The 121896-nt window shown below is 41.9% G+C and overlaps 2 long non-coding RNA genes across 3 annotated transcripts; both read right to left on the minus strand.

The window, feature by feature from the left end:
• Positions 1-18695: 18695 nt before the first annotated feature.
• Positions 18696-21436, minus strand: LOC138064315 (uncharacterized). The gene is made up of 3 exons (XR_011137574.1): positions 20992-21436; positions 20794-20899; positions 18696-20229 (listed from the first exon to the last, which is right to left on the minus strand). It is a non-coding gene; the product is annotated as an uncharacterized lncRNA (long non-coding RNA).
• Positions 21437-26576: 5140 nt separating this feature from the next.
• On the minus strand, positions 26577-99458 carry LOC138064317 (uncharacterized). 2 transcript variants are annotated; one of them, XR_011137577.1, is made up of 3 exons: positions 98974-99458; positions 30810-30882; positions 26577-29963 (listed from the first exon to the last, which is right to left on the minus strand). It is a non-coding gene; the product is annotated as an uncharacterized lncRNA (long non-coding RNA). The 2 variants fall into 2 exon arrangements; XR_011137578.1 differs by lacking the exon at positions 98974-99458 and adding an exon at positions 32366-32567.
• Between the last annotated feature and the right edge of the window lie 22438 nt (positions 99459-121896).

Consider the following 121896-nt stretch of genomic DNA (forward strand, 5'->3'; position numbering starts at 1 on the left):
ATTTTTTTCAGGAACTTCTGAGGAGGTGGTATTATGCCCAGTCCACTAGAATCAATAGAGTTCTGACTTCAGTGGGCTTGTGAATCAGGTTTTATAAAATAATTTATCATTTCAGAATGAATTTCCTCTGAAAAACACTGACTACTTAGATGGAAAACTCTTCAGGGTAGGTGACTGACCCTTGTTACACATTCTTATAGCATTAACCGTGATGGAAATTCAGATTCTTGAATTAAATAAGTGAAAAGTAAGCATATATACAGCTTTGAAGCTTTTGACCTCCTACAAAAACTGATTTGCAGACAGTCGTGCTTCCTAGTTGATCCTCTTCACTATTTCTATTTTTCAAAGCAGTGAAATGCTTCACCCCATTCAAATAATCACCCCATTCAAATAATCACTCAAAATTTACCATTTAATTACAAACATTACATTCATATTTTAATAATGCTTGGTCCTATTAGGAGTAAAAGTATAAATTTTCTTAACTTATGTCATTACAGGATTTGAGTTGGGGGAAGAGGGGGTATACTTGCTTTGAAGAGAACAAAGAGGATTTGAGCCTATGTTTCATTTCTACAGCTAGGTTATAAACCAATGAAAATCTAAATTGGCAGTGAAGATGCTAGCAGACACATTCAAGTATAGCTCCAGCACCATCAACTGGTATTTTCATTTTCAAATATTCATGTTACATTCTAGATTATGTTTGCCCTATTTACTTCTTTGGCAGTAATGCATCAAATATCCTATAACGTAATCCTTCTCTCAGCACTTATCAATGAACTATGAAATAGTATTAAATAGTATTAAATTAGACATTTTAATGAATCATATCTGTCCTCATTTATTATACAATGTAATTTTCAAGGAGTGATTAATTATGAGCTACAGATGAGTGAATAGTTAATGTAGTTTGTTAACCTTACTAAAGAGCTACAGTACACAGTGCAAGTTAGTTTTCCTCCATTATTAGCACATAGTTATGTGCCTGCCATCGCTTTAAGTGAACGAGAAGATTTTCATGGCTTTGCCATTAAGATGCAGAATTAGCTAGCTGTTGACCTTCCCCCCCTATTTTACAGCTTCTGATAGACCAATACCTTTTTCCCCTCCTTCCTCCCCCTTCCAACCGTAATTTTCAAAGCAGCTGGAAGCCATATGCCAAAAATTCTCCTCCGACCCAAATGAATTTGTATGCATAATTCCCAGTGCACCACTTAGCCCATTCAATATTTTATCTAATAGTATCTGAAATTCTCAGCATGCCATATTACCGTAACTATAATTTCAGTATGTGCTCTTCCTCACCACCCCCATCTCAGGTATGACCTGGTTTCCTAGACCAGGCCTACTAATCGCCACTAGTCACTGATGATACAACTAACTCATACATTTTCAAAGCAAACCACAGTTCTCCTAAAGACCGAATAGCAGAATCACAGTTTTTGGTAGGGAGGGATGCATTGGTTCAGACAAAGGATTTAAGGTTATAACCAAGGAACCAAGCTCTTCCAAACCACAGATTAACATCCTCTGCTCCTTCAGATCACATTATTTTCATATTTTCCCTGTAGTTTTTCACATCCTGATTTGAAGTTCTTGTCCAACTTAGGAAATGAACGTGAACCAAGAAAAATGTATTTAAGATGGCAACTGCTATCACAGGACTTCTGACTGTAGGAGAGAGTTCAGGAAATGCAATGTTTATATGACACAATAATTCCAGATAACTCCATGCAGACGTGGATAGTTTGAGGCTATGGTACACACTGTTTCCAGGTCAGACATATTATTATTCTTTTTACCTCCTGGCATCTAAAGTCAAATTTGCAATCACATATTCCTAAGCAGCTGGAGTTAATCCTAAAAGTATGTCTATTACCCTTACAAATTATTGTTCTACAAAGTATTTATCAGTGAATTTACTGTCTTTCTGTTTGCCTACAGGATATACCGAAGCCACATCCCATAAAAAACAAGCTCTGTTTAGTTCTGTGTAATAAATTGAATTGTACTTTAAAATCAGGGTTATATAGCCACTGGAACCCAAGTTTCCCCCACATACTTCATATAACCAGTGTCGCTACTGATAGCCTTATTTACTTAGAAGTTTATGGCAAACCTCCCATATATTTTTCTCCCAACAACCACGACCAAAACGGTGGGAACCAACAGCCAAGGGATGTTTTCTGAAGAGCAAGGTCCCAGCATCTAGCTCTCTGAAGGCACTACAATGTCTAGGAGGCAAGAAATGAGATGCATCTCTGGTGGCAAAGAGGATCAAAGGCAGACAGTTAAAAATAATAATAATAATAAAAATTTTTTAAAAGGTTTTGTGTGAGCATTAGCAGCAGACATCACGTACAATACCCATGACAACCTTGCTGTGCATACAAGGCAGGTGATGCACGCATCCTATACATTGCACAGAAGGGCTTTGCCAGCTGGCAGCTGCATGGCCGGTCTCCTTCCACTCCATGCCAGTCTCCGAGCTCAGCCTGGAGCCCCGCACCCAGTTGCTTACCCCCTCATTGCCTGGCATCCCACACCATTTCTAGGGTCCTCCTTGGACTTCCTTCTGTTCTTTGCTCACAGACACCAAGTCCTGCCATCTGTTTTGGCTATGCTTCCCACCTACCTGCCACTCAGCCTTGAGCTGCCCAGAGAAAAATCCCTCCGCATTTCAGAATCCATCAAAATCAAAACTTCCCGACAAACTTCTTCAGTTCCTGGATAGGATTTCTCATCCAGATAAGAAAGATGCTCTCCAGTCCAATAGCCTGGAAAGTTACTCGGGAGATCCAGATGCATGGCCTAACTCCCAATCATATAGTTATCAACCAGGTGACAGCATCTGAGATATAACAGCTTAAAGCATCCAGAACACATGCTTCAATTTGTGGCACATTTCCAAGTAATAAAAAAAAAGATTTGTTTTCTATGTCATTTCTGAAAGACACTCTGGAGACAATAACAACTCCACTTTTTAAAACAATCTTTAAATAAGCTACAGACCTCAAAAAACAGAACCAACATGCAAAAGCACTCAAGAGGTGTCTGTGGTCTCAGGCGTTTCAGCCAGACTTGGCATAAAAGCATCCTCTTATCACACAAATTCTTTCTATCCACAACAGATGAATATCTTACCCCTCATAAATTCAAATGCCTGTCTCAGGATCCAGAGGGCTATATAGTCTTGAGCCCTTCCCCATGCTGAGATTTATAGGCACTACGGTTTCCACCATTATAAAACTGCTCAGACATGGGGGCATGAACCAACGTATGCATGAATGTTGTGGCACACTGGATCAAAACCCAAGCTGTTAGTTCCATATGTCCCAAAGTAATATCATCCAAGAGACAATTCTAGCTAGTCCTCAGTGCCCTATTTTCCTTTCTGAAAGAAAAAAGAAGGTGGAGGCAGCTGAGTTTCTCCTCATTAACATTTCACTGCATATATCAATTGTTCCTTCTTTTTCTTGCTCTGGCTGCTTTCTCCTTTCCCTCCTTGTCAAGATAGCATGCTAGCTACCATTAGCAGCCTGGAAGAAGAAAAACGTGAAACTTGAATTTCCTAGTAAATAAGCTGAACTGCTTTCACAGTGGGCCAAAGTTTGCTCTTGCCCATTCATCTCTGAATTTATAATTGTTATCAAATTTGTTAAGAATTAACTCAGCTGACATCATAATTGAAATGCTTTGCTATTTCTTCTGGATTACATTACCATCATCTCTTTCTTTGTGTTCAAATAGAATTCATGCTAATAGAGCTTTAGCGTGGTAGCCATGAACAAAGCTGATGAGGATTTAGTCAGAAAACCACAACATAAACCAATAGACTGGACCTAAACTCAAAGAAGCTACTGTGCTCTTCATGCTAGAGCCCAGCCAGCCACACCATTTTAGGTAAAACCTTTACCTTAATACAAGCAGGACACTGTATTCCAACAGCTCAGGAATAGGTCTCCAAGTAATGGGTTTAGTATCACAGGAAACATTTTAATAGGAGTAAATTCTTCACAACTCCAAATAACTGAGAATAAAATATGGATTAAGTGATGGAGGAGTCGTCATAGACTGGGATCCTTATTGGCAGTACAGGTCTCACAAAAATACAGGAAGAAAAGCTAATGTGTACATACATCCATGCTTCAAACTTACGTGTTGGGAAAAAGGTAGATTCCCATTCAAAAGTTGTCTCTATATATTGCTTGACCTCAGACAATTAAAATAAATTTCTAATAAGATCATTCTTTTCACTTGATTAGTCATACATCATAATACCTTTAAAAATAACCAAAGAATAGTTACAGAGAAAAGGGCTTCTGGGAGGAAACTGCAGCTTATACTTCCTCAGTCCCCTTTCTTCTGCTCTTGCTTACTCTGACACTCAAGAAATACAATATTTAAAGGTGTTTTTATTCATTCTCTGTCCATATTTGCCCTCTCTCCTCTTTGATTCTATGATGCGCCATGGGGGGGGGGGAATCACTTTTAAGCTGTCTTTTTATGCTCATTCAACACCTTCCCTATCTCCTCTACTAGTCTCTTTGACACTCAATTCTTGGCACTGACACAAGTGAGAAATACACAGAAATCATATTCAGTATGAGATCATCATGCACTGATTACATTCAAAATGCTATACTCGTCTTAGTTCACTCTTCTTGCTCAGTGCTTATAGCGGTTAGAAGCTGTGGCCCTGTAAGACGCACATCTTTCTACAGACATGAAGTTTTTTTGGTTTTATCAAAAAAGACTTGATAGTCAAGTCTATCAAGTAAACTTAAATCTGCCCCTCCTCCACCCAGCAAACTTTTAAAATAGAGCCAGAGAAATGAACTGCATTAGTGAAATTTTAAAGGAAATTGTTTACTATCACCTCTCACTTGTAATATTTCTATTAAGCACACCTCAAAGCACATAATTCCCCTGATATGCTCTACTCCCAGATTACAATTATCTTCAGCTCAAGGACTTATTAATCATCTATGCATTTACACAGTGGATGTCCCTCAAACAAACTCGCCCAGTCTCTGGTCAAGACCATATATGTTTTTAGCATCCACGTCCTTTGGCAAGGAGCTCCACAGGTCTGTGACCTACTGCAGGATGAACCATTTTGTTTTCTCCATCCTGAACTTAACACTTACTAGTTTTATTTGATGATCTTAGTGCTTTACTGAAAGAGAGCGAGAACTGTCAATCCATCCTCTCCATACCACTTATGATTTTGAAGATTTCTATCATATCATTTGGGTGACTGAATTCTCAGACTGGAGAGTCCCATTTTACTGAGTTATTTGTTATATAGAAGATACTCCAGACTTCTGACTATGCTCTCTGAATCGTCTTCCAGCTTTATTTATCCTGACATGAAGGAAACAGGTCTGCACACATTATTTAAGGTGTGGTTGAATCTAACATTATGAACATGATGTTTTTCTGTTTTTTCTCTATTAATTCTAATAATTTCTAAATAGTTGATTTTTTGGGGGAGCATTAAACTGGCACACATAACAATCATATTGTCTACCTATCACAACCTCAACATTCTGTTACTGGGTGATAACGTTCATCCTAAAACCTACCATCTTAGATGCAACGGTAGGATTGAGGTTTTTCTCCCCCAGATGCATCACATATCTCTTTAGAATCTCATCCACCATTTTATTGCCTGGTCTCTTAAGGCCCTTTTGCAATTCTTGCAAGTCAGCCTTTACTACCCTAAATAATTTTTTCACCTCACTACTCACCCCCTTCTTTTCCAGGTGATTTATGAACGTGTTAAAGAAAACAATTCCCTGCACAACTCTGCTGGTGACCTCCCTCTGCTGCAAGAACTGACCATAAATGCCTGGCCTCTGTTTCACTGGCAGTGAAATTATATTAGCCATTGTGGAAGCCAAGCAAAGAATAATTTGATTTGAGTAAATTGTATCATTAATATTTTTTGACATTTGTTTCAGTCACTCAGGTGATAAAAGCATATGGTACTCATTACTGTGGATTCTCATATTGCAGAATGAAGAGTGGAACTTGATGTAAGGCAGTGGGTGGAGAGAGAAGGATTTTCAATTTTCTTCACAATTAGAAATAAGGTGATATTCCCCTCTCTATGGCTTACAACAAATTCCTAATCTTAACTGCAGAACCTTTCTTCCTCTTAAAAACAAGAATAAAAGGAAAATCAACTACAATGCTAGAAAGTTAGATCCTATAATCATTGAAGCTGATGTGAGTTTTGGTATTATTGCCCAACTGTCACATCTGCATTATTACCATGATGGGTGTCATTACTTTCTTCCAAATTGCAATCCAGACTAACATCCCAGATCCCCCCCAAAAACATTTTTATTTTTCAAAGACTTTCTCTGACACCATCAGATGAATATTCATTTGATTTCCCTCCTCTCTTATCATCTTTTCTCTCTTTTTGTCTGACATTTCCAGTTTGGGCTGTGGGAAAACAATTCAACAGGACAAACCCTAACCAGCAACTACAAAGCAGTTGGTGAAGCCCGTGTGCCCCAGAAGTCATCCAGTGTCCTGCAGACTAAACCAGATGTGCCACTCGTGAGCTCCAACTCAGCACTACTGCATACACAACACACTTGGTGGCAACTAGTGTTGGGCAAGTCTTTCACAATGCTGACGTTGATGCCAAAAAGTTATGACACAAGCTACACTGATATTACTAAACTGTTTGGATGTGATTTTCAGCAGGACTTCAAGGGAGTGTGAACAGAGAGAGATTACAGTAATTCTCAACATTTCAGATGATCAGATCTCACCCATGTGGCAGAATATACTTCTGGGTCATGTAATCAAGGATGAAGACTTCAATGCCAAGTAATGCTAGGAGCCTCTTCTCTTCCCTCACTATAGGACTTATTCCAGCCCAATCTTGCCCCTGGATGAAGCACAGGCCTTTTGCCTCCTCCTTCGGCAAAGATAGCTTTAAAGTATCAGACATAGCCCTTTAATTATGGGGCTGAGCCCCATAACTCACTATCTCATCAAAAAAGGATGCTCTGGTCTTTTACACCTACTAAAATCCAGAAGTTTTTTTCCAGCAACAAAGATGTGCCTACTATCCTTCCACTTCAGCCATACACCTACAGAAATAGCTGGGAATAGTCTAAACAAAAGATTTCCCTGCATCCATTCAAAGATTATCTAAGCCAGTCACACCCAGAGCCACCCATGCTTATTTTAACACAGAGCAGCAATGTCTTGCTGACGTTAATTACCTTGGGAGCAGGTTCTAAACAGCAAATATACAGGTGTTTACACTCCATAACCACTCAAATTGCATTCAAAGCTGTCTGGTCTGATATTCAGGAGCAAAATGCCTATCTTTCATTGGCAATCAGTCTATCAGGGCTGGCCAAACATATTCCACCATTGCAGTGTTTTTCAGTGATTAATAGTCCCCCAAAAGGTGGAGAAGTATTCCTTCCACTTCATGAATAAAGAAATAAAGCTAAAAATGTTTTTTAAACACTCTTTCCATTCAAAAATCTGTAGGTTTGTTTACAGCCCCATGACACCCAAAATTATTAGGTTCTATGTGACTGGGCAAAAAGTCCATTTAGTCTTCATCGAGGACATCTTTAGGGTGGCAGAAGAGATGGAAGATGCAAGAGGACCAGAGAGATCCATCTCCCCAGCACTCCCAACCATTTACTTGGCTTGCATGCTAGATGTACAGTTTGGCTGTAAATTATGCACTCAGAGTCACACAGTGTCATGGAGAGGTTTGGTTTAGGGGAAAAGTTCAGAAAATGGGTTTTACTGAACAATGGGCATGAGGTGCCAGTCACCCTGTCCTCTCTGTGACCCCGGTTAGCCTGCAGGAATCCCCCACTGCCGCAATCGAAGATCATTGGCGGAGGGCTACGTGTGCCCTAGCAGCCCGTACCGGTCAGTCAGGCAGAACGTTCCAGAAGGAAGGCGAGTCTACACAGCCATCTGCAAACTGGTCCGCAGTATCATTAGGGATCGAAACCGGACCACTAAGAGCAGGGGTCTAGACAAATCTGACCAGTCGCTTGCCTGCGGTCCCAAAGCGGGACAGGGATAAAAGGGGCACACGCGAGCCCAGCAGCGGCTTTTGCGGTGGCAGTGGACAGAAGAGAGCTGAATTCACTGAAGAAGTGGCGGTGGCGGCAGCGGCGGCAAAAAAGCAGCTGCCGAGAGCTGAAGCCACTGAAGCGGCTGGGGAAGCAGCAGCCTCGGCGGCCTGTTTCAAGGCTCCAAGACGCCAGGCAGCCTTGTCCAAGGCTCTCTTCCCGCCGCCCCGCCCCGCCCCGCCCCGCCGAGGGAAGCTCTCCGGCCCGGCAGGCTGCGGGCAGCCAGCGCCGCCGTGCCCCCTGATCCGGGACGCCGGGTCAGGCAGCTGGGGATCCCCCCCACCGCTACTAACACCGGCGGACACGTGAGTCCGCCCCGCCCCGCCCCGCCCCGCCCCGGGGAGCAGTAACCGAAGCGGCACGCCGGCTCGGCTGCGGCCTGCTCGCCTTCAGAGCGCGCGCGGCGGCGGCGGCGGCACACTGCGCCCGGTGCAGCCTGCTGAGGAGCCCTCGGGCTTGAAGCGGCACCTCCCCCCGGGGCGTGGCCTGCTTGTCCCTCCCCTCCCCTCCCCCCCGCCTTCCGGCGTAACCACCAGGTACCTTCCCCTCACCGGTTTGAGCCCACGTCTGTACTTGTAATGACCGTAGTTGTTCCTGTCCTGTGCTGCGCGGGGAGTTCAATGTGTGGCTACTGCTGTTGTTGTTATCGCTAGCTTTTAATTGTCATTGTTACCAGTGATACACGTTAAACTTTGTTATCTGCTTCTGGCCGTTAATTGAGAACCCAGTCATAAGTGACAGGGACACCTATACCGCCACCCGAGCCTTTCTTGCAGCGTGGGGCGCTGTGGGGACCAGAGCGTGAGGGTGCTCTGTGGTCGGCTCAGCCGCCCCTCCCCGGCCTCCCGTGACACATAGGCACTTTGTCTCAGAGCCAAGGAGAGAAACCAAATCTCCTGACATACTCTCTTGTAAAAAGAGCATCCTGCCTCTTAAGATTCAGTATATTGCACAAATTGTCACTTCAAGTGTGTAAAACTGGCATTTTATATATCTAAATGCCTCTTTCAGCACTTGATTTCAAGGCATGTACGTTATCTTTAGATGTCCATATTTTAAAGTTGAGCTCTCAATCACTTTTTCATTCATTACTTGACTTTCTCTTGTTTTTTCTCACAGAGGAGAGATGGATGGATACAGGTACAGTATATATTGCCTCCAGAGGGTGATAATTACATTGCCTGATATTACAGCATCAGCAAATCAGTCTTGGTTTATTGCTGTGCTGAGACATCGCTCCCACAAGTACTACTTTTGAGGGGTTGCCAATTCCTGAAATGATATAATGCAACATTGGGGCACTTGACCATTCATAGAAAGAATAGAAATTAAAAAAACTCAGCCTACCCTGGAGTCCCCTAACTCCCCAGTGTTTGGGAGAATACTAGATACAACCTCTGTTTGAAGTGCATGAAACGCAGTCAGTTACATGCAGCTGTGAGAATCTCCAATGCTGTCCAATTTTTCCTTGTGTATATAGTTATAAATTTCTTTAGTGTGTAGGTGCCTTCCAGTATCAAAGTCACACCATCTTTATACATTCATATTTCAGTATAGCAAGGTGACCTGGAAGTGTGGGTTAGATGAGTGGACAGTGAGGTGGATTGAGACCTGGCTGGATGGCAGAGCTCAGAGGGTTGTGGTCAGTGGCGCAGAGTCTAGTTGGAGGCCTGTAGCTAGCGGTGTCCCCCAGGGGTCAGTCCTGGGTCCAGTCTTGTTCAATGTATTCATCAATGACCTGGATGAAGGGACAGAGTGCCCCCTCAGCAAGTTTGCTGATGATACTAAACTGGGAGGAGAGGCTGACACACCGGAGGGCTGTGCTGCCATTCAGAGGGACCTGGACAGGCTGGAGAGCTGGGCAGAGAGGAACCTCCTGAAGTTCAACCAAGGCAAGTGTAGGGTCCTGCACCTGGGGAGGAATAACCCCATGCACCAGTACAGGCTGGGGGCTGACCTGCTGGAAAGCAGCTCTGCGGAGAAGGACCTGGGAGTCCTGGTGGACAACAAGTTGACCATGAGCCAGCAATGTGCCCTTGGGGCCAAGAAGGCCAATGGTCTCCTGGGCTGCATTAGGCAGAGTGTTGCCAGCAGGTCGAGGGAGGTGATCCTGCCCCTCTACTCAGCCCTGGGGAGGCCCCACCTGGAGTCCTGTGTCCAGTGCTGGGCTCCCCAGTACAAGAGAGGCATGGCACTACTGGAGAGAGTCCAGCAAAGGGCTACTAAGATGATGAAGGGACTGGAACATCTCTCCTATGAAGAAAGGCTGAGAGAGCTGGGCCTGTTCAGCCTGGGGAAGAGAAGATTGAGAGGGGATCTCATCAACGTGTCCAAGTATCTGAAGGGAGGGTGTCCAGAGGATGGGGCCAGTCTCTTCTCCGTGGTGCCCAGCAACAGGACAAGAGGCAACGGACACAAATTGAACCACAGGAAGGTCCGTCAGAACATGAGGAAAAACTTCTTCACTGTGAGGGTGACAGAGCACTGGCACAGGTTGCCCAGAGAGGTAGTGGAGTCTCCTTCCCTGGAGATATTCAAAATCCACCTGGACACTATCCTGAGCAATGTGCTCTAGAGGACCCTGCTTGAGCAGGGGGGTTGGACTGGATGATCTCCAGAGGTCCCTTCCAACCTCAACTATTCTGTGCTTCTGTGACCACACGGTACAGACTTTTCCAAATAAATAAAACTTTCATTGAACATGAAGTATAGTCTGTCCATATTTATCTCAGTATTTAGCTTTTTGAGACAGTTAAGTCCTGTCATACACAACATGTTTTCTTTCTTTTTACATTGTAAATCAAAACTGGCATCGAAAATGATTCTATCCATGGCAGGCATATCTTAATCACTGTAGCACTGAGTCACCTTGAAGTGTCACCAAAATGAGCCCTATCTCAGAGAACATGAGGTAGGAGTTCATTTATTTAACGAAAGGATAGACCAAGAGAATATTAGCTTATTAAAAAAAGCAGAGCTACAATACTATGAAAGAAAATTACTACAAATAAGAGGAAACTCAAAAACTGTTCCCCAAATTAGCATTTTTAATACTTCACATATTGCCATTGTTGCTTTCACTTTTAAATGTTCTGCATTACCAGACTGCAGGTAGAAACAGAAGTGAAAGTACCAACTACTCTATTCAAATACTTTGAAAGAGACAGTGATATTTGATAGACAGATATTTTAGCATTTTTTCCTAAGTACAAGGGGAAAAACTTTGCTGTCTCATTGTTAGCCAACTGACAGACTGTTACCTTTAACTGTACCTGCTGAACACTGTCTGATGCACTTTATACTATGTTGGTGTTAAAATTATCTTTTTCTCTTGTTCGTTCGCGGGCACCAGTAATGAGCAGCAGGAGTCAGATTTCCTAGTTGCCAAGTTTTATTGCTAGCAATAAGGTGCCTCTTGGCTGGGAGCACAAGAAGGGACCCTGAGTAGCTTTTTGTTACAGTTTTAAAGCGAAAGTAAGTTGTTACATATTCAATACTTAATTTTACATAACCAATCAATCAGATCTATCCATGACTCTTAGTGCTACCAATCCCCCTGCTGTGTCACAGCATGAGGTAGTTCTGCGTTAGCTTTAAATGGTCCAGCTTATGATTATTCATTAGCTGATTTGCACCTCTTCTGGTGTCACCTTTGAATAACTTTTGTACTGCTGGCTGGATTAAGCCTGTTTCTTTGCAGTTCTTCAAAGACATACGAAAAACAGGGCTGAGGCAAGGTCAGATAAGATGTTCTGCTTGCAGGGCACGTGGCCTTGCATGTTTTGTCTGCAGAAAACTAGAGTACAGTGGAAATTTTCTTAACATTGGTTCTATAATTCCTGAAGATTATGGCCTACTTCCACAATGTTTGTAAATGATTCATTACACTGCTCTGTACTATACATACAGATGAAATGCATGGGAGAAAGTTTCACATAGGAAATTGTGGAAATTACATACTTTCTGAAAGTAAACCTCCACCTTCAAATGCTAATCTTTTCAATCACTAAGTTGAAATGTTCTGCAATAACAAATAAATACTTCATAACCATTGCTGGACTACATCACTGCAAACTGTCACACTTTGAATTACAAACATATTATTATAGTGTACTTTAAAAGCTAAAACCAAACAAATACAACTTTGACACACTGTCAGCACCAAGAAGGGCTCAATTCATTTTCCCAGTTGGTCCTCCACAAAATATAAGCGACATCATTGACTCAAGCCCTCATAGATTACTTTCCTCGAACAGCCTTGGCAAAAAATAATTCCCTGTCTGAAAATACTCAGCTCAAGGATTAAAAGTAAAGAAAACTTTATGTGCGTGACAGGGAATGATGCTCTAGACCAAAAAAAAACTGAAAATAATCCAGAAATTAGTAAATCAATAGCTTATATCAGAGAAAACTCCATAGTGTAACAAGGTTAGTATAAAAACTTCCTCACCCAAGGTTTCTTAGTTTCAGCCTTAGCACCACACTTTTTCTCCTACCTTGTTATCCAGGGTAGCAGGCAAAAATTCTAACCAACACCTCTCCAGGAAAATAAAGGCTTCCCAGGGAGCCTAACACACACCCCATGGCAGGACCCAGCCCTCCATCTCCTTTTTTCCCCTGCAGTAATGCCCTGACCTTTCACTAGCTCTCCAGTGCACTCCCCATCCCAGAATGCAAGGTCCCAGAACGGGACCAGTCCGAGCAGGACAGCTGAGGGCAGCTGGGCCCTCACTGCGGACATCACACCAGTGGGGCACAAAGTGCTCACTTGGGTTCTTCATGCCCAAAGCTGGCCCCATGCTGAGTTCAAGCACAAAATGAAGCCCAGAACCGCTCCTTCACCTATAAATGGTGGAAGGCAACAGAAATTCATGTTTCTGTTTCTCCCTCCTGATTTACAAAAATAGCTGACATCATTAGTTTATTAATATACAGGGACTGTGGTGTTCCTGGAGGGACTGAGAAATTTGCTATATGAACACACAAAAAGCCCCTGTACTTGGATTGCCCCTTAGATGACTATACCTTGGTATTAAGCTTAAACAAAACAAGTGGAAAGATAAGAATTTTAAATCCTTGCCTAAATGAGAATGTGAATTGGGTTTTATACATCTGCGTAGTCAACTTCAAATAACCATATACATGGCTCTTGGAAGATATTCAAGAGTGTAAACTTTAGAAAGGTAGACATACACCTTACTAAAATATTTCCATACACCTTGCTAGAGTACTTCAGTTGGTGTATATATGTATCCAAAATCATTTTCTTTTGCTTAGCCTGGCTAAAAGTAGAGCAATGAAGTTGTGAATCAATGCTTATATTCCTAGATTCAAACAGAAGACAGCAAAAGTTTTTTTCCTTTAACAAAATGGATTTTTTTTTAATAATAGCTTATATATTCAAAGATGTCAAGGCAGATGGGGTTAGCCAAGCATTGATATATTTTTTGCCCAGGTTGAATGATTTGAGCAGAACCTTCATTAGGTGGGAACCCTCAACAACTGATTACGTTATTTCCATTGAAGTTAAAAGATATGTTCATAAATAATTTTGTTGTTTGTGTGCAGTATGTGTGTGTTATTCTTAAAAGGCAAAGGAATTATATCATGAAATCCATCCCAGATACTTCCAACTTTGTCTTATCTTATTAATATCAAGGTAACATAGGTGGTGACAGTTCCTTTCATTGATTCATAATTCATATCCATGCTAAAGGGCTATCTGATCAAATGAGTTATACATCTTTCACTCTGTATTTACTCACAAACACACTCAGTTTAAACAGCCACCAGAATAAAACCATATTTCATTTCTTGGCATTAGAGAGTTTAGAAAACATGGCTGCTTGAAAAATGAGATTCTCAAAATACCCCTGGTGACCACGAAATGTCAATTTGAACTGAACTTTGTGGCTATATGTCCCCATTTATTGCCTGGTCATATTAATGTTCAGCATCCTCTAGCAATACACAGTATCTCTCAGGTGTTAACATGGCAGAAATCTTTGTAAACACTTCTGAACTTTAGGAGAGTCCATCTGAAAATGTATTTCAATAATTAAATAAACCCAACACAGAATAACCTTGTAGCACAAACAGGATACATTACTCAAAGAAAAACAAAACAAAACAAACTTAAGTCAGATGGAAGGATGTCATTAAAGCAAAGGAAATATCTGTGGCACAAATCTCAATCTGTGAAGAGCTCAAACCACAGGACTCCTGTTAAAGAAAGGCTGCTGCTGAGACACATCAAAAGATCATCTTTATTGAAGAACAATTGCACAACCTAGTTCCCTGGTCAGCAACAAGCTCTTGTAGTAACTTCTTTTGAGGTTAGTGAAACAGAAGGTAAAAACTGGAATATATGTCCTTTAAAGTGAACAATTTAATTACCAGAAAGACTTCAATTATCTTTCAAAAATGAAGGCTGACCTACACTGAATGTCTCAAATTGCACTCTTTTGGTCTGGTTGTCCTTCTGAGTAAATCTACCATGTGCAGTTAAAAAAAAAGACAAGAAAATACCTTTTTTTTGGCCTTCTATATGCTATCTTTTGCAGGAAATCACAAAGTTTTCAAGGCAGACTGGCTTTGTTCTGAAAAGTTTGGGACTGATCATAGCTTGTGCCTAGACAAAACAAGATTCTACCAGGAAGCTTCATAAAAATACTAAAAGAACCAACAAGCTCATCCAAACATGCCACCTGTGGATCAACAGCCATTTTTAGTGAAAGGAAAATGTCACATCACAAAGAAAAAGAAGTGCAGTATCTCTTCTCACTGTTTTATTCATTTTTCTACATAGCAGCAGTTCACTTCTCCATCACTATCACCTGATAGCTGGTCTGGCTGCTTCCAGAGCCACAGCTTGTTACTTGCTCCCTCCTTTGCAACTTTTTCCATCCTCCCAAAAGACACATGAACATTTTAATTCCACATTCCTCACAGTCACTTTTTATTGCCCGCACCTTTGGTTGCTGAATTCTCCCCTAGACTCTCTTCCTGTTGCTATTTTAAGAGGCATTAATCCAGACTCTGGTTTCATCCCACTTTTCTCCAGTGCTGCTCCAGTCATTCATCTGTTACCTTGCCTTTTGTTTTCAAAGTTCTGGCCTTTCCCACTCAGAGACCTGGCTTTGGCATTTAAAACTAACCTTTGTACTGGGAAATAACATACTATCCTCTTGGGACAGCAGGATACAGAACAGATTTCTATGCCACTTTTCAGCATGAAGTGTTCTTAGCTGACTCGAAGGATGCAAAGATAGTAAACAAAACTTCACTATACCATGCACACACACACCTGCACACACACACAAACATACATACTCTGCTCCAGAGACCCCTTTCATCCCTATCTCATGTGATTCATATTTGGATATACTATTGTTTCATGCATCACACTTCATGTACTTCATGCAGCTTCATATACTTCAGGCCTGCAATGAAGAAAACAGGCTCTGAAAACTACAAGTAGAGTCAAGACTTTATCCATTCTGGTTGATCAGCTGTTACCAGAAATTCAAGATCCAGCTCATTGTACCTAAGCTATATAAAAAGAAGATAGAAGTATGGGATTTTATCACCTGTTTATTTTTGGTGGGGTTTTTTTCTTTCTTTTTTTTTTTGTCCTCATACAGTTCCATCTATCCATTTGAAGATCCATACCAGTCCCTGGTGCCCAGCCAGTTAAATCAGCATATCCCTAGGTTAAGCTGCTTGCTTAAGTTTCAGTTCTGTCCTGTTTTGCTGCACATTCACTTTCCCCATGCAAGCCCAGCTTTCTAAGTTATATCTGACAAACTGACTGACATATATCTGACTGACAAACATATGCAACACAGTAGAGGATGTTTGGACTCTAGAAATAGGTAGCAGACCAATACAGTAACTCTGGGCCAGAGATCTGACTTGAGAGGGGTCAGTAGGTGAGGAATTTTGCAATTGTTCATCCCTCAGATAAGAAAAGCAAATGTGGAGGTGGTAGGAGAGAGAGAAAGAAGAAACACTTCTTGGCAATTATTAGAGCTTTCTTGAGAAGGAATAGCTAGAGTGAAAGTTTTTAAGTTTAGAGCATACTTTTTACAAGGTACTCAAAAGCTTTAAAGCACATTCTATATATGAGTGTACATTACCCATCTTTCCCCTACTGCTCCACAGAGGACATGACATATGAACACCCAGCCCCGCTCTTCCTCAACCCCAGAATGTGAGTTCAGGAAACTCATGTGTCTGCTTTGATTCCCTGCCTGTTAGCCAGGGCAGTCCCATTAGAGACTTGTAAATGGCATGGTGTCATGGGTGCTTGCGATGATGGTGGTGGCTCAGTACTCCTGAGCAAGAGAACTTACATTCCCCAAGGAATTAAAATATCATCCTGGCAGCCCCAGCTGGCTGGGACTGCTGGTTTCACAATCCAGATTCTCCTGAATAACACTACGTAGCGTTGTGTCTGCGTATCCGATGCTTTTGAAGTAAAACGTGGGAAGAAGTCAGCAAAAATGACAATTCAAAGCTTAAAAGCTTAACAAAAACATAAAGGGATAGGAAAGAAAGAGTTCTCAAAATTGTAAAATAAAGGCTTTTAGAAAACTGTTTAATCCATTGCTGGGGGAGGGGGGCATCAAATGCACTAGTTTTACATGTGGTACAAAGTATGTGGGGCATGCTCCCTTCTTGAGATTAATTGCACTGTTCAGGTACCTTCATGATCCCCTTTATTTTTTGCCACTGGAACCATTCAATGGCTTTTTCTGTTGTTCCAGATAAACATTTTCCTTCTTGTATAGAAGTAATAGCATACTTTACACCAGTGCTCTCAGACACTTCTGTAGGGAAAGGTATTAGATCAGATTAATTAATAGTAGAAGCAATTTGTAGAATTGGCACAACTAATACCTTGGGATTATAGGTCAGATATACATTGTTTTTTAGTTCATATGGGAGAAAACAATTGTCAGGAGAGAACCACATAACATTAAAAAGACAGAAAGGAAAGACGCTGGTGTCTGCACACCTTAACATACTTTTTAATAACATTTGGAATCTTTTTTCTTTCATGGAGACAGTTGTAATTAAGAGGCCTGTTCTACAAAGTTAGACCGACACTCAGTTTCGTAACACATTAAGAGCTGTAATGTAATGTAATGTAATGAAAGTCTAGACTAGACTGTAGGTCCGAGTATTTCATAAATCTCCCACTGACACCACTACGAGGACAGCAAAGGGAGACATCACTTTTACATGCTCAGTTTTAGTTAAGCGGAAAGGTAAACTTGTTTTTGGCCAATATGAAGAAAACATTTCCAAGGGCCATTAAACTTAACGCATATCAGAAAAATCACAGCATGTTGTTCCAAACTCTCTGTCCCCTCATGCCCACTCTATACCATCAGCTTTGCTTCAGGGGGAAGACTGAAGCAAGGGGGAAACAATCTTGGTAGATACCATAACATAGTTCATTGACTTCAGACATACTACTTCCCAAAAGAAGGATGGATTGCAGAAAAAGATGCAAGGGAACCACTTCTACCTTAATGTGATCAGAGATAGCTGATGGACACTATTGTTTCACAAAGAATTAGATTACTGGTCTATGACAGGCAGACAAGGTCCTCAGACCTCCTATCTTGTATCTACAAGGAATTTTATAAACTATGGTTAATTATGAAGTGTGTCCCCCACCACCACCACTGTTTTTACAGGCAGATGGACACATAAAACAGGTAACAAGGTCATCCTTAGGCAGACTTTTTTTTTCCTTCCTTCAAATAAGTTTGGTTTTATGTGCCAGCACAAATCCCAAGTCTCCTCAGCACTAGCTACAACTACATAGGAACATTCCTATGAAAAACATGTACCACAATGTAACTAGCACTGGTTCATTTTTTCCAAGTTATGGTATACAGTTTGAGTCCCTTTGTCATGCCCCTGCCCCAGTAAAATATTGAATACATACAAAAATTCTTCACGTTTCCTCATCAAGTGAAGAAAGCCAGTTATTGCCAACCATTGACGAATAAAAGTGAAACACCACTGTTTATCTTCATTATAAAACCACCCTTATCGACACATTACAGCTATAGATTTGCAAAATGCAGGCTCTGCAGCACTGCATGTGCGTCTCATGAACCCTAGCAGGCAGCTGCTGAAGAGGACAGAAGAGCAAGCAAAAGGCGAGTCCTGCTGGAACCATACTGCTGCAAAAATTTGCTCTCCACTCTCACATCCATCAGAACGCTGCATCCGTGCCCATTTTATAAGGTAAAGTGTTGCCTCAACAACTGGATACCAAAACAGTATGAAATTAGAGAGAGGAATCAAATCAATAGTCTGGGAGAAGAGAGACTTCTATCCTTGGAGTTGTTAGCAGGTAAGCTGGACACACACAGATTAGCTGATAAATGGCTGATTCAAAAGACTGGTAGCAAACACATGCTTTGATAGAGATGACTTTTTAAGTCACCATACATCAAACAAACAGTGTCAGACTTTGAGGATAAACCTGTGATGGCTTGTTGTGCTCTTTGAACTCTGCCTCAGAGACGCAGAGACTTAAAAATGTACCTGAATGTTCCCCTGAATCTATTGGGAGGATTGAAAGCTTCAAAGAGGAACACTATCATATCCAAGGGGAAATACATTGATTAAAGGAACCAGTGTGAAATAGTCTTTAATAATTATCAGAAGGCTGGAATCAACTGGTGTTTTGCTGAGCTACATTTGGTTTTTATTGGATTAACTGTGACACAGTAGGTTATGCCAAAGGAAATCTGCATGAATATTAAAAGAAAATGTGGTGTGAATAATAGATAACTTACATTAGATGCACCAGCATGCAGCAATTTTTCACAGAATCACAGAATCACAGAATCACAGAATCGTTTAGGTTGGAAGGGACCTCTGGAGATCATCTAGTCCAACCTCCCTGTTCAAGCAGGGTCCTCTAGAGCATGTTTCCCAGGATCACATCCAGACGGGTTTTGAATATCTCCAGCGAAGGAGACTCCACTACCCCTCTGGGCAACCTGTTCCAATGCTCTGTCACCCTCACAGTCAAGAAGTTTTTTGTCAGGTTTAGGTGGAACTTCCTGTGTGTCAGTTTCTGCCCATTGCCTCTTGTCCTGTTGCTGGGCACCATGGAGAAGAGAGTGGCCTCATTCTCTTGACACTCCCCTTCAGATACTTATACACGTTGATGAGATCGCCTCTCAGTCTTCTCTTCTCCAGGCTGAACAGGCCCAGCTCCCTCGGCCTGTCTTCATAGGAGAGATGCTCCAGTCCCCTCAGCATCTTTGTAGCCCTCCGCTGGACTCCCTCCAGTAGTGCCATGTCTCTCTTGTATTGGGGAGCCCAGAATTGGACACAGTACTCCAGGTGAGGCCTCCCCAGGGCTGAGGAGAGGGGCAGGATCACCTCCCTCGACCTGCTGGCAACACTCTGCCTAATGCACCCCAGGAGACCATTGGCCTTCTTGGCCACAAGGGCACACTGCTGGCTCATGCTTAACTTGTTGTCCACCAGCACTCCCAGGTCCTTCTCAGCAGAGCTGCTCCCTAGCAGATCAGCCCCCAGCCTGTACTGGTGCCTGGGGTTATTCCTCCTTAGGTGCAGGACCTTGCAATATAAATATAAAGCAAATCTTTGCAGCTAGTACAGGCAGAGACAAGTCATTCTCAAAGACTTTAGCCAGTTTAGGTTAATGCTACAGTCATTGTAGATTTCAGCAAATTCCAGATGGAGGGGAACTAGGATAAAACAAGGAAACCTCAGTTGCTGTAAATTTTGTATTGTTTTTAAACAAGATAATGATATTGTTTATAAATATCCTGTGTCTCTGTATAGTTACCACAGATCAACTCTTCAGGACTGGGGAAGAAATAGTGCAAAATGCTGCTGGATACACCACTTTGGAAGCTGTGCATACCCTCATTTATAGGACCCTTTCAGTCCTGAGAAGAATGAAGCCCAATTACATCCCAGGATAGAGGCAAAAGCGAGGAAGCTGTTTGAAGGGCAATCCTCTTGCTGGGGAAGCCGTTCCAGATTTCATACCCTTTCTGTCCCCTGGCAGTTCCTGTGATCTAGCCTGTGAATGGAAGATCAGAGAGAAAGATAGGGCCAGTGCTTACAGGCATGCAGGCTGTTTCTGATAGAGTATACAAGAGATTATCATATCTGTGCCTGTGGACGATATGGCTAATTCTCTCCTTGATGAATGTTAGAGCTCTTTTCATTCATTCTTTTCTTATTTTATAAAATGACAGCAGTTATTCAGTCAGATTTGTGACCTCTTACCATTAGTCTATATCCTAAAGAGAACACATCTTCACATTTGTCTTTGGGAAACAATGAGGGTACTAATCCAAGATAGGAGTTTAATTACCCTAGTGCCACAACAGTTAACCAGGAAAAATTTTTACCACAATAACATTACATCTCCTGACCATTTGCTATCTCTCAGTGGCCCATCTAAGTGTCTAGAAAGCTTTTCTGTGGACAGATGTTGTACAAATTCTTCCATTTCCTACACAACAGAGATCCAGTTATCCTCCCCTGCCTCCCTCCCACCTCAAACATCTCCCACATCTCCAGGGAAGCTCTTCACAAACATAGTGAAGTCCTAGACCTAGTAAAGGAGATGAGAGTTTACCAGTGTCTTTTAAAGAGATCATGCTTTCCCTTACGAAGTGCTTCTGCATTCCTGTGCAATTAACCACATTTTACTGGTGGGCAAACCGGGCAGCAAGAGGTAAATGCTGTAGGAAAGATATGAGGTTGCTAGTGAGTCAGGATGAAAGCTCAGAAGTTGATTCTGCTTGGGCCTGAGCCTAAACCATTTAATACTTACCTACATAATTTGAACAGAAGAGAATCTGCAGATCACCAATGCTTCACGGTATGTTTCCTTGTATGACTGCTTCACAAGAACAGATGACAGTTCTCAGGCAAATCTGCTAATTTGGAGAGAGAAAACGGTTTCATCTGTTTTGTGGTGAGACACACCTGAGAAGCCAAGAGAGCTGTTGCAGGAGGAAGCACAAAAAAAAGGTCTGGGTATTACAGCTGTGCGTTCAATGCTGGAAAACAAATCATCGTTTCACCACTGACCCCATTATAATTACATACTCCAGTGCGTAAGAGCCATTAGGATGTTACTGGCCTGTTGTTATGGAACAGTCTGGATTGCTTTTCCTTGAAGAAGTGTAAAGGGAATGGTTAGTTATGATTGGGGAATAAAGAGATGAATGAGTAAGTTATGAGGATTTCACATCAATATTCCCCTGTGTTTTTTGCAAAGAAACATCATCTCTGCTCAGTCATGAGCTGATGGCTCTGCCATTTGCTAGCTGAAGTTCATGAGAGCAAATCTCAGAACTTCCCTGACTCTGCTCCGATTAGGAAGAACAAAGAGCGAGAGGTGTAGCCAGATCTGCCTCTGGCTCCCTTGCACCGTGCCATTTTGGACTGCCAGCTCAGTACCCAGCAGCCTGCACAGCTCGCTCCAAAGGGCAAACATACCCTCTGCCCAAAACAGCTTACAGTCTGGGAGCCAACCCTTGCAGCTGACTGCTGGCAGAGGTAGGACTCCAGTCTGCAGAGTCAGTCTGAGGCTGGACCTAAACCAGGCAAAACCTGGCTTAGCCAGAGACATGACCTACTTTGTTTCACAATTTTATCTTTGACGGCTCTTCAGCGAAATGCTCCAAAAGAAAAGGGGCGGCTGAAAGGGGCAGGGGACACCCAACAAACAAATTTTTAGTCCAGGTTCCACTGGGACTAAAGGCCCCATTCAAGTTTAACAAAACTTCAAAGTACAGATTCAAGTTCCGTTCCTGTTTGGGGGTAGAAGAGAGAAAATCATAGTCCAGTCTGGTTTCTGGTTAAGTTCAACTCCCTGAAAAATTGCTTGTGCAACTCAGGAGCAGGACAGAAGTACCAAGGGAGTATGGGAGGAAGGCCGGATTGGGGGTGGACCTGAGAATGAAGATTAGCAGAGGAACTGGTTCAGCGCAATGTAATTCTGCCCCACAGGGAGCAATGAAGCTTGAACTGAACTCAAAACACAAGAGAAATAATAGCACGACAGAGGAAGGCCAACAGAAGTAAAGCAGACTAGACCGAATCTGGTAGGAAAAACAATGCAAGATCAAATTAAGGCAGGAAAAGCTATTTTCAAGGGAAGACTTCAGAGGTGTCTGCTAGTCTCTGCCTTCTGTATGGAGAGAAAATAATCAATTGCCAGACAGAAGAAACTGTAATTATCTACTCACTAAATCTTTCCCTCTGGAACTGCCTTGAGTCTGCTCCATTTTTATGACAGAGGCTTATTTTTAAAAATTTCCTTAGCATAAAGACGTATGAAGATTTTGCAGTTCATACAGACGTTATGTTTTGTGAGAGTCCATGTGTTACGTTTAAACCAAAGTACTGCACGCATTACATACCCACCATATGGTCAAGACTTCAGCACGACAACTATATTTATATACATAGGAGTAGAAACATGATCCCTATAAAAAGGGAGGGCAAAGTGTTTTTGCCTACAGTCAGGGGGGCTGCTGAGCAGTCTAAGCGCTCTTCATCACTTCGGTCAGTGCAGATGAGTTTTGACCTGCTGTTCCACAAGCCTAATCTTAACTAGACTTCCTTTGAGTAATCATCTGCCAGATGGATTCATATCATATGCTATTCTTAGCAGGCCAAACTCATTTCTAGGTGTTAATGAGAAACTGGATTTGAAACAGGTACTCAGCATAAACAGAAGTGCCCTAAGACTGCAGTTTCAGCAGACCGCATCCAGCAAAAGCATAAACTTGAGTTTCAAGTGGTTTAACAGGTCAGAGCAGAGAAACAAAGCGATATATTCATGTTTGAAAGTGTGCATACACCTGCATATACATCCACACAGCTGCAAAATCAGCAAACCACTTCCACAATTTAAAGGCGTAATTAAGCAAAGTAGGCTGATATATAAGCTTTTCCTTTAACTTACAGAACACTTCTGACATCTTACCTCGCTTTCATTCTGAAAATGAAATTGAGAGCTCCTAAGACAACCCTTTATTATCAGAATGTAAAAAATAAATTGAAAAAGCCCCCATATCATTTCTACAGCTACACTGTGTATATATGATTCTGTGCCCTAAAATGTGTTGTTATACAGATATCAAAATATGTATTGTTTTACTTGTAGAACTGTAAATCAAAATATCTTGCAGCCAGCTGCCCAAATACTAGGTGCTTGTGGGCCTTAGAGCACTGATGCCCTATAAATTTAAGAGTATTTATTAGGTGAATACATAACTGGAAGTTTTGTAGCAGAGGAAAGTAAGGATGATAATGAAGTAAACACATGTTGCAAAGAATATAACAACTAATCACATGTTCTGCAGATGAAACAGCAGCTTTAAATAATCACTTCTTGAACGTTGAAGCAAGCCCTGCATGCTGGCTGTGGGATGGTATACTGGTTAATAACAACTCTCTGGGTCGTGTACTTTCTTACAATACTGTAAACCCAGTTCAACAAGTAGGTAACCAAATAGGTTGCTGTGAATGCTTCTTTCCGCTCCAGAAAGTGCAATGTTCCACGCATGCATATAGCTTCAGTTTTCTTTAGCTAAGCAAGAGGAGATAGTCTTCAGGGTGCCATACCCTAAATTATGTCAAGGATTCCTTTCTTGAAGGTGATAAAGGTACAAGGTGCAGTAAAATCTGTGCATCGTGAGCTCCATCTGGAGGTTATTTGCTCACATTTGCGGTTTTGAAAGTAGAAAGGAAATGCTGTGGTGCCTGGGTCAAAAATCACCAGGCCCCTGAGAGATCCTGAAAAATCACCATGCACACCAGAAGAACTGGCTGATGGGCCTCTGAATCAGAAACTGTAGTTTAAGTTTCACACAGAGAATGGCAGAGGCAGAAACCTGAGCATGCAAGCAAGACTGTCCTGCTAGACCACGATTACTGATGCAGACCCAGGCTCGGGTGTGCAGCCTTGCTGCTCTTTGAGACCATCACCGCTGCAGAAAGAGCAAGGGGAGTAGTAAGAGCACTGGGGGTATTGCAGAGCAGAAAGACTGTGGTTATTATCAGATACAGAGGAGGTAGGGACAAGGAGGAGGGTGTAAAAGTGTGGTGGTCCTGAAAATTCAGGGGCCTGGCCTCACAGGCTAGCGAAACAGAAAATGCTGTTGCAATGAAGACAGCTAACTGGGAAAGCTAGACAAATTTTGCATCACTACGAGCATCTTGTTGGCCAGGGGTTATAGGGACCAAGAGGACCCTTAAATACAAACTGCTTTTTTGAACTGATGGGGCAGTGAACATGTCTCCTACGAGGGCAGAAGATGATACCAGGAAGGGGCGACCTGGCTACTGCCGCCTCCTGTGGAACAAGAGGCTGTGCCCTGACCGGTTCACCATGGAGGTGCCTCCCAAGAGGGGCACTGGCAGCACGTCCATGGCCCTGGGGGGCATATGAAAGCCCAGACTTACCCCCACCTTTGAATGCAGCAGGGAAAGCGGAGGGGGTGGCAGGTTGCCCTGCAGCTTCCCTGGAGCCTCTGCGAATGGCTGGTTCAGAGGTTTGGCGCTAGGCAGTACGTGGACGATTTGCTAATTTAGATTAGGTATCACTTCTTGAAGCGCATGAAACACTCGGTTGGTGTGTAGAACAAATTTCCAACCATTTACCTCAGAACCCGGTGATTTTAGTCAGCTCTGTCTTGAAGCTGTCAGATTGCACAACTGAAGCAACCTGAATACAGAGCAATTTTTAGACTGGCTCAGTACTCTCCTACGAAGTACGAGCGCTGTGTTTTGACCAGATTTTCGGCCTGGCTATTGTTAGTGTGAAAGCTGCTGGGGGTGGGGTACGCAGAATCCTACAGTCTAGCCCCAGTCTAAGATTACACACAAAAAGTGGCTCTGTTTTATTAATGTAAATAACAGCAACAATAATCTCTCTTTTGCTGGGAGTCTCACAGCGCTTACAGCAATGAGGGATCTGACAGACGCACAACTGTTAAGCGGAGCAAAAGAGCTACACGGCAACCGGGCAGTCCGTGACCAGGAAGGGCACGCTGCGCGAGATCGCCTTGCTCGAGGCTCTACTACATGTGTCAACATATGTGTCATCCTCCAGCCTAAGGGGAAAAAAGGTTGGGGGGAGGGGTTTAAGCCAAACAACAGTCCTCAATATCCCAAGACCTGTTTTTTCCTTTTGACACAATGACCATTATTATAATGTTTGGGATGTCAGGAAGGCACTTGGGTTGAAAACCTTTTGTGGGCTTTGTCATAGATTTGCCATATTTGATATATAATCATGTCCATATCTTGTCACGTGACTGTGCAGTTACCATGGGCGCTGATTATGATGTCGAAATGCGTCGATACCTTCCATATCGATTGGCATCAATGCCTATTGATTGACCGATGGGGCTGAAAGTGGAATGAGGGTATCAGCATCAGCGGCTGGAGGAGGGACCAGAGGTCGTAGTGCCGTATGCCTGGGCAAAGCTGCTGGGGGTGGGGAGCTGAATGCTTGCATTTTTTTAATGTGTGTACATGTAATTCGTTAGCAAACCTCAGGCTGGACTAGCCAGTGAGTAGGAAACCTGTACAGCAGGTAGGGGAGCCAGGGTCCGGGCAGGCATGTCAGCTGGACAGAGGGGCCGTGCTGGTATTTGAGGGATCCACGGATGTGCACGTGCTTACGAACCTGGAGAGTGATGGCGTGTGCTTTCACTAGTGAACGTCAGCCTTTACCAGCCAAGAGGAGGAAGGGGGCTCGGCTACCAATGCTTACGTTTCATGAGAGTTCTGGTAGCGTTAGATGAGGGTGTTGTTGAAGGCAGTGCCTTGCCTGCGGCAGTCTGTGCAGCCGGATGTGTTGTTAGTGTCCTCTGCGTGTGCGTGCGTGCGTGTGTGTGTGTGCATGTTTGTGTGTGTTTGTGTCTGGGATACATGCTTAGCAACCTGCAAATGGGAAAGCAGCAGCCATGTCCATAAACCTGGGCTGGAGAGACATCTGGGTGCCCAGGTGCACCAGGCTGGGCTGCAGTCACTGGACAGGAGGGATCCCTGGGTCCCAGGGCCAGCCAGAGGCAATGGTCCTATACGTCCCTTAAAATCTGGGTAAGGCAGACTGAGGAGCATGATGTCCCACTATCTAAAGAGCAACTTGTGCTTCCTGGAGCTGTTGATCCATTTCTTCCCTTGGCAGTAGAAAGCAACACTGTGCACCACAGCTCATGCCCTGATAAGGCCCTTTCTGAAATTGCCATGAACACCTTGAAAAGGAGCGTTCCATTAACATCCCACCAGATATGTGTGCTGAAAAATGATGGGGGGCAAATTCAATAAAAGCCTGAGTGGTACAAGTATGTCCTTCAAAAGAAAGAAGCTGCTGCAGAAGCAAGCTAGCAGGTTTACTGGGCCTCTTCTAAGTTTTGCTTTTCAACTTTCACAAGGTTTTTGGTAGAGCAGTGACAGAATATGCAGTTTTGAGCATCCTGTTAAAATGCTCCATGACAGAGGCTTTTACTTCATTGCTAGCAACAAAATGGTGAACAGTAAACAGCTTTAAGAGCTTGCTTAAAGGCTGATTTAAAAAATCTTTCCTCTGGTCAGGCTATAATTTGTAAGAACCAGGCTGCCTGCTGAAAATGGTTTAAAAAGCCATTGCTATTTCACAACTTGTTTTGTCTTTTAGACCAATGGCCTGGGCATGTTTGCATAATACGTCTATCACCGTTCAGATGTACATAACACCATCATTATGTTCGGAAAACTGTTGCATATCCACCAAGTTTGCCTGCCATTGTGCATCCAGCTCTGCTACAATCACCTTGTATCTTGTGCAGTGCTTTCTTGCCACTTGTGTAAGCATCCTTGTTTGCAAGCCAGGTTGCCACAGCTTCTGTTGAGACCAGCAATTTGCCTTTTAGCAGGTTCAAAAAGGTAATTTATAGCCCCAAAGCTTCCCACCTCCCCAGGAGCATAGTAAATGCCTTTTAACAGAAGGCCTGGGGTGGGCTGGGAAAGGGAGGGTGGGGGTGCACACAGAACTGGGCCTCAGGGCCCCTTGGTGGCTTCCTAGAACAGGTCCATGGCCCTCAGGCATGGAGGACCCTCTAACTTGTGCATATCCCCACACTGCTTTTGGCACCACATGGCCCTCTGGAACTTCTCCTCCCCATCTATCTGTCAGGGCTTCTTCAGCGGCCTTGTGAAGTGCTGGGCCCCGAACCTGCCTTTTACTTTTATTTAATTACTTCTATTCACATTAACATTTTAATTATTTATTTCATTAGCTTTCATCATACATTTGACGCCTACACTTTTATGGGCATATATCACTGAGTAACAGAACAGTTGGGGCTGGCAGAGACCTCTGGAGATCATCTAGGCCAACATCTCTGCCCCAGGCAGGGCAGCTTGAGCAGGTTGCTCAGGCCCACGTCCAGTCAGGTTTGGGTACCTACAAGGACGGAGACTCCACAGCCTCTTCGGGCAACCTGCTCCAGTTATCAACCACCCTCACGCTAAAGAGTTTTCTTATATACAAGTGGAATTTCCTGTGTTTCTGTTCGTGCCTGTTGCCTCCCATCCTGTTCCTGGGCACCACTGAGAAGAGTCTGGCACCATCTCCTTTACTCCCTCCCATCTGGTATTGATACACATTGATAAGATCCCCCTCCGCCTTTCCTTCTCCAGGCTGAACAGCCCCAGCTCCCTTAGACCCTCCTCATATAAGAGTTGCTCCAGTCCCTTAATCCTCCTTCTGGCCCCTCACTGGACTTCCTCTGGTGTGTCCACGTCTCTCCTGCTGGGGAGCCCAGACCCTCACCCAGCACTCCAGATGTGGCCTCACCAGTGTTGAGCAGAGGGGAAGGGTGAACTCCCTCGACATGCTGGCAACACTCTGCCTAACACAGCCCAGGACACCCTTGGCTTTCTTTGCCATGTATATATGTCTATAGACATAAAGATAATCAAACATATATGTATGCTATGTAGACACATATAAAAGTACATAAAGTGTATCTGCGTATGATTAAATATTTACACATATTTGTACTCTCCTTTATATATTTTTATAAATATATGTAGAAATATATAAACAGAGAAAGAGACTGCAGGAGAAACGAATCCTTTTATACATGAATGACCACCTCCTGGCTCAAGAGAAACATGCAGCAATCAGAAGGTGATCTGAGATGACATGTGTATCACAATGTTAAAAAATGGCAACCAGCCCATCAGAGAGCAGTATGAAAAAACACGGGGGTATGGCACTGTCAAAAATGGAGGGAAGGCAGTGGGAGGGGGCTTCCTCTTCTGATGAGCTTCTGGATAAACTGAAAGGGGTGAATGGTCAGGGCAGCCTGTCACTGGGCTGCCTGAGAACATGCGGGGCCTGACAGTCGGTCAATCCCAGATCACACCAAAAAAATCACCAAGGTCGAACCGGCACAAAAGAGTAGTGATTGCAATGAAGGTTCATTTAAAGGGATTTAAACAGGGAAAAAGATGACAAGAGAGGCTTAAACTTACACTTATAAAAAGTGATAATGAAAAAACATGGTCAGTGTTACATAGAGGAAAAAAAAAAAAGATTTCAAAATGATGTTTCTGTAAAACACATACCACTCCAAGTGGTTTTCTAAAGCCATTCTGCGTAGAAATTGGACAATTGGTCCATCTAATCCAGTATAGGTGCAGCAAACAGCACAAAGAACGGTGCTGAACCTGTACTGGAGAAACCGTATCCCTCTCCTCCCAAACATGGAGCAGTTTTGAAGTCATCTCAGTAGTGAGACAGAGATTTAGATTCTTTCAGTGAATTTTACAGCACTGCTTTGGGGTATTCTAGCTACCTTTTAATAAGGATGCCTCATAACTCTCTGAATGTTACTTTATTCTTGCCTCTAACACCATTCAGTGGTAAAGAATGTCATAGCCTAATTAGGTATATAAGTATACTCTTGATAAATTAAGAGATGGTATTCTAGAAATTGCTTTAAAATGCCCCATTATTCTTGTGTTGTAACAGGGAAAGAACAGACTTCAATATAAGTTTTTCCAGGATATCCTTTCATTGCATCTTCTGTTACCCTCTTATATGAGATAAGGAACAACAGCCTCTTCAGTTCTTCAGAGTGTTTTTACACCCTTTAACACAGTATAATCATCATTCCAAGTCCCCTTCATACTCGGTTTTCTAGCAACCGCATTCCAAAAACTGCATGAGGGAGGAGTGGAAAGAGTTGTTTTTTAATTAAAAGTTTTTCAGTAAAAAAAATACGAGTTTTAGGCTGTTTGCCCTGACAATACTATTTTCAAATAGCAGCAATAGAGCAAAACACTAGTGTTTCTCATTTTAATTGCATAAAACCAGCACGAATAAATTTTATCAAGCCTGTAAGTATACAGAGGGTGTCTTTCTTTAACTCCATCTTTGTATATCTTTATATACAAAAAGGAAAAAATGAGTCTACGGGTCCATACCAAATGAAAAGAACAAGGTTAAAAGTGGAAGGAAGATGCAGAAGAATGTGTAGGTAAGGGTCAGAAATCTTTAAAAAGGCTTTTGGAAAACTAGGAACAGATGCAATAAGGAAAGGTAATAGTCACAGTGGCTACTGATGTCCTTAAATTTGAAATAGCATCTCAAAAATCAACTTTGATCCCTCACTTGATATGCAGGAAGAATCCAATTTAGAGCAGTCCTTTAAACATCAGAGCAGTCTCTGGAGTCTGAACCTTAGTAGCCATATTTTTCATTTAGATGAGTCTTGCCATCACCACTTTGACCTAATGGACAAAGAAGAAAGTCATTTTTTTCCTCTGAGATGAATTTGTAGCAAAGTATGAAGCAGTCTCTAGATAGCACATGCCAGATGGGCAAAAATAGGATAATAACCTTTTGATTTATACTTCGAAGTGTGTGTGAATATATTTCCCTTCCCTCCTTTTCTTCTGGTGTTCTCATTACACCAGCTCAGACAGAAGATAAGTCTATTAGCTGGCAGAGATAGGAAATGGAGTTCCCTCTTACGGGCACAACTGGCTTGGCTCTCCCAGATCATACTTTCTCTAAGCTATTGAATTATGTATTTTGCTCCATTTGATTCATTTGCCACGGAAGTGTAGTCTTTTCCTTGAAGGAGGATTGACTAGGTTAGAGTTTTCTCTAGTGAAATTTATGCTCGGTTTTCTTATTCCCTCTGGAGCCTGTCCACGTTATAAGCCCATAACAGCCTTATTAAAAATGACTGTCATGACTTCACCAAATGAAGGCTAATCTTTGAACTTACTAAGAAAACAGGAAATTCCTGTCACACTGAACGCTAAAGAATGGATTTAGCTCTCTGAAGTGTTAGAAAACGGAAAAACAAACTTCAGGTGCATCTGTCCATTTACTTGGCAAGATCAAGCTACTACAGAAATCGTCAGCATTTCACTGCAAGACTTCCATAGCCACATAGCCATACCAGAAATAAATCTGGGGCACAACATGCCAGAAAACATGAGGTCTGCGTAATGTATTTGTGGACATTTTATTTATTTATTTAGGTATGTTACAAGGAAATTCTATAGCAGAATAGATTTCTAGGTAGACTCTTGAGCTATAGAATAAAAACCTTAAGTGGTTGATACCTGCAGGAGGAATCCATATGCAATAGTCTGGGTCATCATCTGGATACTGTGAGGAGAAAAAAGAGGGCTGGACCTGCAAAAGGAGAAAAGATTTTTAAGGTGATGCACCCCAGCAATGTGTCACAGCCACATAAGTCTCCTAGATCCAGTTCATTCCCAGTAAGAGTCACAGAAACATAGAAAAGTTGGTTGGATGGGACCTCTAGAGGTCATCTACGCCGATTTCCTGCTCAAAACAGGACCATTACCAACACTAGTATCAGGTCAGCTATGACCTTCATAGAGGAAAGCTGGGCAGACTAGTCGAGGGAGATTAATGTAACGCTCAGCTTTACTGAGTAACAGAAGCGTATTTGACATTTGCTGTTTCAATGAAAATTGTTCCCTTCCTCCCCCCAACTCCGTTTCTGGATGACATTTCTTGTCACGCTAATGTTATGGTAGTGTCATTCGACATTGAACTTCTTTACACAGGACAAAATTTTACAGTAGAAAATTCAAAATTCAAATTCAAAATTCAGAAGTTTCAAAAAAATGCTTTAGTGATTTTAAAGCACAATCCAACTGAAAACTTCGGGTTTAAAGTCATTTTCAAATTGGAGTATATAAAAATTCAGCTATTAAATAAGGGTAACTTAGTAGTTCAAAAAAAATTCTGGTCTCACTGGCATCACTGATTCACTGCAATTCAAATACTGACACAACAATGCTTTTTTGTCCCCAGATTTTTCAGTTTTGTCACATCAGCATCATTTTCTCAATAGCTTTTTTTTCCCCCCAACACCTGCAGATTGGTAATAAATAAAAAAACTCATACAACCGTAGAGTAAAACATTGCTAAGAGTTCAAAACATACCCATATTACTTAGTATAGATTTCCATTACCCTAGACAGCATGACACATTCACCTTTATTCACCTATGTAAATTAGACAAAAATCTGCTGAAGAAAGTATTGTCTTATCATAATCCAAAGTCAAAGATATCAAAAAATTATGAAACAGGGATAATTGCTGGTCTTTAGAAGATGTATGTGTTTACACAAATATGCACAACAGGGAAGAATTTTCAGAAGACTTCTAGAGAAAATAGTTTGGCAATAAACAGAAAAGTGATTTAGCCTTAAATTGATAAGAAGTAATCTTCAAGTCTACTTAGAACTGTTAGAAAAGGGAGCTAATTTAGCTCTCGCCCAGCTTAGCACTAGTGCCTAAAGTAGACGAAGCCTGCAGGCCACAGGACTGAATTGCAAATGAGCTCGAGGGACATTGCTGAGGATGCGACTGCAAACCCAGCTCGAACCAGCCCTCAAGGATACAGCACACAATGGCCAGAGGTAACCGTCAACCTCCGGATAAGATACAGCACACAATGGCCAGAGGTAACTAACGGTCAACCTTCGGATAAGAGAAGGCACTGTGAAACAGGAACATAGCAACCGTCCCGGGACGTAGACGTGAACCAATCAAAAGGAAAGAGACCACCGACTCAGTAAAGAAGATTGGAAGAGACTGTCACTGGCAGGCAGGGAAATAAGACTGTAAGGAGTATAATTACCCCAGAATGTCTTTGTTCGGGGTCCCTCCCCAGAGGCACCCAGCTCGAGCTGTTGCTTTGCTGTACCGTAATTTAAATAAATAATTAATTTCGCTGCTAGACGTACGTGAGACTCTGCTCCTCGGAAACCTAGGGTCAAACTGTTTCCGTAACAGAACTTTGGCAGCAGGCATGTGCTGGTTATTTAAAAAAAAAAAAGTCTGTTTGGGGCAAAGTGCAAGGAACAGAAATTACACAAGACAGCTGAGCTTAATACTAGGTTAACACATGAAATCCTTCTGGACATATTACTTCAGATACTCAGCATAGGGCCTTCCAACTTCTTAAATAATCATTCATATGTTCTTTAAGATAATAAGTCTGTTCTCATGGATACATACTTTTGTTTAGTTTTTTTGTTTGGTTGTTTTTGTTTGTTTGGTTGGTTTTTGTTTGCTTTGTTGGTTTTGCTTGGTTGGTTTTTGTTTGGGTTTTTTGTTTGGGTTTTGTTTGCTTTGTTTTTTGTTTTTTTTTTGTTTTGGCTTGGTTTTGGTTTGGTTTTGGTTGTTGTTTGTTTTATTGCTTTGCTTTTGTTTTTGGTTGGTTTTGGAGGTTTTTTGTTTGTTTGGGTTTTTTTGTTTTGTTGGTTGTTGGGTTGTGTTGTGGGCGGTTGCATTGTGTTGTGTTGTTGGTCGTTGTGTTGCGTTGTAGGTTGTTGTGTTCCCTTGTAGGTTGTTGTGTTGTGTTGTGGGGGTGCTGCGTTGCTGGTCGTTTTGTTGTGTTGTGCCTCGTTGGTCGTTGTGTTGTTGGTCATTGTGTTGTGTTGTGCTGTGTTGTGTGTCGTTGGTCCTTGTGTTGTGCTGTGTGGCTGGCTGTCATGGTTGGCTGTTGAGTGGTTGTGTCATGGGTCGTTGGGTGCTGTGTCGTGGGTGGTTGTGGGGCATTGGGTTGTGGGGGTTGGGTTCTGTTGCGGGTTGGGTGGTTGGTTGTGGGGTGGTGTTGGGGGTGTGGGGGCAGGGGTTGGTGGTGTGGTGGGCTGTTGGGTTGTGGTGGTGCAGGTAGTGGTGTGTGGTGGGTTGCAGGGGTGGGTTGCAGTGATGTTGGGTTGTAGTGTTGTGGGGTGTGGTGTTGGGGTGGTGTGTGTTTTTTGTTTTGTTTTTTTTTCTGTTGTTGGTTGGGTTTTCCTTTGGGTTTGTTTTTTGTTGTTGGTTGTGGTGGATTTCTGTTTGGGTTGTGTTGGTGGGTGGGTGTGGTGGGGTTGTTTTCTTGGGTGTTTTTCTGTTGTTTGGTTTTTTTGGTTTGTTGTGGGTGGTGTGGTGTTGTGGGAGGGGGATTAAGCAAGCACGCCAATTTTTGCAAAGCTGAGCACCTACAGATATGAATTTCAGCGATATCTATAGAATTATAGAATAATTTAGGCTAGAAGGTCATTCAGTCCAAGCTCCTGCTCAAAGCAGGTCTAATTAGATCAGGTTGCTTGGGGCCATGTCTAGTGGAGTCTTGAACAAGTCCAAGGATGGAGATTCCACACCAATGTAAGAGGAGTCCCATCAGCATTCACCATCTTGGTGGACTCCTCTGGACTCACTCCAGTACCTCAGTATCTTGTACTGGGGAACCCAGACATGGGCACAGCATTCTGGCTGCAGTCTCACAAATGCCAAATAGAGAGCCACTTCCCCAGACCTGCTGGCTGCACTCCTACTAATACAGTCAAGGATGCAGTTGGTCTTTGACTCACATTCAACGTCTTGTCCAATAGGACCCCCAGATCCTTTTCTGCAAGAGCTGTTTCCCAACCGATCAGCCCCCAGCCTGTTATTGTGCATGGAGTTATTCCATCCCAGATACAGGACTTTGCATTTCCCTTTGTTGAACTTCACGAGATTCCTGCTGGCCCATTTCTCCAGCCTGTTCGGGTCCCTCTGACAAGGGCCCTGCCCTCCAGTGTTATCAATTGCTGCCCTCAATTTGGTTTTGTCTGCAAAATTGCTGAGAATGCAGTCCATCCTGTTTTCAAAGTTGTTAATGAAGACATTAAACAGTTTTGGTCTCAATATTGATCCTTGAGGGATGCCACTAGTTACTGGCTGCCAGCTGGACTTTGCACCACTGGTATCAACTCCTTGAGCTCAGCAGTCCAGACAATTTTCCACCCACATTATCATCCACTTATCCAGCCCATACCTCACCAATTTAGTGATAAGATGACTTTGAGAGACTGTGACAAAAGTCTTGCTAAAAAGTCAAAGTAAACAACATCCACTGCCTTCTCCTTGTTCACAGTGTCAGTCACCTCATCACAAAAAGCAATCAGGTTTGTCAGGTGTTATTTGTTATTTATGGAAAATCCATGTTGGCAGCTTCCAATAACCTTCTTGTCCCTCATGTATTTAGAGATGGCTTCTAAGAGGATTTGCTCCATAACCTTCCCAGGTTACCTGGATCCTCCTTCTTGCCCTTCTTGAAGAAGATTGTGACATTTGCCTTCTTCCAGTCATCAGGAATCTCCTCCAGTTACCATGATCTTTTGAAGATGGCAGCTACCTTGCAATGACATCAGGCAGCTGCTTCAGCAGCTTTGGATGCATCCCACGTGGTCCCATGGGGCTGCATACGTCTAATTGGCTTAAGCAATCCCTAACTTGCTTTGCTCCCACAGACTCTGCTAGTAAACTGTGACGCACCACTAGAGGAACGTCTGGGATTCTTTTGGATTCTGGGGTTAGTTGCGCTGGACTTGAGATCATCATTTGTCAAGTAGAACCACTTAGCTCTAATAAGTTCTACACGTGACAGATGCTGGACAATGCTAAACAATTAACACCAGACAATCTGCAAGTATAACAAAGCTAAGAAGTATAGTAAAGAACTAAAAATAGAATACACCTATCAGAGCTCTATGGTTAAGCCACGGATGCATGGTGCAATGACCGCTCTCGCCCTTTCCTTGTCCTTATGGGCCACCCCTCCGATATAGCTTTCCCCGGACCGTTCTCACCATGCTCGAGCTGCACCAAGATGATTCAGGTTCTCCCTGGCAGTTGGCATCAGGGGCGTCCCCGCTGATGGGTGGGTTGTCGGGTCCGCAGGCCAGCTGACGGTGAGTCCGAGTCCGCACCAGAGGTATGTGGCTTACTTCCTTTTATCCTTCCCGGGCTTAGCTCATTATCCAATCGATCAATGCCAGACCACAGTTACACGATAGAACAGATGGCCTCAGTCGATAACAGTACGTATACCAACAGATATCAGTACGCGTGGTCGACAGATAACCCAGTGCAAAGTTCCCCAGTACCTAGATGCTTATGATGTGAGTCTGCGGTGTCACTTCCCCTTTGCTGACTAGGCTTGCTCAGCACTCATGGTGTCACTGGAGGGCTACAGCAACCCCACAGTGTGGTGGCACCGGCCATGGTGCACCTGGGGTTTGTTAACTCTTGGGGAGCCCCCCAGAGCAACCCCCTCTTCTATGGGCTGCACCATCTGGCTTCCCATCCTTGCCTGTGTGGCACCTATCATAGGCTCAGGGACTACTAACTACAACTAATTTTTTCAAATAAATAAATAAATATATAAATACACACACACACAGATGCATGCTTACATGCTGCCTGTGAAGAACAGGCCCAGGATAGAATGACCAGTTAAGGAGTCTCTCTTCAGCATAGTCTTAGCTATGTATCTAATGCTTTTGATTACTTTGTAGGAAGCCATCAAATAAGCCAAAATTTGTTTTGCTTTTTTTAAATCTACTCACCCTTTCCCTACGTATTAGCAGTTAAAGATGAAGTCTGTCTTTATTTACCTTTAAATGTGGCAGTATATGCTGAATAAGTCCCTTTCACTTTCAGGCTTTATCAATCAAATCAAGCTATTTACCAAGTGCTGAAGAGCTAACATTACATAGCTGCGGAGGCAGACTCATTTTTTACAATGGTGCATTTAAAGTCAACGAACACAGTCCACGAAGACCAAACATAGCCCTTAGCTTCTTTTCCAACACCATTCACATCACACTTGAAGCAATTCAGAGTTCAACATTTTAGCCTTTAAAGGAGCCAAGGAAGTGCAGGGTGTTCAACCATTTTTCTTACACAGATTACAGAAGGAAGAAATATTCCTTATTCTCTTCAAATTTTAGAAGCCAACACTGGGAGAAAAGGAAATCATTTTATGCCATTCTAACTCCTTCTTATGAGAACTCTATGGAGTTGACCTATATTTAAAAAGTTTTACTGTAAGATTTGCATTTGAAATTTACAGTTCTTTAAGTATAGAGAGAATATTTGAGGGGGTGGGAAAGAGGCAACAAATACCAGAACTGTCTACAATAATGCAGGTAGCACAGCTAAAGATTACCCCTTTGAACCACTTCCGATCTTCAAAACTACACAAAACAATGTATGAATTTTATACTACAGAGACAGACATTTTAGTTTGTCAATTGATACTTCAAAGTCAGTCCAAGCTCTTTCTTTATCAATGATATGAACACAAGGGGCTACTGACTTTATGATCTTCAGTTGCTGGGTTCCCAGGTCAAGGACTCTTTCAAAGGCCTGATTTTCAGGATTTATGGACCAATTATTCTCTTAGAGACTTAAGGAAAGAACATAGCTCACTTGTAATTTACATTACAAGATCTCTTCACAGTACTCTGGATATGAACTTAAAGCTGCCAAACCCATCTTTAAAAGCATATATATTACAAAACGAGGCAAACACTCACATTATTTTCCCCCATTCCAAGTGGGGAACTGTGCAAACAGTTTCCCTTTGTCCTAAAAGCTAACATTTAGTTAAATAAGTGAAAAAGTACAGATCTCAACATTGTTACAGCTGATTAGGAAGTCCTACTAAGAGTTTCAAGGGAAATGAAGCTACTCAAAGGAGAAAAGAAGGAAACTGTTGTTAAAAGTGGCATTTTAAAGCTGTATGGGAAAATGCGGAGGAAGGTCGAGGAGCTAGGTGATGGAAGCTAGCCAGACCGTCCCGTGGGAAAAGGAGCATCAGCTGGGCACGCTGACCCACAGTCACACGGCCGAGCCCGTGCCAGTGTGGCGCTGCACCTGGGCTCTGAATCGGAAGCAGCGATGAGCTCAATGTGCTTGCTGCGCATGTGTGCCGTCCATAAAAACCTCACATAGTGCCCCCCCGGCGTTCCTCGCCCTGGACCGACGCTCAGCGGTGCCAGGGACTCTCCCGCTCCATTAGTGCCTCGATCGGGGAAATCGCTGGGGAACCCCCGCCCAGACGCAGAGGTAATAAACGCTCAGTATCGACCCTGGTGTGCCTTGTGTTTGTGTATCCGTCCCTGCCTTACCCTTACAAAAGCTAAAATTGAAAAAAGGAAATAACTGGCTGTCATAGTAGAACCCTTAATAGATTGAAAGTTATGCTTTGGATCTGCTAGAAAGGTTTTATTTGTGGTTTGTGTGTCCTGTCAATCATGCTGTCCTTTGTGTGACCCTTAGTTACTTGGCCCTTGTGTCCTACCCTTACATTATTAAATCATTGGTGGGGGTGACTGTCAATCAAGGGGAACATTCTGGAAGGGGAGCGGGCCTAGGTGCTGGTTGGCAGATGGGTGGTGGTGGTGGTATCACCACTCGCGATCTTTTCCAAGGCCTGAAGAAGGCAAGGGCATATTCCCCGATTGAAGACGGCTCTGCTGGAGGCTGCAGGTGGTCTGCTTAGAGTACAGGTCCCTTGACCTGGAAGCAGCGCTCCTCACTCCGGGTGCGGCCTGCTCATCCCTTCCCCCCCCCCCCCCCCACTTTACCACTTTCATGTGTCTTTCTTTGTTGATTGTCTTCTAAACTCAAACCTGTGTATGTATAAATATATAATCATTTCTGTTTACTTTTTTCCTGAAGCTTCAGGTATACCATTGTAAATAAGTTAATACCTTGTGATTATTGTATGTTGTTATCAATATTATTATAGTTGTTATCATTACTGTTCATCAGTTCATTAAACTTTGTTACTTGTTAACCACTACAATTGTGAACTCATTCATAAGGAGTAGGGACGCCTATACTACCACCTGAACCTGTTCAGTGTATGGAGCCTGCTGAACTACTTTACCAGGGTAAAATGCCTATCAACTGGTTTGGTCGTTCTGCAGAGGCCTCCTGGCACACTGGCATATAACTTTTTAAATTTTCTTCTTCCCTTTGTAAATAAGTCCTGCATCATCTTTCAAATGCAAAGGATGTAATAGTCTTCATTACAATTGTCACATATTTGAGTTTACATCATCAGGTTGCTGAACACACTTGAGAACTTACTTGTGCTTATGAAAAGGAGGAATTTAATAGTTAAAAGAAGAACTAAAGCTGCATGGGGAGCCCCACTTTATACCTGGTCCTTAATATCTTTAGATTTCTTTTAAGGTCAACTTTAATTCTGACTATACACAGATAAATTCCCATGATAAAACTTATATTTTACAAAATATGGTCAACATTAAAAGTTAACAGCTATTCATACTTTTCATATGCATCAGAAACCTGGTCACAGACCAACACCCCATAGCACAGTCTGTATTGCAAATACAAGACATGCTCCCAAGCTCCAAAAAGCATAGTCTTACAACAATTACAACAGCTCTTCTTGCATCATTTTTTGTCTAAAAGCTCACCCTTCTTAATCAGGGGAAAAAACCTTAATGCGAATGCAGTAAGAAACCCAAAAAGAATGTTGGTGTGCAACATTTTAATGATTTGAAGATAGGAAGTAGCAGTTTTAACCTTTTCCAATTTTAATTCTGAGGGCTAAAAGCATCAATATGAAGCATTATAGAGCAATACAGGAGTAATAAGGGTACGCTGAGCAACTGAATTGAGCTTTCAGGTTATTTGCACTGACAGGCCCACCCAAAGCATAAGGAACGCAGACAGCTAGCTCCTGTCTCCGTAATCCTCCTTCTCAAGGCAAGAAACTGGCCCAGTCCCCCAGCGGTGCCCTCCAGTCAGACACAGATACAGCAGACCCCACTGCCTCTCCAAGCAGTGCCAGCTCATTTCTGGTTGCACCAGGCTCTGATTATTCGCAAAGTTAATGAACAACAACACTCAGTAGCAGCCAGAAAACCCAAATTCTTTCCATCAGTGAACTCCATGCTCAGAGGAAAGGGTCAAAACAAGACCAAGTTATTCCTGTCTTTTGGTCAGCAGAGGAGTCCCCTGTACCACAGACTAGATAACTAGAGGTATTTAACTAGTTTTGACAGTTTTGCCTCAAAAGACCAAAGCAGCTGCACCAGACATGAGATCCAGCCAATAACTCAAGAAATTTACTTTGCTTATATAGGAACAGTAGCTACTGTGTGTTATAGTAACTGATGCCCTATAATTACAGAGACTTAATCGAATTAGATATTGGTCAATAATGTATCCAAAGCACGTGTTCCAATTACACAAAAAAGCCCAGCACCCTTCCAGGTTTTGTAGAGAACCTTTATTTTTGAGGCATGCACATTATAAAATGCAAATGACACTTGTTTACATGGATTTAAGATTATAGCACAGGCCAACAATCAGTGAATTCACCAGTGAGGTGGAAGCATCTATTTCTAACTCATTGTGGAGAAAAGGTAGAAGGGTTCAAGGTGCATAAGTGGAGTCAGCCATTATTTGTAATTCACTAAATTGTGCTCCTTCTGTCACCCTTGCAACTTAAATAGCCACTCATACTCAGGAAAACATTCTAGCACAGCATATTTTCCCAGAAGCTCATTATGCTGCCATTTACTTCTCTCACTCTCTTTTAATCTTTGCTCATTATAGAGAATATTTACATGTAAAATGGTACCTGCTTTCCAATTGACCTTCTCCCTTCCTGCCTGGTCTATTCAGCGATGACAATAACCCCACAACACATGGACTGAATGACAGATTATGACACCAGAATCACATCCAGGATGAATCTAGCAGAAGCAGTTAAACTTATGTGAGTACTCGGAGCCACTTAAAACAGTTATTATATAGAAAAGCTGACCACTTGTTCAGGTGTTTAAATAGGAGCTGAGCTCTCTGGAGAACCTGGCTTTATAGGCCCAGCTCTGCAACGAATGCCCTCTTTTCTTCCCCACCACAAAAGCAGCATGGGGTAGTCTGTTTCTCAAAAGCAGCATTTGCTGTTCTGCAGCTCAAGTGCCAGCTTTCTATTTATTGGTACATGCAGGCTCAAACAGTGTTTGAGCGGGATCCTCAGCAAGAGCAAATTATTATAGCTCCAGTCACATCAATGGAGCGATGCCTATTCAGGCCAGACATGGAGCTGGTCCACTTTGTTTAATTATTATGATTTATTTATTTATTTTACAACAAATCAGAAGGCTTTGCAGGGACGTTTCCAGCTCAAAGCAGTTTTTTGTTTCTTTTTCCATCTGAGTTATAAACCCTTGAAAGTACCAGGTTTATAATGGAAATGCTGACCAACTTTAACTACAGCATTGCAAATGGCAATGCTATAATTAAGCTTCAATCTCCTTTGGAAAAAAGGAATAGGGAGGTTATTGTTCAATGAACTGCTGTCATTTGCTGCAGCGATTCTTAATTGTGTCTCATTACTACAAGATGATCATTACTCTACTTGTCTATCTGATTTAGAGACCACTAAGCATCTTGTAACAAGCAGCCATCTCCTATGCAACAGTCCTTTGGCTCTCACCCTCATTACTCAGAATCTGTCCAATTATTTGTCATTAAAGTAATAAAAAGGACTGCAGCAGAAAACGTGGGAGGTAATTGTTTGAGGCCTATCGAGGAAAAAATGAAAACTTTTCAAGGCACTGGGAAAGTGACTTCATTAATTAAGTGTTAGAGAATATGCAAATCAGTCACAATCTCAAGAAAATGTAATAAAATAGAGAAAACATTATCACTTGAGATAAAGGAAGGCAGAGTAACCCAGTCACTGCCGGCTTTAGTTGCTTTCTAACAATGACGACAATGGCAAAATGTGTGAGCTCAAAATAAAATGAGCAGATGGGTGCATTTCAGCATGAGCTGGCCTCCTAACATTTTGTAGCTCAGAGCTAGGGAAGAAGGCAATGGCAGTATGGGGTCCCAAATTAGGATTTCTCATGAACACTGTTTATCTAATCACTGGATACACACACTCTATTTCCTTTGCAAAATGGCAGCACCAATAATTGGACAAGCACTCACTGTTTGCTTGGATTTTGGAATACATTGCAATTTCCTCTCCACCTTCATGGATTCATTTATTTAAGTTAAAAGAGAGAGAAAGGGAGAGAGAAACAGCCAGGAAGGAAAATGAACAGAAGGAAAAAAGGTAGCACTGTGCAGCTAATTAAGAACATTATGGATGTCTTTTCAGCTAATTATTTATGCAAAAATTTGATGCAGCAGTTACAAATCACAAGCTCCTAAAATAAAAATAACTCTGAAAGTGACTGTAATTTGGGTGGATGGTTAGAACGCACAAAGGTATTGCCCAATCAAACCCAAAATAATGAATCTTCCTTTAAACTAACCTTTAGACAGACATGCCAAATTTGGAAAATAGTTGAAATATCTTATTTTTGGACTATATGGAATGTATGGAGTTCTAGACTATAAAAGATCATTTCCCAAAGCAGAAGTGTGCGAGCAGAGAGGAGGGATCTGCACCCAGAAAGCCCCACCACGGCATCCCGACAGGGGAGGGAAGACAGGATCACTCTGCAGAGCATCAAAGCCCCACCTGATTTGCAAGACACATCTCAGGTGAGGGCCACCAAGGGGCTATTTGGCCCAAAGCCACCTGATGTTCAGCCACTTACTGAGGTTTCACAGACCAGCTGAGAAGTACCCCAAGAGAAACCTTCCCTGCTCTTTACATGCCAGTGTTTTTTGCCTGCTGATACAAGTCCTGCTTCCCTTGCAGCCCCATCAGCCAAAGAACCACTCCTCCAGAAAGATATATATGGAAGCAAGCTGGTAGACAAACCATGGCTTAGGGCCAGCCTTGGCAAGATAAATACTGGCAAGCAAAGTGTTGGACCTTATGCATATTCTGATCTACATAGACATCTTCCTTTTTTACCCTCTCTGGTCTAGCACTAGATGATCAGGCAGAAAACACAGGATAATCCAACACTTAGCAGTGGCAGAGTCAAAGAAAACTCAAACACTGAATTAAGACCTGGCTGGTAGCAAAGTTTAGTCTCTTTTAATTAGTAAGCAACCAAGGTAAGTTACACTAAACAGATTAATTATTTTCAAATAATCAGAATCCACTTCAGAGTTTTTGATTAAAAATTACTGGAAGACATATTTAAGATTCCTTAGTGTGATATAAAGTCATGTCTTCTATTTTTGAGAAGTTACAGGTAATAACACGTGATGTCTGTGCCATTAAATTAAGCTATTGCTTACATGAGGAGAAGGGTTCTTCTAAGAAAAGAAGAAAGTTGATTGAGCAGCTGATCAGCCACTGGCCTCTAATGTCATGGCCACTTCTTTCTGAAATGAGTTTTGAGATGATTAAATGAACATAATACTCTTTCAAGGAAATAAGCCTGGTGATCTCAATGTGACTTCCTATGGGTCACAAAGATCTGTTTACCATTGATTGCCTATGCTCAGGAAAAGACTAAGATTAGCTAAGAAAAGTAAAACACCTGACTCTTTAGGGTATATACAAAATACATTATGTCTAGAGACATTTGTCTTCTATATTTGGCTTCCATCCATTTCCTTAGGAACCGGAAGGCAAATCATTAAGACTGAGTAGCAGCAGAATAGGGAAAATTAAGAAAAGCAGAAAGTAAGTTTTGGTGAATGCACAAGAGAATAGAATGGGAATCTGATAGTCATACTTGCACCTTCAGCCTCAGCATGCCCTACTTGTGTATTTAAAACATACATTATAGGTACTGCAAAAACTCATAACATTAGTGATCCAAGGGTTGGGAGTTTAAAGAAAAACAGCCTAAAGGAGATATTAATGCTCCAAGCCTTGAAGCTGTCTTCCTGGAAAGCAAAAGAAAATGCAAAAAGACTGTATGCATTACAGAATGCCATGGCCTGCAGCTCTGCAGATAATTACAATTCAAATAACTTTGTCCTAGGTCAGAAAGGAAATCTCTGTCCTAAAAATCAGAGGTGTTTGGTAGCTAGGATAACCCTAGGATTTAAAAAAAGCTAATTCCAGAAACAAACAGCAAGTTGACATCAGGAAGTCCTCCCTGATGGCTCAGGAGAACAGCTATTTTGCTGCTTGTTTTCCTGAGGTGTCTAGAACCTGTTCTGTCAGCCTCTTCACAAATTGCACAACTATCCTGAAAGTATTTGGTTAGACTGGAATATAATACAGCTAGACCAGGCTTACATGCATAGTAAGCTCATTTTTAAATGGTACACAATGAACATACATAAAACCACTGCACACAGCCAATATTTTCAGAGGCTCACATCTCAGGCAAATCAAAATCAGAGTTTTGTGAATGACAGCATTCACTGCATTTCAGTTTACCCCTTTTATATCCCACACACCCCTTTTCAAGCCTCAAATATTTTAGAGATGTTGAAATAAAGACTGCAAACATAACTTCAGCAACAGAAAAAGTATTACATCTGCCTGCTCTTTTGCTAACACATACCAAAATGTTTTTCTGTCCTACCACTCTTTTAAAGATACACCAGAAAAGTTGCACTGGAATACAGAAGAGCTGGGGAACACAACAGAATAGGAAAAGTTCCAAAAAATGAAACAAAAACCTCTTAATTTATTTTAATTACAGAATATTAAAACATAAGCATGACCCCTTCATGTATGCCTTGTTTGTTAATGACCTGTAAGGAATAAACATGCTTTTTTTGTAGCGCCAATCTTGGCTTCTTTCTAGCAGTCACATTGTGCATGTTCTCCATCTCCCCAGTTGTTTTCAAACTCAATCGTAGGTTATATTAAAAAAGAAAAAAAAAAGGAGGGGTGAGGAAGAGACACAGTAAGCTTCATTAGATTATTAGGGTATGTCAAATATCCTTTTTTTAGGATATGTTAAATTACAGGAGAAAGGTTTTTGTTTGTTTTTTCATTTTTGTTTTTTAAATTGGCCAAGTCTCACAGTGCAAGGTTATGATCTCCAGTATGAACACAGGACACCTGAATGTAAGGTTTCTCTCCCATTTCATTTTCCATTTCTCTGCCTCTCACCCCTTGCTTTTCTCCCATTTGCTTCCATTATTTCCTTCTTTATATTATTTTAGGTATGGGGTAGAACGATGCATATTAAGGATACCGCTCTCCCTCCTCCCGCCATTTCCCCAAGATGACTTTTTCCAGCACTAAGTGGACAGTATGCCAGTATTGGAGCCAATGTCATTTGCAGATTGATTTTTCTCTAGTGCTTGGAAACTCGGAGGAGGCAATTTTATCAGGCCTGTGAATTTTAACAACCTGGAAATAAGACTCTTCTCAGTCTTTGTTTTAAGTTTGTTCATTAGCTCCAAATCCCTGGCTTCCTTCTGAAAATTAAGTGAAGAAAATTGGAAATACTGATATCCCATTCTGTCTTCAAAAAGTAAAGGTGAAAAGCTTATGTATTCACTCTCAGAGTTCTATAATTTAAACTTCATTAAGCTGGGTAGAAGGTTCATTTACTCTGTCAGAATACTTTTGATAAGCTAGATAAAAATGAAAAATATGGAAGCAAGTTTTATCTAACACACTGCAAACATTTTCCACTACCTGTTGCCCTTTTCCTTTTTCAAATTAAGTATATAATTTGACTATATTCTTTCCTTGGAGATAGACAGGGAAATCTATGACTTGTGAAGGTAGAAAACAAAGAAATCAATAGGTGTCTGTCTCAGTGGGAACCTGAGGGGATTCATAAGTGTGTCAGCAGGAGTTGCCTCTTGTGCTAAGGAGTTATTACATTTTCCCTTAATTTCACTGAATTTGCCATAGCTTATCGGTTAATTATGAATGAAGAATCATTAAAAAAAATGAAATAGAACAAACTCAGCTGCACTACCAGCAAAGAGAATACACTAAAAATATACTCAACCATTTCTAGTCAATAAATGAGTTGAGATTTGTATTTCATCTACACAAATACACACACACACACATTCAAACAGGCTTATAAACACAGCTAATCTATACAGCAGGCTAGAAGTGCTAAAGTGAAGAAGGAGGTGGAGAAAGAAAATGAAGAAATCCCTAGATAGAAGAAAGGCTCTGCTTTCAGATTTGTCAGGTTTCACTCTTGGCACTCTTTTCACTCCTAATGACAAACTTTTTAAAAATACTGTGTATCTAAGAATCATTTATTATACATATAAGTCTTTAAGATGAAAACAGTACCTTCCAGTGAGTGTACATTTTTTCAGCACAACTATGCTTTCCTATAAACTAGTAGCCTAAAGCCAGTAGAGGAAATGAACAATATCATTTATTTCAACTTCTTCGATTTTCTGTACCAGAAAACTAGCACTGCTGGGTTTTACACAGAGGTTCAATTATTTGTTTCTATAGGAAAATACTAGTAATTAATGACAGGGTACCTTACTTCACAAGCCTATTTTATAAATCTTTGTCAACTTAAATTAGAAATAAGCTCAAGTCTAAGATCTGAGCAGGTCCAAGCCCACAGGATACATGGATCCAGAGCCAAACTTCACGTGGGCTTGTGTTCTGTTCCTCCCATTTGCTTTCCCCAAGCACTGGGCATGGCATTCTCTATAATAGGTCTGAGAAGTGTAGCCTAGGCTTTTGGTGTGAATTCTTGTTTAGTCACAATTTTATTAGCTAATTTTAAGATGCAAAATTAATAAGTATATGAAAGGGATTATATAATGCACTAACTAGCACTGGGAGGGCACCTACTGTCAACTGAAAGGATCTTCTGGATCATATTGAACTGTTCATTAATGTATAGCAAGCTATACAATCTTAACAGTAACATAAGACACTTCTCAATTTTTTTTAAATAAGAAGAGAATTAGAGCATGGTCCTGACAATGAACATTGTTACCTGGACCACATGTCCAGGTAACAATGGATTTTGTTCTAACCACATGTATAACTACTGCTGATAACACTGGACTGGGGAAGAAAACAAAAAATAAGGTATAACAAGGAGGAGCAGCTTTATCAATTAAAAGACTCACTGAGCCAGATAGGAAGCCAAAGAGATTAAGTGAAACAGGCACATAAGAATTTTTAAGAACTAGGAAAGACCCTGACAACTGGGATTGTGAGGCAGACATGAGATGAACGAGATGAGAGAAGGATTATCATGCTCTCATGAGGATGTACCATATCTGGCCCCATGTAATTAGTCTCTGGGGTTCCCACACTGAGCAATGCACTGTGCTGCGAGATTCAGAAATGGTCATTACTATTAATGGCTATAAGTAACTAGATACTCTAAACAAGCTGAAAGCCAGCCGTTCCCCGATCTCTCTCCTCCACTTCTTCAAAAAAGGAGATAACTTTCCATCTCTTCAGTGAAACAGCTGATGGGGAAGGAGAGGAGGAAGAAAAAGGCACAATATCTGGCTTTGGAGGTTGAGCCCTCTCCCCCACTAGTTGTCAAACTTAACGTTACAGGCATTTATACATCTAATTATTCAATGAGATGCCCGTTCTGCTTGCAGCCTCTTTTTATTATTGGGTCTCATGTAATTCAAACAGTAGCTTGCACTTTAATAATTATAGTCATGATCTACTTCCGTGGATTCTGTCAATAGCATTTGACCCAAGGAGATCTTGCTGTTGACACCTTCATTTGGCAAAGACAGAACTAATTAGAAAAATAATATAGATTACCTCTTCTGCACTGCAAAATTGAAGACATATAAAGAATTAAGTGCACTCATATTTCCTATTGTTCTAAAAATAGGAAATGAAATAGCTTAACAAGGGGTCTTCCATATATTGTGTTAGAACAACTCTGATGCCCTCATGTGTGGAAAAAATTATTTTAACATCTGCCAACTTGACTGAAAGTTTGCACCAGGAAACAAATAAAATCCTGGACAAAAATCTGAGGACATTATCCTGATATTAATAACAAAATAAATTTTATTTCTATTTCAGCTTGAGCAGGAGTATGCTCCTACTACACATAACACCATAAAAATCACCTGATGATACAAGAAGTCTTTCAGAATCTTGAAAAAATTTGAGTAACAAACATAGCAAAAAACACCATTCCTAGGAAAGGATCTGCTTTCTATAATTTCTTACTCAAGTATCAGGTAAGTTTCTTGAACTGTAATTTAGTTACCTATTTTAAAACTACTTTCAATAGTGAATCACAGAATGGTTGAGGTTGGAAGGGACCTCTGGAGATCATCTAGTCCAACCCCCCTGCACAAGCAGGGTCCTCTAGAGCATATTGCACAGGATCACGTCCAGGCGGGTTTTGAATATCTCCAGGGAAGGAGACTCCACTACCTCTCTGGGCAGCCTGTTCCAGTGCTCTGTCACCCTCACAGGAAAGAAGTTTCTCCTCAGGTTCAGATGGAACTTCCTGTGGTTCAGTTTCTGCCCATTGCCTCTTGTCCTGTTGCTGGGCACCACGAGAAGAGACTGGCCTCATTCTCTCGACATTCCCCCTTCAGATACTTGTACACGTTGATGAGATCCCCTCTCAATCTTCTCTTCTCCAGGCTGAACAGGCCCAGCTCCCTCAGCCTTTCTTCATAGGAGAGATGCTCCAGTCCCCTCAGCATCTTTGTAGCCCTCCGCTGGACTCTCTCCAGTAGTGCCATGCCTCTCTTGTACTGGGGAGCCCAGCACTGGACACAGGACTCCAGGTGAGGCCTCCCCAGGGCTGAGTAGAGGGGCAGGATCACCTCCCTCGACCTGCTGGCAACACTCTGCCTAATGCAGCCCAGGATACCCTTGGCCTTCTTGGCCACAAGGGCACATTGCTGGCTCATGGTCAACTTGTTGTCCACCAGGACTCCCAGGTCCTTCTCTGCAGGGCTGCTTTCCCGCTGATCAACCCCCAGCCTGTACTGGTGCCTGGGGTTACTCCTCTCCAGGTGCAGGACCCTGCACTTGCCTTGGTTGAACTTCAGGAGGTTCCTCTCTGCCCAGCTCTCCAGCCTGTCCAGGTCCCTCTGAATGGCAGCACAGCCCTCTGGTGTGTCAGGCCACTCCTCCCAGTTTAGTATCATCAGCAAACTTGCTGAGGGGGCACTCTGTCCCTTCATCCAGGTCACTGATGAATACATTGAACAACACTGGACCCAGGACTGACCCCTGGGGGACACCACTAGCTACAGGCCTCCAACTTGACTCTGCGCCACTGACCACAACCCTCTGAGCTCTGCCATCCAGCCAGGTCTCAATCCACCTCACTGTCCACTCATCCAGCCCACACTTCCTGAGCTTGCCTAGGAGGATGTGATGGGAGACAGTGTCAAAAGCCTTGCTGAAGTCCAGGGAGACAACATCCACTGCTCTGCCCTCATCTCCCCAGCCAGTCCTTCCATCATGGAAGGCTATCAGATTGGTCAAGCATGATTTCCCCTTGGTGAATCCATGCTGACTACTCCTGATCACCTTCTTGTCCTCCAGATGCTTAGTGAGGACCTCCAGGATGAGCTGTTCCATCACCTTCCCAGGGATGGAGGTGAGGCTGACAGGCCTGTAGTTCCCTGGCTCCTCCTCCTTGCCCTTTCTGAAGGCTGGAGTGACCTTGGCTTTCTTCCAGTCCTCAGGCACCTCTCCTGTTCTCCAGGACCTTTCCAAGATGATGGAGAGTGGCCTAGCAATGACATCCGCCAGCTGCCTCAGCACTCGTGGGTGCATCCCATCGGGGCCCATGGATTTGTGGATGTCAAGTTTGCCCAAACGATCTCTAACCCGATCCTCCTTGACCAAGGGAGAGTCTTCCTTTCTCCAGACTTCCTCTCTTGTCCCCAGGGTCTGGAATTCCTGAGGACTGGCCTTAGCAGTGAAGACTGAAGTAGAGAAGGCATTCAATAACTCTGCCTTCTCTGTATCCTTCATCACCAGGGCACCCACCCCATTCAGCAGCGGGCCCACATTTTCCCTAGTCTTCCTTTTGCTATTGATGTATTTGAAGAAGCCCTTCTTGCTGTCCTTGACATCCCTTGCCAGGTTTAATTCTGAATGGGCCTTAGCCTTCCTTGTCGCATCCCTGCAGACTCTGACAATGTCCCTATGTTCCTCCCAAGGGGCCTGTCCCCTTTTCCGCATTCTGTGTACTTCCTTCTTCTGTTTGAGTTTTGCCAGGAGTTCCTTGCTCATCCATGCAGGTCTCCTGCCCACTTTGCTGGACTTCTTACTCAGAGGGATGCACTGCTCTTGAGCCTGGAGGAAGTGATGCTTGAATATTAACCAGCTTTCTTGGACCCCTCTTCCTTCTAGGGCCCTACCCCATGAGATTCCCCTAGGGAGGTCCCTGAAGAGGCCAAAGTCTGCTCTCCTGAAGTCCAGGGTTGCAATCCTACTTATTTCCCTGCTCCCTCCTCCCAGGATCCTGAACTCCACCAGCTCATGGTCACTGCAGCCAAGACTGCCCCCAACCTGCACATCTCCAACCAGACCTTCTTTGTTTGTTAGTACAAGGTCTAGCAGCACACCTCTCCTTGTTGGCTTCTCCACCACCTGGGTCAAGAAGTTATCCTCAATCCTCTGCAGGAACCTCCTGGACTGTTTGTGCCTAGCTGTGCTGTCTTCCCAGCAGATGTCAGGGTGGTTCAAGTCCCCCATGAGAACCAGGGCCTGTGATCATGAGGCTACTTCCAGCTGTCTGTAGAAGGCCTCATTGATGACCTCTTCCTGATCAGGTGACCTGGAGTAAACCCCCACATCCGTGTCACCCATGTTAGCCTGCCCTTTAATCCTTACCCATAGGCTCTCAACTTGCTCCTCATCCACCCCTAGGCAGAGCTCCATACATTCCAGTTGCTCCCTCACATAAAGGGCAACTCCACCACCTCGCCTTCCTGGCCTGTCTTTCCGAAAAAGCACATAGCCATCCCTGACAGCATTCCAGTCATGTGAGCTATCCCACCATGTCTCTGTAACTGCAACGAGATCATGGCCCTGTGACCACACATAGATCTCTAGTTCTTCCTGCTTATTCCCCATGCTGTGTGCATTGGTATACAGGCATTTCAGAGAGCCAGTCAAGCATGTAAGCTTCCCAGGAGAGGTGCAAGAGGATCCTCCATAGCCATGTCCCATGCTGTCTCCCCTGGCTGCATGCACCCGCTGGAGGCATCCTGACTCGAGTGGTGTTTTACTGACTACCCTGTCTCTATGCCACTCCCCTTCCCCCATCTCTCCTAGTTTAAAGCCCTCCTTACCAGGCTGGCCAGCCTGTTGGCAAAGACACACATGCCCTGCTTGGTGAGGTGGATCCCATCTCTCTCCCCATCAGCTGTCGATCTTCAGATAGGGTCCCATGCTCATAGAAACCAAAGCCCTGCTGCCAACACCAGCGGCGCAGCCAGTTGTTAACTTGGAAAATCCATCTACTCCTCCTCCCGTCCTTCCCCCTCACTGGCAAGACTGAGGAGAAAATGACCTGGGCTCCCAGACCCTTGACCACCATTCCCAGAGCTCTGAAGTCCTGTTTGATGGTATCCAATTTGCCCTTGGTGTCGTTAGTGCCCACATGGAAGAGCAGCAGAGGGCAATAGTCCCATGCATGGACAAGCCTTGGCAGTCTTTCCATGACATCTCGTATTCAAGCCCCTGGCAGGCAGCAGACCTCTCTAGACAAGAGGTCAGGTCAGCAGATAGGTGCCTCTGTCCCCTGCAGCAGGGAGTCACCCACAACAATCACTCACTGCTGCTTCCAGGTGTTCCTGCATGGCACAGGGTCTTCCAGGCCAGTTGCCTCCCTTGGAGCCATGCCCAGCTCCTCCTCAGCTTGGAGGGCGCTAAACTTGTTCTTCAAAGGCAAATCTTGAGGAAGAGCAAGAGCCTTTCTCCTTCTACAAGAGGTCACCAGTTTCCAGCCCTCTTCAACAGTGTTATGATGTACCATTACACACAGCACAGAGCCCTCCAGCAACTCCACTGCAGTGGGGGGCGGGGACTCCTGGAGCTGCACAGTCTCTGAGAATACCCTGTCCATCTCCTGCTCATCTTCTCGGATGCTACGCAGCCTACTGACTTCCTCCCATAACTCCTTTACCTGATGACACAACTGGTCAACCACAGCACACCTTCCACAGGAGAGCTGTCTGTCAGCCCAGGCCTCACAGAGAGGCCCCAGGCACTCCCTGCAGCCTGACACCTGTAGAGCTGCCTCTGCTGTCAGAGGGTCTGTCTGGGTTGAAGCCTCAGACACAGCTGATGCAGCAACTCCAGCAGCCACTGGGGAACATGCTCTGCAGCATGTCATGACCATGCCTGGGGAAGGACACACCACTGTGGAAAAATGAAGGTGCCTTCTGGCACTCCACTGCACAAACTGCTGCACAAACTGCTACCTCTGTTGGCTGTGTTCTAGGCCTGGCTCTTATATAGGCCCCTGCCTAGCAGGGACTCACAAGGGTGCTTGACCCACCCAATCAGGAGCCACCTGAATCAAAAGCCCCAACTCCCTCTGACCAGGGCAGCCCAGAGAGCTTGTTAGCAGCAGCCACACCTAGCTAGAGCTTCCCAGGAGAAGTTAAGTCAAGGCCCCCTGCAGTTGTCCTTGCCTAGCTCTCCCTTCCTGCTAGCAGCAAGCACTGTCTAGTTCCTCAGGGGTCGCCAGAAAGCCTCCACAACTTCCAACAAGGTCCACAAAAGGCCTGAGCAGAGCCCAGTCACTGCTGCGCGAACTGCTGCGTCTGTTCGCTGTACTCAAGCTGACTTTTCTTTAGCATGTTTTGTCTGGATAGCTATCTGGTTTTGACTCCAGCCCTCAAATATCCTAGGAAAGTGACTGTTGCTTTCTGCCACGTCATGGAGAGACTCCTCACCAGCGTTAGGACAGACATCAACACTGTCTTCATATTACTTTGTCAAACCATAACCTATAGTTGCTCTGCCTACCACAGAGCTGCAGTGATTTTGGCTTCTTAAGGACTTGCAGAAAGAAATGAGTGTAGTGTAGCGCAGTGCATGGAGAATTAACACATTGTCCCTTTCTTATCAATCAGTTCTGGCTTGACCACTTGAACCACTGTCCAATGATGCTGCTTTGAAGAATCAGCCATCAGATAGAGGTGTATAGCACAAGTTATTAATAATAGTAATAAAGCCAAAAAAAAAAGTAAATCACACACAACACACCACACTGAAGATTAGCTCTTCCTGAGCTCTCCGATTCATTGTTCTAAGCTTCTGCATCTGAGAGGAGTTTTGGATCCCAGTTCACTTACAAAAAGGAAGGCAAAACAAGTATTATTTATGTTTCTTCCAGGCTATGTCACCTGCTTGTTCTCATGCTCCTCTCTGCAATGCAATTTTCTTGGAGTCAAATCATATAGATGTATGTAGTCTGGAGCCTCACTAAACTTCCTCAGATGCTCATTGATAATTACCACAAATCCACCCACACGCACAAAGAAGCCAAACGCTCCAGAATAACGCAAAAGTTATTTTATCCTGTGAGAGCTGAAGACCTGATGTTTTCCTTTAATGGTGCAACAACTTTGGAGGAAGGTCTTAAAACTGGTTAGAGATATAACCTGCTTACCAGGGATTCACCCTTTGTTGTCACTCTAAAATCTCCTCAAACTTGACCGAACTAGAAAATGACAACCCACGCCCAGTAGACTCAATGGAATTTAGCTCAGATGTAATTAAATCTGAAGTTCACCATCACTGAATATATTCTAATCCTTTTCAGCCTCTAACGCAAACTTATGACTACACACATGAGACCTCCCCATAGCATTTAATGTCTTCCAGGCCAGGCAGAAAGCAGGGCTTTTCTTGCTGCTCCAAGCCAGGTTTGAGCTGGACACTAGAACTAAGACCAAGGAATCTCTTCTCAACCCACTGCCTTCCAAACCTACCTTCTTGCAGCACCTCAGCACCACTGAAGAGGAAGTTGCTTGATTTGAACCCATAGGACACTAAAAATGGTTTGGCTGGAAGAAGGAATGGACTAGACAAGAATGAACAGTATGCTAAAAGTGAGAACGGAGGAGGTGAAGCAAGTGAGGGATGGCATCTGGAAGAAGTCAGGAGTCTTGAAATGGCAAGGCAGGACTAAGGATGGCTGACACAGAGAAACTCCAGTCAGGAGCCAGCCCTGTGAAAGAAACCATTTGGGACAGATGAACTGAGAGGAAAGGGTAAGCATGAATGGGCCAGCCAGATATACTGAACTTAAAACCAGTAACAGGTCAGGAAAAAAAAGCACATTAGTTCTTTGTTATACTACTGCATCTGTAAATATACACCTAGAAACCAAAGTGAGCAACTCTCATAAGCACTAGCAGTTTTGGAATAATTCCCTTAAGGGCACTTTGTACAGCTGAACATCTAACAATCAGCTACTGAGCAGCCACGGAGCCTGACACTGCCTATTTGTAACGTTAAACCAGATGAGCAATCCTATTGAAATTTATAGAACTAAACTTAACTTTCATTTTAAGTCAATTCACTTGCATTTACAAGTTCAAAGCCACATATGCCCAAAGCTCAAAACAAGAAAATAAATTAATTTGGTAAAAATATATGAATAAAATGCTGAGAAAATAAATTTAGACTTAGTATGTTATTTAAAATTAGCTGCTAAAATGGAAAGAACACCTATACTGTATTCATTTCTATGCTATGTACAAATGACTCGCACTAGGCAACCTCACTTACAGGCATTATGCCTGATGATAAAACAGGATCAATAATCTATAAGTGGCTATTCTTCAAATAATCATTCAAATACACTCAGTTTCTTTCTGAAAATTATTTAAAAATATCTAGATAGTGTGAGCAACACTTGAACAGAGCAATTTGAGAAGAAAAGGAAATCAAAATATCTAGAAGTTTATTTCAATTATCATTCACACTTCATACTTTGTATTAGTGCTAGCCACTAAGAACCTTATTTCCCTGCTATGTTTCTTTCCAGAGTATTTGAGCGTTCTGAAAGCTGGAAATGGTAGTTCAAAATGAAATATAAAAAGATAGAAGACTTTTTTGCCCAGTGTCTGTTTTATCATGATTTGCAAGTTATTCATCCTTATCTAATGAGACTGGATAACTCTTATAGTCATTCCTTTTGAAATGCTTGACTAAAATACAGTTATTGCTCAACTCAATACTCTGAGTTTGTCTTAAATAGATCACACCTGACAAACAAATTATGCTTCAGAAGAATTTCCAAGAGACAAGTTATAGGCTGCTGATTGCAAATATAGTACTTCTTTTGAAAATTGTCTACAGTTTGATTTGATACTACTGATGGTAGCATTTTCATGTTGTTATTTAATTAAAACTCCTACCAAAAAAGAGCCTACAAAACAAAAAAACAATACACCCTTTTCAATGAAACTGGTGATTTTTCCATCAGTTGGTGATTTTTCATCATCAATTGATTACAATTCTATTCTAACCCCCTCCCTCCTCCCCAAATACCCAAGCTCAAAACTGAAACTCAGATAAATGAATTTTTCCCTAATGAGTGGGAACAACTCCCAGTAATATTGATATTACTGGCTGTTGGATTTTTTTAAACAATACTTTACATTTATTATAATTACTATAATACTTTACAGTGTTATATTTTATTATTTTTCCAATATTTGTGGTATTTACACTCAATGTATTCTGCATACATGATATACACAACTCATTTTAAAGCTCTTTAGTAGTGCTGATAAATCCCTGCTTCAGGTGACCAGGAAAAAAGACTACCACTGAACCTGTTTCTGGAGTTTACAAAAATGGAAATTCCACAAACCAGATGATTAAATGAAAATTAAAAGTTAAAGGTACAAAACATGGCTCTCCACTACAAAGGATTCAAAATTATTTCCTTCACCCCAAAAATAAGAATTAAGTGAATAAAACAAAACAGCTCCATAACCATAGTGCAATTTTCATTTTGTCGTCTACATGAGTTAACAGAAGTTGTATTCTGGCTCAATAATAAACCACACTGTTCTGACACAATAAGATGCCATATGGATGCTGAAACTTCACTAGATTTCATTCTGATCCATTTTGTTTTTTTTTTCCACCACAGCTTTCACAAATGAACACAAACACCTTTTCTCATGATGAAAGATTCATTACTACAAGCTAATATCCTATATCCATTGGAAATAAGAGCCCTTTCATATTGAGTACCATTGTTGGTGACAGTGTCTACAGACAGTCTCACATTAGCAACCTCCATAGTAAAATACAGCACAGGTTAATGTTGTAATTTCATGCTACAGCCTTTGTATAGCTTTAGCAATATTTAGTATGTGCTTACATACAGGGTAGAACAAAAAGTTTATTAGACAAATACCGATATTCAGAAAACACTGCACAGTCCCCAAATTTTGTTATACTGAAGAATTAAAAGACTTTTTTTCCCTTTTTAAGGTTTGCCTTGGCAGTTTTTGGCCTTTTAATCCCCCAAAAGCCTTTTCAGGTTCCCACTATAATAAAACTAGTCTTCCTTTAAACAATGCAAGTCTTCCTCTGCTGTTTTTTAAAGCATCATATTCCTTACTAGGTATAGATGAAAGCTTACTGTGATCTGATAGCCATCTACTATGGTTTTTATATGAGAATATTCTAATATATGGTAAGGATGCTATAATACCTTATCAGTCGACCACTGAAGTTTCAGCAACAAATATGTGCGTGTTCTTCAATATCATATACAACATCAGTTAAGAAACACTGCCATATGTTTAAATGATTCACCAGTTGGAGGTATGCAGCATCGTTTTGTGTTTATATGCAAAACCTCTGTATCAGACAGAAAACAGTGATCAAGCTGCATTAAAAGAATAAAGACAAAAACCACCACTTCTGGTCAAACAGTTTAAGCGGTCACCGTAATCACAGAGCAAGACATGATGTTCATATTGTTTCCTTTTTTAACAAAAGTAAAATATTCAATACAAGTCAAGAATAGATTTTATTTTTGTAATACTGGAAGATTCATATAGTAGCCTTTTAGTCTCAAGTTTTAAAGTCCCACTTTAGCTGATTACTACTACTCAAAGCATGTCTATTTATTACCTATAACTTATTTTTTTTAAAAACACAACACCTCATTATTTTTGAACTAAACATAGTGTCCAAATAATTGCTCTGAGATTTGCAAAGCTGGGAATATCAAGGAGATCTCACAATAAGCAAAGGTGCACTAAGAAACCTCTGGTCAAGCAAAGAGAACAATTTTTCCTAATGGTCTTTCCCCCAAGATGGAGTATCTTCAACATAGCAAATAAGAAAAGGTATCACCAAGACCTACACAGCACAGGAGCTATTTTATAAAAGATATTTTACTGGTGAAGTTATTCACTGTTGAATTAGAAGTGTTAGACTGATTTTACAAAGAAAAGAAAGACAGAGTACATTGCAGTATGCTGTCATGAGGATTTTAACACACAAATATTCCAACAGAATTTCCCCTAAAAGAATTTCCCCCTTTATTTTCTCCAGGCACTACAGATAGCGTTTAAAAAGCACGGCATCACAGCTAAAACTCCATCTTTATGATTCCTCTGTAAGCCATGCTGATCCACACATGTTCAGGACTGTATTGCCTCATGCCATTTTTATCTCTTGAAACAAGAGAGTGCTTCTTAATTCACAACCATTTGAAAAAAAAGGAATGAAAAGATAGCATAGCTGAAGTTGCAATAGGGTGATGGAGCCATCCAAGTTGTCTTAAGGTTGCTGACAACATCCACCTACACACAAAAAAACACCACACATCTATTCAAAAAAAAAAAAAAAACCTGCAAAAGCATTCTCAAGGAAGATTAACTCACTGTAATCTAAAAAACAAACCAAAACAACAACAACAAGCATCCACACACCGTGCAGTAAGGAGTAAGTTCTTGAAGCTGCTTTGAAAGCACCTGAACACCATTCACATCAGCTCTAGTACTATGCAACAGAAACAAATCAGAAGGTGGCTTTAAATTTATACTGCATTTTCATAGCCCTATAGGACATATATGAAAGCAACAGTCTGAGACACATATATGGTAATTACTGTTCCTTTCTCCAACTGCATGGCTTGTACCATAAGCCAGGAAAGATGCTGCTACAAGAATAAGCATTCCAGACCCACACCAGTCAAAGTTCCACTTACAGATCAACGTATTTCAAGGATGATGTTGGGTACTTTCTAGGGAGCCCAAGAATGTTACATATTCCAGTGTGTCTCCTGGTAGAAGAACTGTTTTTGTCTTTACTGCACAGCACTCTTAGCCCTAAACACCAAGATCTTTCAGAAAGACTCATTCAGCCACTCTTGCATCAATAAGTTTTTTTGATTAAAATTCATGTGGGCTGGTAACAAATACATGCAGATAAACCCATTTCCTGTAACAATGATTATGAAGCGATACTAGGATTTTCAGTTGTGTGTACACCATCAGATGTATATATTACAGCACAGGATACTTTTCTTAGACTGACAGATATTCTTTCAGGACATTATCTTCTGTGTGTTTCTTTCTGCTTAGTGCACGCTATCAGTTTTGCTCAAATACACTATAGATATAGCAAGTTGCTTTTTTCCTCAAAGTGTAACAATATGCCCACTCAAAATAAGCTCAGCAGCAAGTAATTCTCAAGTCCCCCCCCCATACACATTAATTTTCAGATAGGCCAGACGATCACTGCAGACAACTACCTTATCATAATTGTAAGTCTCTCTCAACTCTGTGATCCTACCTAGGAAGTCTTTCAGAGCCTGTTTTTTTCCATCTTAAAGTTATAGACAATGCCACCGCATTTTGGAGCTATATACATATGTAGCTCTTATGTATACTCAGATCCTAATAATTTTTAAATGCCAGTGCGATAGCTTATACTAGTCCTGTAAGATGTTATGCTACAGAGCAAACAAATATCTGACATCATTAATTTTATAAATCAACTCGTTGTTACAATTTAAATTTTTACCTGAGCGAAGTTGCAGACAGTGGTCTTGATTCTGCTTTTACATACAGAAATTAAGCAACATGGTATCAAACTCTTGGAGGATAAGCATTAAGTTTGCATACAACAGATTTCCTACGAGTGAAGGGCAAAACAGACAAAAAGCCATGACTCCACAGTCACTACTACTGAAAATGCCCACTACTCAGTTTCTGCCAGTTTAGACCAGCTTTATTCTTTCACAAAAGCTTCATGTCAAGTGCAGGAAGACAGAAAATACACATAGTAGCAGGTTTGAGACTTGATCTATTAAGCAATCGATATTTTTTTGAATAGATTTGAATCAGCAGAATGAGTTCAGGCTTCTGGAGTGCTTTGCATTACCTGTCCAAAGCACTTCCAATACTGCGCTAAAGCTAGATTTAGTTTTCCGATTTGAACTTTGAGAGTCTATGCTAAGTGTGGAGCTTTCTGGCTCTACCTGGAAGCTCTGGTGCTTGCCAGGGTTCTTCACCTCCTCCAGGCTTCCTGTTATGAGCCTCAAACAGTTTAAGCCCCACCTATAGCATAGCAGACCAACATAGGTAATATTTCTTTTACTTCTCCCATAAAATAAATCTTCCCTTAATGAATTGTTAATGCTTTTGCTTGATTTGGCAAATCTTAAATTGAGACTGTTCATGCCAACTTGGTACTATCAACCTTTGTGTTCGTGCTATGGTAACCTTGTATCATAAGGTCTCACATTGACTTTTCTAAAAAACTAGATAAGCATATAACAACTTCAGATAATGATACTAAATACAACTAGATGTATTTAGAAAAGGGAGAAGTAATAATGAAACAGAAAACCTAGCATTAAGAGCATAGACAGCCTTATCAATGTAGGCATAGATCTTAACCTAGGACAGGTAAGTACAAATAAATGTTCACACTTTTAGGGATTTCATGTTTGGATCAACATCCACCTTCTCCTTCACTATTTTCTTATATCTACCAGCCTCTGATATGATACCCTATCAACTAAACTCTACTTGAGCAGTCAAATTAATCGTGGGTTCATGTTATGTTCACACAGGGATGATGATGATGACTGCTCAGTTGAAATAAATAACTTGGACCTCTACCTCTGACATATTGCATTTCATGATACTACAGGGTCCCCATGCCAAAGAGCAAAATCTTGCTTACCCCCCATTATCTTTCAATATACCATTTGAATGTTTATCTATTTAAATAAGCTATTTGTCTGGACACAGCCATAAGATATTTTGGCAGTAACAAAGTGTCTCAAAATGATTTTTAAAGGAACTTAGCCTCATGTTTCTCTAATGAGATAGGAAATTATTCTCATTTTAGAAGAGAGGGAAATAAGACAAGGATTGAAGTGAACTGTTAAAAAACAGAGTAGAGGTCTCTAGCTGGATCTGTCTCCCAGGTTTCCTAGTGCTGCCTGTGATATACCACTGTCCTGATATGTAGTTATGTTAGCCTTCTATATTCAAGTTATTGAAAAATATAATAAGGCCATATTTCTCTATGCCACCAGTCTATGTCAATCGTTTCTTGATGAAACATACCCATAACCACAGTAGTATACTATGAGTCCCAAAGCAACTTAGATTTAGATGAACAGTGATAAATATACATTGTAATTCATGAAAGTTATTGATTTCATACAGTCACACATAGAAACCCACTATGAAACATTGTGCTTGTGTGGCTGCATATTATATACATTGCATGAGATGAATAAAATTATATTTCACTGAATTCTATTAATGTAAAATGTCACTTTACACATTTGAATTAAAGTCCAGTTACTTAAATGAATCAGGCTGTGTAAATTGCCATTTTAATAATTATCACAGGACAACCAACTACCTTACAGTCCCAGATCATGAGGGTTTCACATGGCATGAGGGAAGGGAAGAGGGGGAGAAGGCAATTTACTGCCTAACTCCACAACTTGTTTCAAAGATCAAAATTTACTGCCCAAGTTACAACAGTACAAAGCAACAATTCTTATTAACAGAAACTTAGCTCAACTAGAATGCTTTTTGTTTTTAGCTACACTAAAAGTTATGCTAACAGTAACTACTTATTAAACAGACAAAGCCAGCTAATTTATATTAACTGTAATTACCCAAGCAAATGACCTAGGCAAACCAATTCTGATTGATCTTACCCTCTGTTACCTCAGGGGCCAATGTACCCTCAATCCCAGGGAAGTAACTGCAGGAGGGCATCCCCATCCCCATCCCCATCCCCATCCCCATCCCCATCCCCATCCCCATCCCCATCCCCATCCCCATCCCCATCCCCATCCCCATCCCCATCCCCATCCCCATCCCCATCCCGAGGGGTTCTACAAGCTGGCAGACCCACTGTCATCCACAAAGAGCCCAAGACAGCCCCCGGGGCCAACCTGTTTATACCCTTCAGGGGAAGGTGGAGGTGGATCGCGAATGATTGCTTTACTCTTGCAGTGGTGAAGGAGGAGTTAATTCCAGTTCGCACTGATTAACACTGCCCCAGCAGTGAAAGCAGGCATTGTCTCTCGAGGTCTTGCCGAGGAGGAGATAATTCCAGACCACAATAATTAACACTGCCCCAGCAGTGAGAGGAAGTTTTGTTTCTCAAAGTCCTGACGCCCAAGCAGGCCTTATCTCAAAGTCTTGACATCCTCCCCTTTGGAGTGTGAGGCACAGGAATGCAGACTGCTTGTAACGGGCACCAGATTGGGAGGGGAGGGGAAGCTGGGAGCATCCCTCCACAATAATAAAAGAACCTTAATTAGTGATGTTATGCCGTGAGGGAAGACTTTCAAGATGAGCATGCACATGACAGTCCTGTGTTTGATTGCTAAGTTAATGAATGTTACTTGAAAGCCTCTCCCCTCGTTTTGTTTTCACAAGTTAGAGACTTAAAAGTACACCAACTTTGAGCACTTTGAAAAACATCAGTAATACACTAGACCATTGGCACCATATGAGAAATATGCTAATCTGATTATAAATATGAAAAAAGTTAAATTATTAGATAGGAAATCTATTCTAAAGATATCACTTCTTGACATTTAGATTTTTTTTTTTGTTTGAAGATTTTCTTCCCTTGACAGGAGAGATGTTATTTTACCAGTCCCAGTTTGCACCTTTAAAAATTTGATAAAAGCTTACACAGATTGGAATAGTTCAACTAGAATAAACAGATCATGACTGTATTTGGGTTAAACTGTGCTTAACTGCCTCTCCAACATCTTGAGGAAATTCTCAGATATTTGAAATATTTTTATTGACCTGGAAACGGTCTGGAGATAAATTTTTTTTTTTAACACTAATCTAGAAAGAGTCAGCAGGGCTCAGACAAGACACTCACTGACCTGGAAAGATTGGATTCAATCTTTATCTAAATAACCTAGGTTTTGGGGTTTTTTTTCTCCTAAATTAAAGCAATTTCTCCTCAAACAGCATCTCAGAACTGACAGGTTTACACTGACTTATACTCAGAAATGAACATATATCAGTTTCATTATTCCCCTCCAACAACCAGCTATTACAGGAACTAAACCTTTTTGTATCAAATCCTGTGATCGAAAGAAAGATAACTTTTAGCAGGATTACTCCAAAGAAAAAAGGCAAAGATTCTGTTTAAGAAGTTATCAGAGTAAAGTCAGATTTGGTCAAAATCCACACAAATTAACTGTGTGAGTTGTAGTTGCCTGAATCTTCCACGTAAACACATCCGCTGCAATTCAATCATCAGCCATCTTTTTTACTTCATTTTCTAAAAACTTCAGTAAGATTAAACTTCAAGGCCACAATCTCCAACATGCTGTCAAATCATCATTTAAGATCATTCTTTGCCAGATGCTCTTAAATCTGAACTATGGATTAGTAATAAGATACATTCAAATACTTCCAAGGAAGTCAAATCTGAGGGTTCAAAGTAATAACAGATAGCACTGTTTGAAGTGGATAAATTCAAACTTGATCCTCCCCTATGCATTTGAAATGAAAATGGGCAGTAGAAATATCAGATTTTTTGTAACCCCAGGTACTTGCTTAGGCTTATAAAAGCTTATTAAACAGCCCTGTAAACTTGGAAATGTTCACAGAGATCAGCTTGAGACTTCTGTGGCACTGATTCTTTCCAGCTGTAGCTGAGATTCAGATTCTGAAGTGTTGCATCCTCCAGGCATTGATTCGTTAACATTTCTTAGTTTTCCTGTGGCTTTCCTTACTTTCACTTCACTATCTTCTTAGTTGTTTTCCTTACTAGAAATACCTTCCTCTCCTCAATGACACTGATGCTTTTAACAACACAGACATGAGTGTTACTTGTTTTCAACGGAGTTGGAATCTCACCCAATTGAATTTTTTTTTTTTGCTGTGTGTTTCTCAAACAGCAACAACAAACTGTATGTCTATATATGTATAAGACAGTTGGCATGTTTATATGTTTGTATGTATAGGTATTTGTATGTTTGATTTGATTACAGTTGTTCAATGCTTCCATTTACAACAAGAGTAGCTTTCATTTCTTCACAATTTATTCATAATATGTAGCACAGGATTGCCTAGAAACAAGACTTTATAGTGCTAAGTTCTGTAAGGATTCATACACAATGACAGTACCTACTACCATAAACTTAATAGAATCAGAAGGGAAAAAACTGAGAAAGGTAAAAAGATGTTTAAATTCACAGTGTATCAGTGTAGCGTTATAACAACACTGCCTCTGTGTATGCTACCAAACTATTATCACACAACTTTTTACACAAGAATTGTGATGACAAGATGTAAGGATGGTATGATTTTAGCGCTACGTAATTTAATTGCCAAAAGCATGTTTTCTCTTGAACTGAAACTATTGGCAAAATCAGCTTGGGTTTGTGAAAGAGGTCAGGTTATATCAGGTTAGGTATTAAAACCAGCACTGTCATTCTTGCGTCACCTCAAGGCTCACACCACACTTCCACATCACAGGATACAGCTTTCTAATCTCTCCTCTGCCTTAGGGCCTCAACAGAGGTTTTCAAGAGTTACCTCACTTCTTTCCCTGCCCACTCTTCCACTTTGTATTACAAATTTACCAGAACTGCCAACACAAACCCAGTTACTGCCCACTCCAGACAAGCATTATGATCACTAACCTAGTACTATTCACACATATTCAGTGAATCACAGAGATTTTTTGTTGATGTTTTATTCACAGTGGCAAACTTCAAACAAGAGACTGATGGTCCAACTAAAGGGGGAGGTGCAGAACTGATTCCAAATTGCCTAGATCTGGGTGGACACACACAGAATTACCCATGCTCCCAGGGGTTTTTTGCAGGAGTGTTATGTTACAATCTGCTTTGTCCTCCAGCCTGGACAATCAGAGGACCATGCCTTCCAAACACAGAAAAAGACCCATCTTAGTGTGCTAATTCAGCAATCTTTTCCCTGGGCAGTGGAAGACAACCCAGGTCGCCACACTCCGAGCAATCATCACAACTGAAGCAAGTGCAATACAAGGAATGAATGGTTGCACTGCTCTTTTCCCCTCTTCCTTTTTCAAATATTTCATTCATTACTTTGCTTTTGTTAGAAGGGCCTAATGTGGAAATGAAACCATTTGTTATATACCAAATCTTTCAAAAATATATCACATCATCCAAATATTCATCTTGCTGTTTCAGCAAGAACAAAATGAGAAAGACTACTTGAGAAATCAAATGAGACCTTCAGTGATTTTTAGAAGGTTCCTGAACTCCACTATATCACACAAGGAAGAATGTGCAATAGCAACAAGTCAAGGAAATATGTTCATTATAGTAAGGAAATACTTTCTTTCAGATTATCAATTTAAAAACTTGAATGACCACTAACATAATTTTAATTGTATTTTAAATTAAAAATTGAATCCCCTATCAGAAATAAAGAGAAAGAATACAGAACAGGAATGATCTATTAATCATGAGTTTTTTAAATTTTCTCCAAAAGACATAGTTTTTATTAACTTCTTTAGTCAAAGGGGAGAAAGCTTTTCTATTATTATAAAGAAAGCAAAAGGGGGTATAATATAAGGCATGCATTTAAAATAATTGACAGTGCTATACATAATTGCTTAGTATCCAGTATAATCATTGTCAAACTATTTGTGAAGACAAGTAGCACTCCCTAGAGAGAATGCTATTCCTGAAAGTTTTATGGGAGTTTTGTTTTTTACCAAGGAATACAATAAAGAAGCTAATTATCAGAAGTTAATAGACTTGCCTGCTTCAAAATATTCTAACATCATTAAGAATTACTAGTCAGTGGGCCAAATCCTTGCATAAATCATCTACCTCAATTTACACCAACTACAGATTTGACTCTGACAGTTAGGTTCAATCTATGAAAGAAATCTCTTGAACCAGGCTTGTTTTAGCAAGCTTATTTATTGGACTAGCAAGTTTTGACCAGGTTGGAGGGGGACAGCTGAAGGAGGAATCAAACAAAAGGGGAATTATTATTTTGTTTTGTGAAGACTTGGACATTACTGTCTCTTTATAACCATGGAAACCAAGACAGCAAAGGTTATAAGCAATTTGCCACTCTGCCCAGCGACTCCACAGCCAGGGGAAAGGACAAGGACCTCTGAACTCTGCCTCTGTTCCCAGGTTCCTTCCATCACATTTCAGTTCTTCTCATACTCCCTCCAAACAGTTAGGCAGTTAAGTACAGTGTCACGCACAAAACACTCATCAAATGTATGATTTTCTTTGATGGCATTTCAGATTATAATCCTAGTAATTTTGCTTGATTTCTCCTCTGATCCTCAGATCATTAATTTTCTAAACAGCTTGAAAAACTATTTTTGCTAGTTGAAATATATTGCATCAGATGAATCTGTGATTTTTCTTGCATCAAAACGTTAGGTTGCATATAGCCTGCTACCCGACAGGTGTTTTTTTTCTGAACATGGGTGCCTATATAACTAACCAGAGAACAAATATTACATTTTAAAAATTAAACACAGAATTTGAGTCTTATGGTGAATATGCAAACATTTGACATACTGTTCTATCTTAGAGAAAAAACAACAACAAATCACATACACACACCACACAAAAGTTTTAATGGAAGAAAGCATTAAACAAAGCTTGCTTTTTATAGAAAAATGTTTCCAATGTCTGCTCATATTGTTTGGGAGGGGCATGTTTTAGAAAGATCATTAGAAACAAGTAGGAAATGATAAATTGGTTGCATTTGTGATGAGAAGTAGAGGCTCCAAAACCAAAATGGATTTCTTTTGCTGTATAAGGAAAGTATCAGTAATCCTCCTTACACACAAAGGCTGAAAACTTACACTATGCTTTGACAGAGCAGAGAGTTCAGGAACATGGTTGGTTATTAGAGAAGGTAGTCCAATAGACTTTGCAGAATTATGGAATAATTTAGATGGAAAGGACCTCTGGAGGTCACTTAGTCCAACTTGACTCCCCACCTCTATTCAAAGTGGGGCAAACTCAGAGCAATTTGCTTAGGATCTTGTTCAGTTAAGTTTTGAATATGTCCATGGATGGAGATTCGTGGGACAGATCCCGAGGGCAAAACTACTGATGGTAAGCTGCTATGTCTGAAACTGTTTTTTTCATTATTTAGCATTTTTCCCTTTTTGTGACCACAGTACTAAGAGATACAAAGGTGGAAAAGACTGTAAAATCAGTGACTTACCTGTACCAAAAAACTAATAATTTTCTTGTATGGGATTACATGGAGAACTCATCTGCATTTTTACATGCATGTAAGCCGATGTTGGAATCTACTTTGAATAAGTTGTAAAACAAACAGGGAAACTAGGGTTAAGGAACTAAAATAAATTATTAAGGAAATCAGAATATCTAACTCCATGTTCTATTTTTAACTGTCCAGGAAAGTTTAATTTATAGTTTGCTTCAAGACTCCAGACAGATAAGCCTTTGTTTTGGGGTTTTTTGTTTGTTTGTTTGTTTGTTTTTAAGATTCTGGGGAAAAAGGGGAGGAAAAAAAAGGATAGATATATTTCCAGAAATTGATATTTTCATTAGGTTCCCCCAGCCCTCCAAAATCTAATAGCTGTTTCTTGGAAAGATGGTCTGCCACAACTCTGTCAAAAAACAAAACCAAGAAACCCAACAACAAAACAGATCATCCCCCATTAGTGATAGGCAAACTTCATAGCCAAAGGTTATATTTAAATATGTTTCCCAAAGTTTGGATTTCTAGTATGTACAGCATATAAGTTGCTCATAGGATCTTCATATCATTTTTTTTCTACTCGACACTGCTCACAGCACACTGAGACACCCTTTACTCTCAGTTAAAGAAAGGCTTTGTGGTACTGAGTGTCCAGAGTCTCGCTCAACCTTTAGGAAGCACTTGGAGTCTTTTCTGCAGCTATTTAAAATCACCTCTCTTATTTGTTTTATTCAGCAACTCTCCCTCTGTTCCAATCTCTTGGTGCACTGTGCAATCATCGTCCACTTTATAGCAAGGCCCTCTCCAGTATATAAAAGTTCTTTCATGTATTTAGCAAATGTTAATAGCAGTGTGTTAGGTATTGCTTGACCCTTTTTTGATTCAACTTTGGCACTAAGAATACACAGTAGCAGCAGAGCACAGCCAGAAATACTGTGCATTGCTCAGTTAAAAAGAAAACACTACCAATTATGCAATTGTTCCCCCACTGAAATAATCTTAGTTTCATTCTTTCTCCATCTGATCACGTTATAAAAATATTTTTCCAGTTCAGATAATTTTCTGCTTCATTACATTAGCTTTTTCTCTTCTCTCAATTCCACAGCAAGGAAAGCCCCACATGTGCACACACATGCATGCCCCATGCCCCACCCCCCAAGTCTCTGCTTTTAGCAATAATTTGCACATAATGGAATAGCCGGGGGGGGGGGGGGTTGATCAGTGACCTCTGTCTCAGAGATGCTGTTCCAAGGGAAACACCTGCCAACATAAAGTATTGGAGCAATCATAGCTCAGTGAGTGCCATAACAAGCAACTGTTACACTGGAGCCATCAGTCATGTTCAGTTACAGATCTGAAAGGATACGGCACCTCAGGGAGCAATGTCCTTCCATAAATGTGGGCAGCAATGAAGAACAATTTGCAATCAAGTAATAAAAGGCCTAAAAAGGGTCCACCATGCATACTAACATCTAATACAGCTGACAAAGAAAATAAAAACCTTGGCATTGTTTGCTTGTTATGTAAACTACACAGCTGTTCAAGCAATTAAGATATGATTTTGGGAAAGATTTGCTAACAGCGCTTCCACTGGTGAAAGTGACATTCTTCTTTATCAGTAAAGTGCATTTCATTAAGGTAATGCAATTTCATCTAGCTTAATAGTAGGAATTGCTTAACCTTATGGCAAGAGTATGTAAACAACGTAAAATTAATGACACTCCATGCATTGTGGGAATAGATTTGCATTAGTGACAGCATTGATCAAGTAATAGAGAAACTAACATGCACTCCCAATTGTTGGTACTCTAGGGATTTCTGAATGCTATCTGCAATGTCATATTTTCTGGTGTTCTGACTGCAAAACTGTTAAAAAAGGATTAAATCCACAGTAAGCCTTGCAATTTTTCAATAATAACCCTAACTAAATAAACATGATAAAAAGGACACAGGTCTGACAGACCACATCTGCAGAATCAGGCTAAAAATATGTGACATAAGTGACAGACAAGTGTCTTTTAGAAGTGGCAATTCACTTCAAACATGCAACACCACCATGATTCATGAGGTTTTTTTTTCCCTCCATTCCCTCAGATGATAAAATTTGACAGTACTGCTGCCACACTGCTTCACGTTGGGATAATTTTATGGATCCAGCTACAGGAATACCTGTTTACTTATGTGCTGTCCTTTTACCACTAATGGTACAGGTGTGTAGCATTATGGGCAGCACCAGAGGGCACCTAGAGTCACATCTGCTGCCAGCAGGATCTTCAGTGTGTCCTACCTCCCTTCTCCAGTGATAAGACTTCAGACAAATGCATATGTCTATGCACACATATGAACAAAACCTGTTTTGGGTGGTCTGACCCCTTTCTTCTCAGGGGATGCTTTTCTCTGGTTCCTCTTAATGCCAGAGATGAAGAAGCCCATGACTTCCCAGAGAAGATTTGGGACTTATGAAAATCTCTTAGGCCAGCACGAACATGTGCAACCATAGCAGTAAACCCTATTAAATACACCAGTTAAAGAAGCCAACAGACTCCAGATGAGATTTCAGGCATTCACTAAAAACAATAATGGAAGAAATACAGTGGAATTGAGATAATTGTCTAGAAAGATTACTGGTCCCTTTTGCCATTTACCAGAGCTAGAATTTGGCAGTTAGAGTTTTGTGTCTTAAAAAAAAAAAAGTTTTCCAAACAAGCTTCTGCAAAATAGAATAAATACTTGAAAAATAACTATTTCTAAACCCCAGCATGCCTGCCATCTTACACTTAGATAAGGATTTGATTAAAGACACAACATCTCTGTGCTGATCTAAGTCAGGAATGGTTGAAAAGTACATCAAAAAATTGTTTATTATATAATAATATATTCATATATACATATGTATTATATATTCAGAATTTTTGCTTCTTTGTATAGGCCAAAATTTACAATGGAAGCCAAAAAGCAATTCTCTAAATAAACATAACGTAGTTTAATGTTGGTTACTAATATTTATATACAATGCTAAAGACTTGCTTTTAGCTCATTTTCGTTCCAAAGGAATTGCTTAATAAAACTCACCTGAAATGCTCTTAATATTAATTTTAGTACTAACAGTATGAGCAGGAAACCCATCATCCTACTACAGGGAGCAGGGAGATGGAGTATTTTAGCAGAGATCGTTACCTCTGTCATCAAGGAACACTGCTTTTGCTGGGGTTTTTGTTTTTTCAGTTTATTGCTCATTTTAAAGCTGTTAATTTAAAAGACAAAAACTAATTCCGTCTTTTTTCCAGATGAAAGATGTCAAAGGAATTACTAACTGTAAATCTCTTTCACTTAAATAACTTTGTGCCAAAAAATGCCTCTGGCTACAGAGATTCCTGCTAAAGCAACATACAGGTAGCAGACAAGCTGAGGAAAGAGCAGTATTGGCCTCAGATCTCCTTAAGCTATAGCAATCCAAGATGTTACTTGAAACAATAGTGAGTGACACTTTCAGATAACATTGGGTTTGACTCTACATTGAAAGTGTCCTTTTCATATCAAAGCCATTCCCCAATGGGAAAAAGATGCAAAGTTGTTGTATGATGGCTCATTTTCACAAGAGGGAAAAGAGATTTTACCAGCAATCGGCAGGCTCCTTGATTATACAGACCTAGAGTGGAAAAAGGAAGAAAAATAAAAAAAAAAAAACAGACAAAGGGCAAAACTCCTGACTTGCACATGCCAGGATGTCATTCCAGATGGCAAGCCAGACACATTACTGGATTAACGAGAGCAGGGTAGAATGAACATTATAAGTCTCAAGTCTAAAATGCTTAAGTCAGTATAATTCCTAAGCACATGAACTAGGACAACTTCTAGGTATAGAACAAGCAGGTCTCTGCATGGATGATCTCTAAACCAAGTAAGAGGGGGATTTAGAGGATGCAATATACAATTCCTTAAAGATATTTTAGTCCTAACCAGTTTACTGCACATCACAGTAGGACTCCAGGACACCGTAAGTAGTTAACAGGGTCAACTCATGACAAGGGAGCTGATCTCAAGCAATGCTAAACAACTCCTGCAGGGTTTCAGAAGTCCAAGACTCAGACTTACAAAATAAGCCTTTCCTTTCTACACTTATTCAAAGAGATTTTTTTTTTCTCTTCCTTTTTGCAAGTCAGCCTACAGCAAGTCTAGGAAAGCTAAGCAAAGATCCCATTATCTTTTATTTGCTATTATCCATCATGCAGTGCTTTTTAGAGGGGAAAAATATACTTCAGAATAAGTCTGGACAAGAGATTACTGCCTCTTTCACAAATTAGTCTCCTGTTCTTAAAAGAAGGGAATAAGCTTGACAGTAAGCATTAGAGGTAGTGCCAAACAGCTCTCCAGAAATGGTTAGTTTCTATGAGAAGTTCTAAAAGTCATTGCTCATATCTAAATATAAAATCATTACAGTGTGCTATGCTTTTTCTAGTTATGGCTCCCAGGGCTTAAAAAGCACTGATATCTCAAAGACAACATCTGAAAAAATCCCACAGACCTAGATAGCGATCTATTTCTACACACCAAGACAAGACAAAATTCCTGAAATTCTCTAGAAAGGATGACAAAACCAGGAGGGCCACTATGTCTTAATTCCTCTAACATATTGATTTCATTGATCCCATTCTTCATGTTTTGGGCTGAAAAAACGCTGTTCTCCACTTGTGATTCTCCAGTTTCTGCAGGACTGTTTCCTGTTCTTCACACAACAAGGAATCTTTCTTCAAAGCTGATTTATCAGTACTGACCTCAATTAGAAATGGCCACCTGAACAATCACAATATATCTGGAGGGAGGGGAGGAGGAATTTGGATGCTTTGCTGTCTTCTCATTTTTTAAAAGATATATTATGAAGTAGAAGATTGTTTCCAGCATGCCCAGCTTTATCAGCTGTACTTTTTCTGTGCCCTCTCCAATCACATAATCACAGAATGGTTGAGGTTGGAAGGGACCTCTGGAGATCATCCAGTCCAACCCCCCTGCTCAAGCAGGGTCCTCTAGAGCACATTGCTCAGGATAGTGTCCAGGTGGATTTTGAATATCTCCAGGGAAGGAGACTCCACTACCTCTCTGGGTAACCTGTTCCAATGCTCTGTCACCCTCACAGGAAAGAAGTTTCTCCTCATATTCAGATGGACCTTCCTGTGTTTCAGTTTGTGCCTGTTGCCTCTTGTCCTGTCCCTGGGCACCACTGAGAAGAGGCTGGCCCCATCCTCTGGACACCCTCCCTTCAGATACTTGTACCCATTGATCAGATCCCCTCTCAGTCTTCTCTTCTCCAGGCTGAACAGGCCCAGCTCCCTCAGCCTTTCTTCATAGGAGAGGTGCTCCAGTCCCCTCATCATCTTTGTAGCCCTCCGCTGGACTCTCTCCAGTAGTGCCATGTCTCTCTTGTCCTGGGGAGCCCAGCACTGGACACAGGACTCCAGGTGGGGCCTCCCCAGGGCTGAGTAGAGGGGCAGGATCACCTCCCTCGACCTGCTGGCAACACTCTGCCTAATGCACCCCAGGATACCCTTGGCCTTCTTGGCCCCAAGGGCACATTGCTGGCTCATGGTCAACTTGTTGTCCACCAGCACTCCCAGGTCCTTCTCTGCAGAGCTGCTGTCCAGCAGGTCAGCCCCCAACCTGTCCTGGTGCATGGGGTTATTCCTCCCCAGGTGCAGGACCCTGCACTTGCCTTGGTTGAACTTCAGGAGGTTCCTCTCCGCCCAGCTCTCCAGCCTGTCCAGGTCCCTCTGAATGGCAGCACAGTCTTCTGGTGTGTCAGCCTCTCCCCCCAGTTTAGTATCATCAGCAAACTTGCTGAGGGGGCACTCTGTCCCTTCATCCAGGTCACTGATGAATACATTGAACAAGACTGGACCCAGGACTGACCCCTGGGGGACACCACTAGCTACAGGCCTCCACCTCACTGTCCACTCATCCAACCCACACTTCCTGAGCTTGCCTAGGAGGATGTGATGGGAGACAGTGTCAAAAGCCTTGCTGAAGTCCAGGGAGACAACATCCACTGCTCTGCCCTCATCTCCCCAGCCAGTCCTTCCATCATAGAAGGCTATCAGATTGGTCAAGCATGATTTCCCCTTGGTGAATCCATGCTGACTACTCCTGATCACCTTCTTGTCCTCCATATGCTTAGTGAGGACCTCCAGGATGAGCTGTTCCATCACCTTTCCAGGGATGGAGGTGAGGCTGACAGGCCTGTAGTTCCCTGGCTCCTCCTCCTTGCCCTTTCTGAAGGCTGGAGTGACCTTGGCTTTCTTCCAGTCCTCAGGCACCTCTCCTGTTCTCCAGGACCTTTCCAAGATGATGGAGAGTGGCCTAGCAATAACATCCACCAGCTGCCTCAGCACTCGTGGGTGCATCCCATCGGGGCCCATGGATTTGTGGATGTCAAGTTTGCCCAAACGATCTCTAACCCGATCCTCCTCGACCAAGGGAGAGTCTTCCTTTCTCCAGACTTCCTCTCTTGTCCCCAGGGTCTGGGGTTCCTGAGGGCTGGCCTCAGCAGTAAAGACTGAAGCAGAGAAGGCATTCAGCAACTCTGCCTTCTCTGCATCCTTCATCACCAGGGCACCCATCCCATTCAGCAGCAGGCCCACATTTTCCCTAGTCTTCCTTTTGCTATTGATGTATTTGAAGAAGCCCTTCTTGTTGTCCTTGACATCCCTTGCCAGATTTAATTCCAAACGGGCCTTAGCCTTCCTTGTCGCATCCCTGCAGACTCTGACAATGTCCCTATGTTCCTCCCAAGGGGCCTGTCCCCTTTTCCACATTCTGTGTACTTCCTTCTTCTTTTGGAGTTTTGCCAGGAGCTCCTTGCTCATCCATGCAGGTCTCCTGCCCACTTTGCTGGACTTCTTACTCAGAGGGATGCACTGCTCTTGAGCCTGGAGGAAGCGATGCTTGAATATTAACCAGCTCTCCTGGACCCCTCTTCCTTCTAGGGCCCTCCCCCATGAGATTCCCCTAGGGAGGTCCCTGAAGAGGCCAAAGTCTGCTCTCCTGAAGTCCTGCTCCCTCCTCGGAGGATCCTGAACTCCACCAGCTCATGGTCACTGCAGCCAAGACTGCCCCCAACCTGCACATCTCCAACCAGCCCTTCTTTGTTTGTTAGTACAAGGTCTAGCAGCACACCTCTCCTTGTTGGCTTCTCCACCACCTGGGTCAAGAAGTTATCCTCAATGCTCTGCAGGAACCTCCTGGACTGTTTGTGCCTAGCTGTGCTGTCTTCCCAGCAGATGTCAGGGTGGTTCAAGTCCCCCATGAGAACCAGGGCCTGTGATCATGAGGCTACTTCCAGCTGTCTGTAGAAGGCCTCATTGATGACCTCTTCCTGATCAGGTGGCCTGCAGTAAACCCCCACCACAGTGTCACCCATGTTAGCCTGCCCTTTAATCCTTACCCATAGGCTCTCAACTTGCTCTTCATCCACCCCTAGGCAGAGCTCCATACATTCCAGTTGCTCCCTCACATAAAGAGCAACTCCACCACCTCGCCTTCCTGGCCTGTCTTTCCGAAAAAGCACATAGCCATCCCTGACAGCATTCCAGTCATGTGAGCTATCCCACCATGTCTCTGTAACTGCAACGAGATCATGGCCCTGTGACCACACACAGATCTCTAGTTCTTCCTGCTTATTCCCCATGCTGTGTGCATTGGTATACAGGCATTTCAGAGAGCCAATCGAGCATGCAGACTTCTCAGGAGAGGTGCAAGAGGATCCTCCATAGCCATGTCCCATGCTGTCTCCCCTGGCTGCATGCACTCACAGGAGGCATCCTGACTCGAGTGGTGTTTTACTGACTACCCTGTCTCTATAACATTCCCCTTCCCCCATCTCTCCCAGTTTAAAGCCCTCCTTACCAGGCTGGCCAACCTGTTGGCAAAGACACACATGCCCTGCTTAGTGAGGTGGATCCCATCTCTCTCCATCAGCTGTCGATCTTCAGATAGGGTCCCACGGTCATAGAAACCAAAATCCAGTTGCGAACACCAGTGGTGCAGCCAGTTGTTAACTTGGAAAATCCATCTACTCCTCCTCCCGTCCTTCCCCCTCACTGGCAAGACTGAGGAGAAAATGACCTGGGCTCCCAGACCCTTGACCACCATTCCCAGAGCTCTGAAATCCTGTTTGATGGTATCCAATTTGCCCTTGGTGTCATTAGTGCCCACATGGAAGAGCAGCAGAGGGCAATAGTCCAATGCATGGACAAGCCTTGGCAGTCTTTCCATGACATCTCGTATTCAAGCCCCTGGCAGGCAGCAGACCTCTCTAGACAAGAGGTCAGGTCAGCAGAGAGGTGCCTCTGTCCCCTGCAGCAGGGAGTCACCCACAACAATCACTCACTGCTGCTTCCAGGTGTTCCTGCATGGCACAGGGTCTTCCAGGCCAGTTGCCTCCCTTGAAGCCATGACCAGCTCCTCCTCAGCTTGGAGGGCGCTAAACTTGTTCTTCAAAGGCAAATCTTGAGGAAGAGCAAGAGCCTTTCTCCTTCTACAAGAGGTCACCAGTTTCCAGCCTGTTCCACTCAGCACTGGGTTCTTTTGATTTCTGTGAATAGCAAGAACTCATACTTTTCCCCTCCTTGTTTCCCTCTCACGAACGCTTGTTACTAAAAAGTCTCTATTGTTTTTACTTTGTGAGTGAGGAGACAGTATCCTTAGCATTGGGTACTATTTTTTGCAGCCCAGAGAACCATAGAGCTCATGTAATACAAGTGACAACATATTCAGATTCATAGCTGGTACAGTGCCCAAAACAAAGGTAGCCCTGCTCTTTTAGATTTGGTAAAATATAAACTCCCAGTGACATAATTTCATTCATGAGTAGAAGGCCAACATAACACCCTCTTAAATCTTCAGACACTCACAGTAAGTCGCACTGTTTGAAAACAAGGCTGAGATTTTTCAGTTTATGCTAATAACTATGTTTCTAACATAATTAAAGCATTTTAATTTAGTTGAAAGCCACCCATATCATATATAAGTCACCTTGATTAGACTCCCACTTAGCTCAGTTACAAATCAGCTCCAATACTGCCTTCAAACATATATTCAATAAAGCAAATATTGGACTGCTCAGTGTCCACTACTTTGCGCCAGAACTACAGAGATGTTACCTCACCTAATACATCATTGTTACTTGATTTCCATTCCAAGATAGGCAAGATATTCCTTTTATTCCTCTTTCCCCTTCCTCCACCCCACATAGCACATACAAATCTAACATATTTTGAATGTTTAAAGAAGAATCACGTGAAAAAACAGAGTTCATAACACAACTCATTCTAGTATCACCACAGACAGGCATCATTCTGAACTGTATTTTTTCCATGGATAAAATTAAGGGGAACTATGATGTTAAGCAAGATGCTCAGAAGTATTTCTTGAATGCTGAGTATCTGCTTCTACATGAGAGATTAATTAAACAAGGTCTTGTTATTTTGCAATGCTTTAGAGTAGATCCTTGACCCACTGAAGACCTGACCCTCCTGCTTGGTCTGGGAGAACCTACAACCCCACTGACCTCATGCCCTTAATTTGCAGTACCTTATCTTTGGTCATCTTCTCATTTAAAAATAAGGCCAAGTGATAGCCTACAGATCTCTTATAGTTATGACACTGATTAAATACCAAACACAGGAAACAGCCTCCATTCAATCTCACCTCCCTACCACCACACCAACACTCCTGACCTCTTTAAAATATTTTAATGAGAAGATATTAAGATGAAAAGAATTAGTATTAGCCATTTATCATCTAGCAAAGCTGTTATTCATTTCAAGTGACTTCATAACTGGATATGTATAGACATCCAATCATATTTGCTCTTCCCTAAGCATACCCTACTCATACAATTACTGTTGTGCTGCAATTAAATCTTTTTCCTCTTTCTCTAAAGAATTGATATTTGCTACATAACTTGGGCCAGATTCATACAAACCTGAAGGTTTCAATGAGAAAACAACAACACAACAAAACACCCACACCACACAACAATATTTTGACATTACTTTTTTGGCTTTTAAACAGTAAGGTTGGGGAGAAAAGCCACAATTAATATATCAGAGATCTCTGCCAGGCTTTTATAGCATTATAGGATTTTTCAGCTATAAAGAAACATTGCATCTTTAGAGCACAGCCCATTCTTCACTGCTTCAGTTGTCTCCTTTTGTTTACAAATCCCTGCCATCCTTCTGTGAATTGAATGCTAAAGTATCTCTACAGAGATGTTATATTGCTTACAGAATGCCTCAGCAGATGGTACTTCCTGTTGCAACAGAAGGCTGTGATTACACCTGAACTCTTCAAGAACTCTAACTTAAACAGAAAAGATAAATGAAAGTCTTAAAGCTCTATCCTTTTAATCCCGTTTTCCCGCATTAAATATATATATATATATATATATATAATCTCCTAGATTTGGAAACTGCTAACATTCTCTCATCAGAACAGTTTGTCAGGGTATTGCTGAGACAGCCTCCATTTCTGATATTTGGTCACTATACCTTGTTATAGCACTGTTCATTAGAGTTATAAAATGGAATAGACCTTCACCAGGAAGAGTCCATAAAGACAAAAATGAAGCACCACAAACACCATCTGGATTCAAAAGTTCAATGTTCTATAGCAGTTTGCTGCTGAATGTGAAGTGGACCTTTTTACAGAAGATTTATGAAGTCTTTGCAGCTGCATGCATCCCATCTACTCCACTGATCCTTTAGTTTCAGTAAAATGGAAGAATCCCTGAAAGCTAATATTGGGATCATACTATTTAAAAGCAAGACTCAAAACAGCATTATAGCTGTTAAGTGTGTATGTATTCTTTGGATAATTATCAGGTATATGAAGAGGTATCAAAAGGCAGCCATCCAGAATAAAAAAAGTTCCTAGAAATTACTTTCCTGCTCTTTATCTTCCAGATGCTGCTTTGCATTGTTCCCATGGATGGCCCACACAGCTCATACAGACAAGGCAGGACAGAAAGGGGTCAGTACTTTTTGGGTGTATTGCTCCCACAACAGAAGAATATTATTTACCTGGCAGAGAAAGAACATTGTTGGTTGCCTGGCTGCATCATCCTCTCCCTGCCTCTATCACTACCAGTTTTGCTTTATGGTCTGAGTGCTTTCAGCCATCACCTAGACGGAAATCAAAACCCACATTCAGCCCCTTTATAGAGCTAAAGAACTCTTAGGACCTTGCAAAATAGAGGCAGGCAAGAATAGGTGCAGGTCCTTCTCCTAAGGGAGTTTAATTATTTTCCTCTCTTAGTGGTTATTTAATTTCTACTACATTTCACACTATAGAAACAAAGGAGCCACATTTTCACAAGGGGTACAGGGTGTTACTAGTATGTGAACCTGCCCATCATCTTACACAGCTGTTCAGTGAAGATGAAAAGGCTACTTTCATCCAGGTTTCCTAACCAGATGACAATACTGCTGCCATAAATGGTACCCCCATCACAGTAGGTGTCCTCAGATTGAACTAAATAGGAAATTAAACTTGTATCACAGATTCAGCAAATTTTAATCAACATCTCACATTTTACATAGACAGAAGATTCACTGTGTCTATTACAAACCTTAACAGAACTAAGTTACTATTGTTTTAGTGGGCTTTCAAAAGTGGTTTCACTTTTGAAAACTGTTTGTAAAAGCTACTAGCTTTGAAGAATCTCTTCAAAATCTTAGTGGTTTCAAAGATTTATTTATTTTTTTTAATAAATAAATAAGGCATGCAACCCCTAAAAGTAAGTTGCAACAGCTCTGGATGGTAGAAGGCAATTGTCAAGTTCATTTTTTAGAACAGCAGCAAAAAGTTCACCTCATTGGGAGGCTGGTAATGAAAAACTCCTCTTTATGTCTTCCCTTGCATTCTCAGGACACATGTATACGGCATAACAGAGAGGCACGTGAAGATATCCAAGTAATTTTATTACTATTAGGGTTTACACCAGCTTACCAAGCTGTAACCAGACTAACCTATACAGGGCCTTGGCCCTCTCCTTCAGTTTTCATTCACCTTTGCCAACCTTACAGCTCTCCTGCTTCCACACTCTGCTTTTCTTCTGGTCTCTGCATTCATGTCCCCCTCTGCTCCTCTCTCTAGGAGCTCTCCTGTCTGCAAAGTTCAGCTCCTGTCCAACTCCACCCCAGGGAGTATGGTGTCCTCAGGCCCTTCTGTTCAGGATCATGTTTCTCGCTAACTCAAATATCTGGCTGGTACATCACTTCATAAGGCTCAAAAATAATGTGTGTACTGACTGATCATTTAATTATCAGGATAGCACTCAGTCATTACTCAACATGAGCCTACCCAGCAACCTAAAAAGGGGCCACTAAAGAACGTGGGGGGGGGGAATAACTAAAACTCACAGTTCAAAGAACATTTTGTTTTGAAAGCAATACCAGTTCTGGTTTTAATTAACTAGGTTAACTTTTCTTTTAGGTGTCAGTGTAGATACAGGCCCGCCTAGAGTACATTAACATGAAGGGCAAATAAAGGAACTGGACAACACTAGCATTTTTGTTGGAATGCAGAAATGAGGAATTAACTTGCAATGATTAGGTCAAGTGCCACCATCCGGAGCAATGCACATTTGAACAAATGAGTGCAAATGGCAATGTTTTCACCCTCCCTCATTATTGGGCCAAAACCTGCTGATCAAAATGATCATCTTGGATTCTTCCCCCTCCCCCCCCGTACTTATGTAAATGTGCAATCTTGTCATCTTTCAATTATGACATTTTAAAAATCCATCCACCAGTCATTCTCCCATTTTGCTGGCATCAAAATAGTACCTTGATTCAACTTCTTATATACCATCATTAAGATCCTACATCAAGCAATCCTGTAAAGGTCTTACCTCATGCAATCTGTCCTGCCATACTTCCTCCACTCCCTCTCAGTCTTGCCTGCTCATCTGTTGATGCCAGTTGCATAATTTCATCTTCCACATTTGCGTACTGTTTTCCTGCCATTGCTCATCTGTTGATACCAGTTAAGTAATTTCATTTTCTCATATACACCTACTCTTTTCCTCCCTTATTTGTCTCCTCAAAGTAAAAGCTCTGTCCCTGAGCTATTCACCTAGATAACCTTTATATTAAATTTTCTATTAAAAAAAATCCTATTTCTCATGTAATGGGAGAAAGAACAGATGGAAAGAGTAACTGCTTGGTCACTGTCACCTTTGTCTTTACTCTTCTTGTTTGCTCAGGAGTATAGGCAGCTCAGTCACTCCAGGCATCTTTCCTATTTAAAACAAAAAAAAAACATAATGCTTCTGTATAAGTCTCAAACTCAGTCAGGTTTAAGAAGGCAGTGTACTGCTCAGCCACCGCTCTAAATACAGGGTAGGTTTTTTGTGTGGTCAAAGTTGTTGCACACTTGGCAGGACAGCTTCATTAAGCCAGAAAATCTACACCTGGGGGAATACTTTTTCCACTCTGGTGACAGTGTATAGTCACAGCTTACTTGTCTCGATTATCAGACAAGCCCATTTTCTTCTTTCCCCTAAGATTAGTTCAGAAATAGCCTCTATTATTTAAAGACCACTGAGCATTTTCACACATTTTTCTTGCTATTATGGAAAATTCTTCCTGTGCCTCTGCCTAGTTTTGGGGCAGAAATTCCAGCTTCCACCAACTTAGTCCACTGTCACCACCTTTTTTCTGAATAGAACGTTTTTAAGACAGAGCTTTCTGCTTCCCAGAAAAATCACTTTAATCCTTCCTAGGAAGAGAGGTTTAGGAGCACTTTTTTTCCCCTTCTTCAGAAGAGGTAGATGAAGTTTTCAGACTGTATTTCAAGTATACTAGAAATCACATATTTCTTTAAATCCTCAAAATTCAGTGTATCAGCTACTGTATCATCCTGCTCCCCATCTGAGGGGTAATTATGTGATATCCATTAGAGAAGCAGCCTAGGGTCTTCCATTCCTCTATCTTCATCCTCACAGCTACCCTCTAACATAGGCCAACACTACAGCTACGCTTCTTAGATGGGGTAGTGAGGGGAAAGCAAGCAGGCAGCCTGTATTTTTTGATGGAGTTACATACATAAATATCACTGAGAAACTGGTCAAGAGCACCTTGCATAAAACTAACAGGAAGTCAGTGGTACAGTATAAACTGGATCTAGGGCTCGTTAATGCTGTTAGATTAATCCCCTTGGCTCCAAGTCCCCTTTCCAAGCTAAAGTTGTTTCCTACCTTTGATCATGTACAGTGTGCCAGTAAAATCATCAGAAATGAGTCTAGTTCCAATATCAGACCGTTGAAAAGGAGTTATATCTCCCTACACTGCAAATACCACAAGTTTCCATCATAAAGTTTACTGTTGCATGTACTTCAGCATCTCTCTGATGAATGCTAAACAGAACGAAGATGAATGCTAAAATGAGTGAATAAGCCTAAGATCACTCTCTTTACTTTGGGAGACACTGTTCAGAAGACTTCCAAAGACTTTCTGGTATCAGCTATTTTCAGGAAGGTATAGTGTCACCATCTGGATTAAATCCCATATTCCACTTCTCTCCAGGACAGACTGAACTTGTGATACTTTAAGATGCTTATCAAGTTTCATAGAATGTTTCCCAGGCTTTAAGTACAATAATGATGCTAAAAAAGGTCACACAAGAAAAGTTCATACCAGTACCACCAGTTCAAGCTAATCTAAACCTACCAAGTCTTCAGCCATAAAATCTATTTTGTGTGCAAGTTTCTCATGTGAAACTCTAATATGAAATACTAGGGTTTGGTTTTAAAAGTATGCCTGGAGTTTTGCCTTTTTTCTTCCCCCCTCCAGTTAGTATTTAAATTAAGAAAGCAATATGCAACGCATGTGAGAGAGAGGCAGAAACAAACAAACAAACAAAAAAACACACACCACACCACACACACTGTTTAAAATAGGCCAGATACCATGAACAGAAAGTTTTGCTGCGATCCTAATGATATTTATTTTGGTTACTAAGCACTTCTTTCCAAGAGATTGCAACTCCAGCTGGAAAACATACATGTAACAATAACCCATGTTCTCAAAAAGCATAAATACAACATCTTTAAGACAGTTGCTGTTTTTTTCAGATGACTGTTACTGCTTTGAGGGAACAAAGTTGTATAACAGAATTCAAGTGCTGGAACAAAGCAGCAGAGGTCTCAAGACAGTTATCAGCTTAAAAAAGACAACCTAGCTAAGACATTGCTCTTCTGTCTCAGTAAACAGGAACTTTGAGCATTGGGATACAGGAGATCCAGAGAAAGGGGTTGTATTTGAGAGCATCTGGCTGACATCTTTTCTCCAAGAAACTATCATCAACAGACCAGCAGGTCCAAGTCACTATGTAAAGGTGTACAGTATATTTATTTGCAACTGTTTCAGGAGCAGTATAACAGAGTCAGTCAGGTCTTTGCAAGAGGAAGTTATGCACAAGCTAAGCTCTACTTTTAAAACTGTAGACACACTACATAAAGAGGGGAAAACATTTAAAAAATATTTAAACAGAAGACAGATGTGTCATTTCTCTAGCATGAGCCAAGAGAACAAGGTTCTCATCTAAGAGGCAAGAGTTGCAGAACTGATGAGCCCTCTGCACATTTCCCCTTTAAAGTCAATGAAATGCAGAATGTCATTACTACCTTTTAAGTTACCAAGAAAAAGAACAATCACCTCGAGTTCCTAAGCAGTAGGTTAAGAGCCTTCCTTTAGCCATATACATCTTAAAATTTTGTAAGTGTTTTCACAAGCCTCAGATGTGATTTGTTCCACACACTCCCCCCAAAAAAAAGTTTAAGTAATTTAGTTCACAAAACAAGACAAGGATGAAATACATCTGTATGCATGTGCCTCAGTCTCCAGGCATTTACATGTTTTTATTTCTTCTCCTACAATGAAAAACAGATAGGTAACAGTAAGGGAAGCAATGAGTAGGTGAGAAGAATTTGTATGTTTATTAAACTTCACAGGCAACACTCTCATAAATTAAAAGATGAGGCAAGTGTGACAACAGTAACTCACCAGCACACAGCATTAGTCTTTGTGGAAGAAGTGCAAAGCTCAAGTCTTCCACAACTTTTTCAAGAGGTTCAAAAAAGCAAGCCATGAGGAAACTGTTAAGCGTTATTAGTTATTTCTCCCAGGAGAGAAATAAATAAGAAAATAATAATAAAAACCACACACACATTATGGCAAGCCCAGAAATATCATTGTACAGCTACTTCTCCCCCCCTCCACCTTTCAGTCAAGAATTACAGATCAGTCATGATGATCAACCAACTTTTTTGTTCTGAACTGGGTAAGAACATTAATAGCACTATATAAATAATACATATTGGTTACAGGGATAGATACTGATGTGCCATAAAAAGGATCTTTATCAACTTGACTGTTTAGATGTGAATTTGTTGCAACACTATGTATAACAAGTCCTTGTTTTGATAACAGCTTTTAAGCTGCTGAACTTCCAAATATTAAGCTATATCTGTAGTATTTACAGCTGCAAATGTTGGGGTTGGCAATTAAATCTTCAAGCTTACTGTGGGTATCAGAGTATACTCCAACTTTTGCATGCTTTTCTATTGTCCAGGAGTTTTAATATTTGACTCAAGCACAGAAAAAATATTGATTTAACAAGGATGAAATATAGTCTCTATTGATATGTAATAGAATTCTTTATGAAATTTATAATAGCCTACAGAATTTAGTAAAGAATAACCACCTTTGTAGATTCTTTTCAATCATCATAGATTTTAGTCATGTATGAATTTTGTCAGTGAATAAATTTGACTTAAGTGTGTGTCTGAATTACACTTAGAGATCATAGCAAAGTGAAGAATGTTCATAAATACACACCAGTCAGATGACAGGCATAATCATTGCCAGACCTAGCAAAAAAGGACATTTCCTTTTGAAAATAAGAGGTGACTTTGGCTCAGCTTCTCTGATCTTACCACTTTTAAATATGGTGCAATTTCAGATTGGAATCCTGATCTAGGTTTTGTAATCTGAGCTTGCATCTATTGGAAAGCTCCATAGAATTTCATGATGTTAGCTAAGAAAATATATAGTTAAATACACATTTTTTCCCACGATTTATGAGGGCAGTTCTATTCATGCTAACCAATTAGCAACAGGCTGGGAACAAGTTATTTTGCTTGGCCAACAAATAAAAAACAGAAATCTTCTGAAGTTATTTTTCCTACCTATCCATTAATAGACTTGCTTTCAGGTAAGGATACCAGATGCATCATAACTAAATAAAGCCCCATTCCTTCCAAAGGCTGTACCAGATGTTACCCTTTGATGATACTCTTTGGGGGTTCTTTAGCATAGTAAGAAAACATATTTTCTTAAGCTTGACAGATGTAAGTACATACAAACTAAACTCCCCCCCCCCAAAACCACACTCCACCTTAAACAACACACACCCCTCAAAAACAAACCCCCTTAAAAACACCCAAACCACACCCTCCCCCCCCCCCCAAAAAAAGGAGTTAAATCAGTTTAGGCATGTCTACATTTCACTAACAGAAATACAAACTAGCTCTATCCACAGGACCAGAAGTACAGAAGGACACTGCAGTTACTCTGTGGTGTCATACCTGAATTATTATGTCATGGTTTTACTTTCTCCTTCATGGGATCAGTACTGATATGTAAGGAGCTTTTATTTTTACCACAGTGCTGAACATCATAGGCAACACTTAGGGAAAGAAGCAGTGATCCTCTTCAGATAGATTATCCATTTTTTATTTCATATTTGTGTGTGCATTAAGCAGTTCAATTCGCTGATATACAAGAAAAATAGGATTTTGCAAAGTTCAGCCATACAGGAGCTTTGAAAAGCTCTCTCCTCTCTGCTTTGCTCACCTGCGCTATCAACTCTGAGACTGACACCTAGCACACATGACAGGGATACAGCTCGGCTACTAGTCAAAACACCAGTCCACATTAACATTACATTGATTTCCAATAAAACGAACTAATTCAACAGTGCTAAAGACTCCCGTACCTTTTAGTCCCCAATTTGCATACATATTCTAATTCTTATTTGAATCTATTAAGAGTAGCAAGCTTATGGACCATGATCTCAGCATAGTTCATCCCTTAACAGTTAAAGTTACTGGATCATTAATATCGATAATGAGCTAGAACCGCAATTAGCATCTAAATATGCCATGAATTACTGATTTATGTTTGTCAGTGAAATATACCATCGCACAGCAGGCATAAGTACAGAAATGGTATTCTTTCAGAGATTTCAAAACTGCTAATTTTTCCTAGAAGGTATCCAAGAACGATATTCAGTTAACACTGTAACTTTATTGCCAGACAAATTGTGTGAAGGACACAGTACAGAATACAACAGGAAAATTCAGCAAATTTTTATTAATGCTGTACAACTACAAATTCTCAAATATTGTCTGTTAAACAATTATTCTCTTATCTGCTCAGCTGACCCACTTCCCTTCTTCCTCAGATCTTTCCCCCTTTATCAGCTTTAAACTTTATATCGTCACAATCTTCCTGGACTTCTTTTCAGATACTCTCACTACACTGGCCCAAACAAAAACAGTCAGGCTGCATCACTACCCTGTTCTCCTTTTTTCTGCTCTGTGCTTATTTTCCAGAATTTGTGGCAGAGCAAGCTCTTAAAGCTAGACTTGATTCTTATACCTCAGTCATGCACTTCCTAATGAAACCATTGAAATACTGTTCTCGGAGATATTCTGTTTGTAGTGCATATATAAAAACACATACAACGCACCACTTTAATCCCAGTTCACACAGATACCATTTTTACCACTCAAATTCTTCAAACATTTTACTCCACCACACCAGGAAGAATCAAGTTAATATTTGTGGGGGGGTGGGGGGGAATTTTAAAAGGGCATGCCATGGGTTACTTCTATATAAGTCAACAAATCCTTTCTTGTCCAGATTGATCTTTTGTCCTACTCTTTAGGATAGAGATGTTCCACTTCAATCTTATATAGCAAGAAACATTTTATTATATACTTATGCATGTATATATGTATAAAATATCCTGAAGGTCCTGTAAGTCTATTACACATAAAACTATGGGTAACAATCAATCAAAACAGATTAATAATGTTAGTTTAGTTTTCATTTATAGTAAGACGTTAAAAGCATGCCAGTAGATCAGGATACAACATTTCAGCAGTAGGAAAGATCACTTTGCTTAAATCTTTTATCAGTGAAAAGCCATCATTTGTGAATGGTAAGCAAAATACAAAGTAGCCAAGTTGTGACTAACTCTCCCTAGTTACTAATTGCAAGTCAGCAATAGTTTTATGAAAGTTTGTATCAGACATTAAAACAGCAAGATTCCTGGCACTCAACTGTACAAAAGAAATGCATACTTCAGATTGCCTGCAACTCAGCAAGATTCCAATATTCCTTTAGCAGTTTTCCAACAAAGTTCTCTGAAAAGATGCATGCAGCAATTTATGAACTCTAATGGTCAAAGAAGACAATACAAATCTGCCTGTTCCAATACATTTGACACTCATGAAACAGTAAAGGAAAATGCCATTAGAAGTGCTACATGGAAGATATATTTGGAGTCTCTCTATGAGCAGTTTTCCCAAATGAAGTTTTACACCACACAGTCCAAATTTTACAAGACATTTGAAAGACACTGTAGTTCACCCAGAAGGAAACCAGACATTCCCAAATCCTACCTTCCATAAAACAATTGAAAAAAAACAACTTAGATTTGCAGTGTATCTAACACTTCTTTGCAGGGGCTCTATCAAGAAACCTTTCCTGCAATGTGAGAATGAACTCATCACATCATAGTAAAAAATCACTGCAGGAAAAGCAAAGACATTCTCACCATCTATCAGCAAGGCAGGGCACAAGTTGCCTGGCATCCACTTCTCAACACAACCTCTGGAAAAGCCTCCCCTGTCCTGACTCCCTCCCTATGTGGGCCACAGCTCCTGAATCAGGGGGATGAAAGCTGCAGTGGTTCACAGCTCAGGTAGCACAGATCTGTCCCAGATTGGCACATCTGGGGAGTACAAGCTAGGAGCAGTGATTTGAACAGGAAAATATCGATCATTTCATTGCTTATCTACACTTCTCTCATCCTACCTGTTCCAGTGGGAGACCAAGGAAGACAGTGCTTGCTATGAAGTAGGAAATTTAAGTAAGACTGAAGAAGTCTTGTAGGCAAGCAGGAGGCAAGAGTTACTCAAGTAACGCAACAGAATTACTCTACAAGCCTAACAACACAGTTTGGTTTTGAGGTTTGTCTTTACAATGAGAAAGACTTGGTTGTCAATTTGGTTTGCTTTTTCAGATGAAAAGTTTTATTTAATAAATAGCAAAGCCAAAGAAAGCATTTGCCAGGTCTCTGGTTTAAGTTAGAAATTCTCAGCTTGTAATAAACTTCAAGGGGAGAAGGAAAAAAACGTTCCCTGGGCTTCTTAGCATTTGGCTTGAAGAACTCTACCAAGAGCAGCACGTGATCTGGGGGCCCATCTGAATGGTAGCTCGCATTTAGCACCTTCAATTCCAAGTCCCCTGTGCGGTGAGCCTGTCAGTCCAAGAAACCACAGCATTTCACAACACAAAAATTCAGAGTCTGTAAAGACTGAAGTTTAGCTCTACAAATAAGCTGTAAAAGCAAAGGCTAGAAAGTATGTCACATTCTTATAGTTGGGGGAAGAAGAAAAAAAGCCTTCCTGAATATTTATGATGAATGCTGGAAAAAGCATTTTGGAAATGATTAAGCAGGAAACTTGCACTATTAGCACTTTTCTCAGTAGTGAAATGCCAAGATTCAGACCTCTCACTCTACCATAACCACTATTGCCATCATAGAGCTTTTTCCCAGATCAGATTTCACTTCTGAAGGAGTAATTTGACAAGAGGAATACTAGCACAGTAAGAGATCACAACCCTGGAATGCAACACGGATACAACCTAAATTAAATTTAAAAAGACAATTTTACCTCATTATTGTCTTGAAGCACGAGCTCATATCCCTGAGGCTAGACTCACTGCACATCTACAATGACTCTGATGCATAGATCCTTTGTTTGGTGTATTTAGTGCGAGATCAGAAAAACTCAATTTTATATTCTGAGTCTCAGATCTCACCATGCATAAAACGTAGAGCACAATCTACTATTCCATACTATTCCGTAATAACTCCAACTTGTTAGACTTATTTTGCACATAGGCTACTGCCCCCCCAGCTTCTTCAGCTGGCCCTTCCTTACCTTCTGTTAGATAAGGCATGCTATGGGAAGAAATATTAGTCATCATTTTCTGCATGAAAGACAAAAGACAGGTATGGCATTTTGCCATTTACCTCTAGATAACTCCCAGTCAAAAAGGTCAAATTTTTCATAGTGCCACTTTATTGCCATGTGATAATTCATGCTGAGAGGCCTCCTTTTATCTTAGGCTCTTGTCTTCACCATTTAACATTCAACATCAACATCATACACCACCCTTCATTGTCATCAGTTTGTCATCAGTCGGAGACACTACTTCAGGATTATCAAGGGGAAAGTCACTAAAGGTTTGGAGGATCAGTTCAAATAAGCATCCAAAAGTTCAATTGTTTATCAAAATCATTTCCATTTCTAAAGCAGACTGGAAATTCAAAAATAAACTCTGTGGTGAGCTTAGGCCACAACATACAGAGGAGCCTGAAAAGAAGGAGCAAATACATTAGACAAATATTTGCAGTAGGACAGGAAGGCTTTTTTTTTTTAATTGGCAATTTCTAATCAGTAATGCCTGTCAGCAAGAGAAAAATGTTAATGAAACTGAGAACAGAAGAAAAGCCAGACAGCAAAGTCCAAATGAAAGCACTGCTTAAGAGAGTACCAAGAACTGATTTAACAGAGATCAATCAGCAAAGACATTCTCACACAGCTCCTTCTCAACTGTCCTTTTTTAGGAGTACATAAGTAGGGGGATAGACTAGTATCAACTGTCTCCAGCTCGACCCTGGCTTGCTTCCTCACTTACTACACCAGGCAGTAGTTTCCAACTCCTTCCGCTCTGAGGAATTTGCATTTTAAGGAGAAGGCATAACAGAAGTTAATTCAAAAGAAGTATGCCAAGAAATCAAGAGGGGTGCAATTAGATGAACCAGTGGGAGGGAGTTAACATGCAGTCCCTTAGCATGCTCACTCATATACAGCCTGCTATGAAGACAAGAGCCAAAAAAACAACAAAATACATACAAAACCCTGCAGCTTATTAAAGGGGGGGGGGACCCACACACAACACAACATTCCATCCCTGACAATATTTTACATGTTGGCAATGATGCAGTGGAAAAAACATCTTTCCACCTTTTGATAACTCAAAATGGTTGAAGGGATTTGGTTTCAGCTCCCTCCCCCAAAAAAATTTACTTTCAGGAAAATCCACAGAGATGGGAGATTTCACCTCAAATAAGAAATGTTTGTGAATACAGTTGCAATGGAAGCTTTTCAACAACTCTCAGAATTTCAGGGTGAAAAAGTGTCACTGCTTAATTTCATAACTATTGCAAGACCAATTAACAGAAATGGACAAAGGCCTGGACAGGAAGTGACCACATTAGACTACAAGATGGAAAATTAGAGGACAGTGAGGTCTGGGTAAGTGTTCCTGTATTTGATGAAAGTGGGTGGCAGGCATTTAGGGAGGAATAATCCCATGCAGCAGTACAGGCTGGGGGTTGACCTGCTGGAGAGCAGCTCTGCAGAGAAGGACCTGGGAGTCCTGGTGGACAACAAGTTGACCATGAGCCAGCAATGTGCCCTTGTGGCCAAGAAGGCCAAGGGTATCCTGGGCTGCATTAGGCAGAGTGTTGCCAGCAGGTCGAGGGAGGTGATCCTGCCCCTCTACTCAGCCCTGGGGAGGCCCCACCTGGAGTCCTGTGTCCAGTGCTGGGCTCCCCAGTACAAGAGAGACATGGAGCTCCTGGAGAGAGTCCAGCGGAGGGCTACAAAGATGATGAGGGGACTGGAGCATCTCTCCTATGAAGAAAGGCTGAGAGAGCTGGGCCTGTTCAGCCTGGAGAAGAGAAGACTGAGAGGGGATCTGATCAGTGTGTTCAAGTATCTGAAGGGGGAGTGTCAAGAGGATGGGGCCAGGCTCTTCTCCGTGGTGCCCAGGGACAGGACAAGAGGCAACGGGCACAAACTGAAGCACAGGAAGTTCCATCTGAACCTGAGAAAAAACTTCTTCACTGTGAGGGTGACAGAGCCCTGGCACAGGTTGCCCAGAGAGGTAGTGGAGTCTCCTTCCCTGGAGATATTCAAAACCCGCCTGGACGCGATCCTGGGAAATATGCTCTAGAGGACCCTGCTTGAGCAGGGAGGTTGAACTAGATGATCTCCAGAGGGCCCTTCCAACCTAAACGATTCTGTGATTCTGTGATTCTGTGATTTAAGTGAAATGTGGGCTTTTTTTATTCACAAATCTGAAGGAATTAACAACACAGAAGTTGTTGGCTTTGGTTTTGTACAGCAGCACTAACAGAACATTCACAATGTACATCTCCTTGCACTAGCCAGCTAGTGAGTGTTCCTACTTCTAAAATGGAAAAACTCTGGTTTCAGGAAATCATTCTGAATCAGAGCTAGCAAGAGTGGCCTCTTCCTCCCCCTTGAAGAAAGGGGCTGCCAAGCATGTCAGATCATTCATGTTAAATTATGCTGGATGGCATTGAGATGTGCACTACTGTCATCTAAGGGCTGAGCTGCAGCTGTCAAATCCTTTGCACTGCCAGCCTCCTGTAGCAATCCAACAAGGGTCCAAAACAAGTAAACAGGCCTTTATCCGCTAATTTGCGGCTAGTTCAAGCCTGACAAAATAAACAACACCCATGACAATCAGAGCTTCTGAGAAGGAAAAAAAAATAAACAACTTTAACATCTTTGGCTGACCTGCAGACAAATTATTTCATTAAAATCCCATGGCAAAATTCAGTTCTGGCACAAAGTGCAACAATCCTGTTGATTTAGTCAACAGCAGATTTGGCTGTATATTTTAAAACCTTCCAGCCGGCAGGAAGAGGGAAATAAACCAAAAAGTACGAAGAGCATTCATACAAGCAAGAGTGTTTACCTACATACTTATACCTCAAATCATGCTGTGGTTTTAACACTTTGCATTGAATTAAATTACTGATGGAGGCTCAGCAGTAATTAAGCTTTTACCTTTTTACATATTTATTGTCCTTACTGACTGCTCTATTTACTTAGTAAATAATAATTCTTCAGGTTTCCTGCAGTTCAGTCCATGCTAGAAAAACACTAATCTCTCCCAGGTTTTAGCTTTCTTAGCTTCCCTACGCTATGGTTTGACCTGCAGGCAAATGAAGCCATTCAAATATTTGCTTATCTTGTCATCTGTTCTCATCAGACCTTGCAATTCCTGTCATGCCCCACATGTCAGCTTAAAGCATAACGTCATTAATACCTCCAGTGCACTAATGGATGCTTCACACATGAATGCATTAATGAAATGTGTTACTGTTTTCCCTCACAGAACATTAACACTCTCACTCACAATGAGCCCCCCAAGCCCTGCAGTGCTTCTGAAAACCCACTAGCTATCAAATGAACCCTCAGTTACGCCTCAGTAACTAAGTTCAAGTTTATCACTGAAGTGTTACTCAAGTGAGGAGAAGATACAAGCCTCCAAGGTCTTTTGGGCTCAGCTTCAATTACCGTAAAGAGTAACAGGAAGCAATAGCTGCAAGGGAAAAAAGCACCATCATATAAATGAAATCCTGTCAAGATAAAATAAGAAAGATCTGGGTGTCACTGTAGTCATTTGTTTATTGTTTCTCCCCTTTGTCTATGGGCTGATGGCTTGAATAATGGAGACAAGATTGGTTTTCTTTTTCTAAAAGAGAAACACCAACAGTCTACTTTCCTGATTGAGATATTAAATATAAGAGGGCATAAAGATTCCTTATGCAAACCTTGTTTAAAAAAAAATCACTTTCCTAAATCTTAAAGAAGTATTTCCAGCAGAGTTGCAAAATGGCCCACAGCAAGTTATGCAGCTTTTATGCAGGTTACCTAAATAAGGCCACTTGTATTCTCTTAGGCTGTGCAGAGCACTCTGGCAGCAGAAATGGGGTGGAAGCTTTTTTCCACGTTGCAGGCAGTATCACTGCCTTTTCTGCAAGTAAAAGGAGAATCCAAACCAAGCTTTTCCCTACATTCGCATCCACTACAGGAATCGGCTCAGAGCCTGCACTTAAAGTTTTTATTTCACAAAGCCAACGGACAAAGTTGGCCACCCTATGCTTAGCCTTAGGGATCAGAGTTCAGAGTAGCTGGTAACTTTGACTCTTCTAGAAAGTGCCATTTGCATTACTTTTTAATGTTTGGAATAAGAAAAACACAGCAAAATACTGGAATTTCACCTAGTGTTTCAGCTCTGAAACCAGGAAGTTCTCTTAGGTTGCAGTCTTCCTTTGGCTCCTGCTTTATTCCCAAGCAGTGAGACTCCTGCACGGTGGCTATAGCACATGGCTAGCAGCAAGGCCATGCAAGAAATAGGCAATTGAGACCCTTGGCTGCAGAAAAAGCAAGTCAGCAAGTCCTGCAAAGGCCACTCCTGGCTTACGGTGGGAGCCATGGGACTCCAGGGAGCCGCTAGCATCCCCCCACCTATGAACCACCTCAAGAACCCCATTTTTCCCCCTCATCGATCCAAGATGCAATGTGAATCTCAGCTCTCAAACACATTTTGATGAGCAGCTTGCAAGGGCAAGAAGGTTGGCCACCCCCATTTTCCATTTATTGCCTATTAACCTCTGAAGACTGGTTCCTGAATGCCTTTACCATAATATAGTATAAGCCTCAGATATATTCTGCATGTTCTGTCTAATAAGCCTCACAGAATGAAGTCATGAGCTAAAAGAATAAAGCTTGTAAACCTAATTAACCAAGTAGCCCAGGAAATCAGGAACTTCCAGTGACATGGATGCTTAACTGTCTTCTATAGGATAAAGTAGATGGCCATGAAATATTTTCTTCTCCCCAGAGTACGCAAGAATAGTTGCTTTTACTTGTTTCTAACACTTAGAAATTCTAAAATACAGTTTCCACTCTAATAGCTACAATGCAGAATCATTTCTCAGACTCATCCCCTTGTTCACACAGCCAGCCTCCTTGTCCAAAAGATTTCCTTTATTTTGGCATGCAATTCCATTAAGACAGAGTGTCAAAATTGGTGTCAGCAGATGAGAGCTTTTTCCTCCCTGTGGATTTATTAGTGTACCATGTCCTCCTCCTCAGGATCTTGCAAATCAGTGATGGATCACAACCTCTCTGGCTCAGATATCACAGAGACTGTCTGCAACATCCTGATCTTTTCTCTTTATTGCCATTAGCTAATCAATATGTCCCATAAACCTACGGCCACCTAACGCTATTACATGTGCTACTGGACTTAATTTCTGAACGTTTCCAACCAAGCATTTTTCATTACCTACCCATTTCTTCCTCTTAATTTGCTAACAGGAAGGCTTATGTTGGGGGAGGGGTTAAAAATTTAACCTATTCACTGCCAAACAAGGTACAGTAGGGCATGTACTACAGTTAGCAAGGATTTCTTAATTACCTTCTCCCTCCTTTAAGTGTATAGTCACACACGCACAGGAGGGAGGCGTGTTCTAGCACTACAAATGCCAATTGTTGGACTTGTAGGACTAATTGCCTACTGCTTGGAAATGCCCTATAGCATAGAGTTCAATATACATTCACACATTTCCCACATGACTACAAGCACACTTGAGTAACAGTAGAATTGCTGTTACTTTGGCAACATGCACAGCAGTAAACTAAGTAGTGCCAGGGAATGTTCTGAGACACTGAAGTTCAGTCTTCTCCAGTATTGAGTTTTTATAACAGCCCCTATTGCTCTTTCAAAAAAACTTCCAGGCTCAGCTCAGGAGTTGTGCAAGGTCTCTAGCCCATGCTAATTGACAGTTTGGGAGCAACCTCTGTGTTTGAGATACCAAAAGAGTTTAAGAATTTGGGCACAGGCTGCTGTATGCCAGGTGGTTGCAGTGTCAGAGAAAGGTTCTAGCCTCATTTAGTTTACTAGGGCAGATAGAGCCCTAAATATCACTTCCTAAAAAACAAAGGCATACAAACAACAACACACACACATATATACATATGCATGTTTTCCCATTAAATTATTGGTTTCTTCATTTAATCTCTACACATGGAGGACTATGGCATGTTCAGATACTAGTGTGCAACTTGGCATACCCAATAGGAGAGAACATACCTATATTTACATTAGCAACTCAATGCAATAGGAATCAATCTGCACATTTAAAGAGCAGGTGCTGAGGCTCCTACATCTATACAACACATAGTAGGGGGGCCCTACTTTAATTTAGTCTGCTCCCCTGGCCTGAACGTTGCCAGCACATGTAGTTCAAAGCTGTCCAGTTTTCTAGTTTACATGGAAATGAAGTTCTTGAACTGAGCACTGAAATTCTTTATTTGTATCCACTCTACTCACCTCTCTTGCTCAGGGGAGAAGTCTCAAGAGTACCAGCAAGGCCTGCCCAACAGCAAATCAACAGTAACCTTTGAGGAAGGTCTTGCAGAGAGAGGCAAGCTGCTCAGTTTGTGGAGGTACATTTTAAATGCGCCTTTTTTTTTTAATATATACTCTAGTATCTTAAGAAAATGCAAGTTAACGCCAGTTACAGTAGAAGAGTGACCTGATCACAGTTGCTGCTTTATTAATAAATTTGTTTTTATTAATACACATCTTTACTACCACTTTGATTTAAATGAAATTCAGCACAAGCTATAAAATCTGGACATTATCATGCATTTAGAACTAAAATTTGTTTAATCAACAGCTATCTTTTCCCCTTGTTTAGTATTTTCTTTTTTCCACAATCTGGGAGCAGTTTCTGCTTTTACTCTTTCCTTCCCCATCAAAGCATGCACAAAGCAGCTCTTTGGGCAGAGAATAAACTCCCCACTTGGTAATGCCTGCCAGAAGCTATTCATTCTCAGTATCTTTAGCCAGAGTAGCCTCTAGCCAACATTTTCATTGGAACGATGCCCAGATATGCTACATTAATTCAGGAAACTACCTCTTGTCAGAGAGCATTAGGAATTATTACCCAAGAACCCCACAGTGCAATATATATAAAATATATAATATATATAAAATCTCCAGAAAAGTAGCCAACTTTCTATTAAAAGGGCCCAGGGGACAGATTTTTAGAGGCGTTCAGGTGTCTAAAGATCCACTGGAAGTTGGGCCTGTAAGTACTTTTGAAATCCTCCCCCAGACAATCGTGAGATCAAATTTCTAAATATGTACAGATGCCTAAAGTTCTTTGTAGCTATAGGTAATGGGAGAAGATAGGAGGAGGGAAACCTCGCCCATAGGAAAAAATAATAATAATTTTGCTACAGAATTTAGCAGCAGTGCCAACTCTTACTGGTCATGCATGTATTTCTTCTGTGGCAAGTAGTCTTCAGAGCAGCTGTGCTCACAGCATGCCTCTTGTCCGTGTGGCAGCCTATTCTGAAGTATCTCCCTGCACACTACACCACCAGATATATGCACACATAGCTTCACGCACTTTATAGCATGTCCTCTGGCAATGCTCCAGGCCACGTTTGCAGGCTCATTGTCTGTACAGGCAGCAAGTTGTCTTAATGCCACAGTGTAAACAGTCATCAGCAACAGAGAAAAAGCATGCATGGGCATAACTAGTGGTGACCAAATGCCTTGGAGTCTGGTTTGTATTTGTCTGAAATAAGATGTAGTGGGTTACAAGACTTCAGTTTCACTGGGTAATTTTTCTGGGAAAGACAGGGATGGAAATGGGAAGTAGTACAGCTATCAAAGGCTGACAGCAAGGGCCGAGAGCAGATGGAGTTCTCAAAGTAACCACATGCAACAAATTACTGTTCCTATGATCCCCCAAGCAAGACACATGCTGTTACAGTATCCCATGCTCTGCTGCTTCTCTCTCAACCCTAATCCAGGATTTGCAGAATTGCTGTTACTTGGCCCATTATAGGAAGTATAACAGCACAGTAGCCCAACGAAAAGCAAGGTGCAGAGAACACAATTTAGCCTATGGTTTTCTCCCAATGAATGAGGCCACTGAACTTCTGAATCACAACTTCTGTTAAGTATGACAATGGTCTTCACAAACCACAGTTCTGTTTTCAAATTGGGAACCCTCTACTTATTTTTTCCACCAAAAACAAAAAACAAAACACACCCCACACCCCAAAAACACAAACCCCCAACCCCCAAGTGTCTCAAACTTTATTAATAAAGTTTCTTAATCACAGTAGTTTGGAGAGGAGACAATCACAATAAAATTATCTAATTTTCTTGAGATAGAACAATCAAAAAGCAGCTATGACACATTGGACAGCATTCCAGGGCCTAGGAAATAAGATTGTACAGTATTATGCTTCCTTTTCCATTGAAGGAGTAATAAAGAATGACATTGATTATTCACAGATATTCCTCATGATTTGCTTTTAAATGATTGCATTATTTAGATCATGCCAAGATCATGCCATTATTTAGATCATGCCAAAAAACATGCCTACCAACACTATAGTAGCAGTATATTTCTGAGTACATAAAGCTCACAAACAGATTAAAATCAATCATTAATATGAACATAGAGCTGGACTGGGTGATGAGCAGTTCTAGAATCTGGAAGGATACTTTTACAGAAAAGAAAAGTGTGAAGCACAGAACAAAGCAGTAACGTGTCTGAGACAACAGCGAACTGGTGACACAGAACAACTGCTCTTTAACATAATAGCCTCAAGTAAACACAAGTTGCTCATTCAGGAGGACCTGGGGTATCAATACTTTACAGATGACTTCAACAACTGACAGATTTATAGATGAAATAAAAGAAAGATAATCTTTCACTTCAGAATACTCAAGTCAATTTTCCACTGCAATCTAAGGAAAGACCCTATAGGCATTTTGCAGTTTAAAAGACTTAAATTGTTTGGTTGCATAATAAAAAGACCTTTCTTAAAGAAAAGAAAAAAAATCTTCATGAGGAGTAACAAAGGTTTTGGTGTCATGGTTCTCATACTGTGACAAAGCTATAAAGCACTGTTTTTCATTACAAAAAAAACTCAGTTATATGTATCCAATAACCAAACATTTCTATGGTTTTTAAAGAGGCAAAAGGGCTATTGCTCATCTTCAGACTTCTACTCCACAAATTCATTAAAGCAAACTGCTACAAAGTAATCAAACATCTGAAAGAAAATTGAATAGAAAAAAAAATGACCAACTCTGCCCACATTCCTGGAGAAGAAAAAAAAAACTCACAATAAAAAAGTCAGTTATCATTTCTCAATGTAAACAATATTTTATAGACCAACACCTATCAAAGCAGATGAAAGATAATGGAGCTAACTTAGTCTAGATTAGGTAAACACAGCCAGACAGCAATTGCAAAAAATATTTGAACTCAAGATCAAAGTTAAGCAATCAACTTCAATAGTCATTGAGAATTCAGTGCCAATATACCCACATGGAAAACCTCAGAAAACTTTAAGCAACACAAGAAATCTCTGCATGCAGCACATAACAGATAGACCCGCAACAACATCAGAGATGCCTACACAAAAAGCCGCTACAACCATTAATTCTCCCCGTATTAGTGCAATGAGTTGGTAAGTGCCATTTGCTAGTACCTTTGCCTCTTACCTTAGATACAAACTTTTATTTTGGAGAGCACTGCTGCAACTGTGCCCACTGTGGGGCAGCAGAAATATCAAGAACGCACCTTGCACAGATTCATCTTGCTGGTATAAAGGTAATTGCAATGACGACAAACAGCAACCAGACTACTTCCATTTGTGGAAACACACAGCTTCTACAAAAAGTGAAGTCACTGGAGAATGAAGAACACCTGTCAACTTATAATAATAGCATTCATAACAACTAACCAGACAATAGCAATTCCACTGTAGATTTAAAACACTAATAGATGTTTACAAATCATTGCGACAGCCCTATCAAATGATAACATTTATTGCACCAAACAGTCCCTACAGAAAAGGGGCAAAGAACTCGTCACTACATTTAGTAGATTCCCAGGCAATCCAGATGGAAGGCCTGGGCATCCCTACCACAGTTCCATCCCTTCTGCCAGGACAAGCAGAACAAGCAACACCTTGCTCCGGAGCTGCCCAAAAAACCCCAGGGGAAACACTATCTTCCCCATGTCCCATCATTTGGGCCTCCAATAGAGGTATGCCACTTGACTCGGTAAATCTTAACGAGTTAATTTTATTCTTCTCTAACGTTTTAGGTAATTACAAGTTGCATTTACAATGCACACTGTATACTTTTATAATACTTTTATTAATATAATACTTTTATTAATAATTCCACACTTTGAAGTTGTAAAGTTGAAAGGGGGGTTAGTTTTATGTATTTATTTACATTGTTGAAGCTATCATCTATTTGTTTATTTAATACTAATTTTTATACATGGCAAACAATAAGTCAGTAGTGCTAAACCTAATACCCACTGAAAATGTTTCATATAAATTTATGGTCAATTTGCTAGAATCTGATGCACAATCAAATGCAGTTAATTACATAGTCTATAGGTTTATGGCTCATGCTCCATGATGAGTGTGCATTAAAACATATACTGAGGAGGCAAAAGTCACATGATGCTCAAATATCCACTGAATGATAAGTATGCGAAGAACAGTGAGACTATTACCTAAAGTAGAAAATTAGAGAATGGTGGAAAAATAACACTAATGGGTAGAGAAGTGAATGGTAGAGCAGATGGGGAGGATGGCAAGGTGTTGAAAATTTAATGATTGAAGCATCTTGAACAGGAAAGCTACTTTATAAGTGATTGATAAGTACATCATTAATCAATTTTCAGTTGATCATCTTTTTCAAGTAACCTGTTACACTGAAAGATACTGCTACATACAGTGGAAGGATACAATACCTTCAGCATCCCTTTGAGCTGAAGAGGTTGTTTTGTACCCTTGATCCCCAGAAGCAAGGGAAGGGGAAACGGTTAGCTAGATCATTCAAACTACAAAACCCCTATCATTGCTGCAATAGTTCTAAAGGCCCACTACTTACACAGGCAGGCTGACAAAAATTTAACCAATTTTCTTCCTGAAGGATGGTGTTCAGCATCAAGGAGGGGTTGCACTTCTGAGTAATTCATTTTAGACCTCACACTCCGCCAGGTGCATATTCCTACTATCTTTACATACTTCTAGTGTTCCACCCTCATTTTATAGGTAGTAGAGACAAGTTCCCCACAGCCCATATACTTCCCCCTCCTCATTGCTGGAGATTCAGCTCTCTCACTGAAGGTGCTCATGTTGTGATCTAGAAACACTTGGTTTGAGCAGCTGTCTGATTGTCTCCGTTGTTATGTGCTCAGCCCCATCAGCATCTGACTTATCCAGATAACATGAAGAGCAAGTTGGACCAAAACCATCACAAGCATACAGCATATGGTATTCTTAGAACAGACACGAGCTTTACAACATAGTGGTCAAGCTCTATCCTGCACTCAATGGCACAGATCTAAACTGAACCTCCAAAAGACAGGGAAACACCATTTTGAAACAATGATCAAAAAGAAATAATACATCAGATAAAAGTAATACCTAAAAATAATACACTAAAATAATTACACCACTCCAGTTAAAGCTGTCTTGACAGCAACCTTCAGAGGGAAGCCTGCATCTTGTTACACAACCTTAAAAAAAAAAACACAACACCAAGTAAGGAAGAACCATTTGGCTCTGGAGTTAAGTGACACAGGAAGTTCTCTTACCCAAGTGTTCAAAGTTTTGTTCCTAGGCCAGAGGTGTTTTATCTTCTCATAGTTAAACAGACAACTCATATCCATAGCTATGGTGAATTCAGCATCCACATCTTGCAGAGAGGTTCCTGAACCATGAACAAAAGAGTCCTTGTGTATGGGAAAATGCGGAGGAAGGTCGAGGAGCTAGGCGATGGAAGCTAGCCAGACCGTCCCGTGGGAAAAGGAGCATCCGCTGGGCACGCTGACCCACAGTCACACGGCCGAGCCCGTGCCAGTGTGGCGCTGCACCTGGGCTCTGAATCGGAAGCAGCGATGAGCTCAATGTGCTTGCTGCGCATGTGTGCCGTCCATAAAAACCTCACATAGTGCCCCCCCGGCGTTCCTCGCCCTGGACCGACGCTCAGCGGTGCCAGGGACTCTCCCGCTCCATTAGTGCCTCGATCGGGAAATCGCTGGGGAACCCCCGCCCAGACGCAGAGGTAATAAACGCTCAGTATCGACCCTGGTGTGCCTTGTGTTTGTGTATCCGTCCCTGCCGGGAGTCCGGGCCGTGCCCCCGCCTTACCCTTGCAGTTGGTGCAGTCGGCAGGAGACACAAACGACAACGCTGTGGCCGAGGAGAGCGAAGGGGGAAGGCAAGAGCCAAGGAGGGGCTGCTCACCTGCGGCTGCCAGGGTGGCCCCAGACTGAGTGGTGGGGGCCACGAGCCGCATTGCTTGCCATTCTGGCAGTCCCCGAGTGTGGGGATTGAAGCACGAACCTTGCGTGTAGTGAAGCAAGATTGTTTATTTCATATTCCATCCTCTCTTATATACCTTATTGTGTGAGAACATACACCTTATCATGTGAGAATACAGCTGTGTTTACAGATTAAAGTTACTTTGCTACATTGCTACAAGCCGCGCTCTGCATCGAGAGTCTCTTCCCTCTCTCACGTCCTTGCCCTGGTTTCGATATCTGCACTCGGATAGCTCACGCGCCCCCGTCCGTCTTGGCACTGACTCAAGTCTTCATGTTAGGCGCACTTTCCTAGGGCTTGTGGCACTGAGAGAATACTTTGTTGCTGCTCCCAGTCGTCTTCTGGTACACATCGCCCCCGACATCTCCCCCTTTTTGTTTTAACAAAGCTGCATACGCTTGTTGCTTGAAGGCGCCATCTATCATTCGTTGCACGCATTGCAGAAGACAGGGAAACAGACACAGACTAAGATCATCAATAACATAATCAAGCCACTCTTCACAATAGTTAATAACCACCCTGTGATCCCCCATCCTGAGAACAATCGCTCCAGCCAGTCATTGTCGTCTAACCTCAACTTCGCTACGCTCTCTTTCAATCTCAATATACTGTCGTGAATAGATTCTGAGTGATCTGACAAATTCATACAACACATTCCTTCCAAAATCTCACACCCGTGGCCATGCGCCAATAATAAAAAATCTATAGCTGCGCGATTCTGCAATGTAGCATGTCTTATAGAATCAACATCAGTAAGCAGCCCTGACAGTGCTGTTGCAGTACTATTAGTTTGCTTGGCAAGCCAACATCCTAATTTATTTAAAATTGCTAAAGCTTTTGCAGCAGCGACCCCAGGAGTAAAAATAGATGCCGCGATAATCTCTCCTGGGTTCCAGAAGGTAAAATCATCTCTACAATCTTTTTGAAAAAGATGTGTAGATCGTCTAGTGCGACTTTGTCGTTTTTGTAGAATCATTGTAGAATCGGGCAGATACATTCCCAATGTTCCTACGGTACAGGGACCACCCGCGATGTGAGATGGGATTCCCTGCCAGGCACGATTGTCGCAGATCAAAAACAACCCTTGTGGTAATTTCAAAGGGTCGTTACTGGATTTAGAAATGTTTGTACTAGTTACATTACACCATAAAGTTGTGTTGCGATAAACAGCTAAGGTAGCATTAACAACAGTGATCTCCCTTCGAGAGGAGCTTCGTCCTGTATAATTGAAATATATACACTGATCCATCTGCACAGAACCTAATAACTCTATTTCTTGTGGTTCCCCAGGTAACACCGGTAGGTAGGGCGTCCAACTATCCCAAACATCGCCCCACCGACTGCAGCCCAGTAGGGCGGCAGGGGTACCATTACAAACTTGATATACTTTTCCGTCTGTCAGAAGACCCACCAGACAAGTTTGAAAAGGGTTACAGCCGAAGCCACAGACAGGCAAACAGTGTCCTGTCCTGTGGCATTGGCTATAGTTACCCAAAGATTAGGTCGTTCGGAGACAGAGGGCCACATCCCTCTGCCTACGTCTATTGTTCCCCCAGATATAACACAAAAGCATGTTATTGCGAAAAGTCACATATCGTTTCTCAGAATTACGCTGCGACTTCTTCAGATTCTTCGCCACGAAATTGGCGTCGTACGTCGTAGGGCTTAACACATCGAGTAGGGAACCAACGAGGCTGGGTACCTGTAGAAACACAAGCATAACCCCTCCCCCAAGTTATCAGGGAAAAAGGTCCTTTCCATTGGCCGGAGTCCAGATCACGGACCATAACCTGTGCTTGTCCTGAGGGAAGAAGGCGTGAAAAAGAGTTAAAATGGGAGGCAACAGGGGTCTGCTCATCACGGACCCGATTCAAAAAGTTAAGGACATACAAGGCCTTTGCCACTCTCTCTTGAGGAGTCCCATACCCCTCGGTTCCCCCTTTTTGTTTTGAGAGCATCTGTTTCAAAGTACTATGGGCACGTTCAATCAAAGCTTGCCCAGTAGGGTTGTGTGGAATACCAGTTAGATGTTGGATTCCCCAGGCTTGAAGAAAAGAACGAATTTTCGCAGAGACATACGTGGGACCATTATCAGTCTTAATGGTACGAGGCACACCCATAAAAGCAAAAGCTTGCGTCCAGTGAGCGCAGACATCTCGAGCGCACTCTCCGCGATGAACACTGGCAAACAGTAAATTAGAATAGGTATCCAGAGAAACATGGACAAAGCGAAAAACACCAAAGTCTGCGATGTGAGTAACATCTGTCTGCCACAAATCTTGAGAGAATAGACCTTGAGGGTTAGTACCGTACAAGGGCTGTAAAAAATGATTTTGACAAGAAGAACAGGACCGAACAAGAGAGCGAGCCTGTTCTTTCGTAAGGTGAAATTGGCGTTGTAACGCCATGGCATTCTGATGATAAAAATCATGTAAAGTATTAATATTGGTTTTGAGGCTAACAGGTTGAGGCCTAGCAGTAGTGTTATCCACGATCCACCCCAAATAGTGCCACGAACTTACTAGTTGTATTTTCTCTGGAGCAGTAACCAAAGAGTGTTCTGCTAGACTTTTTTGAACCTGTTGAGACAACATAAAAGAGTAACATTTGAAGCTGCCAATAAAATATCAACCATGTAATGATAAATAAAGGAGTTGCCAAATTTCTTTCTTACCAGGGCAAGGGCCCGAGCTACATACCACTGACAGATTGTGGGACTATTTTTCATACCCTGTGGCAAAACTGTCCAATGAAACCTCTGGCTAGGTTCGCTCATATTGAGGGAAGGGACAGAAAAAGCAAACTGAGCCGCATTGGCAGGATGGATTGGAATGGTAAAAAAAGTCTTTTAAATCCATAACCATTAGAGGCCAATCTCTTGGAATGGTCGCAGGGGAAGGGACACCTTGTTGTAAAGGCCCCATATCTTCTAAAACAGCATTAATCGCCCGTAAATCCTGGAGTAGACGCCATTTGCCTGATTTCTTTTTTATCACAAACACCGGGGTATTCCACGGACTATGAGAAGGGACTATATGGCCTAACCGTAATTGCTCATCACCCAATTCTTTTAAATGGTGCAGCTTTTCCCGTGTTAGGGGCCACTGATCCACCCAGACTGGAGATGTCGTGAGCCATGTCATCTGTGGGATAAGCTGCTGGTCAGTGGCCCCTAAATAAAATTTTGCAAAACCATCCCCCATTGTGTTAAAACATCCCGACCCCATAGTGTAATTGGTACAGGTAACACATAAGGTTTGACATTTGCCGTTCTCTGTTTGGGGCCGGATATAGCGACAAATTCGGTACTCTGCCGTGGGGTTATCGGGCCGCCGACACCAGTTACCGTCGTTACCGCAGGAGACAATGTCCAATCAGTAGGCCAATCGGTTTCCGCAATAATAGTAACGTCCGCCCCTGTGTCAAGTAGACCTTGGATAGAAGTCACTTGCTGTGTAGATGAATGTCATTCTGTGAGGGTGACAGAGCATTGGAACAGGTTGCCCAGAGAGGTAGTGGAGTCTCCTTCCCTGGAGATTTTCAAAACCCGTCTGGATGTGATCCTGGGAAATATGCTCTAGGTGACCCTGCTTGAGCAGGGAGGTTGGACTAGATGATCTCCAGAGGTCCCTTCCAACCTCAACCATTCTGTGATTCTGTGATTCTGTGAATGCTGTATCTGACACTGAATTATCGGCCGTCGAGATGTTATAGTAGAAGCCCAGAAAATTTGAGGAAGTCCAGTGGATCCAAAGCCTGCTGTTCCCCGATCCTTTTTAATGGGCTCGTGCCTTGCCGAATTATAAAGGGTGGGAAAAAACACTAATTGAGCAATGCGGGTTTTTTCAGGGATAAAACAAGGAGGATTAGGGGTCCACATTATAATTTTAATCTCCCCTGTATAATCAGCATCAATAACCCCTGGCAAGACAAAAACTCCCATCAGGGCAGTGGATGATTGCCCCAAAAGAAGAGCATTCCCCTCTGGTAAAGGGCCACACACCCCCGTAGAAACCGCTACAGGTTTTGTATCTATGAGGTAAACGGATTGGGAGGTGGCCAAGTCCCAGCCAGCGCTCCCACTTGTGCCGGCTCACAGGGCGGGGCGAAGACATTGCTGTTGCCGAGCCAGGTTCCTGGTGCTGAGGAGGGATTTGCTGTCGGAGCACCCCTGCCCCTGGCGCTCCTCTTCCTGTTTCCCGATTGTTGTGCAGTTCCGAGTGGCATACCGGCTTTATCATGTTTAGATCGACACTGATTAGCGTAATGTCGGCCCCTCTTACATCGAGGGCAGTTTAGAGGACTTTGGGGGCAAAATTTTTTCATATGTCTGACATTACCACACGGAAAACACCTAATCCCAGCACTCAGCGCTGCAAAGGCGGTAGACAAAGCTGACAGTTGGTAAGTCTGTGTTCCCACAACATTACACGCTTCTACCATTTCTGGAATTCCTGCAGTGGGTTTCGCTGCTATCAGAGCATCAAGCACTTTCTTGCAATCTACATTAGCATTTGCAATTGCCATTTGTTTTAACAGAATTGCACGAGCCTCTGAATTGTCCACTTGCCTTTCTAATGCAGTACTAAGGCGGTCCACGAACTGCATATAGCTTTCAGTTGCACCCTGCTTGACCGTCGCAAATGACTTAAATCCTTTCCCATTTTCATCAGGGAGGTTTAACAAGGCTTTTAATGCCTCTCCTTGGCTTTGCACCAACGCCTCTCAAACAAGACGCAGCTGCGCTGTCTGTTCCCAATAGGGACCCTCTCCCAAAAGGGCCGTGGGACCCACTGCATACAGTGGATCCCCTGGCTGCCGATCTAAATTAGCTGTAGCCGCTTGATCGCAATTATTCCGCCACGCCTGTTGCCATAACATATACTGCGTGGGGGTTACCAAAAGCTGAGCCAGCGTACGACAGTCGTTAGGTGTTAAAATCATATTATTAAAAACCGATTGTATCAAGCCTCGAGCATAGGGAGAGTTAAGTCCTGAGTCCTTGATAGTATGTCGCAGCTCCTTTATTAGACTAAAATTAAAACCTTCCCAGGTGGGGGCTTGACCTTCGCGCAGGAGGACAGGCATTGTGAGGGCTTGAAGGCATTCACGGTCTCCTGCCAATGCCTGAGCTCGCACGTCTTTCCACCGATCTACTGGAGGTACAGGCGTAACGACCGGCATTGTTATAACAGGTCCGGGAGTTTGCGGAGGAAATAAATCTGGTTCTTTTTCCAGAGTCTACAGAGCCAGGGTTAAATGAGTCCGCAGATTCACTGCTCTGCACAGGAGGAGCAGAAGGTGTCTCAGCCGCCTTCTGCATACTTTCCTGTTGATTCTGATCTAACGCGTTAAAAATAAGTCGCCAGGTCGTTAACAAGGAAGGGGCGACAGGATCATCTGAGGTTGCAGCGTTCCACAAACACACCCCAATGGTATCCCAAGTCTCCTTACTATATATGTTACTTGTATCAGCTTCTTTAACATGTGCGGAGACCCAAATTAAAAGCTCCTTTAATTTCTCTGCCTTTACAGATACTTGCCATTTTTCTAAACAGCTCTGCATAGCCTTGTAGACAGATTTATATTCTGCTGATACAGAATTCCCCATGTTCCCAGCTGCTTACCTTCTGTGAAGGCAATTGAAAAACTTGCTGCAGCCTCTATCGAGTTCAGCTGGGCTCCCCACCGGATTTCCCTCTTCAAGTCCCCTGATTCAGGGCACCATTTGTGGGGATTGAAGCACGAACCTTGCGTGTAGTGAAGCAAGATTGTTTATTTCATATTCCATCCTCTCTTATATACCTTATTGTGTGAGAACATACACCTTATCATGTGAGAATACAGCTGTGTTTACAGATTAAAGTTACTTTGCTACATTGCTACAAGCCGCGCTCTGCATCGAGAGTCTCTTCCCTCTCTCACGTCCTTGCCCTGGTTTCGATATCTGTACTCGGATAGCTCACGCGCCCCTGTCCGTCTTGGCACTGACGCAAGTCTTCATGTTAGGCGCACTTTCCCAGGGCTTGTGGCACTGAGAGAATACTTTGTTGCTGCTCCCAGTCGTCTTCTGGTACACATCACCCCCCGACACCCAAGGACTGGCCAGAGTTGGCACAGGGGGAAAAATGTTACCCTGAAGGCAGTTGAATCCGCTTTATGGGCTATGCCCTTCCGCGCTGCTTCAGAAGTGGCTCAGAAGCTAGCTGGACGATTAGGGTGGGCACTGCTGACGGGCATTCGAGCCTTAGATAATGAGGTATTGTCTTTGCAGCAACAAGTAAAAGATCCGGAGAAGGAGAATGGGGATTTGCACAACATGAAGGCAGTAGCACAGGAGTTGGTTACAACCCAAACTGAAAAGAGTCAGGAATTAACCCATAGGGGAGAGTGATTGGTTTTACAAGTGGCTAGCAAACACCGTGCGCACTATGGTAAAGCCCCAGCTATAGTTGCCCAGGTGAGAGCAATGATAACTAGACCCTCCTGGGACCCCAAGGAGTGGGATGGTAATATTTGGAGCAGTTCATCTGACTCGGAGGTTGAATTTGGATTGGAAGGAGAACCAGCTACTCCCCAGGTCCGACCTCTTGTGCAATTGAAGGGGGAGAGGCAAGTAGATGGGAATACAGTGGAACAATCGGACGTATACCCCCAAGGAATTGCGTGAGATTTTAACTACTTTCCAGCAGCAGCCTGGAGAGCCTTTGTTAGCCTGGTTGGTGAGGGCATGGGATGCAGGTGCCGGATCGCTTACTCTCTTAAGGGGCTCATTAAGTTCAGCTCCTCTCTTATCAACCGATGCTCAAGTACAGTATTGTCTTACCCAATTAACTTCTGCGCAGGAAACGTTATTGAAGCTCCAACATTATATCAATGGTTATGCACCACTGTGGTGGGTGCTTACCCGTCCACAGGTGAATTAGCCACTACAGTGGGAGCGTGGCATACTTTCAAGGAAGGGATCAACACATTGCAGCAGCTCGGGGTAGCAATTGGGTTAGCAGATGCAGACAGATCAGATGGTGTGTATATAATGCAGCAGACCTCCCATGCGAATCAATCCTCTACTGTGCGGGGCTTAGAGCAACTCATGTATACTTACGGTATACCAGAAGAAATACAGAGTGACCAAGGTACCCACTCTGCAGGCCATGTAGTACAAGAACGGGCAAAGGACTTGGGGATCACCTGGGTCTTGCATATACCCTACCACCCTCAAGCTAGTGGATTGACAGAGAGAATGAACGGCCTGCTAAAAAAACAAATTTGAAAACTTACCACCAGACATTAAGGGGATGGGCGAGCATGCTCCCACAAGCGCCGTTTATGCTTAACAACGGGCGTGTTGGAACGCTTACTCCCTATGAGCGAGTACAAGCCAAGCCAACCCTAGCGATTCCCGCTCGGATATCTGTAATGGAAGGGGGGATTGCCCCCGCATACTCGCCTCCGGGGAGGTAGAACTCTATACATCCGAGCAACTGATGATTACTGAACAAAGAGTTGTAAGCATACATTTAAGACTTGACTGCCCTTCACAGTGTGTATGGCTGTTTACACCTTTAATACCTGTTCAAATAGCCCCACTCTTGTTGACCTCTTCTCAAGACTTATCTTTCCAGGTAGCCGTATCCACGCCAGTGAATGTCTCGCAGGGAGCACCAATGCTGATCCACAGTGCCGGAGTGCCCCAAGTTCAGCAAACACCCTCAGTGCACTCTTTAGCCAGTGTGTGGATACTAACTCCTCAAAGGGAAAACGGCCTGGCACTGTTTTAGCAGATGGCCCAGGAGCCACTGCTCTAGTTCTTCCTGATGGCGATACCAAGCCTTTCTATCTTCCCATCAACAGGTTATCACGCCAGCATCTGTAAGTTGCTGTTGGGATGTTGCCTCTTGCTGGCCACGACAGATGCCATTGATCCACAAGACCATCCAGCTTCCCATGTGAATACATGGATTTGGCTCGCACAAAGATCAGCTAACCTCTCTGCTTTCTGTATTGCAGGAGGACGATCAGTGCATGATGCCTTAACTACATGTTCCATAGGTGTGCTGACTCCATTTGCAGTATTGCAGAGTTACACTTTTCTGAAAGTTTTTTGCTATTTCTGTTACTCCCATGAATGTATGCAATTTGGGTATTATTTCCCAAAAGCTGACACCTTGGACTTACTCTTTTCATATAGCTAACATATCTAAAGCAAATATTTGCCTTCACTTTGTAAATGCTACCTCTGCTCTGCGGAACGTAACCAATACCCAGTTAATTTGTAATCACACTATGAATATTGCCTATGTGTCTGCTCACCTGATACTACCACTAGGATAGTTCCTTCTGTGGGGCACTACAGCATATACATATGTGCCGGCCAGCATCACAGGTGGCCCATGCACTGTAGGTCATGTTACTTAAAGCATCTTTCCCTTTATGACAGAGCGGCCAAGGACCCCACAGCATGTCCTGGATGGCACTTGTAACCCCCATGTAAGTTTATTTTCTCATGCAGAAGCCTTAGGCCTATTGTTAAGCCTAGTTGGGATCCTGGGGGTGGTGGCGCATGATTATAAACAGTTAAAGCATGTTGCATGTGCTTTAGCTCAAGGCTTAAATTGGACATCTAGAGCCACTGCCTCTTTAAATAAAAAGTTGGCGACAGTATGGCAAGGAACACTGCAAAACCATCTAGTGATGGACTATCTCCTACTGCGACATAACCACGGATGTCCTGACCTCTCCAGGATGTGCTGTTTTAACATCACTGATGAATTGGTGTCTATTGAGAACAATATCAGCCACTTACAAGAGGTCATCCAACATATCCAGCAGAACAACAGAGATGCTTGGCTGGCTAATTCATTTGGCTGCCTAACAGGGTGGCTGGACCACCGCATACAAGGAGGACTCTTGCTTATCTTTTGCTTTGTATTATGTTATGTTTTGATTTCGTTGCTTTGTAAACTCCCTTGCCCTCATACCCCATGCTCTTCTGAAGATTGGGACAGCCTGTAACTAGCTTTCCATTGTTGGGGCAGAGCGTATGGGAAAAACGTGGAAGAACGTCAAGGAGATAAGCGATGGAAGCTAGCCAGACCGTTCCATGGGGAAAAGGAGCATCTGCAGGGCACGCTGACCCATAGTCACGTGGCCGAGCCTGTGCCAGGGTGGTGCTACATCTGGGCTTTGAATCGAGATTCACAATGAGCTCACTATGCTTACTGCACATGTGTGTAGTCCATAAAAACCCTCATATAGTGCATCCCCCCGGCGTTCCTCACCATGGTCTGACGCTCAGCAGTGCCAGGGACTCTCCCGCTCCATTATTGCCTCCATCGGGAAATCTCTAGTGAACCCCTACTCAGTTGCAGAGATGATAAACACTCAATATCAACCCTGGTGTGCCTTGTGTTTGTGTATCTGTCCCTGCCGGGAGTCCAGACATTGCCCCTGCCTTACCCTTGAAACTGTGGTCCCAAGACAACCACTAATAAAATAAATAGCAAGCATCTGATGTCAACATTTCCTGCTACTTAATAAAGGATGAACTGGATCTTCAACCTAGATTTCAAACCATTTTTAGCAGACAGCTGTAGATTATAAACCAGGCTTTAACCCTAGAGACAGCATAACCGTTTAGATTAGCGAGGCTGTAAAGAGAAACATGACATTTCCTTGCTAGGGAAAAACCCTTCCAGCCACTGCTGGCCTCTTAGTTGCTGGACTTAGACAAGGTAAACTGAGTGAATTTTAAAAGTTCATAAATGTTTATCTAACAGAGACTACTGTGCCCAGAGGTCATAAAGAGCCTATGAAAAGGGCATTGCCCAAATACCCATAATCTCCCTCCTCCCCTAGGTGCAATAAATTGCTTTCAAGCCTAAATTGAATTCCAGGTTTGGTGTTCAAGCTATTAAGCTTCATTTGTATGGAATGCATTTGAAAGACAATCTACCTCCTTTGCCATACTAAACTTAATATCTTCCTCTGAGCTGGAACTTAAATGATATATGAAGAAGAGCTGGTAGGACTCTGAGCTTTAAATATCTACTTTCTTACTTGTTCCAAAACAACTTTTATCCATCCCTGGTGCACACTGAAAGTAAGTCAGCTGAATGGGACGTGTACAGAGACACATTTGAATACCATTTACATGACTACTGGGTTAGTTGAGATGCAAAGACTAACCATCTATACTTACTGCTCCTGAATTAACTTTTACCTGGATGAGTTTCATTCATCTGCTAGTACAGCCAATTCAACTCAGTGAGCTTAATTAACTTAGAGTACTGGTAATATAACACTTAAGACTGATCTCCAAAGCTAATCTTAATCTGCATCATAGGTGCCCTGTAATCGCTGTCCCACCACCTTATGAAGAGGCTCCATTAAGGTCATGAAGATATCTGCCTACCTGAATCATACCTGAAGTATGTTGCCAATTAGAAAATTTTCATGCACACGAGGAATTAAGTTCTATTTATTTACAACAAATACATTTGCCAATAATTAATAATTCACATTTCAATTGTACCACAACGCACAACATTTACATGTACTACAAACAAATTGTTCAATCATATGATTTAATATGTTGAAACCTAGTTAGCCTTTTACATCAAACTGATGTCTTTATAAATGTTTTTCCTTATTGGCTATAAATAAGGATTTAATGCAAAAAAAAAAATACTAAGCAGCATTTCATCTGAATCCTATCAAACAACATTACTGAAGCATGAGGACTGTATAGCCAGTGAAGCAGTAGACCATGCTATTACATGGATAAATGCTCTAGAGTTACTGAAGCAACACAGAAACAAGTCATAGGAACATGGCTTTTGAAATCTCATAAGCAACTCATTTCAGGACAAAGTTCATTCACTTTAAACAAATTGTATTTATATGTGCACGTATATAAGCCATTTGACCTCAAAAATCCCACAAAATGCACTGAGCTTTGGTTAAAATAATTTTATTCTTTCCCACCCACCTCTCCAAAAAACTATAGAAAACATAATCCAGAACACAAAGGCATCTATGAAGTTAAATGTGTCTATATATACACACACATATATATTATCATTCTTTTCCACGTGTTCAGGTGAAGGGGTAATAACAGTTCCCAGCTTGTTTTGGCTCTGGAAAGCAGTCACCCAATGGCGCCTCAGCACCCACTACCTCAGGCTGCAGTGACTCTGCCCAGACAACAGCACAGCCCACCCTCACTTACCCTTTAGGAATATCAAACCCTGTCTGTTGGCCTCCTATTTACACAGCTGAACTTCTGCCACCTATTTAAGGCACTAGTCATTCGTTCCCCCAGGTTGATTTAAGAAGGCCACAGAGTACTTCAGCCTGTAAATCCTCTCTCCCAAAGCCCTGGCAGCTGCAGCCTCCCCAGAAGGATTGGCAACATAGGGGATGCTGCCAGGGTGGGGTTTTTTCCAGATAGCGGACAGGACTCCAACTGATTTCATATCATCTTCTGCATTAGGAAAAAAAATCCAGAAATCTCTCCATAAAACAGAAAAAAAAAAGCCACCACACACAATATATGGTTATAGAAAGCAATATAGCCTGGTCCCACTAGGTGCCAGAACAGGGGCACTGAGCTGTCAACAGCAGAAATGCAGTCAGTATTAACCTTGACAGTGGCAAAAAGGCTGACAGTCACAAAGAGACTGGCTAGGTATGAAATCTTACTCTTCATATAATTCACTTGGTGATGCAGAAGAGCACAAGCAGCAGCTAGCCACAGCACCCTTTTTCAGGAGGATGTGGGGGCTGCAGGTGGCCTGCTCAAACTGCATTCTCCGTGGCTGCTATTTACCCCCCTGCTGGGCTCTGCACTGCCACCCCTGACTCTTTCAGTCCTCTGAGCCTGTTCCCCTCCATTACAATGACTTTTCTTGCCACCCTCACCTCAGCTTCCTTAGCCTGAGACAGGGCGACCAGGTTGCTTGTTCTCTTCCCACGCGTGGGGCCTCCATACACGATACAGTGAGTTTTCCGTTCAAAAAAGGCATGGTTCTCCTCCCCCTCCAAAAGGGGCCCACCATTTTACACTGCCTTGCTAACAGCCTTATGCTGAGGGCACCACCTCAGACACAAGTGAGGCTCAGGTACCTCTATTCAGGTACATACTTAGTTACAGTCCAATTTGAGCTTTTTGTTTTGTTGTGCTTTTCCCTTTTCTCTTGCCCCCATGTGGCAGGTGAACATTTGAACGTGGGCCCCTCTCAAAGCCCAGGAGCTAGGCCCAGCCCTACCACTCTGGGCATCTCCCACACAGACTGAAAAACCAAAGCACCTCACCCACAGGGCAAAAGGAAGAGGCTAGTCTCACACTATTCATTTTACAGGGAACAATCAATCAAGATATAACTATAGATATTCCTAAGTGCATCAAATATCAAGTAAAATAATACCTTGCAGTATAAACAGGCACTACCTTCACTCACCTCAGCCCGGGGCAGATGGGTGAGCTTGGGTGTGAGTAATAGGGACACTGAGCAGGGGTAAGACCCTCCATCAGCTCCTTTTATCCTCTGTCAGTGGATTGCCGCTTAACAGTAAGTTTTTCCCACATTTGCAAGTATTTTACATGGAACACAGAAAGGCTAGGGGAGCTCATTTGTTTCCAACTGTAAACAGTTGTTCATTACCCCAGGCTGATCACCAGGGTAAAGAACAAACATTGACTGCGTTGATGAAATGGGGCAAAAGAACAATGAATAAATACCTAGGGACTCGCCAGGCTAACATTTACATTTGTTTTAGTTGACTTGAGTTAATTGCCAATTAATGCATGCCACTACACAACCAAAAACTCTAATCTAGATATTCCCAAAGTTAAGGCATTTTATTTCTTATATTTTAATTATTTATTTATTCAACCTTAACATATTCAGACTATTGAGATAGGTGTGCAAAGGGACTCTTTAAAGAAGTAATATGTTCAAACTATGACATACTCCAAAATACAAAGTGTTGTGCATATTCCTAATGCTAGGCAACATTATCAAAGGAGTTAGAATGCATTTTTTTTCCATTCAAACACTGTAACGAACAAACTGTTTTTCATTACAGAAAACTAGCCTGCAGCAATTTATTTTCATAATAATAATATTCTAAAAGACAAATGAAAGCAATCAAAGAACGAAACTAATCCAAGCTTTTTTGCAAGACAGCAGCAAGCACCCATAGCCACACACCTATGTACTGCTCCACAAATTGCAACATGAGAACAGTCAAACAAATATATGACAAAAGAAAGCTGGTTTCTTGGGTAAGATTTTGAATGTCAAGTTTAGCCTCGAGGTAATTTTCACAAACAAGTTATAAACCACCTATCTTGTTTTAGTGAAAATACTACTGTATTTAACTAACATAGTATGCATGTGTTACTATATTGACCTACTTTTTGACTGCCTTTTTTTTTTTTTTTTGGCACAACCAGCCTAACCTGTGGGATTAAGTTAGAATAAAGAATGTTATCTTGGACATTGCTGCCCTCTAGTGATTACACAGAACGAGCAATTTGAGAGGAAAAGAAAACATGCTACAGAAGATTTTTTTCCCCTCAACGTAGCTATGATCAGTTGGGTATTGTTGAAGTATGACAGAATTTTATGAAAGTGAAATCTTAGTTTAGGTCTTAAAATATCATTTGAATAAACAAAGTATTTGTATCAAAGAATACACGTTATTTTTGTGCTGTGTGATACAGTTATTATGGCTAAGGTTAATTTAACTAAGTTAACAGATATACTAAGTTAAAAAATAGAGATATGGTCAGAGCTACTTTGAGATATAAAGCTCGCTATCTTTCTGCAGTTATTGTAATTACAAAAACTGCAGCTGAAGTTGATTACTTAGTTGTAACACTAAGAAATGGCATGAAAAATCCTGGTTAAAAGGTACAGATTTGTGATGCTTGAATGTAATAAATAAAAATAGATTTTTATAAATGGAATATATAGTACAATAAATGATTACAGATTACAATCAGAGATTATTTTGTATTGCATTAAAATAGTACATGCCAAGTAATTCAGAAATGTTACAGTTGCTCAAAATAAATCTATGTTACATGATACCTAATTCAATGAATGAATTGGTCAATACATTAATTTAGCTAGCAAACATTTATGTATGTGATGGTGTTTACACTACTGGGGACTTTCACAATAAACAGTGCCAGGCATTTCAACAAAAGGCTATATAAATCATTAAACGTGCATCATTGCCTTCATTCCATAAATTCATCATGTGCAGAATTCCCCTTCATTTCAGTTACAGTAAATGAATACTATAAGGTTTTCTAAAAATCAAAAGCTATTTTTTTCCAAAATCTGTATTTTGTAGTAGATAATTTGTTTGATAGTCCTTAACTTTGTAGTTCCAAATTTCCCATATTTTATGAGTGATTTAATTTATTAAAAATTAACTTTAATGGGACCTTGTCTATATTATGAACAATTCTGGAAATTCTACCCTTTGATATAGTTTCTTCATGCAAAATCATAAACCTGATTTATTTCACCAGCATGAATGCAAGTTAACTGGATTAAATTATAACAAACTGAATCAACATAGTAAACCACATCAGCATAAACTCTGTTTTTCATCTTTATATGCAGCAACCTGGTGGTGAATATGTCTGAATCCTACAGACATAAACCTCTAATTAGACTTTGCAGTTATTTATAACAATATAATCACTTATACTAGTGCAGGTGTGTTGGTGGGAGAGAGAGGTAGGAATGGGTTAATGTACCCTTAATGTTTCCTAAGTGTAATCACACTATATTTAAACAGTGTTTTTCAAAATATGTGCTGGAATATGAAATGGTTGTTTTATGAAATTACTGCTGATTTCCTTCCAGTAAAGAAGGCCATTATCACTCAAGAAGAAAGAGAACTTTTACATATTAGAAAAATAAATAATCTGTTCAAAAATTAATATTTACATTGTTGTTGTCTGCATCAAAGCATTACCTAGGATCATGCTTGGTACTATAATGACATTAAAAGTCAGTCCCTGACCCTATGAGATTATAAACTAAATAGGTTGTGCATTTATGTAATCTAGACTACCTCCTGTTCAAGTCCTCAGATTGCACCTAAACGGCTCCCCAAACACTTCTTCTGGACCTCAGACTCCCATTTCCCTTCTGCTGAACACCAAGGACCATGCAAGGGGAGGGGGAAAGGGAACAAATGTGGTATGAATGCGGAATATGCCAAAGCACGCACCCAGGCCCAGCAGATCAAAATTAGTCTTGGGTCCACAATGCTTTTTGAGAGGACAAGCTTGTCCTACACAGCTAGCTTAAATGAAATTCTCCTTTGAATAAGCTTCATTTTGAGGGGGAAAAAAAACCCAAAAAACTGTTCATGCTCACCTTCCAGATCTCCAAAGCCTTTCAGTTTCTCATGCACATGTGCTCTGATCAGCAGAACGTATTTTGGGTTTTGATTAACCCAAAGTTAGAGCATGATAGTAATACTCCAAACAAATGCAGCAAAACCATTTATTCTGTCATTAGCAACTTTTTATCTCTATAATGAACCTGGCAGAATGGAGGGCACTGAATAGTTATCCAGCTAATATTCACCCCCAGGGCACACACGTGAACTCTTTTAGATTCCTGCACTGATCTTTTGTACTTCACCCTAAGCTTTTATTTAAAAAGAATCAGTGATTAAAATCAGCTAGCCATATTTTCCCATTTGAAATCAAACCAATGCCAACCTGATCTTAGAGAAGTTGTCCACCACCTGGGTTCCTCTTTAGTAAATTGTCAAAGAAAGTTTGAGGCAATTACTTGAAAAACAGTTTTCCCTGAGGCAGAGCAGAGACAGGCTAAGGGGGTGCTAGGAGACAGAGCCTTTGCACTGCAACCACGTAGAGCAGAAGGGATGGAAAATTGCAAAGGAATAGGTATGAATGAAAGAAAAATAGAGAATACAGGGAAAAATAGAAATAGATGAATGAAAGAAGGGTGGAGAAGCAGGGAAGGAGGGGAATAAGAATATGGGATAATGAAAAAAATGAAGAGATGAAAATAAGAACTAGATGACTCCAGGATTTGGGAGCAGAACAGAAGCCTTTTTGGATGTGCTTTGCATTTTTTTTTGCCTTTTGGCCTTCAAATATTTGTTTACATTTTTTTGATATATCACTTTCCTTCAGGAAGAATGTGTTTTAAATGTCTTGATTTTTAAGGGACTCTGTTTCCTCAGTCACAAATTTCTAATTTAAAATAAAAGTGAGAAAAGTATGAGATTTAATTATGACTTAACAAAATGATTATAGGACTTCTTTTTAAAGAAAAGGACCCATGTTAGACTTGCATGTACCTCTTTCCATATTTACTCATTCAGAGTTGTATGTATGCTTATGTGCTTTGCTGGTTGGAATTTTAAAGCTCCCTATCTAGCTTCAAATGTGTTATTTGAAACTGTAATTTTACCACTTTTATTCAACAAAACGCTATCAATCAGTAGCTAATCACCAAAGATATTTCATGCATCACATCACCTATTTGTTCCATTCACTGAAAGTGTCATATTATATTTTGAACTCACTTAAAAGCTTGATTTGTCATCATGCTCTCTGGGAGAGCCACTGCACACAGGCTGCATGAGTCCTATCCACCCCAGTACTCCATTACTTGTAAATACACTACAAAAAGAAGAGGCAAATCTTTTTTAACAGAAAAAAACTATCTTGCTGTTACACACACATGAAATGATCTCTGCATGTTCCCCATTTAAGGGGAACAGATTTCATGTCCATTGTCATGGAGAGGTTTGGTTTAGGGGAAAAGTTCAGAAAATGGGTTTTACTGAACAATGGGCATGAGGTGCCAGTCACCCTGTCCTCTCTGTGACCCCGGTTAGCCTGCAGGAATCCCCCACTGCCGCAATCGAAGATCATTGGCGGAGGGCTACGTGTGCCCTAGCAGCCCGTACCGGTCAGTCAGGCAGAACGTTCCAGAAGGAAGGCGAGTCTACACAGCCATCTGCAAACTGGTCCGCAGTATCATTAGGGATCGAAACCGGACCACTAAGAGCAGGGGTCTAGACAAATCTGACCAGTCGCTTGCCTGCGGTCCCAAAGCGGGACAGGGATAAAAGGGGCACACGCGAGCCCAGCAGTGGCTTTTGCAGTGGCAGTGGACAGAAGAGAGCTGAATTCACTGAAGAAGTGGCGGTGGCGGCAGCGGTGGCAAAGAAGCAGCTGCCGAGAGCTGAAGCCACTGAAGTGGCTGGGGAAGCAGCAGCCTCGGCGGCCTGTTTCAAGGCTCCAAGACGCCAGGCAGCCTTGTCCAAGGCTCTCTTCCCGCCGCCCCGCCCCGCCCCGCCCCGCCCCGCCCCGCCGAGGGAAGCTCTCCGGCCCGGCAGGCTGCGGGCAGCCAGCGCCGCCGTGCCCCCTGATCCGGGACGCCGGGTCAGGCAGCTGGGGATCCCCCCCCACCGCTACTAACACCGGCGGACACGTGAGTCCGCCCCGCCCCGCCCCGCCCCGCCCCGCCCCGCCCCGCCCCGGGGAGCAGTAACCGAAGCGGCACGCCGGCTCGGCTGCGGCCTGCTCGCCTTCAGAGCGCGCGCGGCGGCGGCACACTGCGCCCGGTGCAGCCTGCTGAGGAGCCCTCGGGCTTGAAGCGGCACCTCCCCCCGGGGCGTGGCCTGCTTGTCCCTCCCCTCCCCTCCCCTCCCCCCCGCCTTCCGGCGTAACCACCAGGTACCTTCCCCTCACCGGTTTGAGCCCACGTCTGTACTTGTAATGACCGTAGTTGTTCCTGTCCTGTGCTGCGCGGGGAGTTCAATGTGTGGCTACTGCTGTTGTTGTTATCGCTAGCTTTTAATTGTCATTGTTACCAGTGATACACGTTAAACTTTGTTATCTGCTTCTGGCCGTTAATTGAGAACCCAGTCATAAGTGACAGGGACACCTATACCGCCACCCGAGCCTTTCTTGCAGCGTGGGGCGCTGTGGGGACCAGAGCGTGAGGGTGCTCTGTGGTCGGCTCAGCCGCCCCTCCCCGGCCTCCCGTGACACCCATCAAAGCGCTTCACTGCTCCAATTATTCATGTTCCTCCTTAAAAAGCACAGTTATTCTGTGAGAACCGTAGTGCTCAAATGGTCCATGAAGTCTTTAGGAAAGACACTATTTATTCCTTGGGACCACCTTGCAACCTAAATCATCCATACAAATCTGAAAGAAGCTCATTTTGAGGAATTTCTATACTCAAATGGTGATGCACATTCCCAGGTAATTATAGAATAGAATGTGAAAAATGTTACAGTGCCTTTCATGTACAAGGTAGCCCAGAGCACTTTGAAATAAAAGACTAATAATGTTCTGTGGGCTTTAAAGGTAAAAGTAGTTACCCTTATGTGCTCAGCAAGATACCATCTTTTCCTCTTAGTGTAAATCTGTTCTGAATCCAAGGTTGTAAGAACACTGATGTCACTTTTCTTTTATGAAAACCACCATGGGAAAGCTACTGTGATCTAGGATTTTATTTTTTTTTAAAGGAAAGACAGTAGTCCTTGTTTCATATATACATATATATGCACACACGTGTATGTGTATGTATAAAAAAGTGCATACACATACATTATATATATATATTATACACACACACGTGCTTCCCTGGCCTGATCTTCCAGCTTCAGAACATTGTTGTGTGACTAGTCAAAAGGGATTACTAGTTACTGCTTAGCCTTACTCTACCACTTAACAATGGTTGCTTCAGATGACTTGATAATAAATGTGGAAACGTATCTGTATTTTCATGTATTTGCTGCCATCTCTTAGACTAGAATTTATTTAGCCTACATGGCCTTGTTCAGATTTCCATCAGTTTGACCAAGGATTATGGTTAAGAATAGGAAGAGTTACAGAGCTGACAAGGATTTGGTACAGTTCAGTAGCCTTTCAGTTAGGATGTTTCTGGCCCACAACCCTGGCTACAGGCAAGTTTAATGTTACAGCTCTGATAGTGCCAGAACAATGTCTTCTGTTTTGGGTAAAATAAGGACTAGCAGAAACACTTTCAAAAATACCAACTACTTCACAAACTGCTATTATAAGTCACGTTTTGGGGTTTGGGTTATATTTATCTAAAACATTTCATAGAATTGGTAAGTTCAGCTTCTATTTTTATTTGCATCATGTACACATAGTTTTAAATATGGCACCATCTGCTCTCACAGGCCTGGGTTTAGCTTGACATCTTTCACATGGTTAATTTGCTCTATTATTTTTGTCTCGAAAGGAGCATCTAGTTGGTACATAGAGGCTAGGTAAGTTTATTCAGTGGAATCAACCCAAATCTCAAGCCCCTTGACTTATGACTTATGAATACATTTGATAAATTGAACTGGTCTCATAAATTTACTGCAAAACATCTGGAGATTTTCTTTGACATCTCCAATAACATCTATAGAGATGTGCCTGTGACATGAACAGAATGATTCCTTAAGAACCACAAAAGGAAACAGTCTACAGGAATGGCTATAGACTAAAGCAGAAAGACAGCTGCTTTCAGTATAACAAAAGCCATGGGGCAGTATTCTATTCTAAATGTAGTAGCTTTGGGCTTTTTCCCAGTTTTCCTCTTTCCTCAAATGTTCCTATTACTCTTTTGTACTTGAACATTTTTTTTCTCATGGAAATACACAATCGGAGCTGGGGAGCAGAGAAAGTAATAAATGCCACAAGGAAAACTTTCTCCATTCTTTTAAGGATGCTGTTCTTGATTCTGGTTTTGATTTTTTTTTCTTATTTTTTAAATAAAAAAATGCAAAAAAAAAAAACTTTTGCAAAACGGAAAGCAATAGCAAGTTCTTAGCAAAGTCAGTGATTAGCTGCACAAAGCAACAGACAAGTGTAAATGGAACTACCAGGTATTTTTAGCTGTAGTAAGAAAATCACCTTTCCTTGCTGCACATCTCATTTTCCTTGGATTACAGCACTAGATTATGAACCAGAATTCCCCACTGACTGTAATATCAGTAAGAAGTAGGACTGTAATACTGGTTTCTGATTATATGCCAATGGTATTAGGCATTAAACATAGTTAAAATGCTTCAGTTTCAACAAGATTTTTAATTTGTGCAAATTATAAAGAGGGCAAAATTACATTTTAATTCTTATAACTTTTACAGCCACAGGAAGAATAACGTAGGTTACAGGAATAAGGGAAGAAAATACCTAAAGAGGGAGATGAACATGAAAATTAAATTTGATGTCTTACTTATTAGCTTTATGGTCTGAAAGAAGGGAATTCAGGCTTTGAAGAGAGCATGTTGGTATTTAAAGCCCCCACAGCCCTTCTTCTCTACCTTTCTTCCAGAGCTTACTGCTCTGTGGCAGACAGGAGCATGCATATCCATGCTTTAGCACCCGATGTTGCTCTCCCTCTACCTGCCTGCCATCCCCAGCCACTTTTTTTGTTGCTGTAATTTCAAGTAAATTGGAGGTTGATACACATGAGAACATAATGCCTTTCTGAACTTTGGAGTAGCTAAGAAAACCAACTCAAGCAACTCAAATTCCTTGAGAGCTGCCAGAGCCAGAAGGACAACATTTGGCTCTAAGCCTAGAAAAGAAGGTATGCAGCATACTGCTAAGCCCATGTCATGCTGACCTCTTGCCTCTCAAGGAGCTCAAGGTGACAAAACTTTTGCCAGGACAGGAGGAGCCAGGAAACTACAGGCCTGTCAGCCTCACCTCCATCTGGTGATGGAACAGCTCATCCTGGAGGTCATCACTAAGCATATGGAGGACAAGAAGGTGATCAGGAGTAGTCAGCATGGATTCACCAAGGGGAAATCATGCTTGACCAATCTGATAGCCTTCTATGATGGAAGGACTGGCTAGGGAGATGAGGGCAGAGCAGTGGATGTTGTCTCCCTGGACTTCAGCAAGGCTTTTGACACTGTCTCCCATCACATCCTCCTAGGCAAGCTCAGGAAGTGTGGGCTGGAGGAGTGGACAGTGAGGTGGATTGAGACCTGGCTGGATGGCAGAGCTCAGAGGGTTGTGGTCAGTGGCGCAGAGTCTAGTTGGAGGCCTGTGGCTAGTGGTGTCCCCCAGGGGTCAGTCCTGGGTCCAGTCTTGTTCAATGTATTCATCAATGACCTGGATGAAGGGACAGAGTGCCCCCTCAGCAAGTTTGCTGATGATACTAAACTGGGGGGAGTGGCTGACACACCAGAAGGCTGTGCTGCCATTCAGAGGGACCTGGACAGGCTGGAGAGCTGGGCAGAGAGGAACCTCCTGAAGTTCAACAAAGGCAAGTGCAGGGTCCTGCACCTGGGGAGGAATAACCCCAGGCACCAGTACAGGCTGGGGGCTGACCTGCTGGAAAGCAGCTCTGCAGAGAAGGACCTGGGAGTGCTGGTGGACAACAAGTTGACCATGAGCCAGCAGTGTGCCCTTGTGGCCAAGAAGGCCAAGGGTATCCTGGGCTGCATTAGGCAGAGTGTTGCCAGCAGGTGGAGGGAGGTGATCCTGCCCCTCTACTCAGCCCTGGTGAGGCCTCACCTGGAGTCCTGTGTCCAGTGCTGGGCTCCCCAGTACAAGAGAGACATGGCACTCCTGGAGAGAGTCCAGTGGAGGGCTACAAAGATGATGAGGGGACTGGAGCATCTCTCCTATGAAGAAAGGCTGCAAGAGCTGGGCCTGTTCAGCCTGGAGAAGAGAAGACTGAGAGGGGATCTGATCAATGGGTACAAGTATCTGAAGGGAGGGTGTCCAGAGGATGGGGCCAGGCTCTTCTCCATGGTGCCCAGGGACAGGACAAGAGGCAACGGGCACAAACTGAAGCACAGGAAGGTCCATCTAAACCTGAGGAGAAACTTCTTTCCTGTGAGGGTGACAGAGCACTGGCACAGGTTGCCCAGAGAGGTAGTGGAGTCTCCTTCCCTGGAGATATTCAAAACCCGCCTGGACACGATCCTGGGAAATATGCTCTAGAGGACCCTGCTTGAGCAGGGAGGTTGGACTAGATGATCTCCAGAGGGCCCTTCCAGCCTCAACCGTTCTGTGATTATGTGACAGATCTCAGTAGCACTCAGCAAAGCAGCAGCTGTTCTTAAGCCTAGAAATATATACTAGAGCAGTTCTACCAGTAAAACTGAGGACTAACTTAAAAATCTACAATATCTCTGA

The sequence above is a fragment of the Struthio camelus genome, chromosome W (assembly GCF_040807025.1).
Source record: "Struthio camelus isolate bStrCam1 chromosome W, bStrCam1.hap1, whole genome shotgun sequence".
In the NCBI taxonomy this organism is placed as follows: domain Eukaryota; kingdom Metazoa; phylum Chordata; class Aves; order Struthioniformes; family Struthionidae; genus Struthio; species Struthio camelus.